The sequence below is a fragment of the Scleropages formosus genome, chromosome 5 (genome assembly GCF_900964775.1).
Source record: "Scleropages formosus chromosome 5, fSclFor1.1, whole genome shotgun sequence".
In the NCBI taxonomy this organism is placed as follows: domain Eukaryota; kingdom Metazoa; phylum Chordata; class Actinopteri; order Osteoglossiformes; family Osteoglossidae; genus Scleropages; species Scleropages formosus.
In genome coordinates this window covers 10,177,232-10,317,489 of record NC_041810.1, presented here as the reverse complement: position 1 = coordinate 10,317,489, position 140,258 = coordinate 10,177,232, and the positions used below count along the sequence as shown (strand labels likewise).

The window sequence follows — 140,258 nt, the reverse complement described above, 5'->3', positions numbered from 1 at the left end:
GAACTTGCACCATAGGCCTTATATGTTGGCTTACACCAGCAGAGCAGTGTAACAGAGAGGTAAATTGGGGGCTAAAACAGACCCAGTGCCCTCATTGCATTGATTTCCCCCAACCCAGCTCTTCTTCGTGCTTTTTCAGGCTTTGATCCATCCATCTGAGCATCTCTCTGCAGGATTGATACAAACTTTTAAACAATTCTCAGAAATGGTTTTCCTGGGAAGAATGAGAAGTTCAAAGGGCCACAGTGAAATAGGAGGAAGCCATTGGCACACTACCATGGTAAGGCACTAAACCGCTGCACCGCGAGCTGTTTCCTCCAGCGGAATCCCTAGTGCTTCAGGGGCCAAGAGTTATCACAGCTCTGACTACTATTACATTTTCAAACATTAAATCAAATGATTCTCACGCCCTCCATCTCCCTTTAAGGGAAATGTCACATTTCATCTACTTGGAGAAACAAAAATAGTCCAGAAATGAAATCCAGATGGATTCGATTCATCATGTAGCATACTCTGAACTTTACCCAGAAACACTCCTGGGTCGTTGTCAAGATGCCCCCAAAGTGATGAAGGATCCATAGCTTAGCCATCAAGGAAATGTTGCAGTGAGACCGCTTCAGTTGTTCTGGAGATTCCTTCATGTTTTCCTCAGTCTTCCTTCGGTGCAGGTAAGGAGGAGGGGCACTAAACACAACTTTCATTGCTTACATGTCCGTCAGGAAGTTCGTCTTTAGCTGGCCAAGTGGAAGTACACTGGCTTCTGAGGTGCTTCCTGTGTTTTTCAAGGTACACTATGGTATCTGCCAGCTCTTGGGCTCTGATCATTCATCGCTGGTTCAGAAAGGAGCACTCAGCACCCAACTCTGATCAGAGCTTCCTCTGGCCATGTAAAGCTTATTATGATCACCTTACGGCATGGACCTTCACAAAGAACACATGGGCATGGTGCAGAAAGATCAAAGCGGAAGAGGAACGCAGCTGGATATTTACTAATTTTCTGCATGCTGTTTTTCGTCACATGGATGTTCTCTGTGCCAGTGTTCTGAACTTTGGCGTTGAAATAGACAACACACACACATTTTCTGAACTGCTTGTCCCATACGGGGTCGTGGGGAACCAGAGCCTACCCGGCAACACAGGACATAAGGCCAGAGGGGGAGGGGACACACCCAGGACGGGGGCATTGAAATAATAGTTTTTATTTTTATGCCTTGCCTCATGGACTAGTGTCCTGTCCAGCATGTACCCTCCCTCATGCCCTGCACTTCTGGGATAGACTCCAGACCACCGAGAACCTGCATGTGACAAGTGAGTATGAATAATGGATTTTGGATAGTAATGGATGGATTTTAATATCTCTTTCCAACTGCCCAATTAGGCATAACATTCAGCTCCAGAAGCATTTTTCATTTAAAGGCTGGCAACCGTTTTGCCTTTTTTTGCAGTCCTAAATGATATACTTACATAGAACATAGTAACATGAACATGAGCCAAGTTGGGCACACCACCGTGGACCAGGTGTCTACCATGTATGGAAGATCCCTGCCAAGGTTGTTTTTCATCATGTTTTACAACACCTTTGAGTTCCAATGGCTCTTGGCTGGCTGCTTTCTTGAAGGGGACAAAAGGTGCGTTACAGGTGTCCTGACCCCAGGTATCAAACACTGACGTTTACAACTACTCACATAGCACACACTGGGAATTTAACCCAGCTGTGTTACAATATATTTCCTCTTGCTGAGAACTCATAGTCATACATTGGACGTGACAGTTACCCACGTTCACAGTTACATTTACACCAGGGCTGCGCTCTTTTTCGGAGGGTTCCCGCCGTAAGGTCACAGGAGGTCAAATACATCTTGTGCTTCTGAAGCTCTGTACACTTTCATGCCTTACAGGATGCTATAATCCAAAGGGACCTCGGCTTCCTTGGGAAGTCAGACTTGTGCCAGGAAGCCCCCCCCCCCACCTTGGCCTGCTCAGTCCTGTGAACCCAGTATGAACTCTACCACAACCATGTATCATCATAAATCATAAATCTGACCCCATCACACAGCACTGCCACATATCGGAGAAGTGTTAGCACTACACAGGACTTCCAGCACCATGTGTGCTTCTCTCCGCCTTGGTTCTCTGCTTCATACTGCAAAGAACGTGTATAGTTTGTTCGACAAGAACCCATACGTAACCCATAATTATATTCAGGTGGAGGGGTGTATGTGACACATTTTGAAAAGATGCAAAAAACAACTGAAAGTAACTGGATGGAGAAAAGAGACATAAAGCCACACGATTTTATTGAGGTTACTGAAATCATAGGAGGTAAAAATCTTTTTGGTATCAGCAGACCAATGACTGCCAGTGGTTCTCTGGTACTGTGCTTCTTTACTGCACAGAGCTGCATTTTCCATGTTTATAACCTCAGCGATAAGCTTTAATTTATTTACTGCAAGCTTTTCTGTCCAAGTGAAGGCCAACAATTTACTTTGTTGCATGCTGTGAAGCTGGAGCACAGTGAGGTCTGCATGGGTGGTGTGTGTTGGTCCAGGTCCAGTCTGAAGACGTCTGCAGATTGCAATGTACTTGTATTATATTGCAGTGTAGCTTTACATTCAATGTTGTGAAAAAGTATTGACCCCCCCCCCCTTTCTGATTTTCTCTGCTTATGCCAGTTTTCTACATTAAAATTGATTATTACATTGCACGCATTCATTTAGCAGACACTTTTCTCCAAAGCAACATCTGTCTCTGAAGAAAAAAACATCAACAGAAGGGGAGACTTGGATGCAATGACGTGATTCTAGAGCTCAGTCAATTTGTCACAATCCACCATATGAACCAGTACTGTACATCACGCCAGTAGCTGCATGTAGGCTTTCCATTATTCAACGAACCTGTTAAAAATTATGTAAATCATAGCAAACATGTGCATGTTTATCAGACACTGAAGAGATCAGGGAGGAAGTGAGTTCAAAAGTGGTGAGTTCTTAAATGTAGAGCGATTCAGCAGTTCCGTGTAAGAGGGGGTGGTCATTCCACCAAATCGGAGACAAAACCGAAAACCTTCAGATCTTTTTGTCACTTCAATGCATGGATGGAACCCGAGAGAAGGGGATATCAGTGTTTTTTTTTTTTTTTTAAATATCGGGTCCCTGGTGTGAAAGATCATGGTTGATGTTCAACCACAGATGTGAAGAATGAATGAATTGCCTCGTGACTGACTGATTCTCATGTCCAACACTGTGACACTGTGCAAATTAGCCAAGAAGCATCCTTTGTATAAGTCCATGATACAGGCAGCATTAGGCTGAGGCCGGAATATCTGCATAATTGATATGAATGAAAGCTAAATTTGTTTCTGATGTTCAAATTAATTCCTGCAGCTCAGGGTTCCAGGCCGCGGCTCTCCTACAAGGCGACCCCCCTCCCCCCCCCGTCCCATGTAAGCGCTTCCCTCCGCGGTCTCATTAGCGCGTGCCAAGAAGTCACCCCCGCCCCCGATTTCTGGGAGCGCAGAAAAGGCGCGCGCGCAACTAGTGACACGACACTTTCACCGTACGGATTCTCGCGCTCGGGGCTGGAATCGCTGCGCGCCGCTGCGGAACTCACGCGGGGTAAGTGGCGCGCGCGCGCGCGCTCGCGCAGCCTTTCGCGCTGCGTGCAGCGGGCGGATGGATGGAGGTTCTCGCGCTCCAGCGGAGACTCCATGCGCTCCTGACATGACCCACCGTTACGCTCGTGATGCTTCTTTGTGTAATGTCCTCAAGAAGAAGGTGCTGACTGATGCTGGAGCATCGTGATTCTGTGTAGTGATTGACTTCTGGACCGGTTTCGTTTCTTCTTGGTTCTGGTGCCAGCAGAGACCCCGGCGTTATCTGCACTGTTCCAAGGCAGATGACAGAATTTGAAAAGCGCAGACGTTTTTACCACGGAGAATGAGTAAAAAGCGTGGTGAGGTCTTCAGAGGGATTGATGTGTAATACAGATGTATCACATTATTTTATTAAACTTAGTCTTATTAAAATGAATGACAATAAAGTTAGTGTCAAGATTCTTACTGATCCTACAGCATCGACAGTGCTTTCATATCACACAGAAGTTCCCAGAATGACTTGGGTTTAAATATTAATTTTATTCTGACATGGCATTAGTGATGCCTGATTTGTACTCATTAATGAGTTTTACTGGGGTAAGAAAATATGCCTCACCATAGTAAAACCACGACTGGCAGCTGGCAGCGTCGTCGTGCAGAGCTGCTCCCTTTGGACTCAAAGGTTGCAGCTTTAAATCCCACTTCCAGCTGTAGTACCCTTGAGCAAGGCACCTACCCTAAATTGCTCCAGTAAAATTACCCTGGTGTATAAATGGGTAAATAATTGTAAGTACCTTGACACTGTAAGTCACTTTGGAGAAAAGGGACTGCTAAATTAATCAATGTAAATGTGCCAAGGACACACAGCAATTCTCTCAATAATACTGCTGCTGCAGTACATGGTATCTATCTTTCATCTGTTGCGTTCAGTAAATCTGTGAATGTCGGTTTTGTGCTGGTTTGCTGATGAGGTGAAACTGCTCAAACCGTTGGTCTGTTCCCCTTACCGTCTCTGATCGCTCCGAGGCCAAATGTCCCTCTTGTGACCTGTCCTTCTGCCAGGTTACAAACAGCACTTTTGTGAAAGTTGTGACACTTGTAAACATGTATGAAAGGACCATTGAGAGCTAAAATATGCAAGAAATGTTCTGCTGTTCTGCACAAATTGTGACTTTGAGACTTTGCAATGAGCTCATGCAAATTTCTCCCGCTACGTGAATAGTTTTCCACTGGAGGGAACAGGAGAGAGGAGTTAAGTCCTCGAACCCGTGCCGGAGGAGTGTCAGTGCTGCGAGGCCGTACTGTATTCCCTGCTGAAGAGCTGATGTTCTGGTTCGAGAAACAGGGTAAAGAGCTGAACTGTAGTCATCCCTCTGTTAATAAGGATTATATGCGAGTTGGGATCTTGCCATTAGAGCATTACCTTCGTTCATAATGCCGCACACATCGGCCTCTAATCGGCCTACTTGTGTAAGCCAAGAATGGGCAGAAATGTAAGAACTCCTCCAGGGTCACACTGGAAGTCTCTTTCTGGAGCTGGAAACAAGGGGTCAAAGTTTGTTACCCAGATTTGGAAACACAGCTTTTCACAAACTTTTGGTCCATAGACGTCTGGCACTTTTTTGCGTAAACAACTTGTAACTCTTGACTCCAGTGTATGCCAAGCACTCATACAACATACCAAAAACCACAACAGCATCTAACGAACATATAGATACCCTCCTTAATGCAGAAGCATGTTTTTTTGCTGTTACACGGTCGTCTTACTTCTGCAACTGGTGGGAAAAAGAGGTGACACAAGAATGTCTGTGTTCTTTGGTCCGTATTTCACCTGGTGGCAGCTTTTTAAAAGAAACGGTCTAGTCCCAGTGTAATGCGGCTGCTGTGCAGTGTTCGCTCCGCCTTGTACACCGGTACGGTGTTCAGTGAGGGAAGCAGTCATTAAGTTAAACCATGAAAAGCATGTTCTTTAAAAACAGGAAAGAATTTCTTTCATAATCCCTTCTGATTCTGATTCTGATTGTGTTTCCTCTCATGAGTGTGTTTGCAATACTGTTATTTGGTTCACCCACACCATACTCATCTCGCTTGACTGCTGTAATAGCACTTCTCGGTTCAAAAACGCTTCTCCGCTCCGAGTGGAGGGATTATTTAAAACTCAGGTGAAAGGCACACTGCTCCGCAACTGCTGCGAAAAAGGAGCCTTTTAGGAGCAAAGTCTTCTAATGTGGAAAGAGGAGAACAGAGCACTCAGCGGTGAAGCACTTTTTGAAATTGATAACCTCTCAGTCTAAAACAAGTTATGCTAGAACAGGTTAAAAACACCAGCTTTCTTCAGAACAGAATAAGAAGACAGACGTTAAAAATTCTGCTTTCCTCCGAAATCTGGTGATATTAGAGCTCGCGTTCAAATGTGTTTATTAAAATATAAAAATTACTGACTTACTTTTGGTAATTGCTTATCCAAGTCACAATCCCTGTGGTCTGGAGCCTATCCTGGAATCACTGGGAACAAGTCTAGTTAGAATATACCTGGACAGGGTGCCGGTGTAGCCACATACACACAGTCACACACTACAGACAATTTAGAATCACCAGTTCACTTGAAGCACGTGTCTTTGAACTGTGGGAAGAAACCAGAGCACTTAGAGAAAACCCACGCAAATGGGGAGAACATGAAAACTTCACACAGACTGAGGTGAATTTGAACCCATGGCCCAAACAGTACTCTGAGGCAACAGTGCTACCTGTTGCACTATCGTGCTGTCATGATAAAAAAAAAAAAAAATATATATATATATATATATATATATATATATATATATATATATATATATATATATAGTGGGGAGGTGCGGTGGCACAGTGGGTTGGCCCTTGTCCTGCTCTCCAGTGGGTCTGGGGTTCGAGTCCCGCTTGGGATGCCTTGCAATGGACTGGTGTCCCATCCTGGGTGTGTCCCCTCCCCCTCCAGCCTTGCCCCCTGTGTTGCCGGGTTAGGCTCCGGCTCCCCGTGACCTTATATGGGACAAGCGCTTCTGACAGTGTGTGTGTGTGTGTATATATATATAAACACAAGCTATACATTTTATTACAGATATTAAAAAATATCCTGTCATGACTGTTATATGTTATGACTAATCCATAAACTACATTTTATCTTATTCTCTTAATTTTAGGTGACATGTTTTTCATCTTGGAATCCACTATGTTTTTCCATAAGAAATAATAGTAGTCTAACCGCCGTTGCAACAAATCGCCTCATGAAGTGAATTCACGGAATGAACTGACACTGTTACATGAGGAAGGTGTATACTTTCATGCAAGATATCACTGGACAAGTGCGTAAGAGAAGAACTTTGCCCATCTTGACCAACACTGATCAGCCAATAGAGTGTGGGGGTAAACAGGTCGTTGTACGCCGTTGCCATGTGGCTGGGTCACTGACCCCCAGAGCGGGGACACTCAGCACCTATGAACGTGATGCAGGGTGAAAAGACACCTGGTGGGGGTAAAGAATTGGATTGCAACCGAGACGCTGAAGCTGAGGTGCGAAGAACCCATCGCATCAGTGTTCAGTGAAGGATCGGTCCAGAGGGGTGGAGCCAAACGCTTCTACTGGCAATGCTGGAGAAAAGGAGGAGTTGAGGCTGCTTTGCAGGTGACCTGCTGCTACTGTCAGCTGTTAGTGAGTGTGTCACCTACATGTGGTCCTTACCTGTGTGTCCAAGAAGGAACATGCATTGCTGTTGTTGGACACCCACACTGTGGCAGGATTACAAGTCAGTGTTTTTCCACAGACTAACCAAACCTTCCAGTGCATTTATTAATACAAGTCCATTTGAATGTAGAATGTGCCAAGTGATGGATTTAGTTCATTATAAACATGTACAGTAGTCTACTTGGTTATTTTTTGGGCTTTACGGTGTACTGGAGCTCCTGGAATAGAATCTTGGTTCTAGGAAAATACATGAAATATATGCTGAGACACAACAGCCAGGGTTGTTGTTTTTCAGAATGTGCCACTAGATCACCTTTACCAACAACGATCTAGTTGACCAGAGGAAATCTGGGTGTCAGAGGGTCAACTGGGTTGAGTCACTGTCTCTTTTCTCCGCGTAGCAACCGTGGGGTAAAATCCCAGCACGCTTTGGGCCCCGGCTGTGAGGACTAATGGAGGCCGTGCTCCAGCGTGGCCATCTGTGATGCTGTGGCAGGTAAACAGCGGCGCCTCCCCCTCTGACCGCTGCCAAAGCAAATGGTGTCAAGGACTATAAGCTGCAAGTGTGGCACTTTTCTTTTAATAGATACGGGGCGTCATGTGGAGAGCGGGAGATTGTGTTTGGTGAGCTCTTTCAATAAGGCATTTATGTTGTTTGCTCACCGGTCCTGTTAACCATCGGCTCAGCCGGTCAGCCAGAATCCGGGAGCCACGCACCCCCAGACGTGCTCTTTGGGAGCATCGCCCTTCTGTTTACGGTCCTTTTACCTTACTGTAGTGTTTCTCATACATCGACCAAGGCCGGCGCAGTAAACCACCGGTCATTTTGTTGTTTTCTTTAAGAAAGAAAGTATTTCCCCGAAAGGGGCAAATCATTAACTTTTTCAAAAATTTTGGTTGATGCACGGCGTCACTTATGGGTCGACCAAACTTACTTCTGACCAGCGGCAAAGATCCACTGTTGTTTGTCTTTAGTAGGCTGTGGTTAAGGTCCAAGTTTTTATTTTTTCATAGAAAGACTTCTTAGTAATTAAGAAGTTTCATGCTCCAAAAAGGTATTTTTGGACAGGACTGGCCGATTTTAAATCACTGATTTAAATCATGATTTAAATCAACTTTTTTTTTTTTTTGATCTTGGTTTAAATCATTTTCAGATTTTTTTTCAATATATTTATTTAACTATCAGCACAAAGTACTTCAATGAATAAAATTAATGAATAAAATTACATTTATGAATTAAACAACAAGAACTAGGATAATTAAACTACATTGTTTAATACACAAGTCAGCTTTAAACAGTTTGTAACACGAAAAAACTTGACAAAAATTAAATCACACCACAGCTTTTGGATAATGACTATAGTTTTTCATTCACAGATACCAAGTTTTAGTATAAATGTGGGTTATATATGGTTCACCCAGCTCAATGTTCTTCTTTAGGGCATTGAGGGGAAACGAGTTCTGATGCATTTTTTATGCCAAGCCTGTTCCTAAATTTAGACTAGACAAGTCCATATGCGCTAGACATGCTCTGAGGCTGCAGAGGATGTAGTGGCAAAGTGGAAGAAGCTGATTGACAGCAGCAATGGATTCTGCATCACTTTTAACAACTGAAATTTAATCATGTTAAACATTTTCTGGAAAAAAATATTTTGGTAACATTGGTATAGAGTTACAGAGAATGCTCAAGATTGAAAAAAAAAATTTAAATCTGATTTGACTTAATCTTCTTAAATAAAAAAAAAAAGAATTGCCAAGCCAGATTTTGGGCAAAATATATAAATTGTGCCTTATCCCCCCCCACACAGGTGCAGTCATTGTCTCCAGCGTGCTATAAAGTGAAACACACCTTTTGACGGAAGGGTTTTCCTGTTGTGGGTCAGATTTCCTTCTCCTGAACCCAGACCTGGGAGCTGTGGCCTGAAAACATGGTACTCGATACTAACTTACCTGATGCCAGTGTGCACCAGAGCAGCTTTTCTACATTTTTACTGTAGTAAATTGGAAAAAAAAAACTTTATTCAGATGAGACCAGGCGATCTTCACAGTTCTTCAGAAATGAGCTTCAGGCCTTTTCTACCGGTGAACTTGCTGTTCAGTACATCTGGACTCCAACCAGCCTGTTTCCTCGACTCTAATGACAGGGCTTTTGGTGGAACAATGAAATATGAACAAAAATCACCTAAACCCTCCCCCCAGGCTGCTAGATTTAGAGAGGAGACCTTTAATAACTTTTTAATTTTTATGGGATTTGAATGGTGCAGTTAAATTCTTGAAAATATTGGTTAAAATTGTTTGTCCACAGGACTTGTCTATCAAAACAGCTCCTTGTGTGATCTTTTGAAGTCAGGCATTGAGCATATTTTAGCCTTAAGAATCTGATGGATGGATGGATGGATGGATGGAGTAATAACTTTTGTAATGTGCTTTTTGTTGTTGCTTCTGGCAGGATTTCATAAGTGCTTTCTACCTAATTTTACCTTTCTGGTTTCGATGCATGTCTCTTTTTAGAATCAGTGCCATTCAGATCATTTTGGGGTCTTCAGTGATTAATTTGTTCTGCCGATGATTCAGCGCATGGTACCTGGAAAGTCCTCACCACTGACGTATGAGAAGTAGTATTCTTGTCAAGGTCTTAATGGTGAAGCTGTCTTTTTCATTTCCCTCCACTAAATACCTCTAGTCATGTATATGTTATTAACAGTATTGAGTCCTGCAGGATTTTTATTATAATAAAAATAGAATCCTTTGATCATTTCCACATGAAAGCTGTTTGTGGAGGGCACTGCACTACGATGTAGAGAGAGATTACTTCTGGGAGGTCGTTCAGTACCTCGGAACTAATCTGTCTGGATGTTCCATTTTTATAAGGGTTCAGGTCTAGACATCTAATCTGTGAAAAGTCTTCTCAAATGACTTTAAAGTCAGGGGCATTTTCAGCTGTGTTTATATTAAAAAAGAAAAAAGTAAAAGGGTGTTTATTTAATGTTCATCTCTTTCAAGCACATGGAGAGTAGTCCAAGAGTCACATATGGAATTCATCACAGTTTGCAGTTTGCCCACTAGCAACATGTGACCTCTGAGCTCCTGGACATTTTATGAAATGTGAACAAAGAGACACTTCATACTTTCACAGGATTAGTGAAGCTCAGTTGCGGTGATAATGAGTGTGTTCAGTAGGATGTGTTGGATGTGATTTTACGTCTTTTGTCATTTCCGGAGGGGGGGGGGTGCGGTGGCGCAGTGGGTTGGACCACGGTCCTGCTCTCTGGTGGGTCTGGGGTTCGAGTCCTGCTTGGGGTGCCTTGCGATGGACTGGCGTCCCATCCTGAGTGTGTCCCCTCCCCCTCCGGCCTCACACCCTGTGTTGCCGGGTAGGCTCCGGTTCCCCGCGACCTTGTATGGGACAAGTGGTTCCAAAAATGTGTGTGTGTCATTTCTGGCCTCTTTCTATCAAGGCTTTTCTCATATCCAGAGTGAGATCCAACCAGCTGTAGGTGTACCAGGGGAACCCTCGGTGGAAGCCTTGGCTGGCATGGGACAGATACAGGAGATTTATGTATTTCTAAGTCACTTGGCCTTTTGATGCCTCCTGGTGCTCCTGGCAAAGCCTGAATGGTACCAGCTTCACTGTGGTGAAAACCCTTATGGATGCTGCAGTGTGGTGCCCATCTATGCTGGGAAGGTTGTCATAGTGATCCTGTGAGCGCCGTTGCTGAAAGGTCATCTGTCTTCTGAGGACATGAGTCTGCAGTCAAGGAAAAGCCTTCTCCTCGGCCACTCTCTCACAAAGTGCTGCTCCAGCACTTACACACTATACCGTCTTTGTTCGACCTCAGTCATATGGAGACTTCGGATTATGGATTCTGTGAAATGCCTCCGCTGGGTTTAATGTGGCACAGTCCACTTGCAGTATAATCCTGTTAGTGGTCAGGGGCCTTGCTTCACCGACATGTTCTTTGGGGTATACTCTGATGGAAATATGAGAATATGGGAAGGCAGTAGGGGCATAGGGTAGCATAGTGATTACAGCTGCTACCCTTGGACCTAAAGGTTGCAGGTTCAAATCTCACCTTTGGCTCTAATACCCTTGAAAAAGGTACTCACCCTAAAAGTTGCTCCAGTAAAAATTACATGGCTTTATAGATGGACAAATAATTGTAGCTAGACTTACATTGTATGTCACTTTGGAGAAAAGCATCAGCTAAATGAATAAATGTCATGTGATTTAATTGAGGGGTGCAGTGGGTTGGACCACAGTCCTGCTCTCCAGTGGGTCTGGGGTTCAAGTCCTGCTGGGGGTGCCTTGCGATGGACTGGTGTCCCGTCCTGGGTGTGTCCCCTTACGCCCTGTGTTACCGGGTAGGCTCCGGTTCCCTGTGACCTTGTATGGGATGAGCGGTTCTGAAAATGTGTGTGTGATTTAATTGCTGAAAATCCTGCAATGCTCATCTCAGTGCCCCTGAACATCTTCTCTCAAGCACAACACCTGTAGATGCCGATTGTGTTCAGTTTATGGGTGATATGGGATGAAGATGGTTATGAGCTGTGTTAAAAGCATCACCTGCTAAGTCTGGGCTACAACTTGACTGTTAACTTCTTTTCTGGCTGTATTATTAATAATGTTCTTCAAGTGACCTTTGAGTAAAGAGTCTGGCTTTTGCATCATTGCGGTGACATTTTCACTCATCCAAGCATTTTTATTCTTTTATACATAGCTGTGAGACAACCTTCAGGGTGAACTGGCATCCTTCAGGTCCTTGTCTGCAAACACCTCACAACGTGTGGCCCCACAAGGCCACTTGTGACCACCCTGTTTTCCTCTAGAGCCTTTGACACATTCCTTCTTGTCTGTCTGCTTGTGGTGGTGTGTTGCTCAGTAAAGGAGCAATAACATTTCAACATTTCGTCCCGGTCCTTCATGAATTTCCCTTCTGAGGCCAGCGTTGAGCAACAGGCGAAAACTCGCTACCGTGGCTTCTCCCCCCAATGTGGCCAATCACCATCCAGGCTTCCAGCAGCTCTTCCAGGCTGCGCTGGGCAAACAGCAGTGTCTGGGCCACTGTTTGTCCATGTCAGTTGCTTAATCATTTATCAGTGGTTGGTGAGCACTCGGGCAGCTGGAGCTCTTTGGTTTGTTAGAAACATGTCTTTAAAGCAGAAAGAAAGGAAGTAAGGAAGGGAAACAAGGACCCAGGTTTGACCCATTAAGAGCCCATCTACAGCCGCTGGCCTGGTGGGACAACAGCACCTCCTTCTGTCTCATGTCTGTGCTGAATAACTGACTATTTATGCCGTGTTCACTCGTGTCTTCCCTCTGCGTTCACGGTGAGGTCCACTGACAGCTTTTGGGTACCACCTGCCGCTGGCAAGTCTGATCCCAGACCTCAAAAACGCATCTCTGTCCGAGTTACTGCATACTCCATAAATGTACATTGTGTCATTTGTCAAAAATGCCTCTCTTTTTCTTATGAGCTCTATATGCTCTATATGCATGCGATGTAACTTTTGCTGGATTAAAAAGTGACATCACACAAACTGACTGCACTTTGGGAATAGCGTGTCTGCATTTCTGTCTCTCTGTCTGTTGACAAAATGCTGTTTTCATTGAGATGTGTGTTGCCTTGGAGAAAATCATATGCTTGGTGAATAAATCAAATTACAAACAAAACACTGAGACGCATTGCTCCATTACACCCATGTTACTGTGCAGAACAGGTGCTGCGGTCCTGTTAAGGTGCACCGATCTCGGTCAGAGTGTTGTTTTGGGGCCCAGTGTTGAGGTTGAGGGTTGAGGGCATTTACTGATTTCCACTGACTGTTTTCTTTCCCTTTTCTGGTTTCCATGGCAGAAACTGAGCAGGATGCTGGGCCACATACTGGCATTTGGACGCTCCCTTGTGCGCAGGAAGGTGGTGGCAGTGGACAGCCTGGAGGACTCCAAGCTCTGCAGATGTCTGTCCACAGTGGACCTCATGGCTCTGGGCGTGGGCAGCACGCTGGGGGCCGGTGTCTACGTGCTGGCCGGAGAGGTGGCCAAGGGTAGCTCTGGACCCAGCATCGTGCTCTCCTTTCTCATTGCCGCGCTGGCCTCTGTCATGGCAGGCCTGTGCTATGCTGAGTTTGGGGCTCGTGTGCCCAAGACAGGCTCCGCCTACCTGTATAGCTATGTGACGGTAGGTGAGCTGTGGGCATTCATTACCGGCTGGAACCTCATCCTCTCCTATGTCATAGGTAATGTGCACATGTTTATATTGCAGTTTACCTCAAGTGCTGCACATCTGGAAAAGCGCCGTGATCTGCTCACCATGGCTGCTGTGCTCTTCTCTTCTCCTGCAGGCACGTCAAGCGTGGCCCGGGCCTGGAGCGGGACCTTTGATGAGCTCATAGGAGAGCACATAGAAACCTTCTGTAAAACCTATTTCAGCATGAACTCCCCTGGTTTGGCAGAATACCCAGACTTCTTTGCTGTCTTCCTCATCCTGCTGCTCTCAGGTACCATATGAGTCACCTTGAAACACTTTGAAACACTAGAGTTTGTATCAGCTGCAATCTGCTGCCGCGGAAGGAAGGGGGTTCTAGCGAGGAGTCCGGTAAACCTCCAAATTTGTATAAAGACGCTTACGGAAACAGATTGGCTCTTGTTGGCACGCGCACAGGGAAATCTTGTGCCGATGCTTTGCGAGGAATGCGCTGTTACTGTAAACAAGCTCTTTCTGTGAAGCGCTCGCTCCGAACTGTTTTGCAAAATTTGTCATGTGTTCTATGAAGAATGAGGGCAGCACTTCGGAACATGGTTATTATATTATTCAGCCTCCATCTGTGAGACAGCTCATCTCGTGGTCTGCTAGCTGACTATCCACCTGTCCGCGAGGCTCCGCGGATGCTGGGTGGGCGTTGGCATACGTGGCCAGGTGTGTGGGCACTGCGATGCTGGACTTCATCAGCAGTGTTGTTGTTGCTTTTTGTCACATTTCCTAACGTTTTTTTTTTCCAGGACTTTTGTCCTTTGGCGTAAAGGAATCGGCCTGGGTAAATAAAGTTTTCACTGCCATCAATGTGCTGGTGCTGATGTTCGTCATCATCTCGGGGTTTGTCAAAGGAGATCCACACAACTGGAGGATAACAGAAGAGTCCCTCATTAATTTCACCATCACCACCAGGTGGAGTCTTCTGGACCAGTGCACACCTGTCCTTCCTGGACCGCCTGTGTTTGCTGTAGTGCGTCTCTGAAACCCCTTATCTCCACTGTCTGGTTCAGAAACTTGTCGTCCCAAGAAAACGTGACCAGTGACTATGGGGTTGGTGGCTTCCTGCCCTATGGCTTCGGAGGGACGTTGGCCGGCGCGGCCACCTGTTTCTATGCGTTTGTTGGATTTGACTGCATTGCAACCACAGGTATGGGGCTTTGTACCTGCAGAGTTCCCTCTTGAGCCTTGACAGGTATGGCAGATATTTGTTTTTGGCAGGTGAGGAAGTGAAGAACCCACAGAAGGCCATCCCCATCGGCATTGTGGTTTCTCTGCTCGTCTGCTTTCTGGCCTACTTTGGTGTTTCCGCCGCTCTGACTCTCATGATGCCCTACTACCTTCTGGATGCAAAGAGTCCGCTGCCCCTGGCCTTCGAGTACGTGGGCTGGGGGCCAGCCAAGTATGTGGTGGCCGTGGGATCACTGTGTGCCTTGTCCACCAGGTGAGGGGGCGACACACACACACACACACACACACACACACTGCCGGGATGTTCCATTTCCAGAAGTCATCCACCAACACATATGTTCACTACCACACAGGCACCTGAAAGTCAGTGTTCAAAAGGTGACCCCATGTTGGCCATGTGGGCAGAGATGCCCGGGAGGCATTGACCAAAACAAACTCCGAATACCAGGTCATGTTCTCTGCCATGTTTTTTGCAACTGCTGGAGGCAGAAGGAAACAACTTGGTTATCTGAAACGAGTTACAAAAGTCAGTACAAGCCGTGTGGGGTCTTCGCTTGAACACGTAAGAGACATTTTCAGAGTAGCAAAGCAGCTGATAAAAAGGGATATCCCATACCCCCCCGAGTGACGAATGATTGTCCCCCATGCTCAGTAGGTGGATCGGAATTGTTGCTAACATACCAAGTAGTGTGAGCAAGACACTGTGTTGTGTGTTCAACCTGTGATTGAACGGTTGTTAGAAAACCCACAGTAATGTGAGTGCAGATTAACAGGGGAGCAGACTGATTAGCAAGGCTGAAGTGCTGCCGCTCTTCTCTCTGGGTGTGTAATCGGCGGGTGTGCAGCTCTTCGCAATCACAGCCCAGCTTGTGCGCCTCATGTTCCAGCTCTTGGCACATTCATTCCTCAGCGTGTTGGAGCGCTCTTCACGAGTACCGCATTTCACACCTATCCCCACGTGTTGCCGCAAGGCGCAGCTGCCTCGAGTGGCAGGTGCGACTCTCAGGTTCAACCCCGCCGGTCCTGCTGCTGCGGCACTATGAGTACGCTAACAAAAGTAAACGAACTCTCACTTGGGCTTTTTTAGTCGTCCAAAAATCTACATGAGTAGTTTTGCAGCTAACATATCCTTTGTGGATGGGTTGGACGTGTCATCTGTGTACCCTTTAGGGTTAGGGTGCGTGTAGTGTGGCAGCACCACGTCGTCGGTCAAGGTGGAACAGAACTTGGCCACAAACGCAGTAATCAGCGATGAATTGTAATTATTCTCACTGCGAAGAGAACGCTGAAAACAACTGTAAATTGTAACACTTCAGCTTAATAAAGTAGTCATATAACTTTGTGTATTCATCAACGGACAATATGAGTCTGACTCCAGAGGTAAAAGCGTAGCCTTTCGTTGAAACTTTTTTGTTTTTCCAGAACTTTAATCCAAGACATAACCACCCAACTGTGAGATTTTTGCCCGAAGAGTCGCTGCTGCAATGAATGTGACCAAGACAAGCAATGTGTGTGGTGGTGTGTAACTGCAGCGTGCGTATTGTGCTCCCATGTGCTGCTCTGCTCTTCTCTGCATGTGACAGGTGTCTAATGTGAGCTCTTGTTTCCACTCTGTCTACGCAGTCTGCTTGGCTCCATCTTCCCCATGCCCCGTGTAATCTATGCAATGGCGCAAGACGGGCTGCTTTTCGCTGCCTTGTCCCGAATCAATGCTCAGACGAAGACCCCGCTAATTGCCACCGTGAGCTCTGGGGTAGTAGCAGGTGAGCGAGCAGGGGCTCCTGTGCAGAGTGGCCGGTGAGCACGTCGCCGAGCCGACTGCGGAAGTGCCACTCGCAGCTGATACACCTAAGACTGTGTCCTCGGTCCTGCGGGGGCCGCGCTGCTGCGCGTCGCACCTTGTCGCAGGCGCTCAGCTGACAGCGTGACGTCCTCTCCTCACTGTGATTGTTGACCCATGACCTCTGTGTTCTAGCCTCTTGGGCTCCATGTTTCCGCTGCCCCGCATTCTCTTTGCCATGGCGCGCGATGGCTTACTGTTCACCTTTCTCTCCAAAGTGAGTGAGCGGCAGGCTCCAGTGGCCGCCACCATGGTGGCAGGCATCACCGCGGGTAAGCTCTGGAGCTCGAACCCCGGGGCCACACGGCACACCCCCAGGGATGGTGGGCACCTTTGCCGTGGCTCGGATTGCATGGGTGTGCTGTGAAGGTGGTGGTGCGCGCAACGCCCAGCAGAAGCACGTTGCTTCCATGATGCCATCGAGCAGAGCAGACATACAGCTTCCTCTAGTGCTCGTTAGGCTGGGTTTCACACGGCCACGTGAACTCGTCGCAAGAGCCTGACCCCTTAGTTCACTGTCACAGTAGAAAGGTGAAGTCAGTCGATACTGACTGACATTACAAATCACAAATGGCAGCGGTATTGTTGGTTTTAACACGTGGCTCCTTTCCGTAGGCTCACTGTGACAAGCTGTGGCTGTAAGAACATGGTACTCTATGCACTTGTTGCAGTAAACCCTATTTACTAAATTGGAATGATGTTATATCACAGTGGAATGTTGTACTATAATGACCTTAGAAAAATAATGCATTAAAAATGTATTTTAAGCCAAATGTGCACAGAGTACTGCTGCGTTAATGCAGATAACAGGGTAAAGCTGCCGTTGCGTTTGTTGGGTCAGGACTCCGATCCCCGGGGGCACAAAGTCTGCACACGGGGGGCTTCGATGGCAGCAGGAGCTGGTGCTGGGAGGATGGGGAAATACTCACAATTCAGTTGGGTTGTCTGTTACAGCACCGATAACCACAGCTTTGTTTGGGAGAATGGGGAGATTACTTTGAATCAGAGATAGAAACCAGGAGAAATTCAATAGTCAGATATTTGACTATCATGGAAGTTAATTAAATAAGTCGATTGTTACTCTTGTCAAACCACTGCGACATGCAAACTGCTGTATGATATGTAGCTGATGTTCATGGTTCCATGTAACAGCGCTCCTGAGTTTCACGAAATTGAGCCGTAGGTGTGCTCTTTCCAATCCCAATGGTAAACTGGCTCCTCAGGTTACGCACACTGCTGGCACCCAAAGTCCTGTTCCATTTGGGTGCTCTTTACCGCCATCTATCGACTTGGAGGCTAAACACAGGTTACGCCGACCGCTTGTAAGATGAGGAGCCAGTGTAGAGGTTACCATGACCTTGAGCGTAACACCAAATTTACCAGCACTGCCTCTGCGGTCTGCCACAGACAACCTCTTGTATGTTCAGTCGCTGGATCAGTCTCATGAGCTTTAAAGCAAACCATATGAGAAAATTGTCTGTTATGGTAATGAGAATCCTTAGCATGTTGGCTTACAGTGGTGCCAGCTGTGTGACTCATAAAGACCTGTCACGTCTTTCTAAATGATTAATTTTTTATTTTCACTTAAGATTACACTGATGACAGCCCATGGTGTTATGGGGTTACAGAGGAAACAGTAACATTTTTAAAGTATGAAAAACAAAAGATCAGCTCATTTTTAACTTTCACTTCCTCAAGGAAAATCAGACTCCATTTAAACCTTTTCTGTAACTATGTGACACGATGAACTGTCTGGATACCGTAATTTTGCTTAAAATATTTTTATTGTTCACAGCACAAAGATTTTCCCCTGTATTTGGGCATTATTTCACATTTTTAACAAGATTTTAATTTGGGTTGGTGTTCAAGTTATTACACTGTGTTTGGTTCTGGATGCATCGCAATAATAACAATTTTAGTTGAAAATGTGAAAAAAATATTTTAAAATTAATGTTTATCTCTAACATATGGAGAGTCATACATTTTTTGTTTTACAGAATGTTGTTGAAGACTGGAAACTTGTTTAAGGCTGAGTAATGGAAGTCACCAGATGTTATTTGTCACTGGTTCATGAGACTGACCCCAGTCCTCTGTTCTCCTTAATCATAAATGGGTGTTGACAACTGGCAATGAAAGCTTTTATTTTTATTTTACTCAGTCAGCTGGGATTTTTAATTGTATTTTGTGCGTGTTTTCACCTCTGGATCATGCATGCCAGACGAACAGTGATTTTTGGTGGCACGTGGTGGCCTGGAGGGATATGGACACTCACACCCATCTCTATCCCTGGCCGCCTGCAGCGCTCATGGCTTTCCTGTTTGACCTCAAGGCCTTGGTGGACATGATGTCCATCGGAACCCTGCTGGCCTACTCCCTGGTGGCTGCATGTGTGCTCATCCTCAGGTACGTCGAGACAAGCAGTCCAGGTTCAGATGACTTATGAAACTGCTGAATGAGGCAAAATGAACCTGAATAAACATACTCTATATTGTGAGGCCCAAGGACATTTACAGTGGAGTTTTTCCGAGCTTGTTTTATACATGCAGCGGCTCTGCAAAGTGTTCATGACATACATACTGTGTGTGTGTGTGTGTGTGTGTGTGTGTGTGTGTGTGTGTGTGTGTGTGAAGCTCAACCTCTGCAGCTTTGATACTGACCGGCGCAAATATTCTCCACCTTGTGGCCGTATTCAGCATAAAATCATAAACCCATACGCACAAAAAGCCCAGTTCTTGGTTGCCAGCCTTCAGCTCTCCTTCTCCTCTGCAACAAGATGTGTGATCTCCTGAAGCATCGACGCCTCTGCCCCCCAGGTATCAGCCAGACAGCACGTGCGAGAGGAGCGGGGGGAGGGATACTCGCGGAGAGGATGCGACGCTCACCGAGTCGGAGTCTCACCTCAGCATGCTGAGCCCCGACTCCTTGTTGCCAACTGACAGGTCGTCAGCCATTGTCAATACAGCTGTCAGCGTCATAGGTGAGCGCTCCACCGCTGGGCTTCCACTCTGTGATGCTTTGATGGTTCGGTAACTCTGTGTGTGTATGTGTGTTTGCCCCCCAGTATTGCTGGTGTGTACGATCAGCACTCTCACCACGTACTACACGCCTGCCATCCTGGAAATGGAGCCCTGGGCTTTGGCTCTGCTCGTGGCAGCTCTCCTTGTCCTCGTGGGCTGCATCTTTGTCATCTGCAGGCAGCCGCAAACACAAAAGAAAGTTTCCTTCATGGTAGGTGATCCTTTTCCTCCTCCACTGTTTTTTTTCTTCTTCTTTTATCCAACACACATTTTACAGTATCAGTTCAAGGTAAGTGCTTTGATCCAGGCCACTACGGCAGGAGGCAGGATTTAAACCTGGTGCTTCAAGTCCGAAGGCAGCAGCTGTATCAACTATGCCGCTTTGTTGCTGAACACAAAACGCAGCACAAAACATTTCACACTTCATGATTAATTTTTTTTAATCCATTTACATTTAAAATATGTATTTAACACAAACTTGAATCGGACACTGTTGCTGATAATGGATGTGTCAAACGGTCAGTAAATTCAAATACTCGCCACCCTGTGACAGCTGTGCCATGTGGCACATCAGCAACACACAATGGCCAGTCTGAGAAGTTATTGACTGTACCATGCAGATGCGTGGTTAATAGTTGCTGCTTTACCTTATCTGCTGAACTCATGCTGTGGTTCCATGGCAGGTACCTTTGCTCCCGTTCCTACCCATCGTGAGCATATTTGTCAACCTTTATCTCATGGTTCAACTCAGTGGGGACACCTGGGTTCGCTTCTCTGTGTGGATGGCTGTGGGTGAGTACTCGGCTAACTGCCGGCTAACTAACTTACGGCTGGAAACAGGCCGAACCACTTGACCCACCAACTGATTGACTGAGGTAGCTGAGCCACAGTAGTGTTTTACTGTGTTTACTCACTCTATCTATAACGGTAATACTCAAGGATTTATAGTTGTCATGTTTATGAGTCAGTGCCAATGAGCTTCAGGGGAGCTGCTGCCTTGTCAATGCATCTGTGCTTAATGTGACATGTGAAAAACTGTGTTTTTGTGGGCAGCTGAAGGCCCTGTGTGTGTGTGTGTGTGTTTGTGGTTTTAGCATGTAAACAGCACCCCTGCCTCTGTGTGTGGGTTTAGGCTTCATCATCTACTTTGGCTATGGCATGTGGCACAGCGTGGAGCGGAAGTGTGGCAGCAACTCGCACCAGCAGCCCCCCGGGGAGCACATCATAGGGGGCCACGGCAGCGAAAGCCAACAGTTCATCTTGCGCGAGAAAACAAGCCGGTGTTAGAGGCGCCCGGGGGCCCTGTGGCACCAGGAGCCACTTTATGGCCCGTCAGCCGGAGAAGGTGTTCAGCACACGGATGTTTACACACACGCCAGTGATCCAAGGAGCCCTCTTTCAGCAAGATGCCTTCACCGCTGGTGGCCTTCACTGCAGGCTTCCTTCAGCAAGACGCCTCAGTAAGAGTCCAACAGAAGAGTGAGAGCTCCATGGTTCCAGGACATCCCGCATCAGACATTGACCCCAGGAAAGGAGGCACGGGAACAAAAAGGAGCTTCTTCTCTCTGTGGAGGAAACCCATTTTTTGTTTAATCTCTTCAGCTCTTCAGAACATCTGCAGTTTCCTCGGTGGAACAGCCCACCTTGTGCACACCGAGGCCACGGATCCTAACCTTTAAATGGACAATAAGAGCTGCTCACCAGCTGTATCTTATCAGTGTTTCACATTGATGGCAACGGCCTCATCTTGACCCCCCACGGGTCCCGTCTGTACCTTCCACACTGAGGGAACTTGTGCCAAATGTATGAATGATGTCATCTTGGCCAGTGACTGCCTTCCGCACCTTTTATAGTCCTTTCGCAGACACCAGTTCACGGCAAAAGCAACTGATTTCTCTGTATGTGTATGGTGTGTGCGTGTGTGTGTGTGTGTGTGTGTGTGTGTACATATATATCTCAGTACCTGTGACTAACATTTATAGATCTGGAACATTAAAAAATCACTATGGAATTTAGACACGTGTATTTGTCCAAGAAGCCAGCATCAGTATCTGTGAGAAATTATTATTTGGGCTTCACTTCTATTCTAAGACTGGAAGTATTTGAAGGTGTGGTATAATTTAAAATTATACATAATTAAAACATGATTCTTACTAAATGTGAATCAAAGTGTCTTTTAAACAAAGTACATTGATAGTATGTATTTGCCCCCACTCATCTAAGGAGCAGTGAGAATCAAGCTCTTTTTGTGTTATAGAAGTACCTTGTGAAAGTTTAGATAAAGTCACTAAAGAGAGAATGATGGTCTGAAACTGCAGAATTACATACTGTCATTGCCCAGTTACTGTCAGGCTTAGGAGAGAAGCGGGGAAACAACCGCACCAGGAGGGCAGGAGGGCAGCAGGGTTAACCATCCATGCCTGTCACTGCTACTATTTGACTTAAACATTTGGGACATGAATACAAGTACTCATTTTTGTAAAAATTTCTTGAAATAATGCATTATACATTAAAAATAAGCACTGGAATTGCAATGGGGGAGAAAAAATTGAGGCAACTGGTAATATGGTTAGAGCTGCTGCCCTTTGACCTAAAGATTCTAGGTTTGAATCTCACCTCCAGTTGTAGTACCCTTGAGCAAGGAACTTACCTTAAATTGCTCCAGTAAAATTACCCAGCTGTGTAAGTGGGCAAATAACTGTAATTATCCTAACGTTATAAGTTGCTTTTGAGGAAAGCGACAGCTACAAGAATAAATGTAAAAAAACTGAAATATTTGTGGCACACAGGCGCTTTGCCTCGCCCCCCTATTGGAATGGTCATCCTGCCCTGCTTGGACTGCTGTTGATGCGGTGGCTGCCAGAGCTCCTGTTTTCATGTGTGTGTTCCACTATTCACTCAAGCAGTTCAGGTGCGTGACATGTGCAGAGACCAATTACCGGCAGGCCATGTATATTCAGTGAAGGATGTGCGATTTAATGAAAAAGGAGTTGTAGGTGGAGGCCCTGAAGTGAATGTTAGTGAACACGGCCCAGTAAATGGCACGGTCATCAGCGACCGCGTGTGGCGTTACCTGGGTGATGACTGTACGCACACATTTAAAAACGAGCAGAAGAAGTTTAAGTGTCATTACTGCAAGTTTTACTTTAATAAATTGTAATCAAAGCTGTACACATGACGACCGGAGAGGTAGGTGAGATCTGGACAGAAACCAAGTGGTGATTTATGGTGAGTTTGGGCTCGCGGTTATTCTGCTGGCTTAAGCGGTGCGGTTCGCTGTTCCATCAGTGAGACGAAACCCAAGATAAGAGCAACGTCGACACCTTGAACTCAGGGAGAAGTTGCTGTGTCCTGCAGGACTTCCTCTTCACCGTAGTTCTCCGCTAAATCACGGTTGCGCTCCTCTTGCATTGTCTTGTCGCGTGCGGCGGGGGAAACAACGGTGTTTTGAATGTGCCACACTGCTGACTTGAAATGAGTGACAGGTCTGTGATCTCAAACTGATGTATGACTACCTTAGATGGCAATGAGTTCTCACATCTAGCAAAGTGTCGCACAGCTGGCGGTTTTATATTGCCTCCGTTTGTTTAGCTGAAGATATTAATGCCGCGTTGGGTGCGCGACTGAAAGGTACAACAGCAGAGCCTTCGTGACAAACTGCGTCTGTCCACGCTCTTAACCACTGAAACGTTTCTCTGTGCTCGGCTCTATACACCCCTGTCATGGCTCATGTATTCTAGAACTTTGCGTGCGTCTTGTGAATGAACCGATGTCAATAAATGTGTTTTACATCAAATGGGCTCTGATTCCTTCTGTGGGCTCAGCTCATGTGCTCTGAAGGGCTTTTTACAGATTTCAAGGAGCTGCAACTACATATATTTCGATTCTACCATCTTTTGCCTCTGGATATCCTGGAATTCCAGTGGCATTTATTTATTTTTTCCTGAGGACGTGCTCTTCATGGCCCTCGTTCTGTGCGAATTGCCCCAGGCTCTCCGACGCCGAGCAGATTTCCAGAACCGCTTCCTGTTTTTTTTTTCCCCAAAGACCACCAGGCGGCAGTAGAATGGGACTTACAGCCTGCTGGGAGGAGAGGGGTGGAGAACAGAAAAAGATTCTGTGGAATTTGTGTGTGTGTGTGTGTGTGTGTGTTTTTTCTCCCTCTCCTCTCCATACCGAGCATGTAGAAGTTATTTGTGCACTCGGCTGCTCGTGCCGTCAGACGTCCCGATCCACACTCCGTGCCTCTAGTCCTGCTTGGAGCCGCCATGAAGCCCTGGCTGCTGTTAGTGCTGGTCCTGCTGTGGTCACAGCTGGAGAACGGTGAGCCCCAGCCTCTCCCTTCCACCTCCCTCTTCTTCTGTCTTATTCCACCGTTGTGTGTCACACACCATCACCAAAGTGAAGTTCTTCAGTCTCAAAGTCAGTGACAATTGTACAATCAAGACCAGATGCGAATATGGTGAAAGCGGTAAATACTGTCAGAAAGTAGAAATTTACTTCCTATTTTATTTGTCTGCTATCACCCACTCGTGCTTGTAACATGCCTTACTGCAAAAATTTTCAGTGGCAAAGAAGAAAAATGTAAGGACTGATGCAATTTGGAGTCCTCCTGTCTGGCACGCTTAGTGCCACTACAAAATATATATTCTGCCATTTACTCTGCTTGGACCTGGAAAAGAGCTGAATGTGCTGTTTTCCAGATGGCAGCGCGGAGCTGCTGAAGTGCAGTTCACTGCTCTCTTTCTTGGAGCCTCATCTACCAAACAAATAGCACCTCAGCAACTAAAGCTCAAAGACAGGACACGTGAAGACATCCTGCAAACGCTGGCTGGCACTGGGACGAAAGAGCTTCATCTTTTATTTAGCAGCTTAGCTGATATTAGTGCGAGGAAACTTTTTAAAGTTTTGCGTGTCGCTCGTCTCTTAATCAAGGTTTCCGCGTTACTCGGGGTGACTGTTCCAGTACCTGTGCTCTCTGTTTGAATGTGGGTTATTGCTTTTATTAACTACCTCCTTCCGACTCCCAGGACTTGGCCAGGAGACCAGACGCAGGCAGGAGCCGGGTGAGACTCGGACAAGGTTGAGTGGCAAGAGGGTGAAAGGTCGCCTTCCCAAACTGAAGGAGAAGGAATCAGCTGGAAGGGCAGGGTCATTGCTCACACAGGTCCTAGACAAGGGCCGCTTCCTGCGCCTGGGCAACAGCCTCATAGTGCAACCAGGGAAGGACCTGGAGCTGCGCTGCAAAGGAGCCAAGGTGGGCTGGGCGTACCCAGCCTACCTGGACACCTATAACGACTCACGGCTCAGGTGCATCGCCACACTGACAACCTTTATTGATGCCTTCCTGTGGTGCCCACACGTGTACTGATCAGGGGGTATATGCAGCTTCCCTGTCTCGAGGCCCTTGTTACAAGGGAAATCATCAGGATTACCTTTTAAACTACATCAATGACGTCTTCAACAGAAATGTCACCGATAAATTCCTGAAAGCATTCTCATACTGTATTACTAGAATAAGCCATCACGTAACGTATCATTGAGTGAACGATTGCTGCATGAATATTGATGATCTTATTTAATTCTGTATGAATTAAGAACTTTACTGTGGTCATCACAGATGATGCATCTTTAATTTCTGATTCTCACTACCCATGTGGCTAAAACCAGCATCAAACAACAAGACAAATACAGCCAGCTGATCTTGACATCGCCCTCAGCTTCTGACACCGGGGAGTACAGCTGCTGGCCTGTGCTGTGTGATGGAGTGGAGTGTGAAAAGGACCCAGATCGTACCTCTTCTACGTACATCTACTTCACAGGTGACTCCAGGCTACAATTACTATGGGTTTTGGTCTAGTTTACGTCATCCACACTCACTAGTGCAAATACATAGTGGTGGTTTTTGGGAAAAACTAAGGTTTATAGTAAATTCCACCCTGTGTTCTGTCTCATCAGACAAGGATGAGCTCTTTGTCCCATCTACTATCCACTTTGAGATTGTCTACCTGCGACCAGACCAGCCAGCTGTGGTGCCGTGCCGAGTGACCAATCCCCAGATCGAGGTGTCCCTTCACAGGGAGGTGCCCCCAGAAGAAGTGCCTGTGGATGGGACTCACATCTCATTCAACCCCACCAAGGGCTTCCTCATTCCACAGCCCCGCCCCAAGCACATGGGTGTCTTCTACTGCAAGGCCGCCACTAAGGAGGCACTACAGATTTCCAACAAGTATCAACTGCTTTATGTGGAAGGTAAGGAGCAATAAACACCAATAAATCATAGACCCTGGAGGAACATAGACTGATAGCCGAGGAGGAAGTGACCATTACTGCATATTGTCCTACTAGTACCAGCATGTTCAGGTCCTGCAGATGTGCATATGATCTGGATAGTCAGCAAAACACGAGAGACTTTAAAGGGAGTTGGGTGGGTTTCTCTTTTCCACCAAAAATATCTCCATGTATTTGTTACAGTTCCCAGCGGCCCTCCCTTTGTTACCATCAAAGCATCCTCCTCCTCTCTAAAGGGGGGTGACAATCTCAACATTACCTGCACTGTCCTCGGGGAGCCAGAGGTGGAGGTAGACTTTACCTGGACTTTTCCAGGCCAAGTGAGTATCACTGTGAGCAACAGACTGGGTGGAACAAGTCATGGGACTGCTCAGTGCAACTATCCAGACTTCTCAAAACCATCCTGGCTTCTCAAGTCCTTTTGACACCCAACACAAATACCTTGTTTAGGTGAAAAAAAAATGCAGTCAGGACACAGTAACTACAAAATATGTTACAAAGGAGTCTTTTGTTTTAGAAGAAGCTAAACCCAAGCCTCACTTACGCTGGATTCTCTTTGTCTTAGGGTCAGCGCCCGGTGGACATCCGTGAGTCTTGGCGTTTGATCTCCCGAGGCATGGGTCACACCACCCGTATCTCGCAGAGCGTGCTCACACTGGAAGACATGGAGACCATTGACTTTGGGAGATACATCTGCAGAGCCAAAAACAAATATGGCGAGACATCTGTGGCCACCCATGTGGACCCCCTCTAGCCAACATACTGATTTCAACGTCGGGTAGAACAGCTGCCCTTTATAGCATATCCTCTATTTTTAGTTAAGACTCATCCCACTGATGTGTTTTACTCATATCTGTCTCATTCCTGTACCTTGTAGGTTATAACTAATATTAGCCATCTCAGAATTGCCTTATGTTGTCTGTGTTATTGAATTTTGGGAGTGTAAAAGTTGGTCGAATTAAATGCCTAGGAATGGGAAATATTTTTTCCTGAAAATAATTGCACAGCTTGGTCTACAACAGTGAATTTAAAAGTGATGGTCAGCACAGCACTCCTGGCCTCAATGTAAAGAGAAGCACTGAGGGAAGCAGTATCTTTCATCTAGTGGCTAAAGTAGGTGTGTTCTCTCCCCTCTGTATTGCTATGGGCGTTTCATGCCCCGCTCCTCCATTACAGTTAATCACCCGGGACAGCCTGGCTGAGCCCAACCGTGGCCCATATCCGCAAAATTCTAGCATAACCAATATGAAATTTAAAGTCCTGTAGCACGAGACATGAACAGATGGCCATACAGCATTTCATCCACCTGCACGGCATAACTCTATGACCACATTTACCTGTGATCAACACGGAAGCCATCAGGACTCCATTCATCTGCTTTGTGATTCTTCTGCTGCCATTTCTAAACTCTTACTGGCTTTCTTCCTTCACATTTTACTTGGGAACGGAAAGGTGATTAGAGGTAAATACTTACACTTGCTGCTTGGTGAGCAGTTCGGAATGATACCACGGCTTTATATCTCTTCATTTGAATTGCACCAAACCGTGTCCTCCTGTTGTACAAATGAGACTGACATGCTTGAGCCTGCTTCACCTGCTGCGGGATATGAATGATTACATTTTAAGGCAGAACTACCTCCAATTTCCAGTTTAATGTGACCACGGGATTTAGCAAAATGTAAGGGGTCACAATGACAAATGGCACAGTTTTGTTCCAGCGTTCCCTCATTTCATTTCATTAGCATGAAAAAAAAAACATCGTGTCTGTTGTAATCATCATTTGCACGGGGTGCCATGGTATCACCCATGGAAACTGCATGTTCTTCTCATGTTGCAGCAGAGGTAGTGAACTGCTAATGAAGCCAGGAGATTGGGTAGGTATTGAAAAGAGCTAAAAAACAGCCACCGAGTGGTAACCCTAACCCTAACCTTAGTTTCGGCTGAGAGTTGACACTATAATAGAAGAAATTCATCATGATCACCACATGCATTATGCAGAGACTAGTCAACATTTAACTGCACTTAAATGTCCGTTCAGCACATCTCAGAGTGAAATACTTAATTATCAGCTTAAAACTATGGATGACACAAGGCAACTTTATTGAAAAATATGTAATAAAAATAGACAATTCAGTTGCACGCGAGAGCAGTTCTGAAAGCAAACGGATCTTCACCGATAGTAACTGTAAAGGGATCTTTTCCCAAATACTGCAACATGCATTTTCACAGGAAGCATACATACTTTTTGTAAACACACATACAGTTCATAATAAGCAACTCTCATCTTCATCAATGTCATTTCAAAGGCTTTTGGTTTTGCGTGTTTCATGGATGCATATGACTGGCACTGCTGAACCTTTACTGAGAAGGTAGGCTGTGCTGTCTGCAGGCTTTTCACAGCTGAGCTGCTTCTCTCATCTATCCCTGTGCCAGAAGAACAACGGTCTCACAGCGTCAACAACAGAGGTCACAGCTTTCTGCAGAATCTGAGGTTTCCACTTAGGGTATGCGCACAGCAGGTCCGTTTTCTAGTGCTTTTCCAGGATGTGATTCTGCATGGTTAACATAGTCTTTTGGCTGGAGGACATCAGTGTCCACTGGAGTCTTGAGGAGGGCTTCATAGCGGCAAACGGCTGCTATCTGGGTGAGACTGGGGCGCTTGAGAAAATGCCCGAGCTACGGGGGGACTGGAGGGATGGGGATACCGAGGATGGCGACAGCTTGCGGGGGCTGCTCAGGTCCCCGTTGTAGAGTTTCCACAGAAGCTCCTCATTCTCCATGGAGAGACGCTTGTTCACTTTTGACTCCTTCTGGAGAGACTGCTGCAGGACGGCCTGCTCTGTGGACAGTTGCCTGAGGTTGTGGGACACAAAACAGAGGAGACAAAATGGATAAAATGAGAGATGGACAAAGTGTATGTTGGGTGCAACAGCAGGAGACAAACATCTGACCAGTTTTCCACGTTTGGCCACATTCACGTTTTCTAGAGATGAGGACGAGGACATTTCACTCATCAAAATGGGGGATTTCCTTCACTTTATTTTATAACTATTTTATTTTATAGCTTCTAGTTTCTAAAATCCTTATAAAATACAACAGCTAGATAAGCTCTCAACATACAGGTGAGCAAAAGGTATAAATAGAGGAATATTTAATGAAAGAAAGGAATTTAGGCAAGAAGCGGCCGTACCTGGACAGAGCTGCATGCTTATCCATCCTCTCTTTGAGGTCTTCGTTTTCTTGTTGGACTTTTTGAAGACGTTCATCCAGCTGCATGTTTCTTTCCATCTGTAGTATAAACATGTCAGTTTCCTGTGTTTCAGGCAAAATGCAAATAATTGTAAAATAATGATTTATGTTTATTTTCAGTCACCAGCTTGTCCATCTGCACCAGCTTCTGGTCCTGCTGATGGAGCTGCTTGTTTTTGATATCCAGGACTACCTTGAGACTCTCTAGTTCTTGCTCCAAGTACAAGGCGTGGGCATCCTTCTGCAATAGAGAATAGAGTAAGATGAACAAGAAGAGGACTTCCCAGAAGATCATCAGAGGCCATTGGAAAAAGGTACTCAGGAATCAACACAGGTAAATAGCTCCTGGAGGTGGACCTCCATGATTCTGGCTGCCAACTAAAATTACACATTTTTTGTGTGTGATGTTATGACCAAGGAGCATAACATGAACATGACATGTATAGTTAAAAATTATTTCAACTGCTGAGTTGCTAATACGTTGTAACCATTTCATTCTTAGCTTCTCTGTAAGTGATGTTTTCATAAATTCATATTAATGAATGTGTGTATTTTACATGCAGTGGCTCAGTGGGTTGGACCGCAGTCCTGCTCTCTGGTGGGTCTGGGTTTCGAGTCCCACTTGGGGTGCCTTGCGACGGACTGGCGTCCCGTTCTGGGTGTGTCCCCTTCCCCTCCGGCCTTATGCCCTGTGTTACCGGGTTAGGCTCCGGTTCCCCGCGACCCTGTATGGGACAAGCGGTTCTGAAAATGTGTGTGTGTGTGTGTGTGTGTGTGTGTATTTTACACCTCACAGTTTTTTTTTTACTTTGCCAAAAAGGCACAAAAATAGCAACACAGATACAATCAGCACCAAGACAGTTGATGGCTCCTAAGGGCTTTTCTCATTTTATGTCATAACGTTGGTTAACATGTATGTGAAGCGAGACATTGCATGCTCATGTCTAACCAGTGTGTGGCACTGTGATTGAGGGTCACTTTAGTACACAGATCAGAAAGCCTGCATTTCTTGACTGTTCCTGTCATTATTCTACCATTTCACAGAGGGAGAGTCCCCACTTATGATGATCATAGACATTGTCATTGCACCAGGTCATACACCTGTCACGTTTGATCATGTTGGAGTTGTTGGGTGATACAGGCAATGCCAGCAGACATTGGCCTTCTTGAATAACACCAACCTTGTCAACTGGGGCACATAGTGGAAACCGGAAGATGTCAATATATTACCGGGTTTTGCTCAGACAACATTTTCTTTCTTTCTTCTTCAGCTTTTATCTTCTCATTTAAAGCATTGTTTTCCATCGTGATTTCTTGAATTTGCTTCTGGAAGAGCACATTTTGATTGTCAACTGCTTAATAGGGTCTTACAATGAACTTTCTAAACGAGACATACATAATGAATTATGCTCTATAGCAGCTAGGAACATCTTTGTCTTACTGATAGCGCTGTTTCTGCATCCTTCATTGTCCTGTCCAGTGTCAAGATCTCCTGCTCATGGGCTTTCTTGAGTTCTGCAAGAAGTATCACAGGGAATGTTATGGGTTCAGGAGATGCTAACAGTTTTATAATGGGTGAATGCACAATTTATTCAAGTGTCTAATCCTAGACAATGTCAAAACGTTTTGCACCAAACATGGATTGTGTATTCAGACAGCAAGGGTGACACATTTGTTGGTGTCCACCCAAGACAAATTCTAATTTTACAAAGCATCAGTGTTTTGGGAACTTAATTATCTGGAACAGTGCAACTGTGGCTAACCTTCAAAAGATGCTTCATACTGCTGTTTCACATTCTCCACCTTCTCCAAATGGCTGGCTTCCAGCTCTCGCATGGAAACCTCATGCTTGGACCTTAAGTCATCTACCTACAAGGAAACATGAAGTGGTTTCAGAGAAGCAAATTTTTTGCATTTTCTATTTATCGGAGATTTGTGCCATTCCTGTTTTACATTAAGAGGACTGGTAAAGAATGTCACAGTTAGTGGATGAAGTCCCAGGAGGGTCTCTGTTCTATTTCCCTTCACAGAACTCAGTTCACACAGTTTAGATAAAAATACCAACTCAGCAGTGAAATAACAAACAAAAGGGATGTAAAAAAATGTCGGTGTCTGCTGCGTTAAACTGCATTTCAGATGGACTATTAGGGTCAGGCAATGATAACAGAAATTACCAAATAACTACAATTATTTAGTAATGTCTGACAGCCTGGGATAAAGAGGTAATAGCAATAGAAATAGATATAACAAGCTGTGGCCTGTGATGGTTTCCTGCCTTCGGGGTCCTTTGTAGAGTATGTTCCAACACAGGAAGGTTGGAAATCTGCCTAGACATGTATTGCGGGATGGAAGAACAGCCAGACGGATGCATGTTTGTACAATCACGCATAGGAGTGTGTATTGAACAGGACACGATCACTGCAGTCAGGCACCCTACTGTAAAGTGATTTGCCAGATGAAGGGTTTAATTCTGTTGTCTGTACCACAATGGTGCTCTCATGCAATCTATCAAGGCTGGTTTTCTACCCATAAAGCACTTGTTGCTAAGAGAAACGCTGAGTTAGATGGCTGGTGGTAGCAGTCAGCTTTGAGCAGTTGGACAACTTGAAACTCAAACTTTACCTGACACACTTTTAAAGTTTGCTTATTCTTCAGCAATGGCTCCATCTTCGTTTCCTATGATTGTATCAAGAGCCCCACCATAAGATTCAAACCCGGCATTTAACTAGCAAAGGACTGGTGTACCGTTGGAGAGTCGTTTAAAAGCAGCGGCTACAGGGATGGAGACAGGGCTGTTGCCACCACGTCAGCTTCAGCTCACCTGCTGCTGCATATCCGTCCTGTACTTGTCTGCCTGCTCCTGGAAGGCTTCATGGACCTTCTCCCACTCTGCCTGGTAGAAAGCTCTGAGTCGCTCCTCCAGGTCTGCCAGATCACGTTGGTGTTGCTCCTGGAGCTTCTGCAGGATGCCTTCGAAGACCACGCGCAGCTCCTCCTTCTCCTGCTGAAGCTTTTCATACGCAGTGACTGCACTCACTGGGAGAGGAAATATCAGCACACAACACTGACAGTCAGAGCACCGAGAGCCTCTTCTGTCTCCTCATCACAGCCTTGGTTTTGTATGCAGTATTTACCCTTCCTATGACTAGATGACCCAAGACAGTACTGATAAAGATGCACTTGTCCCCCATCGCAGGAAGCATCACTGACAGTTCAAACTGTTGACCGATTCTTTATGAATATGACATATGATATGTGTGGTGCTTCTGCCATTTCTGAGTGCGCTGAAGCTCATAGTTCTCTGTGCCTTTTTGTTCAAATTCTGAGGAAAGGAGGCAATTCCTTGTGTAGAGCCAAGCATTAAAGTTGGGCTCTCCTGTCTCAGTCTTACCCAGCATGCCTCTGTCCTCACCAAGTCCTTACCCAGTTCCCCACGCAGGGAGAGCAGCTCCTGGGACAGCTCAGCTCTCCGCTTCTGGGCATCTTCACGCTGCAGGGGAGACACTGTCGCTGTCATGGCTTTATAACGTGTGGAAACGAGAGCCCAACTCACCTTCTACTTGTGTTTAATTGAGGATGTCAGAATATCAAGTGGTCATAATGATACACGGTTCGGAGCGAAAGTAGAAAACACAAACAGAGGAGAGGACAAAGTTTTTCAGGGCTGGAAGGAGGAACGATGCTGAACGCAGCGGCTCTTAACAAGGTCAAATCCATACTAAATATACCCGTGTCCTGCAGCCGGACGGCAGAGACCACAATGAGGCCTGATATTAGCTGTTCCACCTGCGTTGCCTGCACCTGCACGACACCGCGGCGTTCAGACAGAGCGAATATATGGGATGGTGATGAAAAGAAAGTTCCTGCAGAAGAAGGCAGATGATGTGTCTGATGTGTGAAAGCACAACTTCTCTCTCTCTGCTTTGGCATCTCCACCTCTGCGCCTTTGGTGGAGGATATCCAGAGCTCGGACTGTGCGTGCCCACACACACACAGACACTCACGCACGTACACGTGTCGAAGTACACATCATATGTATACACACCCCTGTATAACATGCACACAACTATGATAGCAGACACGTAACACTGGCATCATAAAAGCCAGAAGTGTCACATTCCACAGGGACGGCAGATATCACAAATGTACGCACACGTCATGTGGACGCCTAACATTTCACAGAGCTGCAGCACAGAAGCCGAAAAACCCAACTTGAACACACGCACAGACTTGGAAGGGAAGTTACACACACACGCCACATGAAAGCTGTCAACACATGACGAATCTCCCAAATGTAATGCCCATACCGCATGTCTGGATCAGAACCAGACACATGACAGCAGCCTGTGAGGCACGTGACCTACAACCCCAACAACCCAAACATGGCAACATGACACAGACACAAACACACACACACATGCACACACACGCACGCACACACACACACACACACAGAGTGCCTGACAAGCACAGCTCGCTCTAACAGTGAGTGTCCTGGGGGCGAGGGCTTTACCCGCAGACCCTCCGTGCTGCTGCAGCAGCCCATGGTGCGCAGGCCGCCCGCTCCCCCAGCCGCTCCCCCAGCTGCTCCCCCAGCCGCCCGCTCCCGCGCCTCTCCACACACTGCTCTGTGTGCATTAGGGGAGCCTCTGTCGGACCGCACCTCCCACTGGCACTGCGGTGCAGACTCCTTACCGTAATCCTCCTAATAGACAGGTACGGCCTGCACTCACTGCAATCACACTGGAGAGGAGTGAGTCCCCGTGGAGCCACACACACACATACACACACACACTTCAGCGAATGCTTCATCATCTCTCTGACTGCACCCAGTGAACAGCGAAGGCCCCTCATCTAGCAAACAAGGAGGAACAAACAGATGGAAATTGAACCACTTTATGTATGGCCACTTGGTCTCTGTAATGCAGACCTTTTTGGTTATGTTATTTTTTATTATATTTTCCAGAGCAATATGCTCCCATGTGTTAATTTCACAGATACACACACCAGGTAAAGCACTATGTCTGATTATAAAACTTCAGCCGTACTGTATCAATAGCTGAACTCAGGTTCCAAAGCACTAGACAAAATGTGCAGCAGGGAACTTATTCTGGTCCTGTAAGCAAATAGATTGAGATGCACACCTGAGGTCCCATCATATTAGCAAATCATTTCAGTATTTATGCTTCATTTTGCTGTTGATGTCCTCAACAGGGGATCTCCAGCTGTATTTAACAATCGTTACACAAATATGATGTAAAATGGCTTAATGGTGAGATGGTGGTAGAGGGGTGGAGCGGGCGAGAGCGGACCTGGCCCTATATGTAAGAGCCACCAGATGGAGCATTTCAAGAAATGTCAGATCAGTGCAGGAATGAAAGCTGCAGCACTCCCAAGAGGAACACGGACAGAAGCAGAGCGAAATGTGTTTCGGTTCCCCACCTACAGCTGTCACAGGCTGTCTAAGTGCTCTTCCCAGCATCTCACAGGGCATATGGCCTCTATAAGCGTCCTGCAGACGTATAGTACAAACCTCAAACACACATACAATGCCCTTGGGACACTATATACACATGTTCTTCACACTGGCTGCTACGGAATGAGAGGATCTCTCTCCTCTGTGCTTCCTTCCAAAGAGGGGGCCTCCCACTGGCAGTACTATGTATATGTGGCAGGAATTTCCATCCTCCCTCCTTGGCCTCCTGCCCCAGGAAGCCAAAGCACCACGAACGCCTTCCCTCCTTTCTCTGGAAAGCAGTGTGCGGGGGTGACGAATGAAAACACCCCGTGCGACTGGGGGCTTCAGCTATAAACACCAGCAGTGGTAATTCAGAGGCACGTGAGCGTTTTAGGGGATGGGACTGTTTGTGCCGATTGCATTGAACCCACCAGGTACCACTGTGTAGAAGGCATGTGGAGAATTTAGAGACCCTCAGCCAAACATGATCTCATCCCCTCGAACCAGCGGTCCTGCAGCCTTAAAGAGATATAACTGCGGCTTCATGGCCACGTCACAAAAGTGGAATCAACAGGGAGTTCAGTGGGAAGCTGGGCGGCTGCAGGAATGCTGCTTTCTTCTGCAGAACCTCAGAGAGCAAAATCAGAGCAGCCTAGTCCAGAGAGGCAAAACGACGTTGCACAGTCATCTCGCTCACTGGTTGACAACACCTGATGGGGTAATGCATCACTGACACATCGCATGAATACACACACACACATACACACACACACACACACACACACACACACACACACACACAAACACACACACACACACACTACGTGCAGCATGACAGTAATACCATATGTAGTTACTGAACTGTGGCGATCAACCCAAGCAGTGCATCAGTTGTTCCTACCTCCACACAGACGTGCTGTATAACCACGACCGCAGCTTGGAAGCGACGGTCACTGGCCTTCAGCTGGTCTTGCAGCTTCTGCTTCTCCAGCTGCTGGTTGTACTGCTTGTACTGCTCCTGGGCCTGAGTGTTTCCCTCAGTGGGTAACATGATTGGTGGCGTACCGGCCGGGAGCTCCTTGCTGCAAGAGTCCACTGGAAGAGAGCAGGCCCTTGGTGTGGAGACCACGTTGAGCATCCTTCCCCCCCGAGCAACTGTGCACCACTAGGGTGTGAGCGCTGTGGTCCAGGAGCCTCTGTCCAGATCTCAGCAAACCACATCACCGTGATTCTCAGAGCAATTAAGAGCCATCAGGCAGCCTCCGCCCCAGCACTAAATGGAGTCCGAATGAGATTACGTCCATCTGCAGAGCAGACCTTCCTCCCCATGGACACGACTCTCAGGGCTCCTACTTTTAGTGGAGCTGCTCCTCCGTGGTTTTCACTGACAGCAGCTTAGAGATACAACACCGAGAACAGTGAGTAGGGCTGATAGTGTGAATGAGTGGAATTGGTGCAGGGAGTCGGCTAACAGCTAACCAACAGAGTTCACCACACACACACACACATACACACACACACACACACACACACACTATATTTAAACACCGGCATCCTGCCACAATCGATTATGTCGCACTGATATATTAGCACTGACGTGGAAACCTTGATGTTTACGTTGCAAATCAGAAATAAGTCAGAATCGGAATAATATCAAAATTCAGAAGTGGGGAGTCTGCAGTTCAAGATAAACCTTGTAGAAGAGCTCAGTATTTTACTGGCAGAAAATATTAACAAACATTACTAACTAAGGTCTCGCTTCCAGATAAAGAGCACATGTTTGGTGAAGTGTAGCACCAGTTCTGTTTCTTGCTGGGTGTCGATAACTACAGGGGTGAGATGAGTCATTACTGCATGATGCTGGTTGAATAAAGGGGTCTCTCAAGGGCTTTGAGACCAGCATGTGGGCCAGTGCACTTAGTGCACATGGAGGGGGTTCAGCCTGGAAAGGAATGGAATCCACTTGTTGCTCTGCCTAAAGATCCCAAGAGGTACTTGGAAGGTAAGAGCCAGTTGGTTTGCAGTAGGAATGTCGGCTGTCCAGGAGCTCAGTAGGGCCAGCTGGAAATAGGGCTGCTTGGTTGGATTTCATTAATCCATTTCGAGTGGTCTAGTGGGGGGGTGCGGTGGCGCAGTGGGTTGGACCACAGTCCTGCTCTCTAGTGGGTCTAGGGTTCGAATCCCGCTTGGGGTGCCTTGTGGCAGACTGGCGTCCCGTCCTGGGTGTGTCCCCTTCCCTCTCTGGCCTTACGCCCTGTGTTTCCGGGTAGGCTCCGGTTCCCCGCGACCCCGTATGGGACAAGCGGTTCTGAAAATGTGTGTGTGTGTGTGTGTGTGTGTGTGAGAGTGGCCTAGTGGGGGTGTCTCAGACTCACTCAGCATGACAATTCCAGACCAACCCCACTCTGACCTCTGACCCTCACATACCTTTTCCTTCACAATGTTGAACCTGTCTTGAAGGTCCAGAGGTTAGCAGAGAGTTAAGGGTAAGAAAGTTGGAGTGAAAACAGGACTTCTAGTTGACTTCAGATAGTATGAAAAACACGGCTTGGTCATGTTGTCCAGGGGTGTGTTGACAATCAGTTTCCACCTTTCTCCAAAGTGAGCTCAGTGGACAACGGAAGGACACTGAGTGGGCAGTATCCACAAGACAAAGTGCAGCATTAAGATAATCATATTTGTATGACACTAATCTCCATCTCGGAGGGAACATTATCAGTGACATTATTCAGGCACGAGAGCCCGTTAGAGATGAGCACCTTAGCAACAGGGTAAAAAAGATTTCAAACTGGGATTTCAGAGCACTTCCTTCCTGGATCGGGGCCTTGTTGTGGCGGAAGGCCTTGCACGATCTAGGGATCTCCAACCGGAACTGGTGCAGGAGGTTGAGAAACACAAACTAGATATAGTTGGGCTCACCTCCAGTCACAGTATTGGCTCTGGAACCAAATTCCTCAATAGGGGTGATCTCTCTCCTACTCAGGAGTTGCACAAGGTGAGAGGCGCCGGGCAGGTGTGGGGATACTCACAAGCCAGGGCTCCTCCGTGGTCTGGACTGGCTGCCATACAGTTGCAGCTTGTCCCAGTGGATGAGAGGGTCGCCTCAATATGACTTAAGGTCACAGAGAGGAAAACTTTGACTGCTGTGTGTACACCAAACAGGAGCTCAGAGTATTCAACCTTCTTGAAGACTAGACAGAGCCCCACCTACAGACTCCATAGTCCTGCTGTAGGACTTCAACGCTCACGTTGGCAATGACTGGGAAATCTGGAGTGAGGTGATTTGAAAGAACGGCTTGCCCGATCTAAACGCGAATGGTGAAATGTTATTGGACTTCTGTGCTAGCCATGGTTTGTCCATAAGAAACACCATGTTCAAACACATGGATACTCATAAGCATACTTGATACCAGAGCTCCTTGGGCCAAAGGTCAATGATTGACTTTGTAGTTATTTCTTCTGAGTTGAGGCCTTATGTTCTGGAGACTTGGGTGAAGAGAGGTGCTTTGCTGTAAAGTGATCACCATCTGGTGGTGAGCTGGATCAGATGGCAGGGAAAACTAACCGATAAAAACATTAGACCCAAGTGCATAGTGAGGGTATGCTGGGAACGACTGTCGGAGGACCCTGTCTGGAATGATTTTAACTCCCACCTCCATGAGAACTTCTCCCATGTCCTAGAGGAGGTAGGGGACATGGAGTCCAAATGGACCCTGTTGAAAACCTCCATTGTGGAAGCAGCCAGCACAGCTGTGGCCAAAAGCTTGTTGATGTCAGTCATGGCGGCAACCCAAGAACCTGCTGGTGGACACCAGTGGTGAGAGAATCCGTCAAGCTGAAGAAGGAGGCCTTTAGGGCCTGATTAGCTCTGGGGACCCATGACTCAGCGGATAGGTACAAGCAGGCAGAAAGGTAGCAGCGGCTGCGGTTGCAGAAGCAAAATCCAGAGCATGGGAGGAGTTTGGGGAGGCCATGGAAAACGACTTTCAGTCAGCCTCAAAGAGGTTCTGGAGAACAATCCGGTGGCTCAGGAAGGGATGGAGGAGCTTCACCCAAACTGTACTCAGCAAAGGTGGAGAAACTCTGACCTCAAATGAGGACATCGTTGGGGGGGGGCACTTTGAGGAACTCCTAAACCCGGGAGACATGCCTCCCTTACAGGAGTCAGGGCCAGCGGATTCCGGGGTATTAGAGTCCATTTCCCTGGTGGAAGTCACTGAGGTAGTTGGAAAACTCCACAGTGGCAAAGCACCAGGGATGGATGAGATTCGCCTGGAACTGCTTAAGGCCCTGGATATTGTGGGGCTGTAATGGCTAACATGCCTTTGACATGTTGCATGGACCTCGGGGGCAGTGCTTCGGATTGCCAAACTGGGGTGGTGATCCCCATCTTTAAGAAAAGGGACTGTGTGCCAACTATCGGGGTATCACATTTCTCAGCATCCCTGGGAAAGTCTATGCCAGAGTGCTGGAAAGAAGGCTCCAGCTGATAGTTAAACCTCGGATTGGAGAGAAACAATGTGAATTCCGTCCTGGCCGTGGAACAGTGGACCAGTTTTTACCCTCTCATAGATAATTGAGGGGGCATGGGAGTTTGCTCATCCGGTCTACATATGTTTTGTAGACTTGGAGAAGGCTTATGGCTGGGTTCCCCGAGCAATTCTGCGGGAGGTGCTTTGAGAGTATGGGGTGCCAGGGCCACTACTGCGAGCCATTCGGACTCTGTACACACGGAGCAAGAGCTGTGTCTGCATACTTGGCATTAAGTTGAGCCCATTCAGAGTCAGTGTTGGGCTTTGCCAAGGTTGTGCTTTGTCGCCACTCCTCTTTGTGGTTTTCATGGACAGGATATCAAGGCGCAGCCGAGGTCAGGGGGGCATTTTGTGTGGGGGCCAGAAGGGGATGTCTCTGGCTTTTGCGGATGATGTCCTTTTGGCACCGTCACACGGATGCCTCCAGCATGCATTGGAACAGTTTGCAGCCGAGTGTGAAGCGTCTGGTATGAGGATCAGGCAAATCTCTCCATTTACCAGTCAGTCTACATCCCTACCCTCACCTATGGTCATGAACTCTGGGTAATGACCAAAAGAATAAGATCATGGATACAAGAGGCTGAAATGACTTTTCTCCGCAGGGTAGTGGGACTCACTCTCCGTGACAGGGTGAGGAGTTCGGCCATCTGGGAAAAACTCAGAACAGAGCCGCTACTCCTCCATATTGAGAGGAGCCAGTTGAGGTGATTTGGGCTTCTGGTACAGATGCCCCCTGGGCGCCTCCCTTTGGAGGTATACGAGGCACGGCAAACTTGGACGAGACCCCGAGGTAGGCCCAGGACCCGCTGGAGGGATTATACCTCCCAGTTGGCCTGGGAGCAGCTGAGGATTCCTTGGGTTGAGCTGGAGGAACATGTGGGAGATAGGAACGTCTGGGCTGGTCTGCTCTCCCTATTGCCACCGCAACCCTAGTTAGGACAAGCGGGTAAGAGATGGATGGATGGATGGATGGATTTCAGTGCACTGCTTTGGTCATACACCATTGCTTTCTGATATGGGAATGTGACTGTTCTTCTTAGCAGCATTAGTATTTAAAATAAAATAAAAATACAGTTCTAACGGGGGCGCGGTGGCGCAGTGGGTTGGACTGGGTCCTGCTCTCTGGTGGGTCTGGGGTTCGAGTCCCGCTTGGGGTGCCTTGCGACGGACTGGCGTCCCGTCCTGGGTGTGTCCCCTCCCCCTCCGGCCTTACGCCCTGTGTTACCGGGTAGGCTCCGGTTCCCCGTGACCCCGTATGGGACGAGCGGTTCTGAAAATGTGTGTGTGTGTACAGTTCTAACTACGTCTCTTTTGTAATAACCTAAATTCACTAATACATCTGGAGAGCTTGAAGAGGGTCACATTATTTTTATTTAGCTGGCACTTTTCTCCAATGCAACTTACAATTATTTGCCTATTTTTACAGCTGGGAAATTTTACTGGAGCAATTTAGGGTAATTGACTTGCACACAGGTACTACAGCTAGAGGTGACATTCAAACCTGCAACCTTTGGGTCTAAAGGCAGCAGCTCTACCCATGTTACCAGCTGCCCTGTACATGCAGACCTGATGAATGTCACAAGATAAAATTTTTTGCTTTAATATGTTTAACTAAAATGAACGTGAACAATGTTTTTTTGATAGTGTGGCCTCACTGTCACTTAATTATAATATGATGAATGTAACACTGCTAAAAGTATAAAAATGTAGCTGGAACTGATGGAACTGAGCCCTGTGGCGGCCTCTGTTGGTTCATTTGGTGATTGTCTCCCTCCCGGGTGCTTAGCTGTGAACCTCAGGAGCCTCAACTGTGGATATGAGAAACTACTTTCACAAGGATACAAATACAGATGTCAATATGTCCATGTCAGTCACGGTAATTGTTCACCTTGGAAAATGACCAATAAGTCAGCTGGAATCTGCTAGGTTGTTAAAGAGGAGCAAAGCCATCTGAGACAGTGACAGTCCCCCCTCTGTCACTGAGGTTTCTGCTCAAGCGTCTGAGGGGCCCTGAGGGCAGCATTTCAACATATCGCCGGGGGGAAGAGCTTTTCACTCATATAATGTGTTTGGTTCCTTGCGCTGTTGTGGCAAAGTACTTTACCCTCCTCTGAGAGTAAATGGTGGCTTCAGTGAGCACAACAGATGTCGTTCAGTGGAACAATATTTTGGCCTCCGAAAGTCTATTCATAACTTCCTTTGATCATCAGTCCAAAGTCATTTTTAACAATAAGGCACAATCAATGAAAGGTAATAGTTGGTTTATTTGCTGGTGCTACGATCAATGAAAAATGTTATGGAAGACTTTTCAATTTATTGTTTTAACCTAAACAAAACAAAACTGAAAAATTTGAAAATAACTGAAGAAAATACAAGACCTACAAACACATAAATTTCTAGCTGGCGAGAGGAGCCACTGCCCACTGCTTGCCCATGCCAGCTGGTCTGAGGACTTGTGGGACATGTGGAAAGGAGAAAAAGGAGCCAGGTAGGCTCCCAGTAGCTGCATGCGGGCTCTGATGGCTCTTTTCTCTCGGTTCTCTGTTAATTTTCCTTTTGTGCTCTGTACTCTTGTGGTTTGCTTCTGATTTTCCTAACAAGGTCCATGTGGGAAAACCTGCTGTGGTTGGTCTTGGCTTATTTGGTGGCCACCACTGGCCCACAGACAGCCGTAGAATAACCTGGAAAACACTGATCCCTTTGAAAACTCTCTGTGACATGAGCAGCGGGTGTGTTTCGCCTAGTGGATTTCACCACGCTGACATCACAATGGGAAAACATAGAGAGGGAGACACAGGAGCCAGCTGGTAACATAATGGTTACAGTGGCTGCCTTTGGACCCAAAGGTTGCAGGCTGAAATCTCCCCTCCTGCTGTACCACCCTTGAACAAGATACTTACCCTCAATTGCTCTAGTAAAATTGTCCAGCTTGGTAAATAACTGTGAGTCGGTTAACTTTGTAAGTCAATTTGGAGAAGGGTCAGCTAAATGTAATAATCTGATGTTGAACATAGGTAGGTCAATGGTGCTGGATGTTTGTGCCAGGAGGAGCAGGTGCTGATGCCACTCTCTTTCCCTCAGTGATCAAAACCTGTCGTTCACTGAAAGTGTACGTTACAAAATCAAAATGCTCTTTTTTTCTAGCTTTAGTGGTGGAGTTCTACTGAAAAACACAGCCGAACAACACAAACCCAGATGCTGGTCTCCAGTGACACCAGCCTACATGAACCAAACACCTAACATCTAATATCTTAAAACATCAGCTGAGTAGCCTTCTCACAGGTATCTGTTATACAATGTTATGCAAAATGCACATGGAATGTGTTGATGAGTCTGTATTATGGAGATAATACAGTACCATAATAACACCCTGCTCCTTTGGCACCCTCATGGTTGATCATTTTTAAAGGAATGGCCTCACTGGCTGAGGACTGAGCAGTGAAAGGTGAAAGCAAAACAACCAAGTGTCTGCATTGGCATCTCCATAGAAACCATGGGTAAATGCGAATGTGATTATGAAACAAATATATTTTATTCCCCACCAGCTGTTCTCGCAGGATACTCCTGTCTCTCAGAATCTGTTCCAGTTTTCATCTTGGGGGGCAGATGAAGAGAGAAATCACACACTCACCTTTGCGGAAGACCTGCAGGTTCTTCAGGAGGCCTGTAGCTGTCAGCTTCAGACGCATACTGGACACGGAGCTCTTCAGAGACCACAGCATCTCTCAGAGGCTTGAGGACGGTCGTCTCACAGCAGATACCTTCAGTTGCTGCCAGCTGTGGAGTCGTCCTGCTGGGGGCACCTCAGACTTTGCTTTCAAAAGAAAGCAGGATGGAGGTGTCTGGGAAAGAGAGGTAGGGGATCCCTTACTTCACCATGGCAACTCATTTCTCCATAGCAACTCCTTCACAGTCAAGTGACAGATGAAGAGGATCTGTTGACAGCCAGGGATGTGGGGGTGGGGCTTTATAGCAGGTGTGGTGTTCCAGAGGATGGGGTGTTGAAGTGGGTGGGGATTGGATGTCTCCTAGCAACCAGTGACCCTCGCTGGAGTGGCAGATACACAGAGTGCCACATATTAAAGACCCATATTATTTTTATTTCAGCATTTTTCTACCTAAAATACTTTGCGTAATTAATGTGAAACATCATTCAGGTGCCCATATAAAAAGGATGACTTTTTTTGGGTTGTAACCTTTTGGTTTGAAAATGCGAGGTGAACGGTTCATTCAGTCGGCATATGTTTTATCAAATAACATATTTACTCAGATATGTGGTACAAAAACAAGTTGCATTTCATAGGAAAATTAATCAAAATAGTTCAGACAGTCAGAAATTTAAATGCAGCGTGATAGAGGTCTTCTGCTGTCCTGAAAAACATACTAGTATAACAAAGGATGACAGTGTTTACAAGTATGAAATCATTTTTTTACTATGATGCTATTACTTATTCATGGGGGAAATTGGGAGATACCAGTTTATACCTTTAATGACATTTAGTTTTTTAATGTATATTTGTAATATGTGTCATCACTTTGTAATAAAGGAAGAGAAATTATAGTTTCTTGTTTTAGCTGTGTAATTATACTGTGTTATTTGAATTTCTCTTGCGATGCTGTCCCATCCCATTTCTGTCCAAGGCCCCTGCAGAGAGCCGAGACACAGGTGAGCTGTTTGTTATTCTTAAGTTTCTGGAATAAGGATAAAAGCGTATTAAGTTTAAAAGAGTATTAAGTTAACAGCTCGGTGCTGCAACAGTGCCACCAAAACAGAAACAGCAATAGGCGCTGTGTGCCCACATGACAATGGGCTGGGGTTCAGGCTCATCGCCTATACTTGGCAGAAGTGGTGGTTTCTTGTCTTATGAGTGCCGGGTAATATGTGCAAATGTTACTCTTTCAGAGGTATGAAAGAGCTCTTTGGTGTTGAAAACCAGAGAGTGAGAAGCTTAGGCAAAATAGAAATAATGATTGAGAAGTGTTGAGACATGCTGATTCTTTCCAGGTGATATAAGAGTCCATGAAATGATGTTTCATATTATTTTCATGCACTGTCATGAGGACTTGTCTGCCAGTTTTTTGGCTTTTCCGGATAACCTGTCTCCTCATTAATGAACTCATTAATATTATGAAACACTTACTGTTTAAAAGGGTGTGGCTCAGTTCTCTCTCTGTGTGACGTTGATCTTGTAGTATCTCTACCGCTGGACCTTTGGCTCTGCTGTCACTTCTGCTCCTATCGCTTCTTCCTGAGGTCAGTTGTTTAAAGCTGCTGCTCGCTGCCCAGTGATGAAGAATGTGGCTGCTGTTCCTCGCTGTGGGACTCATAGGGACGCAAGAGCTCCTCGGCCAAGAGACTGCTCCTCACCACTGGCTGAGCGTTCATGGCACCGATCGAGGTGCTGCGCCACCCTCCTCCTTCATCGAAGTTTATGCTGAGGTGCACAATGTTAATGACGACGCTTTGCAGGCTGTTAAGCCCACCTATTACCTTTCCATTATGGAGAACACCCCCGGCGGTGTTTCCGTCGTCCGCCTTAAAGCTTTCTATCGAGACTCTGCATCCAGCAGCGGGTTCTCCTTCAGGATCAGCTTTGGAAATTCTCATAGTTTTTTTGACATCAGTTCCAGAACTGGTAAGCAGACATTCATCTCCCTGGGTAACTGTTCTGGATCTAATGGGCTTGAGTTAAGTATATCAGCCATGGCTTTTGAACAAGCTGTTTGAGCTAATTTACAATCCAGTTACAGATTTCTTGAAACTGAAAAGAGAATTTAAATTCTGTATTTTTGTAATCCTCTTGAACCGTCTCACTTCTACCCACCGTGTTACTGTTTGCGCCCTACTGGTTAGCACTGTTTCACTGCTTCCAGCTCAGAGATGTGGCACAGCGAGTAGCACTATTGTCTCGCAGCACCTAGGCAGTGTCAGAGGAGATAGGCTGAATGCCCACTGAGTCTATGTGGCAGTTGCGTGTTCTCTTGTTTGTGTGGGTTTCCTCCAGGTGCTCTGGTTTCCTCCCACAGTCCAAAGACATGCATTTCAAGTGAACTGGTGACTCTAAAATTGCCCATACTCTGTGTGTCTATGTGTGTGTATGTGTTTGTGAGTGTTCCACTGGTGTATACAGTACATGAGTGACTCATTGTAAGTTCTATATCTACCATCGTTAGTCAACTTGGGTGAATAAGGTGTGGCGTAAATATTATGTACTACATGGTGTTCACTGGAAGTCACTTGGAGAAAAGTGTGTTAAATTAATAAATTTGAAAGGCAGAAAGCCTTCATCTCTCTTGGTAAAGGAAACACTTCTCCCTTTACCCTCCTTACCAGAATATAATGGGAGTGCTTTACATGACACTTTGCATAGTAATCAGAGATGGAAAAGCCTATGTGGCTGTGTGCTGTGTCACTTGAAACTCTCTTTTGAGAAAAGCTTGATAGGTGGAATGGGACACATCTGCGGGACGCGACAGTTCACAAGCAGATGGGTGGAAACTGTCCTGCGTTCCATTGCTGATTTAGGAACTGGGAAAATTCTGTCTGAAAACCCTAAGTAAATGAATACAGCAGGTTACATAAAGTTAGTGTAACTGAAACCAAATGCAGCTAGAGTTTAGTCTTTAGACAACAAATTATAATAATTATAAGTCACTCTGCACTGTTGTGTCATAGTGAAATGGGCTTTTCTCCATAAAAGTTTTCCTTGCGGGGCTATACACTCATATGTGGACTAATTTTAAATAGAGTGACGAGGTCAGGGCTACTGCATAAGGTTCAAGTCAAACACTGTTCAATAAACAGATGTCAATATTCTAAAACAGAATGCATCACTTACTAGGAATACTGAGCTTTGATGGCATGAAATATCACCATCCTGCTGGAACATGCATGAAGAACTACGAAAGTATATGTGTGAAAGAATATTTAGAGCAGATCTTTTTAATTCATCTTTATATTTTGTTTTTTTTTTTTCCTTAGTTATATGCTAACAGGAAATTGTTCTTGCTACTTTTGGAGTATATGGGCAATAATAATGCTCACATGAAATAATGACTATACTACCATTCTCGATTCTTGTTTTTTTAGGGGTTATTAAAACTACTTCAAGAAAACTAGACAGAGAACAGCACGAGGAGCATCTTCTGGAGGTAAATTTAGTTCTATAGCTATCCATTCCCATGGAAACAGTGGTTCCAGGGGTGACGCCTAAGCACCCAGAGACCTTAAATTATAAAATCAACAGCTCAAAATGTAACATTTCTTGAACACATGCCAAAATTACTGAATACAATAAGCATTCTGAAATATTTTCTCTGCAATTTTATTACAATAGGTATTGTTGGATAAAATCATGTCTCTATATGTATCTCTCCATCATTCGATCAAATGTGCTTTCGTTTACTCTCAGTTGCACATCGTTTTCAAGAAAAGCATGTGCTAAATGAATAAGTGTAAATGTACCTCCCATCGGCTTTCTGCTCATTTACCCAGGTAACAGTGACTGATCAAAGCGTTCCTGCCAAGTCCGCTGTGGTGCAGGTGGTGATCCAGGTGCTAGACGAGAATGACAACAAGCCTCAGTTCCTGAAGAAGATCTATAGGATAAAGTTACCAGAGTGGCACAAGCTGGAGCAGCAGAAAGCAGAAAAGTGGCATCCTGTTTATAGATTAATAGCCTCAGATAAAGACAAAGGCCACAATGCAGAAATCTCTTACAGTATCGAAGGAGGGGATGAGCAACAGAAGTTCAAAATAGAGCCCCAGACAGGGCTGGTGTCATCCAGAGGGTTCTTCTCAGCTGGACACTATGACATTCTCACAGTGGGTTTGTCTTTCTGTCTTTCTTTAAATGTTGTCCCTTCATACAGCCCACAGTTGTTTTGCTTTAAAATGGATGTGGGGACTTGATCTCATCATTTGCATTCCTGCTTTCACTCTCCGCGGACTTTGGTGTTATTGCAGATTAAAGCTGTGGACGGTGGCTGGCCCCAGAAGTCTTCTTCGTGTCATTTGCACATAGAATGGGTCCCTGTTCCCCAGCTGTCCTCCAGACTCCAGGGTTTTGACCTGATGTCCTTCACCTTTGCTGTCATGGAGAGTGTCCCTGTTGCTCATGTGGTGGGGATGGTTACCATGGAGACCACTGACACACCGATCTGGTTTCAGATCACAGGTGATAATGATTTATGGCTGAGAGTTTGTGTTTGTACCCTCATGCTAAACAACATTAGTGTGTAGCTTTCCTCCATGCACAATAAGTACAACTTTTGTGAAGTATGGGATAGTTATCTGTGATTCATTAAACTGATACTGTTGATGTTAAAGGCTTGCAGTAGCATCCTATGAATTTTTTTATGTAACAATTAGTACTCAGAAATTTTTAGTGCGTATGTACTTGGACCCTGTGTCAAACACCTTTGTCCCACTAATATCTTTCATCTGTATTTTCTGTTTTGTCCCGTGATTTTTTTGATACTTGCTGCGGATTTGCAAGGGGACACAGCGGATAAAGATGCATTTTACATCTTTCAAACTGCTTGTGGCTTTAACTGCATGGCAGAAGGTATCAGCTGAGATCTCCTGATTCAAGTGTTAATGTATTTAGTATCTGTGTGAACATTTGTGATGTTAATCCAAACAGGGCATAGCTTTGCAACAAAACCACATTAAAATGTTTTTTTTTAAATACTTGCAGATTAATTTACAGTGATTTTTATGTTTTTAACATAACTGTTGACATTAAGATAAAGCAGATGTTCTCCTAAGTTCTGCATATTTCAGTGAGTGAAAAAGCCTCACAGCAATGGTATGAGAGGTATGACTGATGTGAGGTTTTTTTATCACAGGCAAATACTTTGTAGTATAACAGTTGTATATAAATGATATTTGTGTTTCATATATGATAATACACGAAATAAGATAATGTTTGTTTTATCCGCTTGGTTTTTTCATTCTGAAACCAGGTGGTGACTATGAGAGCCACATTGATGTAACCAAGGGAAGCGGAGCCATTGCTGTGGCCAAGCCCCTCAACGCAAAGCGGAAATCGTATTACAACCTGACAGTGGAAGCAACAGATGGAACAAGATTTACTAAAATGCAGGTAATTTAAATCCTAGTAGAATATTACAGGATATATGAAATGCTGCTTGGAGACCCAACTTTTCACAAGACACTTTGAACCAGCTGACACTCAACAGAACTGCCTGACTCTGTGCTTTTTAACAGTTAAATATAGCTGATATTTTCAGTCAAAATCAACTGCTAAATAAATATGAAATATGAATACATATAATAAAGATATCTTTCAACTCATTATTTATACAGCGTTTTCATCAGAGTTACACAGAGCTGAACAAGGTTGTAGGGCTTCGCAAGGTTATTGAAAATAATGCAAAATCAGAGATATAACATCTATAATTGAAAATAGAATACAACATGCCTCTAATCATAGCCAAGGGGAAAAAAAATAAACCTCTGGGGGTCCCAGCACCAGTGGCTGCATACCCAACCTGGGCATTTTACTGTGGAGACAGAGGACGTGTGGATATGTCTAATGAGTACAACTGTCAAGAATGAGCTACAGTTCATAGAATCCACATTCTTCCTCTCATTGCTCCTGGCCCCATTCGTTCTGTTACACTGTTGACAGCCTCTGGGTCAATGGTGGGTCCCAAACACCGCAAGGTACTAGTAAAAGACAAAAAATAAACAAGGTCAGCAACAAACAAAGTATTTGGAAACAAGGTAATTACTCTGGTCAGCAGCAGAGAAACATGCACAATCAATATATCAAGAATAAATTCATCAGGGATACAAAGGAAGAAATAAGTCTTAAACCTGAATTTAAAGGCTGGGACTGAACAGGGATTTTGGACACTTCCTGGCTGATTAATCCAAAGTTTAGGTGCTCTGTAGCTAAAGGTATGCCCTCCCACTAAAATTTTATGAATCATGGATACTGCAAGCTATCAAAATCCAATGATCATGGACAACATTTATGAATTTGTCAATTTTATCATTGCTGGAAAGGATCTTTTTCATTTTGATAAGAAGGCATAAGAAGCAATCTTAAAAAGGTGATTTTTTGAAGTACTCTCAACATGTTATCCATTACAGATGCACAGGCATTTGCAAAGGACATTTGGTCATGCTGATGTCAATGTGCCTATGCATCCTGTGTGCTTGCACTCGCCCCCAGCACATCTCTGTTCCATATATTAATACATCTTTTAGTGTTAAAAAGTATGGGGGGTGCGGTGGCACAGTGGCGCAGTGGCGCAGTGGGTTGGACCAGGTCCTGCTCTCCGGTGGGTCTGGGGTTTAAGTCTCGCTTGGGTGCCTTGTGATGGACTGGTGTCCTGTCCTGGGTGTGTCCCCTCCCCCTCTGGCCTTACGCCCTGTGTTGCCGGGTAGGCTCTGCGACCCCGTATGGGACAAGCAGTTCAGTGTGTGCGTGTTAAAATGTTAAAACAAAGGCTAGTTTTTAACATTTCCACCTTAGTCCGTCTGCAGTATTTTCTTCCCAGTCATTTGCTACAATGGACACTTTATTGCAGGCATCCAGGCACATCCAGACAGCCAGCTCTCAAACCCATGTTCTCCACTACCTTCTCCATTCTACTATCTTCTCCTGCGCAATCAACATCATGCTACTTTGCCCTTCTTACACAAGATAGTCCCTCCTTTTGCACCAATACGGTACCTTTCCTCCTTTATTTACCAGGTGTACATCAAGGTGATTGAAGCAAACAACCATGGACCTCAGTTCTCCAAAGCTGTGTATGAGATCACCATCTCAGAAGACACACCTCCAGGGACAGAGGTCCTGCAGCTCAGCACTACAAACAGGGATGCGAAGACAAAACTGAGATTCATTCTGCATAGCAGTGCTGACTCCTTCAGCATGAACAAGTTCCGCTTGGATTCAACAAAGGGTCTCCTCTACATTGTTGATGGACTGGACCATGAGAACATCCACAGACACTCCCTTACTGTGATGGTGTGTTACTTGGCTTACATTTCATTCATTTACCTCTATTTAACAATTTACAGGGTTTTTCATGCTTCTTGGGGTAAAGCAACCTGCTGATGTCAGAATGTCTGGTTTATGTTTACGTGAGGAATACTACAGGCCTCCTGCATCTTGTATTTTTGCTTTATGCTGAGTTCTCCCAGTCACTGTGTAAATCTGCCAGGGATGAAAGTGTGTATTACAACATAACTTGTACTCTGTTTGAGTGCTCTTCTGCAATTTACAAGATGTTATCTCAAACATTTGAATACTGAAATGTGCTAAACTGAAAAATGATCTGCTAAATACACAGTGTAACAACAGACAAAGGACATGACTGTTATAAGTAAGTAAGACTTGAAACAGAGCTGTTGCTGAACAAGGAAGTGCCAAGTTTTTAATGACAGAGCGCAAATCATGTCAGGATCAGAGAAATCTTCATGGACATGGTCGGGATCGAGGTTGGGTGTGCAGGGTCAAAGTCGTGATGGGAAAACTTGGGATCTTACGAGGTTGTGGTCTTAGGACAAACAGGATCGAAGCTGGGATTGGATGCTCAAGGTTTGGTAATCTGTGGACGTGGGTGAACTGGCCTGAACCCGGGTAGGATTTCTTCAGGAAACAGCAAAACCATGGTCAAGGATGAAGCAGGGGTAGATACTTATGCCTTGACTCTAGAAACAACCCGAAGTGTGGGTAAATGGTGTGTATGCTCTGAAGAGATTCCGCAGCGGCCCTCGCCTATTTATATTGCAACTAAAATCCGTTCAGATCTGCTTGCCTCACCTCTGGGAGGTGCTTGTGGTAGGCGTGACAATGACGTATTTCTCTATACTACGTAGAGACCGAAATGTACATGGTACTAAATTCCTGTTTAAAAAACATTATTTCCTTTAATACCATGTACTCCTGTATAGCCTTATGAAAAGAAAAATGTTCGGATCCTACATTTGAAAATATATTTTTTACCAGTGTCACTGAACAACAGTATGTTCCAAGAAGGTACATAATAAGGGCACATGGAGGCGTAGTGGTTAGAGCTGTTGCCTTGCACTTGAAGCAACAGGGTCCCAATGACACCTCTATTGGTGCACCACTGAGCAAAGTACTAACCCCAGATTAATATAGCCAAAATTGCAAAGCTGTATATATGGGTAAATTGGAAGTAACAATGTAAATTAATCTCAGCTAAATGTATATATAATTAATAAGATACATGGTGGTTAAGAGTTGCCTGGTGCCATTATCCTTCAGGTCCAGGACCAGGACTTTCCTGCAAAGCATAGCCTTGCACGAGTGGACATCAATGTGGAGAAAGCCAGTGACAACCACCCCTGGTTCTCCAGCTCCACCTACGTTGGCCGTGTGTTCGAGACGGCAGCCGTGGGCTTTTCTGCGCTGCAGGTCACTGCTGTGGACAAGGACAGAGACCAAACTGCAGAAGCCTTCTACAGCACTGAGTCAGGTACCATTAGCCTTCAGTGTGTGTAACAAACAATCTTACAGCAGTAGCAGTGAAAACTCACTAGTGTGAAGGATTTAAAAACAAGGTAAAAAAAATCTCAGCTTGTCACAATGTCTTTGTTCAATAAGTCTTAGTATTAGATATTGTAATAATATTTTTGTATTAAAGCCTTGATAACTGTTGTGAGGTTATAGTTCCTGTGATTCAACAGAAGTTTTTTTTTTTTTTTTAAATATTTTTGTGTTTTTTTTCTTTAATAGGAAATACGGTAAATTCATTTTCTGCTGATACAGCAGCAAAGGTGCTCGATCATAAAAGTGAGAAGCAATTTGACCTTGGTGTGAAAGAAACAGAAGGAGCACAGCCACCCATGAACATTGTGAGCACGTTTCAGATGGACGTCACCAGCTCAGAAAACACTACGCCAAAGTTTACTAAGCAGCAGCTCTCTGTCGAAATCAGTGAGAGAGCTCCTGTTGGAACTTTTGTGTGTTCAATCAAAGCATCAAGACAGTCTTCTGTTCTATATCAAATAAAAGAAGGAAACATAAATAACTCCTTTAGCATAAATGCACGCTCTGGTGTTGTCATCACTCAGAACCTTCTGGATTATGAAACACTACCACTTTACAAGATGGTTGTGCTGGGCACTAATTTATCAGGAATGACCAGTAATACCACCCTGCAGATTCGCTTGAAGGATGAGAATGACAACGCTCCCATCTTCAGCCAGGTGGAATTCACTGGTAAAGTCAATGAATCTGCACCACTGAACAGCACCATCTTGGCTGGAGACGACAGTCCATTGGTGGTCCGAGCTTTGGATATGGACAGCGGTGCCAATGGTAGGCTCGTTTACCGCATTGTTGAGCCTTCAGCTCAAAATTACTTTGCGATTGATTCAAGCACAGGGGCCGTGCGGACTGTTGGCAGCCTGGATTATGAACAGAGGAGATTTTTGCAGTTCACTGTGCAGGTCCATGACATGGGAACCCCACGCTTGTTTGCACAGACTGCAGCCTCTATAACAATTGAGGTCATAGATGTCAATGACTGCAGTCCTAAATTCAGCAAGGACCTGTACGAGACCTTCGTGATGGTACCGACATACAAAGGGGTGACAGTAACCACAGTCAGTGCCACAGACAATGATTCGGGAGAGCATTCCCAACTAGTTTTCTCTATTTCAAATGGAAATGTAGCAAATAAATTCCAGATTGATCCAGGATCAGGCGTCATCTTCATTCACAATGCCACTGGGCTGCATAGCCAGTACCAGCTGACAGTGAACGTGTCAGATGGACGGTTTTCCAGTGCGGTGCCAGTTATAATAAATGTGAAGGAGAGGACTGAAAGTACTATGAAGTTTGACCGGTATCTGTATACTGCCACCGTTGAGGAGAACTCATCAGAAAGAAAAATGCTTGTTGTCATTTCTCCTGTGGGGAGACACAAAAATGAGCCCATGTTTTACACTCTCCTCAGTGTGGACACGCGGTTTCAAGTGGGGCGTACCTCAGGAGTGCTCTCAACCAACGGGGTCCCCTTTGACCGTGAGGACGAGAGTTCGTTTGATGTGGTTGTGGAAGTATCAAAGCGGGGGGAGACATCTGAGGTGGCTCACGTCTGCGTGAAAGTGACAGTGAAGGATGTGAACGACAACGCCCCCGTTTTCGTTAACCTGCCCTACCGTGCAGAGGTGCAGGTGGATGCTGACATAGGACAACCTGTCGTCCAGGTTACAGCCACAGACAGAGATGCAGGCAGGAATGCTCACATCCATTACCGTTTCCAGGAACCTCAGGAGCATTTCCGGATCACTCCTTCTGGAGAAATTTCTCTGAAGAGACGATTTAAAGAGGAAAACCTGAGAACAAAGTTTGCGGTCTATGTTGTAGCTGAGGATGAGGGAGAGCCAGTTCTTTCATCAACAGCAGAAGTACAGATCAGTGTAGTAAAAAAGGTCATACCAGTACTTGAAAAATCATTCTATGCTGTTGAGATCCCAGAGAATGTTCAGCTGCACACGCCACTCGTGCACATCCAGGCAAACAGCTCAGCAGGAACACGGCTTGTGTATAGCATCAGTGAGGGAGATCCTTTCCATCACTTCTCCATTGGTTTTAACACAGGTGTTATTGAGGTCGTTCGGGCTTTGGATTATGAAACTCTTCCCGTCTATAGGTTGAGTGTGAGAGCAACAGATTCTCTGGCAGGGGCACATGCCACTGTTTTTGTAAACATAACTTTGGTAGATGTTAATGATAACTCACCAGTCTTTACAAAAGCAGTATATACTGTCAGTCTCTCTGAAGCATCTGTAGTTGGTACATTGGTATTGCAAGTTCTGGCCTCTGACGCTGATTCAGGCAGTAACAAAGCATTGTTTTATCAGCTCATTGAAGACAGGAACTATGATTCAGATTTTTTCCGGATTGATCCGAGCGGTGGGGCCATCTGGACTACCCATATGCTTGACCATGAAAAAATCCAGAAGCATTTTCTGAAGGTCATAGTTGTAGATGGTGGGGCGCCAGCTCTTTCCAGCGATGCCACTGTGGTTATTGATGTTGTTGATGTTAATGACAACTCACCAGTCTTCATCCAGCCGTTTTACGATGCCACGCTCAGTGAACGTGCCCCTAATGGTCGCTTTGTCACACAAGTGCAAGCTTTAGATGCTGACAGCTCAGACTTTGGAAAACTTAAATATTCTATTTTCTATGGAAATGAGGACCACACTTTTGCGGTGGATGCAAAAAGTGGCCAAATTCATGTTTCCAATCACCAAATGCTGAAGGCAGACTTTGTGTATAACCTCAATGTATCTGTGTCTGATGGCATTTTCTACAGCTGGGCAATTGTTTGGGTTGTTGTCACTGCAGTCAATATGCACAGTCCCTCTTTCTCACATAAAGAACTTGTGGTAGAACTTGAAGAGAACTCACCTATCGGTACACTTGCTGCACAAATCACAGCTGCAGATGCAGATCCTGGACTTTATGGGCAAGTGACATACTTTATCATAAACGACTTTGCAAAAGAGACATTTTTCATTACAGAAAAGGGGGATATTTTCACTGTAGAAAGCCTTGATCGTGAGAACACGAGAGGAAAAGTTATTCCCATTCGTCTGATGGCCAAAGATGGTGGCGGAAAGGTGGGCTTTTGCATCATCAATGTCATCTTAACTGACATCAATGATAATGCCCCTCAGTTCACAGCAGCTGAGTACAGAGCAAGTATTGCATCACATGTTTCCAAAGGAACCACTGTGTTGAAAATAGCAGCAACAGATTTGGATGTCGGAATTAATGCAGATATTTTATATGCGATTGAAACAAGTATTGAAAAAGTTGAAGAAAAGTTTGCATTAGAAACTCACAGCGGTGTCATTGTAACAAAAGAAAGCTTAATTGGCCTTGAAGGTGACTTTTATTCCTTCCATGTGAGGGCAAAGGATGCCGGGTCTCCTTCAAGGCAGTCTCTAGTGCCAGTTTATGTCAGCGTCCTCAGACCTGATGTACATGCGCCAATATTTTCTGAGCCACATTATAGATTTAGCATATCTGAAGACCTTCTCATTGGGACAGAGATCGGTGTCATTCAAGCTGAGACCGAAGAGTCTGTGATTTATAGCCTCGTAAGAGGCAATACACCAGAGGGAAACCGGGAAGGAACCTTTGCGATTGATCACGACACAGGGTTGTTAAAACTGAAAAAAAGAATTGATCACGAAATTACCAGATGGTACTTATTCACACTGCTGGCACAAAGCAATCACAAAGGCAGGGAAATCGTGTCTGCTGTGGACGTCCACATTCAGATAAAGGACATCAACGATAACAGTCCCCAGTTTGATGCCAGCCACTACAAAGCGTTCACTGTAGAGAACTTGCCAGGAGGAACAGTGGTGATCCAAGCAAAGGCTACAGATCTGGACGCAGGAGTCAATGGTCAGGTGACGTACAGGCTGGATGCACAGCAAGAAAACAATGACATCTGGCACCTCTTTGCCATCGATAGTGAAACCGGCTGGATCACAACGCTCAAACAGCTCGACAGGGAGAAGCAGAGCACCTACACTCTAGGTGTGGTGGCCACTGATAAAGGGGAGAGAGTAAGGCTCTCTGCAACCACCAAGGTAGAGGTGACGGTGGTCGACGTGGATGACAACCCCCCACGCTTCACAGCTGATGTTTACAAAGGCACAGTGACAGAAGGCAACCCTCTCTTCAGCAGTCCTGTCGCCATACTCAGCACCACTGATGTGGACTCTGAACATGTGAATTCACCATTGAGCTGCTACATCACAGGTAAAGCTTCTCGCCTCCTCATTTGTGTGTCTCCATCATGAAAACCTCAAACGCGGGAAGCAGCTGCTATTAAAAAAAGAATGGTCTTAGTATAACATTTAGAAGTTCCAAGGGGTACATTGGAATAATTTTATATGCTGTATAAACAAACCACAAAAAATAGTAGAGTTAATAAGTTTATACTGTTGGTGTATGATGTTACTGAGCTCGTTTTAATAATGGCTTATAACCACAGCCACATCACACAGCAGCCTGTCTTAGAACTTACTGACTGTTTCATTAGAGGCCCATGAATAATGATGAGTAGCAATGACAAACCAGAAGCCTTGAATCGCACAACATGTTAATTGGGCAAAAAAGAGTGTAACTGTCCCAGTGTCCCAGTGCTGACATGAGCATTAGGTGGCATATATCATTATGTGAAGAACTATCTGAAGAGTTGATATCTGAAGAAATTATACATTAAAACTGAAATTGTCACATAGCACTGTCAGAAAACCAAAGAATTTGTATTTTATTATGTGACATAAAGATACATGAAAATATAGAAAATACAACTGCCTTGAATGATGTACTCTGAGCTACTTTGAATCTGCATAGATATGATTTGCTTATCATTGTACATCTCCAACACAGTCATTCATATTCTTGGCAGGCTTGTGGTTTTGATGAAAACCACCGGCATGTGTTAGGTGTTCGGCATTTTACAGATATATGCTAAAATAATTTACCTCTTGTTCGCTGTGGACATCCCCCAGTGCAATAGTACAGATGACTGCATTACCATTCCCTTCCCATTATTGTGCTGTTTAGGGTCTGGAGTGAATCACTGCCGACTTATAAAATGACTGTATGAACTACACTGTTAGAGCCCTGAGTATCCCATTGACTTTTCAGGAGGAAACCCCCTGGGCCAGCTGGCCTTGGAGAACAGCCTTGGGGAGTGGAAGGTATTTGTTAAGAAGCCTCTGGACAGGGAAGAGAGAGAAAATTACCTCCTAAACATTACTGCTACTGATGGCACCTTTGTGGTCAACACCACTGTGGAAGTGAAGGTTCTGGATGAAAATGACAACAGCCCTGTTTTTGAGAAGGTACGGTCCTCATTAAACAAGGATAGTTCTGTAGATATGGGCTTTAGTCTTTAAAAGGTGAGGAAACCACAGGGAAAGGCTGGAAGTCAAGGGATTATGATGTTGAGCATGGACATTCTGTGGGAATGTGACTGTCATCTGTCCCTGCCTGTTCAGGCCCTATATGCTGCACGGGTTCCCGAGGACGTCCTTACAGGGCAGATCATACTGCAGGTCTCAGCAGCAGATGCAGATATCAACTCCAATGCACAGATTTCTTACAAGCTCTTAGGAGATGGATCGAAAGTATTCAGCATAAACTCAAGCACAGGTAAATCGCACTTGATGTACTTGGTGGATTTCTCCTTTTTGATAGAGTTTCCATAATTAAGCTGAGTGCAGTGATCACATTTTCTCTGATGACAAGAACAAAAATGGTCAGAATGGGAATTATTTTTCAGACAGCTGTTTTCATTAAGCTTTTATTATTTTCCTGGATATTTAGTTGCACCTTTGACTCCTTTTCACTGCTTTTTATGGAACTAGAATATTGATGAAACACAGTTTCACTTCAGGTACTTTTTCAAGTCTGACTGTCACTTCACCTGATCCATTACTGCTGACATCGGACGTTTGCACATAATGACTTTCAGTCCAGTCATTTCTCTGCAGCAGTAAATTGTGTTTCAGTGGTGTAACGTGAGTAAACTTCACCACGCGATAGACATTTATGAAGTGACACAGTTCTGTGCTGGCATGACCTGGCAATGCACATTTACATAAGAACGAATGATATCAGTTATGCTAATACACAACCCATGGCCACTGACAATGGTCAAAAAGGTAACTAAAGCACGGAGAGTTTTTCGTCTGAGTTCCATGTTGCTGAAATGGTTCTCTAGACACCTTGTGTTACCAGTCACGTTTAATAATTTGGTTATGTGTCATTAAGTGTTTATTGTTGGCCTGTGACACTTAATCATCTGTTGGTGTTAAACATATTCATTAACGAGCGCAATTTTGAATATTTGAACCATGGATAACATGTGCAATAATTTCACTGTACCCCCTGCAAAGTGTTGTGAAACGTTACATTCGTTCCTTTAGCGGACGCTTTTAAGGCTGATGCGTGATTCTGTTTGATAGGTGAGCTGAAGACGGCTCGACCCCTGGACCGCGAAGAGAAGGCGTTTTACAGGCTTCTGGTTCAAGCGACAGATGGAGGAGGACGCCACAGTCAGTCAGACGTTGAGATAACAGTGGAGGACATCAATGATAACGCGCCGCAGTTCACTGCCGACACCTTCTCTTTCACGGTGTTTGAAAAGACAGAGACAAACACGTTATTGGAGCAACTGCAGGCTGTTGACCTTGATGCTGGTAATCAGCTGTTTGAGAACTGCCGCTGTTCAGGGTTACAGTACTGTTCACACATTTACCTTCATTCACATAGTCTTTTCAAAGCAGTTTTCCCCCCAACCTTCTTTTAGGTGAAAAAACTTTTTATGCTCATTTTCCACGCAGCCAACCTTTTAAATAATTAAGCTTCACCAGTTTGTTGCAGAATACTGATGAAAAATTAAAATCAATGTGTGAAACGCAACTGTTTTTAGAAAAGTCTTACAGTCTCCTGTTTAAAAATAAAACCGAAATTTCTTTCCTATCAACCTTGTTGATTAGTACCAGGTCAGTTTTCTCTGTGGTTCTGATCTTCATCAGTGGCCAATGACTTATGGTTAGCAGATTTTTTTTTTTGACGTGGACCTCGTGATCATAATAGAAATGCTGTCAACATGCATCTACTGTATGATCGGAAAGTCCTTGTCTATTAATCATTCTGCTAAAGTGAACTTAATTAGGTAGGAAGAGACAACCAAACACATTTTCCTTCAACATGTACACAGACTTGGAAGATCTTAGAAAGATGTGGAAGACTGTTATCAGACTGTAGATGCAGGATGAAACATGTATATATTTTGTTCACTTTGGTGACACCAACAGACACATTATTTTAAGTGTGATGCTGATGAATTTATTTTTTCCCCTAGGTGTGAACAGTAGTATCATATACTCGCTGGTGGACTCTGCAGACGGCTGGTTCTCCATTGATGAGCGGTCGGGGATCATGCGCCTGGAAAAGCCTCTCAACAAGCAGTTGCAAGCACTTTACATTCTAGTAGCCCAAGCCAGAGACCAGGGACCTGCCCAAACGCTGTCCTCCACCTGTCAGGTTATAATATCTGTGCAAGAAGCTGACAAGAACCCACCAGTGTTCCACAGAAAGGAGTATATAGTCAGTGTGCCAGAGGACATCGCCACTGGAACACGGATCCTCAGTGTCTTCGCTGTCAGTAGAAATAGTGAAGCCGAGATCTTCTACTCTGTTGCCAACGACAACGAACATATGAAGTTCCGCATAGACTCTCATGCAGGTGAGTGAGTCCTAACAGCAACAACTGGGGGCCTTTTTCTGACCCGGTTCTTCTTACTATCACAACATGCCTTCTTTACCTTCCTTGCTGCTGGGGGGACTATAGGTGACATCTTCACCATTGAGAGTTTGGACTATGAGCAGTCCCATGAGCACTACCTGACTGTCGAGGCTGCTGACAGAAGTGTACCGTCACTCAGCAGCACTGTGACAGTCCACATCATCGTAACAGACGTCAATGACAACAGTTCCACCTTCAGCCAAGATGCCAACGATGCTGTGGTTGGTGAGGATGTTGAACACAAATCGGGACGTTTTCCTCACTGGTAGTCAGATTGCATGTACTATTAGAATGTACTAAAAAAGCTGTAGAACATATTCCTCTGGTTTTCTTTCCTGCATCACTAGTTTCAATCCATGTCTCCCATGTGCTTCAGGTTCACTGACGTTTGGGGGAAAGGGCTATATCAAACTCCATCTGCTAGAGAACGAAAGCCAGGAGGTAATGAAGCTGTCACTCCAACTGAGGACCTTCTCCAGCCAAGCAACCATCATGTATTCCGAGGGGACAGACTATAGTGCTCTAGAGGTGAGATTAGCTGTGCAAGTTTCAGGTCTTTAAATGTCTAGTATTTTCCATATTTGTATTATAGTAGAAAGTCTACATGATTCTGGGTTTAAACAAGCACAAACTCATATGCTGTCTCATCACACATTGTTGCACAGTTTGAGAGAGTGAGTTTATCCTGAAGCCTGGACACATTGCCAAGCAGCTGTTTCACTCCATTTCAGATCTTGCATGGCCGACTGCAGTACAGGTTCCAGTGTGGCAATACCTCAGGCATGGTGTCCGTGCCCAGTGCCCAGGTAAATGATGGCAAGTGGCACACAGTGCTGTTGGAGATGAACAGTAACTACACCAAGCTGACCCTGGATCAGGTGTATAGTGCTTCGAGTAGCTCACAAGGAACGCTCTGCACCCTGAGCCTGGACCGCAGTATTTTTTTGGGTGGCTGTTTACAGCAGCCTGGAGCTAGGCTCCCACATGTGCCCTCTGTCAGCTGTAGCCTGCAGGGCTGCCTGGGTGCTGTGGTGCTGAATGGCAGGGAGCTCATCCTGACCCCAATGTCTGATGGGGACTTGCTGGATGTCACACCCGGCTGCTCCATCACACTACCCCAGGCCTGTTCCAGCAACCCTTGCAGCAATGGGGGTACCTGCATCACCGTGCCCGAGGGAGGTATGGCAACTTCCCAAACATGGGGTTCAAAACTGGGCTCTAAAATATGCCGAGACCTATCACATGCTGCTGGTTGAGCATAGTACATGTTTACCTCTAAGTGATGTTGATGTTCTTTACAGGTTATTTCTGTCAGTGTAGAGGCTTGTATGTGGGAACTCGCTGTGAAATTGGCCCAAGTTCCTGTGCATCCAATCCCTGCCTATATGGAGGAACATGTATTCCAGCTGCCAGTGTAAAGGACAACTTCTTCTGCCAGTGTAAAGGACAATACTCTGGTAAAAGGTGGATAATCCCATGTTCCCTTAGTGACATTGTATCATTCCATCTTCATTACATGAAAATTTAAAATGGAAAAATCTTGCCTACAAATATTTAAGATTCTCCCAAAATGTGTTAAAATCTTTGTTGAAATTAATTTTATTTTTGACCATATCCATGTCTAGGTGCGAGGTTGGGCCGTACTGTAAAGATAATCCCTGTAAAAACAATGGGACATGCATAGAGAGCTTGGATGGGCCTAAATGTCAATGTGAACTTGGTTTCCAAGGACCAAGGTACTTCCTTGTTCACTTTTTTAAACTTGCAGTTGTGTCAGTAGCAGACTGTGGGTGAATTCAGATTTTCTTATTCGGCCAGGTGCCTTGAGGATGTTGACGAATGCATGACGAACCCCTGCAGTAATGGAGGACAGTGCAAGAACACATACGGCTCCTACAAATGCAGCTGCTCCCGAGGATTTGGAGGGAGACTCTGTGAGCTCAAAGTAGAGGTCCAACATGAACTTGTCTCCAGTTCCTGGGAAAATATACTGCAAGAGGTTTTTGGGGCAGCTGTGTTTGTAGTGAGCATGATCATGCTTGTCCTGATTTTCATCCTCATTCACAAAAAGCTGTCAAATCCATCCAAGCTCAACTCTGAAGACCATGAGCAGATGGTCACCAACATCTTCTTGCAGAATCCTTTTTTTGACACTAAGATCAGCAGAAACATCTGCACAAAGGTCCCTCCACAAGTTCCAGTGCAACCGGTCTGTCACACCTCTTTTGAGGATTGTACCATCCCAGAACACCGAGAATCCAACCTCTTCAGCTTAGACTCAGCTCCATCTTGTAAGTCTGTGACTGTGTGCAACACAACACCCAGTATGCCCCCTCCTCCAATTTCCAGCTTTCCCTCAAACAGCAGCTCCATCCGAAGACCTAACTGTGACTACGACTATGACGGTATGTTTGTGGCTTGCCCGCAGTGCCAATGTCTTTACTGCATAACACATTATTATTTTTCTTGGTGTAAATAAATGTGTTGTTGTCATGCTGGTTTTACTGTCAAGAACAATGCCAAATACACCCAGCCTTATATAATGGGGCTGGTTTGTTCCATGAAATTACACTTTTAGGCAAACTCCCACTGCGAGGGACTGAATTACTAGTATTACTATTTATGTAAGAAATAACTGGTTTCTGAATGGAAAATATGTCACCTGAAGTTCATTAAAAAACAAAGAATAAAAGGCATTTTTTATGCATCATGATTGTAACACCAACATATTTTATATATGCACCAAAATTATTGTTTCTAGCTTGTCATTTGTTATATTTTTCTTTTGAGTTTATCCTGTCCTTGCTGTCTGTCAATGTCTTTTATACTTTCTTTTCAGCCTTTTTAACCAGCATTGTGTTAGGTTTGAGCTGCCAGGTGTGTTTCTCTGTGCCAGAACATCTCATAGAAGCGGTAATGACTTTATTACTTAAGTAAAATGACTGCATAACAGGCAAAAATCTAGTTGTACAAAAGAAAAAGCCCTTTGTATTAATAAAGGGGGCGTATGGGCCAGTCACATGCATCTAAGGCCCCGTAAAGCCTTTCTAAAAGAGTAGTGTAAGAGACAAGGCAGGAGACAAGAGATGCAGTTGCCTGTTGCTGTGGGCTTTTATTTGCCCTTAGACAGGGGAGAAGGAAGGAGACAGGATCGGGGGACTAGGGAACAGGTAGGGAGAGGCTTCGTGCGGGTCAGGGGGGCTGGGAAAGTCGGGTCGGTCGGGACGCGGGAGTCATCTCAGGGATCGGGTTCGGGTTCGCCTCTGTCTCGTTCTCCTCCTCGGTCTCTTTTCTCTACTGCTGGGCACCGGAGAAGAAATAGGGAGTGAACCAGCTGTGGTTGCTTTGCCCCCGTCTCCGCCCCGTCCCCGGGCCGCCTCGGCGTGCTACAAGTAGTTATTTTATTTTAACTTCCTTAAGATTATCCACAAGACCCTGTTACACTGATGAGAACCCATGGTGGTTTAGGGGTTACAGAGAAAATTATCACATTTTTTAAAACTATGTAAAACAAAAGATCACCTTAAGGGAGAATCAGATTCCATTTAAACCATTTACAATCTTGTTATATTACTTGAACAAATGTAACTTTAAAAATATCTCTGAACACCATAATTTTACTGAAAATTTTTTATAATTTATACAAGACAGATTTTTAACGGTATTTGCATTATTTCACATTTTTTACAAAACTTTCATTTTGCATTGCCTTCCAAAGAAGTTATTTATATTTACATTTACATTTATTCATTTAGCAGACGCTTTTCTCCAAAGTGACATGTATCTCAACGAAAATACAATTTGTGCATTATATTAATTAAAAACTATATATATTTCATTATAGACTATTCAAACTCAGATGCATTACAATACTTATATTTTTGGTGAAAAATATGGGAAAAAAATTTAATTAATGTTTATCTCTGAGGTATGATGTTATAATATAAATACTTTCTTTTTCAAAATAGTGTTGATGCCTAGTAGCTTGTTTAAGGCTAAGTAACTGAAATTACAACAGAAGTCATTATGATTATTTGATGAGATTGATGCGTATGTTTTCAAAGTTTTTCTCACTGGTTTTCATTGTGCCACTGTAGGCTAAAAATTCGGACATTTTCCATGTCCTTTAGTTGTCCGAATGAAAACAAAGGTCACTTACGGTACCCACCACATCTGGAAAGGTTCCCTATAGGAAAGATGGCACATGGCCATTGCAGTGGTCAGGTTTTGAGGGCTCTGTTGGATTTTAACTTCTGCGAAACTTTCTCGATAGTGTGGTCGCTCTGTTTAGGGTTTATATTCCTGTCCATCCCTGTTTCCCTTAGTCCATGAAGGATTCATTCTTCTTGGTTCTTGGTAGAGAAGGGACTTAATGTGATGCAACATTACTGGGTATCCATTGTTTCATTGCAGATATTGTATCATAACACAGCACATCCATTCTATGCTTCCCACATTCCCTCCTCCTTTTTTCTCTACTCCCTCTCTCAATGATTTGCATTTACTCTGCCCTTCCCACACAAAGTGGTTTTCTGTTGGAACCAATATGGTGTGAGACAGATAATAATGACTGTGTCCGTGTATTTCTGGATCAGGCAGAGCCGTGCAGCTTCACCCACCGAAGAAGCCACTGCAGGAGAACAGCTGTCAACTGTCTGATGTCCAGTCTCAGAGCTCCTTGCAGCCAGAGTCCAGCGATGACAGTGGTATGTGTAGCCACAGATCTGACAACTGTGTCCAAATTAATCACGTTCCACAAGAAACTCTTTACCAAGTGAGAAATGTCATAATACAGTACTGTGCAAAAGTTTTAGGCACTTGGGGGAAAAAGCTGTAAAGTGAGAATGCTTCCAAAAATAATGCTCCTAATTAATGAACTTCCTACAAAGCCGAATTACCATCCATAATCAACAATCACTTGTCCCGAGGATGACCATCTTGTGTCTTGTCTATACTCACTCTTGCCATGGTGTAAGATCTGAGAGTTAAACAGCCACATCTGACAAAACCTCACATTTTCAGTATGGTTGTCCCTCGCCTAGTTTTACTGCCTCTATACAGCTGTTTCTGCTTCAGTTAATCGGTGTCCCATACAAAGACCTCAAGTTCTCTATTTGGAAAGTGGTTTATTACTATTTTACTTTCTTTCTTTAACAGCATACAAAACCCTTACTGTAATACTGTAACTTTCTGCAAAAGAAATGCTTGGAAATCTAAAATATGCTGTTTTCCATTGACACTAATGCAGAAGACATTAAATAACCGTCTACAACAAATATTTTTGCAAAACGTCTAAGTGTCTAAGACTTTTGCACAGTACTATATGTTTTGTGTTTGAAGGTTTAATGAAAATTAAGGTGGGTGAAGTGTTTTCAAGTTCAAGTTGACTCATGGTGACCACTGTCATGGTTTTCAAGGTAATAAATGGTATAGAAGTGGTTTACCATTGCTTTCCTTTGCATATGTCTTTGGACTGTTGGAGGAGGCCCACATGTGTGGACACTGTGGCGCAGCAGATAGTGCTGCTGTGGGTGATATGTCATAATGTGAATTCGATCCCTGATCAGTGGAATTTTCATGTTCACCCTGTGTTCACGTGGGTGTTCTCCAGGTACACCACATTCATTCCCACAATCCAAAGATCTGCATGTGGTGCCATCGCAGGACAACCTCAGTAAATATGCCAATGGGGGTTAATAAAGTAAAATCATTGTTATGCATAGAGGGAAAATTGAACTGAATGGCAATTAAACCCTAGGGTCAGAAACACAGCCCAGATGCTGTGAGGTGCCAGTGCTACACGCTGAGCAGATGTGGCACAGCTATTGAAAATTAATATGTCAAAATGGTGTTTCTCCCTCGAAATATGGTGTGTAATGAGGACCACCCTGTCCACCTTTGTGAAATTTGACCTCTCCCTGCCTTGTTTTATTTCTGCTCGTCTAGAAAGGGCTCAGTTGTTGCGGAGGGTGGGGGGAAAGGTTGAGGTCAGTTGTTTTTGTATCCTTCCCTCTGCAACTTCAGCTTCAATATGGTCTGAATCTGTTTCACAAGGTGAGAACAGATCTTCACTTGTAGGAGTTTCTAAATTATATGTAGGCCTACAGTGCTGTGAAAAAGTATTAGCCTCTTGCCACTTTTCTGTTTCTGCAGCTTTTGATATTAAATCTGATCAGATATTTTTATCACTTCTAGTAGTATATGAACGGAACCTGACAGAGAAAAATTACACCAGTATTTTATGTGTTTTCTTTGGTATGGAAAATAATGAAATGTGCAACCATAGGTGTGAAAAAATAATTGGCCCTTGCCAGTCAGTAACTGGTAATGACTCCTTTAGCTGTAATGACTGCAGAGAAACCCTTCCTGTAGCTGCTGACCAGGGTCTCATGTCATTATGGAGGAATTTTGTCCCACTGCTCCATGTAGAACTGCTTTGGCTTAGAGACATTTGCAGGTTTTCAACAAACAGCTCTTTTCAACTCTTACCACAACATCTCAGTTGGACCGAGGTCAGGACTTTGACCACACATTACATAACTTTTTTAAACAGTTTATTGCAAGATATGCAATAAGAAAATAATGATAATCTTCTAAGAGATTGTATTACATCTCGCAGGTTATCATTGGGACACATCTGACTGGATGCCAAGTCTTCCACTTCCCTCAGTTCTGGAATTCCCACAATTTGAAGAGATGAAAACTCCTGCCTCATTGTTTAATGAGCAAGCCATTAGCAAGACAGACTTCCTTGGAGAAGATGACATCAACAGCGACTTCCCACTTAGTCCAGATGACTTTTCTATCCAGGAAGACCTTCCCACATTTACAGATTATGGTAACCAGAACAACACCCTGCAGTCTAACCAGGGCAGCCATTACCCTGGTCTACAAGATCTGCATGTTCAACATGGCCTAAGCAGTCTACTCAACCAGCAGGCCCAACATGATGTACAAGACCTTTACAGCCTACATGATCTGCACATACAAAATGACCAACATGACCAGCCCAATGTATACCAACTACATGACCCAGAAGCCCAACATGGCCTACACCATCTGCATGGCCATCATGGGGTACATGGCCTACATGTCCAACATGAACAACGTGACCTACATGAACTAGATGATAATCCTGTGCAGCTACCACAGGGATCCAGCCCTACAGACCCTTTCACTATCTCTGCAAACTATAGTTCAGAAATGTGTCCATGTGATGAGGAGTCTGAGAGTGAAATGAGTGACTCCAAGAACACCACCACACACAGGTCTGACACTCTGTCCAAGTAAAAAGCCAGGTCATAGTATGATATCTTTTTACAGTTAAAACAGGCCAATTACTAGTGTACCTATATTCCAGTGAACAGTTTTGATTCCAGATTCCAGTATTTTTGTAGATTTTAGACATACTTTATTTAAAATAATAACCCCTTGAAATGTTATTAATTGTAGTATATAGTGTCTTTTTCAGAAATCAGAATTGCTGCTTAAAAAATTTAATGTATTTGCAAACTAACATTTTACCAACATTTCTTTGTGTGAGTTCTGTGCACTTGTAAACACACACACACACACACACACACACACACATTTTCTGAACCGCTTGTCCCATATGGGGTCGCGGGGAACCGGAGCCTACCTGGCAACACAGGGCGTAAGGCTGGAGGGGAAGGGGACACACCCAGCACGGGACGCCAGTCCGTTGCAAGGCACCCCAAGCGGGACTCGAACCCCAGACCCACTGGAGAGCAGGACTGTGGTCCAACCCATAGTATTTGCACTTTCTGTAGTCCTGTGTTGGTAGCTGTGTGTTGTTTCTAGGTAGCACCATGGTCCTGGAGGAACGTTGTTTCGTTTCACTTGTAAACAATTTTATGTAATTTTTATGTAATATGAGACTCAATGAAATGTCAGTACATTTTTAACGAACAACTTTCCAAGAGTTTCTTTTGTTGATTTTTCCCATTAGCTTATTAGTTAATTATTCAGAAGGTAATAATATGTGTATAAAGAAGATGGGAAATGTGTTACCAGTACAACAAATGTATACTCTAAATATTCTTCATATAAAATATATATATATATACACACACATTTTCAGAACCGCTTGTCCCATACGGGGTCACAGGGAACCAGAGCCTAACCCGGCAACTCAGGGCACAAGACTGAAAGAGGAGGGGACACACCCAGGACAGGACGCCAGTCCGTCGCAAGGCACCCCAAGAGGGAATCGAACCCCAGACCCACCGGAGAGCAGGACCCGGTCCAACCCACTGCGCCACTGCACCCCCTTCATATAAAATATTGAAAGATAGAACAAAATACAAATATCAAGTTTAAAATAGAAATTATCATTATTATTATGATTATTATTTACAACCTATATGATATGCACATCCAAACCATACAAATGTTTAATAATAATAATAATAATAATAATAATAATAATAATAATAATAATAATATAGTGGGTTACTGGACTATACTTAGAAGAAAAGAGTACTTGTGTGAAGGAGGTAGAAATCTCCTCCCACACTCCAGATTTCACGTTAAGTTTCAGTGTTTAAGATCTGGTTATTTTAATTCATTCTTTGGCTGTTATCTGATCACGTAGAGCTCGAAGCAAATACTAGTACACTAATTACTTAGAACTGGTACAATAAGACATCCATCCATCCATCTTCCTTCGCTTATCCAGGACCGGGTTGCGGGGGCAGTAGTCCAAGCAGAGCCCCCCAGACCTCCCTCTCCCCGCACACCTCCTCCAGCTCCTCTGGGGGAACCCCAAGGCGTTCCCAGGCCAGCTGGGAGATGTAATCTCTCCAACATGTCCTGGGTCTGCCCAAGGCCTCCTCCCAGTAGGGCATGCCCGGAACACCTCCCCAGGGAGGCGTTCAGGAGGCATCCGGAACAGGTGCCCGAGCCACCTCAACTTGCTCCTCTCAATGCGGAGGAGCAGTGGCTCTACTCCGAGCTCCTCCCGGGTGACTGAGCTCCTCACCCTATCCCTAAGGGTGCACCCAGCCGCTCTGCAGAGGAAACTCATTTCTGCCGCTTGTGTCCGCGAACTCATTCTTTCGGTCATGATCCAAAGTTCATGACCATAGGTGAGGGTAGGAACATAGATCGACCGGTAAATTGAGAGCTTCGCCTTACGACTCAGCTCCTTCTTCACCACAACAGACCGGTACAATGACCACATTACTGCGGATGCCACACCGATCCATCTGTCAACCTGCCGCTCCATTTTTCCCTCACTCGTGAACAAGACCCCGAGATACTTAAACTCCTCCGCTTGAGGGAGCAACTCCCCCCTAACCTGGAGGGGGCAATCCACCTTTTTCCGACTGAGAACCATGGCCTCGGATTTGGAGGTGCTGATTCTCATCCCCGCCGCTTCGCACTCGGCTGCAAACCTCCCCAGTGCACGCTGCAAGTCTTGATCTGATGAAGCCAACAGGACCATATCGTCCGCAAAAAGCAGAGATGAGATCTCGCGGCCACCAAAACAGACACCCTCCGTTCCCTGGCTGCGCCTAGAAATTCTGTCCATGAAGATAATGAACAGAATCGGTGACAAAGGGCAGCCCTGGAGGAGTCCAACATGCACCGGGAACAGGTCTGACTTACTGCCGGCAATGCGAACCAAGCTCCTGCTCCGGTCATACAGGGAAGGAACAGCCCGTAGCAGCGAGCCCTGAACCTCATAATCCCAAAGTACCTCCCACAGGATGCCACGAGGGACACGGTCGAATGCCTTCTCCAGATCCACTAAACACATATGGACTGGTTGGGCAAACTCCCATGAACCCTCCAACACCCTAGTGAGGGTATAGAGCTGGTCCAGTGTTCCACGGCCAGGGCGAAAACCGCATTGCTCCTCCTGAATCCGAGGTTCGACTATCGGTCGGATTCTCCCCTCCAGTACCTCGGCATAGAGTTTCCCAGGGTGGCTACGGAGTGTGATCCCCCTATAGTTGGAACACAATCTCCGGTCTCCCTTCTTAAAAAGAGGGACCACCACCCCGGTCTGCCAGTCCAGAGGCACCGTTCCTGAGCTCCACGCGATGCTGCAGAGGCGTGTCAGCCAAGACAGCCCCACAGCATCCAGAGACTTGAGAAACTCGGGGCGGATCTCATCCACCCCCGGAGCCTTGCCACCGAGGAGTTTTTTGACTACCTCAGCAACTTCAGCCAAGGTAATGGACGAGTCCCCCTCCGAGTCCCCAGCCTCAGCTTCCTCTACGGAAGGCGTGTCGGAGGGATTGAGGAGATCCTCAAAGTACTCCTTCCACCGCCCGAGGACATCCTCAGTTTCCAGCACGCCCCCCAGGTCCTCTAAAAAGGCCGGGTACTCTGCACTGCCACTAGGCACATAAGCACAAACGACAGTGAGAGACCGTTCCCTGACCCGAAGGTGTAGGGAGATGACCCTCTCATTCACCGGGGTAGACTCCAACACATGGCGGCTGAACTGGGGGGCTATTAATAAGCCCACACCTGTCCGCCGCCTTTCACCCTGGGCGACACCAGAATAGTGGCGAGTCCATCCCTGGTCGAGAAGAGTGGTTCCAGAACCCAAGCTGTGAGTGGAAGTGAGCCCGACTATATCTAGACGGTATCTCTCAACCTCCCGCACTAGCTCAGGCTCCTTCCCCACCAGTGAGGTGACATTCCAAGTCCCAAAAGCCAGAGTTGGCGCCCGAGGTTTGGGTCGGCTGGGCACTCGGCCCCGACCACCGCCCAAATCACAACGCACCAGCCCCTTACGGCCTCTCCGGCAGGTGGTGAGCCCATTGAAGAGCGGCTCCATGTCTTGGCTTCGGGCTGAGCCCGGCCAGCCCCTGTGGGCGTAGACCTGGCCACCAGGCACTCGCATGCGAGCCCCGCCCCCCAGGACTGGCTCCAGGGTGGGGCCCCAGTAACCCCATACCAGGCGGGGTAAACGAGAACCTTGATTTAATGGTCATCATAAGGTGGTTTTGAACCGCGCTTTGTCTCGCCTGTTACCCAGGACCTGTTTGCCACAGGATACCCTACCAGGGGCATATAGCCCCAGGCACCATAGCTCCTGAGATCATTCAGGCACTCAAACCCCTCCACCACATCAAGGTGGCTCCTCCCACACTCTGCGCTCCAGATTTCACATTAAGTTTCAGTGTTTAAGACCTGGTTATTTTAGTTCATTCTTTGGCTGTTATCTGATCACATAGAGCTCGAAGCAAATACCAGTACATTAATTACTTAGAACTGGTACAATAAGACACAGAACACTAATTAGTTACAAACACACCGCAAATCATAACAGCAAAAACAACTTTCCTCATTAAAAGTGTCAGGTTTAATTAAAAAGGATATGTAAGATAAGCAAACTCTCAATGCTGTTTCTGTTTAACAGTCTCAATAAAGATGTTTTTTACTGAGCTCACGCTGTAGGATAATAAACCTTCCTTTTCACAAGTCAAAACAGGCATTATCAGAGGAAGGACTTTGGACTTGTTGGGAGCACACAGTCTGAGACTTGTGTTCTGACAAACAGGGATTTTAAACTTTACACCCTCAATGTTTTCTCTTTTCTCTTGAATCCAGCTACAGTAAACATATGACAGTGTTGTCATTAAACTGACCAATTTCAGGGGTCACCACTGCTGGCTCTGGCACGCCAAATTTCTCAGAGGCTTAAAATACAGTTTCCACTATGTTTTCCCACAGCTGACAATGAAGGCTTAGTATCTTTCACAAACAAAGAATTTGAAGAACATTATTAATGCAGATTTAATCAAAATCCTGCATGCCCTCTGGCAGCATATAATTTCCAAAGACACCGCATAGGGGTTAGCACTGAAGTATGCTGCCCTATTCAGGAGGAAAAATATTAGAAACATTTTTATGCTAATAGCTTGGCTTTTTATTTTCAACCTGCAAAAGCTGCTTGATTGTTTTAATTCCAGCAGAGTTTGTAAAACTAATACTGGCAAATATAATTAGTGAAAAAGTACATGAGATGCCTTATTACAATACGCTAGGTTAACAAGCAGTGCATGCATTAACAAGAATATGGACATACAGAGATTATGTTTTTTAATAAATCAAGGGTGTTTTGCAGCAAAAACAAGTTTAGAAAATTTGATGTTAATATTGATCACACTCTGTTCTGTAGCTTGATCCAGATGCCCTTCTCTGGCCGCAATATGAGGTCACCCAGGGGTCTCAGGTCCTCCCTCTTCTGACAAGCTTCTATGTGGAAGTGACGCAAAATTGATGCCAGAATGACCTTCTCCTCCATCATGGCGTAGCGCTGACCTGCCCACAGAAAAAATTCACAGATGAGCCACTTTGTATTTTGCGTCTATGAGAAGCTTATTTCAGTACTTTTCACCGTGGATGGAACAAAGCTTTTATAGATAGAAATTTTGTTTCTTCTTTGAGCCAGTCAGTTGTGTCTGATGGCAAGTGCATGCCATGGAACCAGTCAAACAGGGCAATGGTGTGGTAAAGCAGTAAGTGACTTTTGAGTAAAATCTCTCACTGAAATAAAACCATACAAGACACACACATTATTATCTAAGGTTTAATGTCACATTTCTTCTATAATATTAGTAGGGTTAGTTTGTTAAATCTTGTGTATTTATGTCGCACACAAGGGCATGCAAGGTTTGGGGAGTGACTGGGATAGGAGTAGTAGTCAGTAGCTGTACTGCAATTTTCATTCCTTCTACTATTAACAGCAAAATAAAGCTAAGAGAAATACAATAGCAAAAGGGATTCTAATAACTCGATGAAACTGAGCACTAGGAAGGCAAAATCTAAACTTAGAAGGGGCACAGAGTCTCAGCACCAGAGCCTTCACACCAACATCTGTGCAGCTTTTTATTAAGGTCTCTACTGATTAATTGGCTGCACCTGGTGCTCAGTGTCTTGTTACCAAGCTCTTCCCAGGTACAGCTGCTGCTCTTGGGGATCGGGTGCGACCAGGCTGAGGTCTGGCCCACTCTAATTTGTAGATAACCCTAACCCATACCCTAACATGTAGATCACTTCAGTGTGAACCGAACAAGAGTTCAACCCACTGTGACTGTTAAAATGAAGAGGTAAGGAAACTGAGTTAAGCCTCTACACACCAATGCAGTTTCTCAGTCCTGCAGAAAAGGGAATAAATGCGTAGGGAGGTCGACCGGCCGAATTCTGGGGGAGGAAGCGTTCTGGACAAAATGCCTCAGGATCAGGAAAGTAACGTGGATCGCGATGCAAGGCATATGGTATGATGATTGCATTGACTCCCTTGGGAACTTTGAAGCCATCTGAAAATAGATCCAGTATAGAATAAATATCACAGATGAGGACAACTATAAATCTTCAGAAGAGGGGAAAACTCTTCCTCCTGAGCCATTAACAAAACATCCTAAATATGAGCCAACTGCAGCATTTTAACTCTTAACATGAACTCTGTATTGGAGTGTTTTTTCTGTGTGTATATCTGCAATCTTTGGTTTTGAGTGATGGAATCCCACCTGGCAGTTAATGAAAGTGAGTGAGTAATTTCTTTCTAAAATAAATTTCTGATTCTGTGGCGAGAGTAAAAATAGAGAAAACCTGACACATGCAGTCTTACTGAGGTAAAAACAAACTGAGAGGATCTTTTTTTAGTCCTCAAGCCCAGTGCTTGTCTATTTCCACGTACTGATGTGACAGTCTTCACATAGCTGACGTGCAAACAAGGGCACCGAAGGGAAGAGCCGCAGAGACTCCTTGATGATGCACTCCAGGTAGCGTAACCTCCTCAGGTCATCTGTGTTCACTGGCCTCTGTGAGGAACCTGTATTTTGCAGAACATACTGCATCACAAACATTCTTCACATTAAAAAGGAATATAAATAATCATTTAACAGACTGGGTGAAATTGAAGAATTAGTTTCTCAATTCACTCCTGCCATAACGCTTACAAATACACAGATCTGCTGTTGATATCTAAAATACAGGTTTGCCTTCTTGACTTCTTGACAAATAATTTCATGTTTACCAAACACCTCATGGAGCTCCTGCTGGGCTTTTCTCTGCACATCTGGGTAAGAACCCAGCAAGTGAAGGGCCCAGTTTATAGATGCTGCTGTGGTGTCATGACCCTTAAAAATGAGAGAGATACATCAGAAAACATTGTTTTTGAGTATCCAGTTTTATCCAATATTATGTACCTTTTATGTTACAGTATAGGTGCTGCAGTGGTTAAAGCCACTGTTTTTAGATCTGAAGGGTGCTGGTTCAAATCTCATGTACTGCTGTAGTACCCTTGAGCAAGATACTTACCCTGAATTGCTTCGGTGAAATTACACAGCTGTATAAATGGGTAAAGAAGCAGATAAATCTAAGGTATCAGAAAATATTAAAACAGCCACCGGCACAACCAAAAGAATTTTGCCATCAGGGCATAGACCTCAAACCCATGGTCAGTGTGAAGAAGCAGTCTTTTATTTTTTAATTATAGCATTTTTTGGTGAATACAGTCCAAAGACACAGTTCACATTCTCTCTATTTCTACTAACAGGTCAACGAAGGCAGGTTGAAATTTGTGGCCCAAATGATCTCCCAAACATTCTGATCGCTAATGTGTATACCTTTGAGAGAATACTCCTGCAGAAAGTTGAAGATATTTCATTTCTCAGTGTTCACTCAGTACCTTGTTACTCTGCATACTTTTCTAAAATGAAACTACAGCCCATAATATGTGGTTATTTATCATTATTATGGGGGGCGTGGTGGCGCAGTGGGTTGGACCACAGTCCTGCTCTCCGGTGGGTCTGGGGTTCAAGTCCCGCTTGGGGTGCCTTGCGACGGACTGGCGTCCCGTCCTGGGTGTGTCCCCTCCAGCCTTACACCCTGAGTTGCCAGGTAGGCTCCGGTTCCCCGTGACCCCGTATGGGACAAGGGGTTCTGAAAATGTGTGTGTGTGTATTGTTATTATTATTATTGAATTACAAATTCAATTTAATTATTTTTCATTTAGCAGACACTTTCTCCAAAGTGACGTATATCTCAGAAAACAATACGAAAGTTCATTTATGATTTTTGAGTTCTGGAACATGGTACCATGAAATAACTTTTCAAGAACTAGACTTCTTTTGATCCTGGTTTATTCCCCAACCCAGAGGGAGGGTCCTGGGTAGCTGTACTGTTGGTGCTGGCAAAAGAGCTCCTCACCTCCCAGTCCACATTGACAGTGTTGACCACCCTTGATGGAACATCTTTGGTCAACAGAGCTCGAGATGTAACGGTGCTGGGTTTGTGAACTTTAGTAGGGATTTATACAACATTGGATGCAAGCAGGGCCTGGTCACATACTTCTCTGCTGAAATTTAGTTTTTAAAAACTCCAGTTACTGGTTGTAATACCTCAAACATGAAGGTGTCCACCTCCTCTTGAATATCATTTTGATTCAGATAATTCCCATCATCATCAGTGGCTTGAAGGAGCATGTCCAGGAAGGCCCTTCTCTTCGTTCTACCTTGGTCAGTCTCACTGTCAGAGTCACTGTTGCTTAGCTGCTCTGCTCTCTCACGAATCACCTGTAGAATTAATACTTCGTTCTTTACAAGTTACTCAATTTTTCCATTTTTTTCCCAGGTGATGGTAACATGGGAAATATGAGATTATTTTTCTTAGGTTTTAGACTATAACACTATGGATTTTGGGCAAAATAATTGTGCTTTTCACTTACACTCTCCGTGAACAAATGAAGAACCTTCAGATTCCTTTTGTGCTCCTTTCCCTCCCTGAGCAAGTTATAGATAAAGTCAGGCCAAAACCATGGGGTCCTCTGCCTACGAGTTATGATGTCACTCATCCTGCAAAATAAATAGAAAAACATTATTGCATATTTTTTTAAAAAAAAAAAATGGCATCTGAACCTTTTGTAATGACTAGCAAAGTGTCACCAGTTATTCCACACAACAGGGATGTTTTATGTGTATTTTACTTATCAAATATTGAATAGTATACACACACACACCTTCTGAACCACTTGCCCCATACAGGGTCGCGGGGAACTAGAGCCTATCCAGCAACTCAGGGCGCAAGGCCGGAGGGAGAGGGGACACACCCAGGACAGGACACCAGTCCACCACAAGGCACCCCAAGCGGGACTCGAACCCCAGACCTACTAGAGAGCAGGACCAGGTCTAACCCACTGCACCACCACACCCCTCTTGTTGAATAGTAGTAAACATAATATTGCAGGTCTCTTAAAGTAACTTGTCTTCTATAAAGACTACATCATAGAACCATTACATGATTACCAACTCTGAGCCTTTTTTTCCCCCCTCCTCCGTTGTTGAATGAACAGAAATTGCCCATGTTACCTGGAATACTAAGCTCAATGGTCCATTCAGTTCAGTTACATTTATTTATTTATTTAGCAGACACTTTTCACTACAGCAACTTCCAATGAACTCTATGTAGTGTTATCATCCAACACACCTTATTCACCACAGTGACTTACACTGCTAGATACACTATTTACAATGGGTCACTCATCCATACATCAGTGGAACACACACACTCTCTCTCTCTCATTCACACGCTATGGGTGAACCTGAGCAGCATGTCTTTGGACTGTGGGAGGAAACCCACGCAGCCACATGGAGAACATGTAAACTCCATGCAGACTGAGGGGGAAATCAAACCCATGTCCTCTCACACCACCCAAGCACTGTGAGACAGCAGTGCTACTCGCTGTGCCACCCAGCTGTCCTTACGTTAAGGAAACTGAAGAAAGGAAACTGGTACAATAAATTGAGAGCTGGCTGTCTTAAACCATGAGTTAAATAATTGACAAGAGCATTTATATTTATGTATGCAACATATGAGAACTATAATATCTGGAGCTGTGACAAGACTAATGTTTCTAAACCTGTCTAAAAGAAACCCATTAATGTGAATCACTTACTTATACACGCTTCGTACGTACTCCGAGTCTGAATTATCTTGTGCATAGATCTTCTTGCCCATTGCAGTTTCTGGAAAGAAACATGTAGATCATATTACATTAACAGAATGGTTAGCTAAATTCTTCAATTATTCTGTCTCACAGCACCTGGGTGGTGCGAGAGGATGTGGGTTCGATCCCCTTCAGGCTGTATGGAGTTTGCATGTTCTCCTTGTGGCTCCGTGGGTTTCCTCCCACAGTCCAAAGACATGCTGTTCTGGTTCCCCCAGAGTGTGTGAGTGACACAGAGAGAGTGAGTTCCACTGATGTATGGATGAGTGACCCATTGTAGCCGTGTAAGTCACCTTGATGAATAAGGTGGTGTGGGCTAATAATACTACATAGTATCCATTGGAAGCCCCTTTCAGCCTGCTCTCTGGTGGGTCTGGGGTTCAAGCCCTGCTTGGGTTGCCTTGTGATGGACTGGTGTCCCATCCTGGCTGTGTTCCCCCAACACCCTGTGTTGCCAGGTTAGGCTCTGGCTCACCGCGACCCCAATTGGGACAAGCAGTTTCAGACACTGTGTGTGTGTGTGTGTGTGTGTGTGTGTGTGTGTGTGTGTGCGTGTACGTCTGCTAAATTAATAAATGTACATTGATTGTCATTTTCTATTTTCACAACTATAGTAAATCCTGTTCATTTCTGTTGCAATAAAGACTTTTCAAAGTTTCATATTGTTTTTCAAATGTATATTCATAATATATCCCGATTTTCCTGGCATTTCACATTTATGCTGATGTATTACACTTTGTTTCTTTCTTCTCCATCTATTTAGTACTTTTGTTTCAACTTATTAGCTGATTTATTGTCAAGGTCAGCATGGTGGCACAGTGGGTAGCGCTGATGCCTCACAGTGCCTGGGCTGTTCAGGCATGGGGTTAAATCCACCTAAGTCTATGTGGAGTTTACATATTCTCTCCATGTTAGTTTCCTTCAGGTGCTCTGGTTTCCTCCCACTGTCTAAAGACATGTGTTTCAGGGGACTGTATCCTTAGTGTATTCATTAATGGTCTTTGTGATTGAGAAGCACTAATACTCACCACATATAATATCCAGGGCACAAAGCGTGATGTAACTAAAGCAGTCAAAGGGACCATGGCCGACTTGCTTCTCTAATTTCTCTATTAAGATCTTCGCTTGCTCATTCATTACCTCAAGGAACTCGGTCAGGATGGAGAAGTGGAACGTAGGTGTTAGCATCTTTCGCCGTCTACGCCATTTGTCACCTGTGCTGTATGAAAGCAAGGAAAAGGCACCAGTTGTCATTGCCAGTTTCTAGTTTAGTTTGACTCCACCACCCAGGGCCTGATGTCCATGATACCACACCATTGCTAGACATCATACTTTAAGTTGTCATTTTCACCCAGGACTGTAAACTGTCCAGCACTAGATTTTTGATCCCATCTGGAAATGGTGTTCAAGGGTTTAGCAGTCAGCACTATCACTAAAAATTATTTTAAATCAAGTTCATGCATAGTTGTCAGTGAAATGATCTGTGATGACCCTGATGATCTGTAGGGTCATTCAGGGACTTTGAAATAAATATTGCAGTTTCTTCAATAATACACTTTACGGTTACATCCCATGTAAAATGATTTTTATTAGGATGCGTATTCATTTCCTCAAATGAAATGAATTACTTGTTTGTCTAAGGAAGCATAGATTTACCATATACTTCAGGCTTCCAATATCGCAGCTCTGTAACTTCTATTGCTCACTTGTTCACTTCCATAAACCTTCTGTCCTTGTCAGGACCCTGCTCTGGATGGGTATCTGACTTTTCGTATCTCACTGAGAATACACATATAAGGTATCTGTTGAACGAACCTGGTGAGCAGACCTGTGCCGAGCCAAGGGTGCAGGAATTTGTAACTGTATGCTTTGTCCATATGTCTGGGATTGTTCAACACCGTCTGGGAAGGAAATGTGCACTTGCTGGACAAACAACTCTATGTAATATATTCACAAAACATTAAAGAAGGCCACATAGTACGTTTGTTCTTCAACACACAGTTTCTCATTATTTTGCACCTCGGTCAGTATTTACGTCGCCGATTCATTTAACCCAAACACTAAATGATTTTAAGTGATTTTTTTTTTTGTGGGGGCGCAGTGGGTTGGACCAGGTCCTGCTTTCCAGTGGGGCTGGGGTTCGAGTCCTGCTTGGGGTGCCTTGCGATGGACTGGCGTCCTGTCCTGGGTGTGTCCCCTCCCCCTCCGGCCTTACGCCCTGTGTTGCCGGGTAGGCTCCGGTTCCCCGCGACCCCATATGGGACAAGCGGTTCTGAAAATGTGTGTGTGAGTGATTTTTTTTTTTTTCAAATCATCAAAGTTTTCCAGAGCACATGTGTAGATGCACTGCACTTACCTCGATGGTTTCTGCATGAAAAAGGACGACAAACGGCATTGGCCCAACCCAGACTTTAGCCAACGGTAAATGCCTGAACTCATTCGTACCTTCAATCACCTGATTGAAGAATTCTGAAAAGAGAGCAGTTAAACACGAGCAACAAAAAGATCGGACGGAAAGCGGAGCAAACCATCGGAACCCAGTCTCCGTGAAAACCCTCCAGATTTGTAAACACATACATTAAGAAAACCACCACAAAAGGTCAAATGTCCACTTGTGCTATTCAGCAAAACGTTTCCATCATAACTTTAGCTTTATCGCTTTACAAGACTAGGCTAACATCCCTTACCTCCTGCGTTAGTTTTGAAGCGGAGAGCATTTCCTACAATGGGGTAGGCACCTTGCAGTCCTGGGATTGGCTTCATTTCATTCCATTTATGTATATACTCCCTAAGCGGCTCAGACGTGAGAAGCATTAAAAGAGCTAAGACAACAATAGCAACAATTAATCCAAGCGTATACAACCCCAAAATGGTCGCCATGTCAAAGGAAAACTTGCATCAGTTGTTCTGCTGATTTCTGCCCCACGTCGCTCTTAGGATGTTTATTCTGATCTGCACACCAGGCTTCCAGCCTGAACTTTAGACTGACCTACTTTCTGTTCACTGAACCATTAAACAACTGCGGGAAAATATCCTGAACATGGCATCTCAAGCCAGGAACTGAAGTAGCTCTGGGTTAGTGGTCTGGAAAAGCTCCAGGAGATTCCTCAAGGTTCCTGGCATTTTTCTTTGCAACATCTATGCAAGCATCTCAATGAAGTGCTTTGTAAGGCATTGATAAGCTGTGTTTTGCAGAAGCAGAAAATGAGTAACAAACCCGGCAACACAGGGCGTAAGGCTGGAGGGGGAGGGGACACACCCAGGACAGGACAGCAGTCCATTGCAAGGCACCCCAAGCAGGCCTCACATCCCAGACCCACCAGAGAGCAGGACCCAGCTAAACCCGGTGCACCACCGCACCCCCACCTTTACAATTTAAAAGAAGTCAAATACAGCCATCATGTGGCAAAGAAAATTGGTGCTTTAGTGGAAACAGTTATTTTAGTTTTTAAGATGATAGAGCTGGTATAAGAAAAAAAAGCCCACAGCTTGCTTTCCACATAAGGAGTACACATTTGTGCTTATAAAAAGTTTGAGTTTTGTGCATTTTTGCTGTAGTTATTGAACTTAGAATGATTTTGTGTGTTGGACATTTCTCGACCTTAATAGTTACATGTACCATCCCTCTCTTTCGTGCGCACACACACACACACACACACAAGCAACTTAGAGTCCCCAGTTGACCTGAACTGTGGAAGGAAACCCATACCTGCAAAGTGAGAACATAGAAGCTCCACATCATGAAATGACCCTGTGTTAAGGAAGGACTGATATACAGAGGGCAAATTACCATTTTTTTCAAAGAAAAAAAACTGAAGAATCAAAGTACAGGAATGTGACGTGTAGATGGCTTTACAAATAATGTATACAAATAACTATTACAAATAGTATTCTATCACTTATATAAGTATTACTAATAACTATTCATTCTTATTAGTGTGACGAACTTGTGTTCTTACTTTGCATTGTAAATGCAAATGCTTCATACAAACCTAGGTCATTTTCTCGCAGTAATATGAAATGTTCCATTGAGACAAAATTATTTACACTGAAGTGTCAACCTGGCACGGCTTGTCCAACAGTGCTTGTATCAAACATGTATCATTGCAAAGGTAGCATCCCTAGTCAGGGTCCTTTTACAGGACAGACACGGCATGAAAAATATCTAGTTGCAGGCATCTGACTGGATCACAAAGACCCATATTTAGAGTTTTAAAGATCATGCATGCGTTTAATTGCCACTGCAAAATAAATGCCACAACCAAAGCTAAAAACAATCTGCAGAATTCTTGAAAATATTCTAGTAGTTGGGCTCTGATATTCCTCATGTCATACTTTGCTTATTGACTGTGAAATTTAGGCGAACCTCGTGTTCGAACCATGTGAGTGGTTCTCAGCCTGGGCTGCAGCAGCAGGCCATGATTCCAAGAGGCTGGGAGGAGAGGAGCTCTTTTTCCAGCACTGACAATACAGCTGCACAGAACCCTCCCTCTGGGCTGGTGGAGAGACCAGGATCAAAGTTCACTCCCTTCACCATGACCAGCCCACAGACACATGGAAATTGTCTCCTGCTGGGACCTCTAGCATTATTAAAAAGGGCCTGTTTGCATGTCACATAAGCTTGGTACACACATCCCTTCTTACAGCAAAACGAACGAAAACAATACAGATGGAAATATTAATCAAAGTTTAACAGATGTATGTATGTATACCTAATGAATGAAATATGAAGCTTATGAAATGTGCATTGTTTCTCCCTTTACCTGTAGTAGGGTCACCGCATCTTCGGTAGAAAAGTTGAGGAAATGAAGGGGCACGGCCTTCTCGCTACACGTATCTGTGTTATTAACGAAGAGTTAAAACATATGCATATGTGTTTGTTCATCAGTTAGTCATGTGCTGTTGTTTACTCTGAGCATGGCTGTTCCCACCTGAAACAGGTGTATAGAATCATCCCTATATGGGACATATTCTGACTTCCTTGTGTGAAGCATTACAGTCAAACTGTTGATGCATGAGCCTCGGGATGAGCAATCTATCAATATCTCTGCGTATGATATTATTCTGAGGGTGCAAGATTAAATATATGAAGTAGATTTCATATGGTTAGTGAAAACATTTCAAAAAAGGATTATGACTCCTTGTGTCCATAACCAGTTTATATTATTATTATTTGTATTATTATATTTCCTACTAATTTCTACCTTTACCACCATGGTAGAAAGGTAGTAAAATATAATCAAATCATAGTAAAAATCAATGCCCGGGGAGCACATGTTATATAAAAACGCTGAAATAATTGCGTAGTTTCGTAGTTTTGGGCTTTCATGTGCTAATTTATGACTTTCTTGGCTGCCACATTTTTGTCCAGTTGAAAGGGGGAGATGATGCAAGCAGGCTGCTGGACTGATTTGCAGTGTCCAGCATGTTGGAGATGAAAGCAAGAACTAACCTCTCGGTGTCCAACCACCCAAGCCTGCAGGACTGCCCAGCAGATCTCAATTTTCCGAGCCAACCGTTTTCACAATGAAGTCAAACTCTTTTAATTTAAAATTAAAGGCTGACTTCAGATTTGCCATTTCTGTGAGAAATGTTAATATTTGCCTGGCACATTCAGATATACCAACACAATATACTTTGTATTTTCTTTCTGCTTTTTGCCCTGGCCATAGCATAGCAACAATTGATCCAAGCTCTAGGGCTAAATGGTGTGACCCTAGGAGTTTTTCTGACCCTTTGACCTTTCAGAAATCCAGTGTTAACTGGTGGATTTTTGGAAAAAAAAAAAAAAATTAAAAGCAAGCGTACATCAAAAACCTTTTCTGTCAGCACTTTGACATGTGAGTTTTCACAGGACGCATCCACAGTAGTCGATACCCGAACTGCAGCTGCTGGTCACCAAAACGCGCGAAATTATAAACGCAGGAGTGGCAGCAGAAGAGACCGCGCGCTTTCGGGCGTCTTCCTGCACTGACTGTGTCCCCGGAGAATGTCGAGACGCCATGGTCGCCCCTCTGTGTGCGTGTGTGCGTGCGTGCGTGCGTGCGCGCGCGCGCAGAGCCGCGCTGACGCTCTCCTGCTGAAACGCTGGACAGCGCCCGTCCCGCAACTCACTGCCGGTCACTCCGACCGGCACCGTATAAACGGAACGGTAAGATGCGGTCATTATTTGCGGCGTCGACAGGGATGGCGAGCGCCTTCCCGCCCGCACTACGGCTTCTTTGATTTGCGGAAAGAGGAGGAGGAGGAGGAGGAGGAGGAGGAGCAGTCGGGTACGCGTCGCTCGCCCGCACTGCAGATTAACTGTCGCGAGCGAGCGGTGGATGTGGCGACGGGCTTGCGCTGCTCGCAGGGACTGTCCCTCAGCGGCGGAGAGCGCGCACCGCAGGAGGCCGCGGACAGGGCATGGATGCGCGCGCCTGACCGCTCCTCTCCCGCGCTCTTCCGCGAGCCCTGAAGCCGAGGGCAACCAGCAGCGGTGAGCGGCACGAGCACGTGCTGTGTTCTGCGACGGGTAGGTACCTTACCTCGCTCTCTACTCTACCTGCACCTGTGCATTTACATCGTTTTACCGCATTGTGCTGCTTGTTGCGCTTCTCACTGTGCACGGTGGTGCAGCGCTCGCTATAGGGCGCATCCGCTGGATAAGGCAGCGCCAGCAGGTGGCGTGGTGCCTGGAGCTGTGCCCTTGAGAGGGACACTTAACCTGTATTACTCCAGTAAAAATCACCCAGGAGCGGGTAAACTGTTGGAACTGTCTATGTGTGCAGTCCAACACGGAGAGCCGCTTTATAAATGAATTCATGCAAAATAATTCTGTAATGCGTCTATTACAGCACGTGGCATGTACTGACCGTGACCGCAGACTCGAACATGTAGCTAACGTGTACATATTGATCATTTTAGTTTATTTCAAAAGGTCCCAGAATGCATAAGTTATCAAAATCTTTGCACCCAGGGGACATTAAGGACACCGTTCTGTCCGTCAAAGTGGAGGTCTCTACTGGCAAAGTCAAGATCAGCTGTTAATTACCCATATTTATGAACTTTCACTTCTAAACATGAATATTCATGGATCATACATATCCTCATACACATCAGTGCTCTCATACATTCTAGGTAAGATCAGTGCTGCTGTGCTCAAGGTCAACACTTGCAGACACCCCATAAAAACAGACCGACTCTCAAAATTCAGGGTCTTCAACAGTATCCATATATGTCTTTATGTATTTGACATTTATTATTCCTTTTTTCCTGGAGTGCTTTTATCGACAAAAATTAGTATTAGGTTTGGGCTGATCACAGCTATCGGAAAGTATCCACTGAGCAAATACCAGCAGAGGGACAACAGTAAACAAAAAAGTAAGTATATTCATCCCTCATACAACAGGGTCCCATACAGAGAAAAAATGAAAATACATATGCACTTTTTTCACACAACGGGCTTCTTATTCTATACAGTAGCATATCTTATTCTGCCAGTTGTTTTGGAACAGAGCTACACACTTAGGGTCAGCTATACAGTATTGTAGAGTAATTAAAGAAAGGAAACTGCCTTGTGTTGTGTTATAATTAATTTCAACTATTAAGATAACTATTTTATTACTTTGTGACGTTTATATAAAATAGGTGTTGGTCTTGGACCTCAGGAACATAAGTTTTACCATTAATTCTAATGGTTATTATATCTTTGAGTTACAAAAACAGGATTTTTCAGCAACAAATTACCTTTTTAAAGCAGTGGATTACTACTGTTACTACTATTCATTCAGGTGACACTTTTCTCTAAAGTGGCTTAAAATGTTAAGCTACTTACCCATTTGTACCCCTGGGTAATTTTTACTGTATCAGTAACTCTGCCTCTAACAGCACAGGATCCGTGTGCCTCGGACAGCGAAAGACACAGGCCCCTCTCTCTCACGCTATGCTTCTTGGAGACACTCTGGACCTCCGTGACCTTGCATTTGACATGTAGTTATTGCTAAGGAATGAATGTCTGAAAATGTCACATTTAAAGCTAGAAATATTTTTTTAATACAAATACAAAATATGTCGGTGTGATTGTCATATATAAAAATACCTTTTACATTTGTACTTAATCACCTTCACTTGGTAGTCACTGGAATGTGTGCTTTGAGAGGGGTTGCATGGAACATATGAGTTATGGCCTGTGATGAGAATGCTGTCTGGCTCCCCACTCCCACAGCAAGTCTCTAGAGTGGTGTGATGGGTAGTTGCTTGAATACCAGGGTACATGGAAAAGCGTGCTACCATCAGACACGCAGCATTTGTAAGGGACTTTGAAGAAGGAAAGGAGCACAATATTGTATTAGAGTAGTGCACAGAGCTTGACACCCCTTTTCTGTCCTCCAGTGAAACAGTCTGTTGATGCTGCATATGCGCTGTGATTCATTTCAATGACAAATCTTTGTTTACTTTTTGACCTGTTAGCCAGGAGGGGATGAAGCTGAATCTGCACTAGAACAACTTTTACAGTTAGATCTTGGGGTTGACCTGAGAGTGTGATTACAGTGACACTGCTCGTAATTCCACCATCGCATTGCTTCGTTCAAGATGCTTGTGGGCTTCGGAATAGGTTCCTCTTCAAACAAATGGAAACCGTGCAGTGATCCCCCCCCCCCCCCCTTTCATAACCCTAGGGAGGAGTGTCAGACGGGAAATCCATGCATAATTAAGAAGCCGGAGGGAACCCAGGGGACCATGTGTGTTTCTCCTAGCTGGCGTCCTCACATACTTCCGTTGACCACTTCTAGTTTCCATTGCCATTTTAGAGTTGTGTTTGGGACTCTGCGGTCAGAGCGGGCTGTGTTGTTAGTGCTGCTGCTGCTGCTGCTGTGTGGTGGGTCGATGAGCTAAATGCTCTCGCTGGGACCTGTTCCTCCCACCACTTGATGGAAGAAAGCAGTGCATGCTCTTACACAACAGATGTGCATTGAAACGGAGAATGTCAGTGAAAAAGTAATGAGATGGGGAATTTTTCCATCTTGGGTTTTTGGTCATCTCAGCTTCAAGGTCTGCGCCATATGTTAAAACTCTATTTATTTTTACAGTTCTTACTTCAGTAAGAACACTGAGTATCCCAGTAAAGTTTGGCATCGCTCAAGAGAAGGCGGAAGGAAGTCAAAGCAGTTTAACATAAATGTTTGTCAAACACAAGAAACTCCCACTGCCCACTGCTGCCTTGTGCAAGGTCATAATGAGGACCAACTGCCACTACTTAAGGTGCAGTTGGCTGGGACTTTAAAGGCAGCTGGTCTGAGGACTCCAGGAGAGAGCTTGGGGGGAGATCTTGGAGACTGCTGGGAGGGAGCAGGAGGGCTTTTTTTTGGGGGGGGGTTCCCTTACTTTTTTATGTTTCCCCATTTTCCAAGTTTCTTTTGTTTAAAAAATAAAGGTCATTTTCTTGTTTGGCAACTGGCTGTTGGGTGCCTTCATCCTGCCCATGCAGCCATACCTCTGTCTCAAAACCTCCCACAACACTTAATACTTTTAGTAAAGTTTTATGATAGATATTAAGTGAACACTTACTTGACAAATGTGTGAATTCTTATGTGATTAATCAAACTCTGGCTTGAGGTCTTTTGAGGATGACTTGTTGCTTATGAAATTTTTCTATAAATGACTTTCTCCTTCTGTTATGCCCCTAGCAGTAAAAGTCACTCATGAGTACTGATTGGTCACAGTTGCATGTATTCATTTAGCTGGCCAAAGAAACATGCAACTAAAAGTAAACAAAATACATTTCGCCAGCAGATGAAGAGCTGTAGATGGTTGTTGAAGCACAGTAAGTTTGTCCAATACCATATTTTTTACTTTCACATATCACACAAGTAACTTCATAACAAACTGAGTTTGAAAGGTGCACACGGCAGATGGTGTGGTGTATGTTTGTAGAACAGTTTTGAAATCTGAAGAGAAATGGCTCTGAAAAAAATGAGTTTGAGACCCTTCTGAAATGCTGGTAGGGATTCAACAGCTCTGAGGAACAAAAGGAGCTTGTTCCACCACTTCAGAGACATAACCGAGAACCTTTAGACTTTTGATTCTGGACACTTTTGAGATCACCAAGCAGCTAGAGGTGGAGGAGCACAGCACTCTTGCTGGGCTGTAGGGGTAACCAGGTGTGCTTCTACATATCAGGGTACATCTGCTTTAACCTTCTTGTAGTCAGTGAACACTACGTTGACCTGTGGCAACTTGCTCTGTCTTGGCCAGGGATCATTGGTCCTGGTGGGAATGTGGAGAACAGTGGGGATTACAGCGTAACCAAGGTCACATATCTGACCTTCTGACTTTCTGCTTTTGGTTTGAAGCTGAGGACTGGTAGCTGCTATGTGTTCCCAAATAACTTGGTTCAAAAGCACCACAAAGCCAAGAATTAGTGGTCAGTAGAATACAGATGACATAAATGGAGACTTAATCTGTGTAAAATGTAAAATATGTTTATTAGTTGTGCACATGTTTTTGAAAAAAACTGACAAGGTAAAATAAACTAAAATTAATTCTTCATCCTTTGCAGGAATGGCACACTGGACCAGGGGGACCAAACATGTTCGTGTAGGCTGGCGGAAAGCCATGTAAACACACACACACACACACACACACACACACACACACACAGAGTTGTATCCACACAGATATACATAACACAGTCCAAAAAGCTGCCAGCTGTGGAAACCCTTAGAACAGAGTAGCAAGCAGAGCAGTCAGTCCAACTGGGGCTGGTCACAGGGCCAACGGCACCGGCTTACTCAGCTCGCGGTCACAAGAAGTTGGCAGATCCCCCAGGGCCCGGATGCAGCACGTCCTTGAGCAGAACCTGGACATGGCCACGGCTCTGCTTGCCGGAGAAAAGCTGAAGGAGCTGATTATGCCAGGGTCCACGCAGGATGAGAAGGGCGCGAGGCTGGCAGGCCTAACGGTCCAGCTGAAGCTGGAGCTGCCTTTTGACCGCGTGGTCACCATCGGCACCGTGATCATCCCCATCCTGCTGGTGACGCTTGTCTTCACACGCAACTTTGCAGGTCAGCAGGGAGCACTGGACCACCGTCTGTGAATACACATGTAGGAGGCTGTATGGCTACATGAAGCTGTTCGCTGCAGCAGTGGTTTACTGGAGTGTTGAATGAATGAATGAATGAAATTTTATTAATCCCAGACAGAAATTCACTTTAGTTACAGTAACATACAATATACTGTATTCATACATACGCAAATAACTAACCAAAAATATAAATAAGTTTGAAAATACATGTTAGCAAGTGAAAAGAGAAGGAAAATAAAGGTTAACTATTGAATGAACAGGCAGACATATTTAAATGCAAGATGTATTAATGTAGTCCATTAGATGAATACCTTATTTTAACTCTCTCAACTGGTTATTAATAACAGGTCTTACATACATCACATGTGCTTTTGCGTGGCTGGCTCCTGAACTTTGTAACACAGCTAAGATCCAAAGTCTGTTCATAGTTTTTGTTCTTGAATGTACTGTAGATATTTTCATTCTAGCATTTTAAATATTTTTTTTAACTGCAATCTTGAAAATTTAACTAACTTTGACTAAAAATAGAGATATAACTCTTTACACTCCTCCTCATTCAATGCCATTTATTGACAATTCCATAAATATTTGCAGCTGTTCTCCGCCTTGTCATCAATCAGCCATGTTCACAAACAGTAGAAAGAAACTAAATATTGTGGAGACGGGTTGAATTAAGGTCGTCCTGCACTCATACTGGTATGGTGGTGGCACAATGGTGCAGCGGGAGGGTGTGAATCTGGCTCAGTCTGTGGATTACAAATTGCCCATAGTGTGTGTACGTTTAAGTGACAGCGTGTGTGTAGTTGGACTGGTGTCCTACCCAAGGTGTCTCCTTACTGGCCTTGAGCCCTGTGCTTCAAGGATAGGCTCTGAACCACACTGACTTGGATGAGCGGTTAACGATGGTGGGTGACTGATACCATATGGGTGCACAGAAAGCCCTCAGTAGGGATGGTGATCCTTGTCTCAGCACAATGGCACTTGCACACAGCGCAGTAAATGATCGTGTAGTTAATGGTTTTGGCACACAGGGACAAGGAACACTGAGCTCCAGACGTGGTTCGTCACAGTGACACCGTTTCACATGCTGATGTGTATCTGCCGCCAGTTAAGGTGCCCTTCAGGGACACGGCATGCAGAGGGTTAAGTATGCAGTGCTGATTTTTGTGTGCGAGATCGGTATAGAGATTGTGTGGAGCTCCATCAGAAGGGGAGGGGCGTTTGGGGCAAATGCTGACTCAGCATGTCTGCATAGCAGCAACAACCAGCTGCCCATAACTGGGGGGCCTCATTCGCCCTCCTGCAAAAACTTCACAGCAAAGGACACCTCTCCTTTTTACCAGCGCTGCCCTTCCACAGAACACATACGTGTATTCATTGAGTTGAGGCATTTCTTTGAAGTAATTTACCGTGATTATTAACTAGTGTTTAGTACTGAGATACCTTCGTCCAAGGTGACTTTTTTTTTTTTTCAAAAAAAAAATACTTACAAGGATACTTATTTATGAATGTTGTGGCCCTTATTTGCCATGTTTTCTTGCACGCCTGACAGCATCTACTCTCCATGTTGTCTCCACAGAGGAGTCCATCTACTGCTACACCCCGCACAACTTCACGCGTGACCAAGCTCTGTATGCACGGGGATACTGCTGGACGGAGCTGCGGGACGCTGTACCCGGGGTGGAGCCGGCCTCACGGCCCTCACTCTTTGAGCACAAGTTCCTGCCCTACGCCCTGCTCGCCTTCGCCGGCATCATGTACATCCCAGCCCTGGGGTGGGAGTTCCTGGCCTCCACCCGCCTCACATCTGAGCTCAACTTTCTGCTGCATGAGATCGACAACTGCTACCATCGGGCGGCCGAGGGCCGGGCACCCAAAATCGAGAAGCAGATCCAGTCTAAGGGGCCAGGCATCACGGAGAGGGAGAGGCGGGAGATCATCGAGAATGCGGAGAAGGAGAAGAGCCCTGAGCAGAACCTTTTTGAGAAGTACCTGGAGCGCCGAGGCCAGAGCAACTTCCTGGCCAAGCTGTATCTGGCCAGACACCTGGCAATCATCTGCCTGAGCTCCATCCCCATCACCTACCTGAGCGTTTACTATGCCCGTCAGCGGCAGAACGAGTTCACCTGCGCCCTTGGCGAGCCCCCTGACACGAGCAGCTCACCGGGGCTGCGACTCAGCGTCAACTGCAAGCTGCCAGCCGTGCAGCTGCAGCGTATCATGGCAGCCGTGGACATCGGCCTGCTATGCGTCATGAACCTCATCATCCTGGTGAACCTGCTGCACCTGTTTGTGGTGCGCAAGTCCAACTTTGTCTTTGACAAGTTGCACAAGGTGGGCATCAAGACGCGCCGGCGCTGGCAGAAGTCCCAATTCTGCGACATCAATATCCTGGCCATGTTCTGCAATGAGAACCGCGACCACATCAAGTCCCTCAACCGGCTTGACTTCATCACCAATGAGAGCGACCTCATGTACGACAACGTGGTGCGCCAGCTCCTGGCTGCCCTGGCCCAGTCGAACCATGATGCCACGCCCACTGTGCGAGACTCTGGCATCCAGACTATGGACCCAAGCCTGGACCCGTCTGTCCTGGGCGAGGGGGAAATAGCCAGCGAGCCACTTGTCATAAAACGACCCCGTAAGAAGATAAAGTGGATCCCCACTTCGAACCCTCTGCCGCAGTCATTCAAGGTACGTACAAATTGGATTAAACTCTGTGGTCTCATAAACAGCAGTAACTGTGTTAAAACAATTTCTCTCTGTTTCTGGAATTAAAATCACTTACTCACTAAATACGGGTTACTGCTTCTCCCCCAGCCAGGTCACGGAAGGCAAACAATAGCAAAAGTCATCATAAGTAATAATCAATGTAAGATTTAACTGCACGTTAAGTGTGCAATAAGAAGTAATGAGTGACTATAATGATGTGAGCTGAAACACAATAACTTAAGAATTCTCGTCTCAGATTAGAAGGACGCTTAAATATCAGAGGGATGCAGCTGGAACCAGTGCCTTTCTGTGTGTGGTTGCAAGGGTTCAGGTAGCCTGCCGTATCCTGCCTTGGCCCACCAGTGCTCTCCTTTATGAGCAGGAACCTCTAATGTTGGCGCGGCTGGAGAACAGCACCAAGCCGGAGAAGCCCAAGCCTCTGCGCCGCAAGACGGTGGCCGATACGTTCATCGCACCCCTGCTGGACAGCAAAAGCACACAGCACCCCCCTACTCCCAAAGGTGCGTGCCAGGGTGGGGGGGTCTCATGATGGGTCTCTTTACTAGAATCATCTGGAGGAAGTCAGCATTGACTTAGTGAAGAACGAACCGATGAGCGGAATGATCGTGGGTATTTAGTACTGCATTTAACACTGTGTTACCTTCACATCCTTCCGGTATCCATCAGCCACTGATCTAAGTGGTGTTGGCATGGAGAAGAAGCACAAAGGCAATTTCTCCTTGGACGTCCACCCCTACATGCTAGCCCTGCGCAAGCCCAAGGCGGAGACCTCCAACACAGAATCCCTGGCCAGCAACCCCAGTGCCCTTGACACTGTCTTTCTGGAGGGAACCCACACTGTTGTCCACGTGCCATCCTCTGTTGCAGGTAGAATCCTGATCTGTCTGAGTTCTGCCTAGATTTGTCATTTGATAATAATAATAATAAAAATAATAATAATAATAATAAATGATGCCGACAGTGGAATGCTACTCTCCATCCAGATCTGTATCTGATTATGATGTGCACTTCAGATGCGGCTAAGGGGCACGGCTGGTGGAAAGAGTTATTTTGACGCTTTTGTTGTCGGAGTCCCCATGGCCCTGTACCATTTCCCAGAGGAAACAGGATGCCGTGGACCTGTGAATTAATGTTTCTATGGCCGCTGCTCACTGGAAGAGTGTGGAGCACTCACACAGCTTCATGCTTCTTCTTTTTCTTCTTCTGTTCCACAGAAAAAAAGGAGACTATCTCTGAGCCCAAACCTGCCCCGTTCTCAGGGGTCTCCCTCCCTGCTTCATCCTTTTTAAATGGTAGCACTGCTAGCCTGCCCACAACCTGCCCACCCGAGCCCCTCGGACCCCCCTCGGACCCTGAGAGTCAGGCTGGGCCCTTCAGCCGAAATCCTACGCATCCCCTGCTCACCATCCACCACACGCTCTACGAGGAGGAGGAAGAGGAGCCATCGGAGCAAGCGCACAGGGACCGGCTGGCAGAGAGGCCCACCGGGGAGCTTATTGCTGCTGGGGAGTGCTGAGGGGTGGGCTTTGTGGTGCCACACCCTCCTCTTCACATCACATTGTCCCTCGGTGACTGGGCAGCAGCCCCGGCTCCCACACACCACCAAAAGGAGAGAGAGAGCCAGATCACATCGAACCTTCTGCTAAAACGGGGTGCTTTGTCTTCTGGATCAGCATGTATATGAATATGAACACTCATGGAACATGAAAGAGTTGTTGAAATCAGGAGTCGGAGGTTGGTTTCACGTCTCGCTGTTGCTGCTAACATCTCTCGTCACCTGCCATAAGGTGGGGAAGATACCATCTGTCACAGCGCAGAAGCACACGTCAAAGTCTGATATATATGAGTCTCACCGACTGCCTTCATCACTCCCGGTAAAAGGTACAGGAGGGAGACCAGTGGGTCAAGGGAGGAAGTGGTACAAAGTCGTGAACACAGCAGTCAAGGACCACAGAATTTAGGCACAGGCACCGACTGTCACTCTGCCGGGGCCTCCGAACCACGTTGCCCGGCAGCATCCAATCAGATCACAGATGTGCTGTTGCTATGGAGCAGGTACACACAGCCAGTGTTTCCCGATCCATGGTCCCACCGTGCTGCACACACTGCTTCCTTCCAACTGAGCTCGTAATGAATTAGGTTTGATAAAATTGCAGATTAAAAATGTAACTGAAGGTGAGATATTTTGACATCTGTCTGGTCTTTCAAAGACTAGTGGGCAGATGAAAGGTGCCTTACTTTTTAGAACCGAATTCCCTTTAATAAATGTGCAATAAATTTGTATAGTCCTAGATCGCATGTTTTTTCTGCCAGTATGCACATTTACTGTTCAGTGACATAAGTATTTCTTTATTACGGTCCATCCTCGATTTTACAGGTTATGTTGGGGCGGTGTCCAGATATGGCAAAAATCTAGAAAAGTGTACGTTAAGCGTAATGTATTTTACTACAACATTGTACTACAGTAACCCTTTTATAATCTAATATAATGTGTAATGAACATATAATGTGTCTAATAAAATGAAACAGTACTGTAACGGAAACATACATTCTTACTGTACATATATAAATACTGAACATATAATACTGACATATAGTACAGTATATTCACTTATATGTACACAGATAATAAAGCAAATACAGTATTGCAAAGAAAATAAAATACATTAAATGAAAACACTTTTATTTACCAGACTTGTTTAAATTTGTACCGTATAGCATTAACTCAGAGTGTTTACTCCCTATCCATAAAAGAAGGGTGGGACACAGCTTGATCAGAATATGCGCTACATGGGGACTAGCTGCTGCTTCGCCGCTTTCACGAGACTAACAGTGGAGACATAGGTTGAGTGGCTCTTTTTTGACATGCAGTATCAAAATTGTTTGAAATACTATGCATTAATGAAGTTATTATCTCCAAAACAAGCTAAAAATTAATCATTTGTATTTTCCTTATATTTTGCTTGAAAGTGGGGTTTTTTCAGTATTTATTATTTTTCTGTTTTTGCAACGGTCTGTAAAATCCAAAATCCACCAGATCGAGGATGGACTGTAGCATCTTCCTCATAAAGATATGAGATCTCGACTGACGTTTGGTTTGAACGGAAGCATCTCTGCAGTCAAACCGACGTCATTATCAGCACAGCTGGAAAGGATACATGGGCCCAGAGTAGAGTTCCTAGACATGGGTTAGGACACACTGCCTCAAAAGCCAGTTCTGCTCGACTGGACTGATCATTATGACTCAACAGCTTGGATCTGTCTGCTGGCTTCAAGATGTAGTGTATTTTCAGGGTTCAAAGGTTAAAAAGTGGGTGCAGTGGCTAGACTATTGGGTCTAGTGCAGGTGCACCTGCTCACTTTTCTGCCAGATAGTTGGGTCAAGAAGCAGATGGACACAGGGATGGTTGCACTGCACCCTTGTCACTCTGTGACCAAGCTGACACAAAGACACAAGAGGAAGACCAAGATGTACAAAACGTGTCTCAGTTCCCCGGCATTGCTCAAATCCTCAACATTCTGTCTACCCGTGATTTTGTGTTCCAGCAGAATTTGCAAAAAAGAAAATTGATCCAGTAGCCAAAGCACTTCTTCTTGCACAGGGGAACTTCATACATCAGACATGTCAATGTCAAAGGGAATGGTTTTGACCCTCAGTGTAGGGACAACTCTGGAAGAGGGGAAGGATGCGACTTCAGTGGCACTAGTTATCCATGGGTGGCATGCATGCAGAGGCAGATTCTGGAGTGCTGGTCCTTGGTTCCACTTGCAGGCCAGTGGAGTCTAATGCAGGTTGATTCTCCAGTGACCCTGCTTTCACAGTGCCTCCATAAGGTCTACTGTGTCCTGAGTCGCCCCAGCTTCGTGATCTTCCGTGCTCTTGGACCCGCTCTTCGGGTGGCACCTTATAGTCACCATCTTTTGCTCAAACAAGCACTTTATTGCATGTGCCACATGTCCACCAAAGACAGTGTGCTTTCCACAACTCATGGGAAATATAGAACAGTAGTAATATCTATATTTAAATACTAGCTGAATATGAACACCTTCAGCTGAAGGTAATGCGTTAGCAAATGTTGTAGTGATCCCTTTGCCCTCCATTCACGTACGGTATGATAGTCGCTGTGATGTCAGTCAAAGAAGGAATGGGCACCTTGAACGAAAGAAGCCTGGAGGACTCAGATGTTTCCATCACCAGAGCAGCCTGTAGGTGAGGAGGGTTTTTGCATTACTGTAAATTTTAGTTGTTATTATGGAAATACTGGACAGCAGGGAGCACATGCTTGAAGAAGGCAAGGGAGAGGAACTTTTCTTCTGCCCTCATGTTTCAGCATGAGTCCCTCTCTCTTCAGTGTTTCGTAAGGCATAGCCAGTCGAGCTGGGTACGTTACGGTGTGTTGTACATGGTGTGACATTATTTCAGTTGTCACCTGGTACTGCAGATAACCTATTGTGTCTACCAACTAGGCTTTCATTTCTGCTTTGGTCACACATAGGTCCTCTGTCCTAGTTACAGTGAGTCCAGGATGGTAAGGGGTGAGTTAAGGCCAATCGGAAGACAGAGAGCAATGCAGTGATTACAAAGAAAGCTATTTGTTTGCCACATTATTCAGTGAATCATCTGCTGTTTCTGTGCTGTATGAAATAGTTTTCCAAGTGCAGCAAAAGGACAAATGAGCAGAGGATCCTCTTCTGGCCATAACTCATTTAACTGCATGGTGTATATCCATCAAAGGTTACTTGACTTTGAAATCTCCTCCCTTTCATATCATCATCAGTTACTGCATTGATATTTTCATTCCTCTTTATCCACGCATTTGGCCAGTCTGTCGTTACTTTAATGAGACGTACATGGCAGAGGTGAGACAACCCCTTTACATAACCTTTAGATTACAGGCTGAGACCTGAGTTTTCTGTTTTTAATTGAGACGCATCATTACTTGTACTTGTGTCCATCGTTCTAGACAACTCCTTATGAAGAGATTCACATCACAATCCCTGCTTGGGTAAGGAAAGACGCCTTGATTCTTTCTTTGTCCAAAAATTAATACGGCGAATAAAAACTGAATCAGTCGGATCATTTAGGGGGAAAGTGTTACGTCTCCTGTCCTTCTACAGGTCTAAAACCTAAAACCACCAGTGGTTTTAGGACTGGGTTTGAGGTCCAAAACCACCTGAAGTTCCTTTTTTTGAGCTTCTCCACTTCACTTATGTACTCAAGAGCACAATTCTGCACAAATATGGGTTAGAGGGATGTTGTCTGTCAGGTGTAAGAATAGTAGGATCACTAGACTTGCTGCGGGAAACTGTGGTGACATCGCTGTCATCCTGAAATATGTGAGCACATGGATGCATTCATAGGCACTTTAAACTCTGGTTGTAGCACAACTGCTCACAGGTGTGTGTGTGTGTGTGTGTGTGTGTGTGTGTGTGTGTGTGTGTGTGTGTGTGTGCGCGCACGCGCACATGTATAAGCACATGTGGATGTAACATGGTAGTCTTACACCACTCCCCATCCAGTGACTAATATGGTTAGGTGGAAACATGTACAGTGGGCCATACACTGGGGGGGTGGCTGCCACTAATTACTATAGGTACTGTAATAAATAACAATAAATACTAAACCATTTCTAAGAAAAATTTGGATTCTGTCATTTTTGTGTGTTCAGCGCACAGCACACCTACACCATATGTGTACAAGATAGGAGTCAATCCCATGTTGCACTGGGCAAAAGCAAAGTTATCCATCATCATTATAGAAGAATTAAATGTACAAACTATTTTTTAAACTAAATTTGTCTCTTTATCAGAAGCTAAATCTAAGGAAACATGAAGCAAGCTAGATGCCAATGAGAAATCTCCAACGTGTGTACCGTATACAGACATAAAAAGCAAAAGGAGACCAGTTTTTGGAGGGAACAGTGAGCACTGGGAGATGATTTAGAATCTTGATGTATAAATCAAATCGTTATAAGAATTCTTTTGTGCCAACTGCAGTTAAATTATTAAACAGGGAATTCCAAAACTGAGGTTTTAGACTGGTATATAGAGATTTTAAACTTTGACTATTATTTATTCTTTTTTTTTTTTTAATTTTTTAAACTGTATGTTAGAGTGTGTATTGTTTTATGTGAGTCCAATGTTGTGCACTGGCCATGTCATGGTGTCCAAGACAAATTTCCCTGAAAAGGGACAATAAAGTATATTCTATTCTATTCTATTCTATTCTATTGTGGTTAAAGATGTAGACGGGCAATCCGAAATCCAGCCCAAAGGTAACACAAGGAACACAGTTCTTAGATGGTGAGTAAAAATAATAGTAATATCATTAGAATATCATTGTTTTAAAATCTGAATAAGTAATTATAGTGTTGGTGCATGTGCGTGTGTATCTGTCTGTGTGTAAGGGTACCATTTACATCTTTCATTCCAGAACCCACTTAAAGGTTATTAAGACATTACTTCACATACATTACTTTGATATCTAGAATGTTTTTAGCGCTTTTTACTGAAGTGTACTACATAATAGCTAATGATGACAGGAGGACGTACAATTTTCGTCATAAGGGAAGATAAGGCTTTCTATTGCCTTCTTAAATACAGTGCTGCTTGAAAGTATGTGAACCCCCTGTGCAATTATACGTTCCCTTACTTTTAGCATGAAATGGTTATTCCGTGAGAAGCGGTCTTTCTCATCTGACATAATAGGTGTGTAATGACCAGTTCCATATGTTGGATTGGAAGAAATTGTGTGTAGTAAAAATACAAAGTGGTGCATGTGCAAAAATAAGTGAACCCCAGTTTGCATGGGTTAAACCAAGTAGAATCAGGTGTGTAAATCATAATCATTTATTCATTTTATACTAAAGTTTAAGACTAAAGGTTTAGAGTTTATAAGTTTAATATTTTATACAAGAACTATCCCATTAGGATTCGCATACTGTTAAGCATCACTGTAGTTGCCATGATGAAAATAATTTTTGTTACAAATATGACCTATGGGGATATGTTCATCATTTATGGCATTAAGCATTAATGCTCTGCAACAATAATAATAATGGAAAAGAGCTCCAGTGACACTGTGAGTTTATGGGACATTTCATGCACACTGTGTGAGTTAACAGATGTACCACAATTATACTTCCCCGTGACCTTATTTTTTTTACCTTCCCTGTTCATTTCAGTTCAGTGTACAAAAACTGAATGGATGTTGTCCTGCAGTCCTCAGCGTTGATCTTGTGTGTGCTTGTGCCAGCACCCTCAGACACATGTGTGTACCTGTGTGGAGAGCAGGGGCTCATTGTGGCACTCTAAATACTCCCTGCTTATGGCTGCTTTCTCAAATAAGCTTGAATCTATTACTTCTCTTAAATTTTTCCATAAATACTGAGACAAAGTAATGATAGTAACCAGTGCTGGTGACTGTTGCCATTCTATAAAAATATCCCTGTCCATGGTGCACATTCACACTTGTGCAGAGGCATGGGGCTATTCCTCATGTCAGGGCTACCATGCCCCCCCCTTAACAAAGGGGCCACAGCGAGATACAGAGAGAGAGAGGCTGCAGCAGCATTGAGGGAAACAATAAACAGGTAAATAAAGGTTTTCAGGGATTGGGAGCTGTGGGCACTGATAACAACACGGCCCCCTTTATAGGCGCTCAGATTTACGGCGCCGCAGGAGCGGGGCACTTTAACAGCCAGGAGGAGGGGGGGCCAAGCAGCACGGAGCAGCGAGGAACAGGGACATCACATAAAGCTGCAGCCGTGGACATGAACAGCGCACTGCCATACAACTCGCTGCCTGGCCACCCGAGCCCCAGCACCGCCCACTGGGAGGGAGACGCTGCACGGAGACTCTCCTCTCCCCGGGCGCTCAGCCTCCTGCGTCCCCCCGCGCTGCCCCGTCGACCCTCGGCACCACCCGGGATCCTGCTCTCACCATTCCAGCAACAGCAGCAGCAGCAGGAACGCCTCTCTGTGTCGCTGTGCTCCGAGGCCTCGCTGGCGCCCCCGCCCCCACCTAGGGCAGCCCCGTGCTGCGCAGCCACGGGTACCACAGCCCTCCTGCGCCTGGGCCTCCTGCTCTTCAGCTGCCTCTTCTGGGCAGCTGGACTCGTGGTCCTCACCTTGGGAGTGTGGGCGCAAGTCTCCCTGGCTGACTACATGCTGCTGTCAGCAAACAGCTACCCCAATGCTGCGACCGTCCTGCTGGTGACAGGCGCCGCTGTCACCGCCTGGGGTTTCCTGGGCTGCCTGGGGGCTGCCGCCGAACTGCCCTGCCTGCTGCGCGCCTACGGCCTCTTCCAGCTCGCCGCCCTAGTGGCAGGGCTGGCTGCTGGCCTCTCGGGGCTCTTCTACCGCCAGGACATCGCCGAGGGCTTCCGCAGTGGCCTGCAGCAGGCAGTGGCGGCATATGTGGAGGACGACAGCCGAGCTAACGCCCTGGATAGCCTGCAGAGGGCGCTGGAGTGCTGTGGAGCTGAGGACTGGAGGGACTGGCTATCCTCAGAATGGTTGGCCCCGGACACCCGCTCGGACAACGCCTCCTCTGGCTCTGTGCCGGACAGCTGCTGCATACGCCGCAAGGGCTGCAGGAATCGGCCCCTGCCTGCAGGAGGCAGCAGCACAGCCGAGGAGGCCCGCATCCATCCCGACGGCTGCTTCCGCAAGGTTTTCAGCGTTGTCAATGATAATGTGTTCCACATTGCCGCCACCGTACTTGCCCTGGCCTTCACCCAAACTGCAGGCATCGCCCTGGCCTGCCTCCTAGCCAATCGGCTCGTCCCTAGAGCACGGCGCGAGAGGGGCCACTGAGGGGCAGAAGCAAAAAAGCCTGCGTCCTTGGGAGGTGTGACAATGGTCCTCCCTTGGGACCAGAAGACACCCATGCTGGGAGAACATATGACAACTCAAAAGGCACGAATGGCAACAGCCTGTGTAGAAACAAACTGCACCGCAGTTTACTGTGTTCATATGCAGTGCAGATCCTGTGTTCGATGTGTTCATTGATGTGTTGTTCACCATACAGGAAATGGTCTTCAAGGTGGAGACAAGGAAAGTTATTTCTGAAACCATCTGTGTGTTATGCTGTCGTATTTTAGTGACATTAACTTTTGATATTTGTCAGCACTCTGCCATCATCCCTTCCTGTAGCACGAAGAGCGATACTGAGGGTGGCACTAACAGTGGTACAAAGAATGGTACTATGGCATTAACAGTGGTACTATATGTGCGGTACTGTGAATATAAGGAATTGTTATGTATTTGCATGTTGGCAAATGAAACAGCTACACTGAAAGAGTAATGTACTTCTTTTAAATATGTTATGAATTGGAATATTATCTCACAGCAGTGGTCACACACAGAGCACAGATTAACATGACGAAAGAGACTCACGGGTTCTGTTTGTTTCTCTGCTGTTGGTGCTCTAATAAACGTTGCTTCTGTCTTCTGAACAAAAACACTGCACATGACTTGACTTTTTTGATGGGGTGCTTTGAACTGCATGTGTGTCTGAGTGTGTGTGCATGTGCACCTCAGCTTTATATATTATATGCTCAGCTTTGTATTGTGCAGAGCATATACACTGTAAACTGACAGTTTTGTTATCAAATTTGATGTATCCTTCAGTATATCTCTCACTCACACGCACACACCTAGGAATTACTGAGATAAGTCACGGTCAATTTACAACTAACCAACAAAAAAATGACTACAGTTCCCATGAGGCCTAGCTGCCAGCAACAAAACGCCAATTCCCATCATCATTATAAAACATATCCCGTTCTAAAGACTACATTTACCAGGATGCCCAGCGAATGAAAAGTAATCGTGTCAGACGTGTGGCGAAGTGAAAGCAGGTAGGTAAGACGGGTGCACTTTGGAGCTTTTCATTATGTGTATAAAAAGTATCAGGATATTGGTGAAGTGTAATTTTAGAGTCGATAATCAGAAGATCGGGATGTAAGTGAACTTTTCAGTGAACTGCTTGTCCGGCTTTCGTCCGAGAGTACGATCTCTGGCCGGCTGAACAGCTAAACCGGGTTTTTTGCTCACGCGGTGAGGGAATTGTGTTAAGCTAGTTGAAGCCTTGTCCGCGTTAACTTGGGGGCTTGACGCAGCGAATGTTATATGGAAACAGTTATTTCTACACTTCGGAACTGCTGACTCAGAAGTGCGCTAGCCTACTAGCCCCTCGGCTCTTGCTGGTTGTTCGCATGGGGTCCACAGCGCCGCGCCACTCTTTTCCTCCTCCTCCTGTTGACCGTCTGTTACTGTTTTGTGTGAAGAAGTCAGGCGTACTACTAGTCTCTGTCTGTGGCTTGCGGACGCTGTTCCGTCGTGCGTTCGTGCTTTCCGCGCGGCACAGCTTCCGGCCGCACGCGCCTAAGCAACGTGGCCTTAACTTAACGACTCCTCGCTGTGACAGCCGGCACTCCGGGGGTTCGCGGGCCACCACGTGTCGGAGCGTTATCCTCCGGTCCCGCAGTTCGAATCCCTCCATCCCTCCTCCTGCTGTAGTTTCCTGGACCAAGGTACTTACCCTGACTTTTACACAGTAAAAATATCCCGCTGTGTAAATGACATCAGTCACTGTGCGCACACGCCGGGATTGTGTCGAACAGGAAGGGTTAGTGAAACAAGGAAATGAGCCACCGCAGGCGTCTCGTCACCCGTCTGTAAGATCTAGTAGTTGTGCTGATGCATTTTTGTCTTCCCAGATGACGTGTGTAAGTGTGGGTGGTGGTCAGTTCCATTGCCGCATGTATCCCACAGGTGTGGCCCAGGTGTGCTCACACTTCTCACTGGTGCTGTCATCCGGCATCTAGGGTTGTATGTGGCCTTGCAGGTCACTGGATCTGGGTTTCTCTGCCCTCTATTACTGCTGCCCCTGTAATCAAAGTAGTTGTAGTAAGAACACTTGTGAAGGCTCGAGTATGGAATGGTGTGAAGACGTTGATTTTAATTATCTGAATATATGCATTTTCGCCAAACGCACACAACACATATGAAGGATCACAGAGAGTCTGTTGCTGATGGATCTTTGAATGTAACGCGGTTTGCCGAGATAAGGGTTGCCTGTGCTGAGCCACATAATCCAGGGATTTTAATTCTGAGGGCATGAACATTCTGTTACTTGACAAGGTTTAGTTTTGCTGCATAACCTATTTATGAATGTAGGCCCCAGTTTTTCTCCACTGCCTTCCCTGAGATCGAACCATGCCCCCTCATCATTAACACTATCTATATGATGCAGTACTTGACTAATGTCCTAGCTGTCGTTGCAGGAGGTCTTGTCGGGTATCGGGCATCTCATTGGGAACACAAAACTCACTAGCGGTGTGTTGAATCTGTCGCACTTTTGCGGAACTATTTGACACCTTCTCCTCGCAATGATTACGATATGATGTCGATAGGGTCAGGGTGTGGCCAGCTGGCAGAAAGGCTCATTCTCACTTTTGTAATGAGACTTTCTAAAAAAAAAAAAAAGTTTCTAAAACACTTTTTCATGTGTGCTGTTCCAACAAAATATCTGTTGTGGTGAGTGTAAGTCATTAGTGTCAACTTAACCATATGCTGATTGCCTCAAAAAGCAGTTTTTCATCTTTTTATCTTTTTTAAAATAGTGGTTTCAAGTCTCTCTTTCCCCTCCACTTATCTACACAATCAATGAAACAGCAAAATACAGATATTCCTCAATTTACTTACAGGTTAGATTCAACAATATAGTTGTAGCATTTAAAAATACTTAGTGTTTATCATGTTATTGATCACCAGCACTGAAGAACAAAAGACACGAGCTGTAAACATTGTGGAAGTGGGTTGAATGAAGATGGTGTGACACTGTAACTTGATATTTACTGCTTGATTCACCCCTCACCCAAGGATAAGGTTAATAAAGCTGCTCCTCTTAACAGAACTGGTGATTCAGATTAATGTCTTGAGGTTTATGTTCTCTTGTTTTAGCCAGAAATGCTGTTGGCTATGAAGCCTGTGTCGATGGACTTTGGTTATTCCTGGTAATAGCACTGCACAACCCAATGATCTTGTTGATATTGCTTCACTTTCAGTTGTGCGAGGACCCCTGGGGAACATTGGTACAGTACACCATGGATCAAAGCAACAACTCAGAGGTAGCTTGTGACAGGGAGAGGGGGAGGAGAGTGGCTTGGCTTGGACAGCTGCTCTCCTCACATGGCAGACATGTGCCACGTCACTTCCGTGCATTGTTTTATGATATTTGTTTGTGAAACATATGACCTTAACACTTTTTTTGTCACCCCTCATTTAGCTCATTAATTATGTGTTATCGAAAAACTGCACACACTTGTAACATAAGTGTATCATACAATTGGGATTCCAGCACCCAAGTGTTGACAATCTTGTTGAGCACGTGCATTTACATTTATTCATTTAGCAGATGCATGTCTCCAAAATGACGTACATCTCATAGAAAATACAATTTCTGCATTACCTCCACATCTTTCTGATGTGTCCCTCACAAAAAAAAGGTTGGCTGCATGGATGTGGTCACAAGCAGGGTTTTTTCTTTTGCTAATGTCTGACTTCTGTTGCTCTGCACAGGAAGAGTCTCCAGGCCCCTCGGAGGATGACATGCTGCCGAGCCTGCCCTCTGGCATCTGTGAGTAGCTGCTCCTGTCTTTCCATCTTTTGGCCTCTCTGGACAGAGTAAAAATGCGAAGGCTGATGGTGTATAAAGTAGCGCAGTGTAGAAGGAAAAAACCACTTTTGAGCGTACATCAGCTCTGTCGTGTTTCGTGGCCTCATTGTTAAGGAAGCCTGAAAGACACTTTTAATGTCCTTGGGCTGCCCTTGCTGAACCAATGTTGATTGTTAATAAGGCAATCAGAGTTGTAACGTGGTGTATGGCTGCCATATGCTTGTGTAACTAGTTATTGGCATTCTTGCTATAAAACAATGCTCCCCATGGGCTCTTATTACTGGACTTTGACGTGAGAACTTATTGCAAACTATATGTTCCTGGCCCCCCGATGGGTGTTTCACACTGTTGTTGGTCTCTGTCTCCACTGAGTTCTGCCCTATGCCTGTTGTCTCCAGCCAATGCAGAGGCAATAGAGCTGTTATGGCAGGTGCGGGCAAAGAAGCGCCAGAGCTCGCCCTCTCTCCCAGACACGGTGACCAGGCTGACGACCCCTGATGGAAGCCTTGTGTACCTTGTAGGCACGGCTCACTTTAGCGACAGCAGCAAGAGGGACGTTGCCACGGTGAGTCCGAGTGGAGTGTCGGGGTCTGCTGTTCTGACACACTTTGACTCACTAATTTCTTATATGAACTTGCCTTTCATTCATTCAGAGACTAATTACACCAGATCCTCAAGTTATGATCACAGTTGGGGCTAGAAGTTTGTTCACTTTTTTTTTTTTTAATTAACCGGAATCATCGTGCGTGACATTAATCAGCATCTGGCAGCTGTGTTTACTTTTACATCTGTACAGCAATTAAAAGCGTAATAAACAATCTAATGTGTATTTGTTGTTAGTACTTTATTCTCAAGGGGGTGTGGTGGCGCAGTGGGTTGGACCGCAGTCCTGCTCTCCGGTGGGTCTGGGGTTCGAGTCCCGCTTGGGGTGCCTTGCGACGGACTGGCGTCCCGTCCTGGGTGTGTCCCCTCCAGCCTTACGCCCTGAGTTGCCGGGTTAGGCTCCGGTTCCCCGCGACCCTCTATGGGACAAGCGGTTCTGAAAATGTGTGTGTGTGTGTACTTTATTCTCTGGGTAAGTATCACAACAGTATGTAATTCTTTCATTTCAACATTTTTATGAACTTCGATTAAAATCGAAACTAAAGTTGCTCAAAGTTAAAATGTCATTTTTGTGAATTCATATTTAATGCCTCTAGTTGATTTATCTCATGGAAAGGTTGTCATTAAGCATTACAACCAAATCTCCAGTCTTAATTTAAAAAAGTTGAGGGGACAGCCATCATAAGTATGGATTGTCGTAAATTGCAATTGTCGTAAGTCAAGGACCCCCTGTATGTCTGTTATCCAATGTAGTGCAAGGAACTCCACGTGAGATAGTGCTAGAGTAGTACTGAAAGTTTCAGGCAGTTAGATATTGTCAAGAAGATCATTGTCAAATGCCAGCGCATGGTACTGTGTGCCACAGTATGACAGCCTTTACCTGCTTTCTGTACAGACGATCCGGGCAGTGCAGCCCGATGTGGTTGTAGTGGAGCTCTGCCAATATAGGGTGTCCATGCTGAAGATGGATGAGAAGACGCTTCTCAAGGAGGCTAAGGACATCAACCTGGAGAAGGTGCAGCAGGCCATCCGACAGGTAAGTCTGTAAGCCCAGATCTTGGGAAGTGATATCGTCATTCTATGACCTTAATGAACAATGTGTAGGAATAGAGCACATGGCCACAACCATTTCCCCATTTACCCCTGGCTGCTGCTCATTCGCTTTTGCAGAACGGAGTGATGTCAGGCCTCATGCAGATCCTGCTGCTCAAGGTGTCGGCCCACATCACGGAGCAGCTGGGCATGGCCCCCGGTGGGGAGTTCAGGGAAGCATTCAGAGAGGTGAGTGTGCACTCTCGTTCACAAACACGGCGTGTATATCACTATTGGTGTTTGCTCATCCTCCCATTTACAAGATGTGTATATCTCCCTCAGGCTGGTCGGGTGCCTTTCTGCAAGTTCCACCTGGGCGACCGACCCATCCCAGTGACGTTCAAGCGCGCCATAGCAGCTCTCAGCCTGTGGCAGAAGGCGCGCCTTGCCTGGGGACTGTGCTTCTTGTCCGACCCCATCAGGTATCTAGCCAGTGCTGTGGCTCATTTACCATAGTTTGCAATGTGACACCGCTAACAAACAGGCACGGAGACGTTGGCACTAATCTGAGCTACTGCTTGCTAGTGTTGCTGTACCAGTGTGTGCTGCTGCAGTATCAGTGATGGGCTGCTCTCTGTGTGGCAGCAAGGAAGATGTGGAAAAGTGCAAGCAGAAGGATCTCCTGGAGCAGACAATGTCCGAGATGATTGGCGAGTTCCCGGCACTCCACCGCACCATTGTGGCTGAGCGAGACATCTACCTCACACACACGCTGCGGCAGGCAGCACGCTGCGTCGAGGCACCGTCCCATGCACAGAGTGAGAACTGAGGGCCGCCTGTTTTTATTTACATTGAGCTTTACATCGGTTGCCAAATGCAGGTTGTTTGAACCATTCCAATTGAAGCTACATGTCTTTTTTTTTTTTTTTTTCCTTTTTTTTTTTTAAAAACAAACCTGAGCCCGAAAAGCCAAAATTCAGGTTTACATAACACATCTTGATTCAAACTTAGTTTACACCTGAAACACCAAGTGAGGTGACTTGCTGTCCGAATACACTCAGCTCTAATATAATGGCGTCCTGTACAATGCAAAAACCATTACGACAGGTAATAAAAATGTTTACCTGTTTTAATACAATGGATTTATGATTCAGTCCAGTAGCATTTTTGCCCGCTGCGTGGCTTTCTTCAATGGCGGGTGTGAAAGGAGTTAACACAGAGCAAAGGCCACTGGAGCGGCTGTGTCATTTCAGCCAGTTGCAGCAAGGAGTTAAGTATCAGTTCATCAGAATTCACCTCAGATGGCTCCTGTATCTAATATCCTGAGAGTTCAAAAACTCTTGTTTAAAATGGGTAAAAGGTTTTAGCGTTTAAAATCCAGATCAAATGTATTCTGTGCTACACAGGACTGAGTGGCAAAACGCTTTTCACAATGAGAATGGCGCAGTTTAAAATGCAAGCTGATCAGAAATAGGTTAAAATGGCTTTCTTAAAAACATAATAAAAATAAGAAGGTAATAGACAACAAAGGCTTTCCCTGCTTTCCTCCGTTACTAGTACAGAGTTTCCCGTAATGGAGAAAGCTCTGCTGTTCAACTGGTGCTCAAACCATTTGTAAAATATTGTAAAAAATCTGTGAACCAAAAAATCGGGGAAAGTGGGTTATTCATAAAAATTTAATGAAAATATAACAATCTATAACTGGTTTTTATTAAATATTGTATGCTGGTGCTATCAGAATATGTACCATTTATTCTGGTATTTTAATTCTTCTGACATATCTTTGTGGCCTTTATTTCTTTGATAAGAAATATGGTGATTCTGCTACTGATTAAAGGACTTACCCTAATGGGCTGGTGTGAGGAGAGTGTGTGTCCTTATAGGTGATGGCACTATTAAAGAGCAGTGGCATTGCAAGAACCAGCTTCCATACGCTGTAGCTCCCAAAGGCCAGGCTTGGCCACTCGCAATGTTAAACAAATGTTTCGCCTTCAGTATTTATTTTCCTTTACAGATATTTGGAAAATAATGAAGTGGAGGAGTTTGAATCATAAGTAGTGTCCGGTGGCAGAGAGCTCATGCTTCTGTCTGTCTCTGTCCCACAGAGGTGCCTGCAGTGGTGGTGGGAGTAGTGGGCATGGGCCACGTCCCTGGCATCGAGAGGAACTGGGACAAACAGCTCAACATCCAGGAAATTATGAGGTGTGTACGTGCGATCAGAGTCCAGTGAGGGTGACAAGCAGGTGTGCCATTTTGTTTTGCACAGAAAGTCAATGCTTCTATTCACTGTTGGCTCAAAAGGTACCTCCTTTTTGAGGAACCGCTGGCTGGCAGTAAACGGAGGAGCAGCATCCAAAGTCAGCTGCCACGTCACAGTGCACAGAGCTGCTTTTGTTGGCAGGAGCTTGTACTCTAAAGCTTGTCTGTTCCAAGTGGTAGAAAGAACCTGCTGCTGTAGCTGTGAGAAACATACTTCATTTTAAGTACTGTAACAAGTAGTAAAAGTTCAAGTTGTCATACAGAGTGAAGTAATAATGGGTTTCCCCAACACTCTGGTCCTCACAGTTGACAGTCAAGGAGCGACATTACCAACACAGAGCCTGCAGAACTGTAGTGCTGTGTTTCTGTTACTGTTGTGGTCTAAGTGTTTGTCTCTTTCCCCAGTGTGGCTCCGCCGTCTCGTTTTGGCTGGGTGCTGCGGACAGTCCTCAAGGGAACTCTGCTGGGGATGCTGGGATATGCTTGCTACCGAGCAGGGGGAAGTGTGGGCAGGGCTCTGCTCTCTGTGCCTGCCTTCCAGTCCATACTGGGGGGCTCACGGCTGCCCCCTGCCTGACAGCGGCAGCAAGTGCTGCGCTTCACATGCGTGGCCTTAAACACAGGAGGTGGCTGCATCGAGGGACCTTCTGCGGCCCCTTTCCTCATTATGCGAAACCTCAACTACTGCCAAAGACTCCATGCAGCACCTGTTTCTCCAGTCATGCAAATGAAGCTGGGTTTTGTAGGTTTGATCACCTTCCTTAGCAGTTCACCAGGAAATGGGATCGCCTGCTTTGAGCAGGAAGGGGGCTGAGGGGAGCTTCTCCCAGCTGTGCACACCGCCTCGGGACCAGAGGAGAGAGACCGGTGCCCCCTGGAGTCAGCAGGGAGTCAATAAGTGCTTTGGAAACATGTCTTTAGCAGTCACTCCAGACAGAATGTGTTCTTTTCTTCCTGATTGCTGGTGAACAAACAAACAAGCAAAGAAAGTATGTGTGAGAGCTGTGTGGAAATACTGGGCTCATCCTCTGTCTGAACCCTTGTTCACATTTGCACTTTTGAATAGCAATAATGGGAGCCCTTTCCAGTACAGCCAGGCTACTTGTTCCTGTACCTTCCTCTCCAAAGACAACTGCTGGATTCTGAGCGAATCCCCAGTGACACCACTGCGCCAAGTGCCTCTTGTGACTACTGACTGGAGTCTGGTGGCCTCACAGGTCCCAGGGGGAAGGCAAGGCAAGGCATCTAGGGTCCAAAAGTTAGAACCCAAGGAGTGATTGTCTGGTTACACCCAATGTTAATTTTCCACAAGTATATTTTTAATTGTGTGATTAATGCATTGTACCACAGGCTAGCCCATCAGCTATATTTGCCAAGGTAAAAATTACCCCTTAAAGCTTTGTTCCATTAGCCCAAGGATCCCCCAAAGTGTGTTTGAGAGTGTCTGTCATGCAGTAACACTAAGTTCTCTGCTCCCAATCAGTTTACGTGAGGACAGATGTGTGGTGACTGGTAGCTGCTGCTCTGTGTAGCCGGTCAGCCTGCGATGTGTAGCAGAAGGGAGCTGGAGCAAAGCTGGAGGAGGCGCGCTCATGCATGCGTGCACGCACGCACACACACATGGATCGGCCATACAGCTGGCTCTTGAGGTTTATCAGTTTTTTTTTTTTTTTTTTTTTTTTTTTTTTTTTTTTTTTTTTTAAATGGATGGGTTGGCAATACTTTCTCATCTGACCTTTTTCCATGATATTTGAGTGAAAAGCATTCTGGCAATGATCCTGTTTTTTTTTTTTTTTTTTTTTAAACCATTGTTTCAGTGCTGAGACATCACAATTGGTCTCAGTTTTAAGTACATTTCATTCTTTAACACAGTCCAGATTTAGTACTAAAGAACTGAAGTGAAAATGCAGATTTTGTTGGAAAAATACTTTGGATGTTGGATAATTTATGTTGAAATTCTTGGTGGATGACAAGAAGCTAGTGTGGGATTGTGAAGAATGCAGAATTCAAACAGCACTTCTGGAGACACGTGCTGTAATTGAGTGTGACTTTGGGGACATTTCTGGGAGTGGTAGGGGTGCTGCTGTACTGTACTGTGCTGAAATGGAGTGACCTAGGTGTGTCAATGCCTTACTGGGGTTTTCACAGCTGCCTTTCCTGTGGGAGCCTGTTTGTCCATCTCTGTCCGTCTGTCTGCTTGTTTCCTAATATCCTGAAGCTGCCTTTCACCTGCTGTGTGATGCTCTCTCTTATTAATCTTCAAACAGATAATGTTAAGGAAAGGATGCAAATGATTTTTAGTTCTCATTTCCTCGCATCCTTTATCAGTAAGTAAAATTACCAATTTGATGTTGAGGAATGTAACGTGGAAGCAGCCTGTTTTAAAGGCTGCTCTTTCAATATATGCTCTAGTTATGAATTTCTGGAGCAGCTGGCCACGTTGGACCCAGCTTGTTGAGGCAGGGCTATTTAGTGAATCACTTATTGGTGTGACTGGAGCTTGAGAGCAGCATTGAAGAGCAGTAGTTACTTTGGAGCTCACGTGTTCCTGTAGGGTATAATACAATGTAATGTTGAGCTCCTCTTGATCATTACTCTTCTGAATGCTTGTAATAGTGAGTGCATGTGGTCAGTCTTACCCTGCAGGTCTTTGGGCCCTACGCAGACCTTTAATATTAATAACAATGAGCTCTCACTTCCTTTCATTTCATAAAAGGCTGTGTGTCTTGAAAGAGATCTTTCTTTTTAGGCCACTGCTGTTCACATTCAAATTTGACAAATTTCACCCTAAGACAGTGCTTTGTGTGTGTGTCTCAGAGAGAGAGAGAGACTGATTTTCTGCATGTTGGACAACATGGCAATATAAGAATGCAAGTTAATGTAGCTGCTCTTAACTGCTGGACCTTTTAAGCATTGATATTGTAAACAAGGCAAATGTCAACGCATAAGCCGTACACTATCATACTTTTAAATAAAACATTTGCAAATGTATTGTTATTGTCACTTTTGCAGTTTTATTGAAAGTTGTCAGTTGTGTGCTGTAAGTAGTATACAATTAGTTTATATATTCACTGATGTATAGATGAGTGACCCACTGTAAGTAGTGTATCTAGCAGTGTAAGTCACCTTGGTGAATAAGGTGTGTGGGCTCATAACACTACATAGAGTTCATTGGAAGTTGCTTTGGAGAAAAGCGTCTAAGTAAATGTAAATATAAGCATTTACCAATGTACAGAAGTACAATCCAAGCTTTAACTTCATGTTTCCTATTCACAGGGTTGCTTCTTCACAAGTCTGTTGTTGGTGGAGTTTGACATTTCCACCGCACTGGCACACTAAAATATGCATTCAGTCGAACCACAGTTTGTAAATTTTTCATTTTATCAATTTATTTTAAGTCCTCATTCATATTTAAACAACGACGCTCATATGAGGAAAAACGTATTTAAAATGTTTAAGAAGTCTGAGATCACAATAATACATTTGTATTCATTAGCAGACGCTTTTCTCCAAAGTGACGAACATCTCAGCGAAAATACAATTTTGTACATTAAATTAGGAGAAAGAGACATAGCTGCAGACAAGTGTGATTCTAAAGCTAGTATGTTTCTTTCTGCTTGAAGCACCGATGTTCATCGCTCGAGTAGGTGCATAAAACGCAGGACAGACGAATCCTGATCACCTTACAATTTTTTTTTTTTTTTTTTTTTTAAATAAGTTACACATCATAAATCATGGCGGGAGTAGTAGGTTATCTGGGCACCAAGTTACGCCGGTGCATGAACATTTACACCACATGAGCTGGAGAGATCTTGGGTGAAGTGAGTGCGGAACAAGAGGTGAGTTTTCAGACCCTTCTTGAATGTGTAGAGAGTTTCAGCAGTTCTGAGTGAGGGGGGGTCATTCCAATGGAGCCAGAACTGAGAACCTGTGCTTTACCTTTCGTGCGCAGGACCACAAACGGGCAGAAGTACATGAGCAAAGCGGTCTCGGTGTAACGGTTGATCATCAAGTCTTGATAGCTGGGTGCAGTTCTATTGATGCATTTGTAGACAAATAATAAATAGTAGTGTAAGTCACTTTGGTGATAAGGTGTGGGGGCTACACTACATAGTATGTGGTGTAAGTCGCTTGGAGAAAAGCGTCGGCTAAACGAATAAATGTAAATAATAATACACCACCAACCGGCATTAACAACATGGGGGACCCATAATAGTACGGTACCACTTCCGGTACTCAAAACTTGAGACATAGATTACGTAGCACAACTTTCGTTAAGGTATTGTGATGTTTAGAAGAGGTCAGCTGAGCTGTGTCGAAGCGCGCGTACGGAGTTGCGAAAGAAATTGTGCGATTGTGACGAATATTCTTGGAAAGAACTGCACGTCCTTTAATATAAGCAGCGCGCCGCAGTATTAGTATTCAACTCAGTCCATTTCGGCTGTGGAAGACACACAAGTTTAAATCGGCGTTCACTCACTGTGACCCAAGCTTTGTGTGTGTGAGAGAGAGAGAGACACTCTCACTCACTCACTGTGTCAGGTGCGTCAGCCGAGCCCGCTCGGTCAGATTCTCAGCTTACGTTGAGGTTGTTGGTCTTGATAAATCAGGCAGTGGCTGTGCAACGTTGCTTGTTACGTCATCAGCGGCCGCTTATGGCGGATGGCTGCGCTGGCTGCGCGCCTCTCCCGTCCCAGCACTAAGACGCGTATCTCCGCAACCGCTTTCAGACGCGTGTGCAGCACAGCCACGGGTGGGATGCTCCCGATGGGCGCGGCCGCGAGTTGCTCCCCACTCGAGCGGCTCCGCTTCGACAACGCGGCCCTGAGGCGACTGCCGCTGGATCCCAGCGAAGAGCCCGGTACGCGGACCGTGCGCGGCGCGTGCTTCTCGCGCGTACGGCCGCAGCCACTGCCCGCGCCCCGATTCGTGGCCGTGTCGGCGCCTGCGCTTACGCTGCTCGGCCTTGACGCGCAGGAGGTGTTGCAGGACCCGCTGGCCTCCGAGTACATGAGCGGCTCACGCGTCCTGCCGGGGTCCGAGCCGGCTGCACATTGCTACTGCGGCCACCAGTTCGGCCAGTTTGCGGGGCAGTTGGGCGATGGCGCCGCGTGCTATCTGGGTGAGGTTCTTCTTGTTCCCGATGGGCAGAGCGAGGACCTCCTGAGGGAGAACCCGTCCGGTCGCTGGGAGATCCAGCTCAAGGGCTCCGGGCTGACGCCCTACTCCAGGTGGGTACTGGTGACCAGGAGTGCGCACCCAACTACAGCCCTGCCGCACGGTGCACAGTGGTGGTGGCAGCGCAATGGCTCGGATCAAATCGTGTGCTTCGCTACCAGTTGAGCATCTTTGCTGACCAGACAGACCATCCTTGGTGCACTTCACGTCAGGATGTTTCCACAAGCGGGACAAAGCCTTCAGTGTCCTTCACGGGCCACACCTCTCAGGCCTGTGGAGCATCTCAAAGTGTTGTCCGTCAAACAAATGAACTGCAGAGATCTGTGAAGCCATCAAACCAGCTTGGAACATGTACAGCACATTGTTCATCTGATGCTCTTCTGGGTCCTAGTTCGATGATTAATCCTGTCTTTTGGCTGAATTTTGCACCTCCCAGCTAGATGTATCTAAAAGAGGGCCAGTCAGTCTACAGTGTACATACAGTTTGATACTGCTGGTGTGGAACATATTTACAGATTATCCACAGAAAGTTATAAATGTTGTTGGTACAACTGCAGATGGTTACATGTTAAGATTAAATTGTTGAACCATGTTATTTGCCTACTCTTTCTCTCCAGAGCCTCTTATAGTGTTAAATAAGCAGTTTAACATTGGTTTTAGGTTAAGTACCCTGCTCACTCTGTGTGCCATGAACCGTTACGATTAATGCACGTTTAGTTGACATCCAAAGCACGATGAGCTTTACATTGATTTACCCATTTATACAGCAGCTTATTACAGTGGGGATTTGATTTGGAGCCCCTCCTGATCTCAAGGGACAGCCTTGATGCCTCTGCCCCATGCTGGCTTGGCTGTGCTGCACTGATTGAGGCAACTGTGTGTGTGTCCTGTAGGCAGGCGGATGGACGCAAGGTGCTGCGCTCCAGCATCCGTGAGTTTCTGTGCAGCGAGGCTATGTTTGCGCTGGGCATTCCCACCACCCGCGCTGGCACCCTCGTCACCTCAGACCTGCATGTGCTGCGAGATGTCTTCTACAATGGGCGCCCCCGCCGCGAGAGGTGCTCCGTTGTTCTACGCATCGCGCCCACCTTCATCAGGTGCGCACCTTTCTCCTCCCTTCATGAGACACTGTTTATACTGTGTTTATTAGAAAGTTATACCATGGTGTTACTTGTCCGGCGACCCACATATCCATTAACTCTGCTTTTTGAAGCTTATCCCTATCCATTGTGTTATCAGTAATTAATCACCCTATGCTTGCTTATGGTTATTTATTAAAAATTGTTATATAATTCATCAGCTTTATCTTTTTATTGTCTTTCCTGATTCCTATGTGTGTGAGTAGATTCGGGTCATTTGAGATTTTCAAGGCGGAGGATGAGTTCACGGGCCGCCGGGGCCCAAGCACGGGCCGTACTGACATCCTGGCCCAGCTCCTGGATTACGTCATCGAGATGTTCTACCCCGAGATCCAGAAGAAGCACTCGGAGCGGGAGGAGAGAAACGTTGCTTTCTTCAGAGAGGTACTGCAGTACAAACTTTTAAATGCCAATAGTTATTAAAATGGGATGAAAATAGGCAGCCAAGAAGTTTTTCTCAGCAGTGATACAGTACCGCTGGTGTCTCTGCTGTAGGTGGTGGTGCGCACAGCCAGGCTAGTGGCCGACTGGCAGTGTGTGGGTTTCTGCCACGGCGTCCTCAACACGGACAACATGAGCATCCTGGGCCTCACCCTGGACTACGGGCCCTTTGGCTTTATGGACAGGTGGGCCTCCGCTAAACTTATTCATGTAAACCAGTTCACATACCAGTTCCTGCTGTAGTATACCCTTGAACAAGGTACTTACCATCATCTGATAAGTGAAAATTGCTCTGCTGTGTAAATCAGTATAAGTTACTTTGGAAAAAAGTGTGAGCTAAATTGATAAAGTGTTGAGTCTGCCATTTCAATTGTAATATTTATCTTAATTAAGGATTCCCTTTGGTTGACACTGTCAGTGTGGTAGGGTATAGGAAGTGTGTAAAGTAGTGGTTTGGTCATGGAAGAAGCACTGTGTGTATGCTTTACAAAGGGAAATGAACCTCGGCCAGTGAATTAAATGGCCTTTGTGGGAGTATAATGACTCTGTGACTTGGCAAAAATGTTGTTGTAATGAATAATAATCCTGTTGTACAGGTTTTTGGTTGTACGGGTTCCTGTTATAGTTTTACGTTTGGGTTGTCCTGGAGCACAAGAGCATGAAGTCAGACAGATGAATACAGGTGATGCTGTACTGTGTTTGACAGGTTCGACCCGGACTTTGTGTGTAATGCGTCGGACAACACGGGCCGCTACTCGTACCAAGCGCAGCCTGCCGTGTGCCACTGGAACCTTGCCCGTCTGGCTGAGTCCCTGGACCCTGAGCTGCCAGTCCCCCGTGCTCGTGCCGTCCTGGACGAGTACGAGTCCCTCTACAACTCCTTCTACCTAGCCAACATGCGCAGGAAGCTAGGCCTCCTCAGGAGAGAGGAGCCAGAAGATGAGGGCCTGGTCACCGAGCTGCTGCGGATAATGCACAACACAGGTGTGCTTCCACCTCTCACTGACACGCCTCTTTGCTTTGTTTCAGTCATCTGTGTGGTCTACTACACCCAAGCCACAACATAGATCACACACTCCCACACAGATGTTCTCCTGCACTGATGTAATCATCATTATTTTGCATTTAGTGGATGACTCAGTCTATTAGAGTGTGTTGGTATGAGTATGGTATGGTTGTGTATTGAATCATTGTTTAAGTTGGGTAGAGCCACGTTGCACTCACTGGGTCATACTGCCCCCTACAGGTGCTGACTTTACCAACACCTTCCGCTGTCTGAGCCGTGTGCCCTGCCCCGCAGAGGGGCAGGAAGAGGGTGATGTGGTGGAGTCAGCTGTGGAGCTTCTCCTGGAGCAGTGTGCCTCTCTGGAGGAGCTCAAGGCAGCCAATAAGCCTACTATGGACCCCCGGTATGAGATGCCGCCTCCTATCAGTCTGCCCCCTATCTTATCTGTCCACTCACAAACTGTTCTTCATTAGTTTGAAACACTGGACTTTTTCAAGAACTCAGAATTCCAGTGTTCTTCACAGAGATAGTGGAAGAGCGTACAACCTTCAGAGAATTACACTCGGTTCTCAATTTATGAACACACTTGAAACCAGAAGTCACTTCGTAACTATTTGATCATAAATCCAACCACTACATCATGATCAAGCTTAATAATACAGACGTCCCTCTATTCATGGCTTCGGTTCTGTTAAAATTGTCATTGGTTTAAAAAAAAAAAAAAAAAAAAAAAAAACTGCTGTAAGTATTATTTCATTTTCCTCAACTGCTTGTCTTGTTCAGGGTCACTATGTTCCAGAGTCTGTCCTGGAAATACAGGGAATAACTAAAATACTATTATAAATAAATAAATTAAAAAAAAAAAAAAGAAAAAAAAAAAAGTTTGTGTTTCAAAGCTTGTGACTTGAGAGTTTATACCTTAAGGAACTGGTGTACTTGACTGTCCTTGGTTAGTTGTTACTGTAGCCATGCAAATCTCTTCATGGTAGGAACAAACAAGTCAGACAGGAGGAACAGTTCAAACCATTATGTCTGGGAATGACTTGACTCCTGTGTTTCCTTTGCTGTTGCCCCTCAGGGAGCTGGCCATGGTGCTGTCCTTGGCCCAGTCAAACCCTGCTCTATTCCAGCTTGTGGCCGACAGGAAAACTGTGTCCAGGCAGCTAGAGCGGCTTGCCAGGCTCAAGGAGCTCATGGAAACCAATGAGGAGGAGCTGCGGGTGAAGCAGAGGGATGACTGGACTCGCTGGGTCCACCAGTACAGGTGCTGAGATGGGAGAATGTGATCCACTCATACGGTATAGTACAGAAATGGGATACAGTAAAGCATATTACAGAGCAGTACCCCTGTGGACCATGTTTCAAGTTCAGTCCTCAGCTCAACACCCTGACTCCATAAACTGGTCCAGTTCAGCCAGATGAAATTTGTCATTTTTCCCCTGTGATTATAGAGAGAGAAACACAGATAGACACGTAGCTCTCAGGAAGCGTGTCACAGCACATGTGCAGAGAAACTGCTCATACTGCTGCTGCATACGGTAACACTGTAACAGTCATCTGTGTTCACATGTACTAGTGTCACACCCTGTCACATGTTATCCTTTATGGTAACACTGTTCAGCAGTGCTCTGTGTCACTGTGGTGAAAAGTGCTCTAGGGAAAAAAAAATGGAGTAAAGTTTAGGGCACAGAGGCACAGAGAAGAGGCACTCAGTGGTGCTCCTGGGGCTGAACTGTGCTGAGGTTGGGTGATGTTGCAGGAGTCGTCTGGCCCAGGAGTGTAGCTGTGAGGGGAGTGACCTCCAGACGATGCAGGAGGAGAGACTTCGGGTGATGGAGAGCAGCAATCCCCGTGTGGTTCTCAGAAACTACATCGCTCAGAATGCAATCGAGGCCGCTGAAGGCGGGGACTTCTCTGAGGTGAGTTTTCGTGTCCCTCGGGAGCCTTCTTTGTCACCTGTGGCATGGGCTTAGATACCTGTCCCCCCGTTCTCCTGTTCTGTTGCACAGGCTTAAATTTGCATAGTCAGACACTTGGCAATCATGCTGGTACCTATCTGATGGAGGGGTAAACTATAAAGTGAAATATTAAGAAATTTGATGCAAAATGTATTCTCTGCATTTTAATTAAAAGATCCTTTTCTCATTATAAAATGCACAAATTTGTTGAAAATGGAGTGAAACAGCTCCAGTATCTTGCTGTTTTCAGGTAATTTTTTTAAGAAAACATTTACTACTACTATATTAATTGAATTGACTGTCTGTTTTTAGTTTAGTTTATTATAGTAATTTTTTTTCTTTAAAAATGGATGAGTGCTGCAGAACGTGTGCAAACCAAAGCCATCTTTGCAAACTTAGAGAGAGAGACGGTGACCCTGGGTCATGTGCTCTGTATTGCTCTGATTGGCTGACATATAGTACAAGCTGTGAGAGACCATGTGTAAGTGTATTTTTATGTATGTGTGCATCTGTTCATGCTTTCTATTGTTTTTTGAAAATATCTTTTTTCCGTTTTTTTTCATTAGTTCTTTTTTCCCCTCTGGGGAAAAAAAAAATCAGTTACTGTCAGTTCCCAAAATCCTTTGTTCCAGTGTCTGTTATTCCGCAGGTGGACTGTATTTTAGAAGTAGGTATTTCTTTATTTTTGTCTTCTGGGTATGCTCCAAAATTTGACGGGTGCAAATGCGGAGAGATGGGTGATATGTACAGTGTACCTGTGCTGCAGACTTACAAACACCAAGAATTAATGCTGAGTCCTGAATATCATCACGTAAGGGTTATTGGTGGTGTTGGATACTGAGCTGTCCCACCAGGGACGCTAGGAGTCTGTGGGGCTCAGTGCAGTAGAACACTTAGTTTTAGATGCATATTTACATTTATTCATTTAGCAGATACTTTTCTCCAAAGCGATGTACATCTCATAGAGAATACAATTTGTGAATTACATTGAGACATAGCTACAGATGTGTGATTCTTAAGTATAGTTAGTTTTTCATTCCACCATATGCACTGATCTTCATCACACAAGAAGCTACATAAAACTCAGAATATTGCCAATTCCTGATCACCCTCCTACTATTTTTTTTGTTGTTTTAGAGATACACAAACATTTACATACATTGCAGGAGTAACTGTGTAAACGCTTATTCAGGCATGGTCATAAAGATATGGAGTAGAGGAGATGCATGGGAACACTTCGGCAAGTCAAACACAACTCGTGCAGCAGCATTCTGTATCAGCTGCAGAGCTTTGATGGCAGTAGCAGGAAGGCCAGACAGGAGAGAGTTCCAGTAGTCCAGACAGGATGTCACCATGGCCTGGACAAGTAGTTAGGCAGAGTCAGTTGTGAGGTAAGGACAGATCCTGCAGATGTAATGCAGGATGTATCTGCAGGTCTGGGTTGTGGCTTTGATGTGCTGAGAAAAAGATGGACTGGAGTTAATCATCATTCCCAGACTCTTAGCCGAGGGGGTAGGCAAAATGAGTGAATTGTCCAGTTTGATATGGAGATCGTAACAAGAAGATAGGCCAGCTGGGAGGTGTAAGATCAGAGAGGTTGAGGTGGAGGTGGTGATCAGACATCCATACAGAGATGTCCGACAGGTAGGTGGTGATGCGCGTGGAAATGTCAGGTGCTTCCAGGGTCAGGGTTTGGAGTCAAAGTCCTGCCAGGTTGACCTGCCTGGAGTTCTGCACCTTTCTGGCACCCATCTGCTCAGTCTCTTGTTTCCTCTCTCAGGTGCAGCGTGTGCTGAAGGTTCTGGAGAAGCCATATGAAGCCCAGCCAGGCTTGGAGCAGCCAAGTTGGATGGGGCCGGGGGGAGCCGAGGTCCAGCGCCAGGGGGTTGAGGAAGGGTCCCAGGAGGAAGGGGCAGTAGCAACATCCCGCCCGTGTATCCCCTATGACAGCAAGCCCCCGACATGGGCCAGTGAGCTCTGTGTCACCTGATCATCATAGTCCCTCCTTGACACCCGACCCACCTCACAGAAGAGTACTGGATCTAGGTTTCGGTCCGTCTGGGTACTAGCCTGAGGTCCAGTAGGGAGGCACACTGTTTGCTACATTGCGTACAAGTACAGTGTGAACAGATGGGTCGAGTGTTCAGGGAGGGTGTTCTGGGTAGGTGCTCTTGTTAACCATTATGAGGTACAGTGATGGGGACAGCAAGAAGTCTGTGGGTCACAGCGATGCTCGTAGTAACGCTCTCAGTGACCTGCTGTGGCTCTTCTTGTCTCCATTGCTTTGCTTCCCTTTGGTTAGGTGTGAAGACTGGGGCTCAGAGTCCTGCAGTGACAGGTCCGCAGTCTGAGAGCAGGAGCCACCCGCCCTCTACCATACAACCCGTAACCATGTGTGACAATCATTGGGCAGCGTGGAGCCCCCAGCGGCCCCATGGCCCTTAACCCAGCTGTGCTCCTCTGGTGCTAAACTGTACACTGAAGGCAAATGGGTATTTTTAATGCTGGGGGAGTGGTCTTTTATACAAAGTCATCTTTGAAGCATCATGGTTGTTTTGCAATAATGGCTTTGCCTATTTCATCTGTCTGCAGGGTTTTAGGTGTGGAAAGCAGTCAAAAGTGGTTTAGAGTGCACGTTGCTCACTTTATAATCATTTCCCATAAATGTCGACTGAGCAATACTGGAGCTCTCATTCACAGGGCAGTACAGTTATTTCTGCTCTAACTCAGTGGGTGGGTTCCTGTAAAATCTAGTCTTATGGAAAATTGTGCAATAAAAATAACAGGGCTTGCAGGAGAAATTTGGGAAAACCTCTCAAAATGTAAAACAAATTCATAACCAGTAATAGATTGAAAAGATATAGTAATAATCCTAGTGAGAATGTTAGCACTGTTTAAAAATGTTAAATTCATAACAAATGCTACAGTAATATAGAACTTCATCTTATAAAAGTGCAGATGAATGTGAACGTAATGTTGACTCCTTTATGCCAGTTGCGTGATTATCATGTTGCATCTTGTTCAAAATGCTTTGTAACGTTGAACTTTTTAAAAGTTAAAGCTTTCACTCCCCGCCTGAAACTGTGTCCCCAGCTCACTTCTTACGCACACTTTTGTCACCATGTTTACTTATTGTGTGGTGATAAGGTTTTGTGGAAATAACAGGGTAACTGAGAACCTCACACTCAGCACTTTCAAAAGAAAGCATGGGAAAATGGAGTGGTGTGTGTGTGTGTGTGTGTGTTTTCCACCACGGGCCGCTGCGTTCAGCTGTTACTCAATGACACAAAACATAAATTTGTTGGTATGAACCACATGTGAGCCACCAGGGGTTTTATGTTATACTAATGTCATTCATTTTTTCCACCAGTTTCATATGAGCCAGTCTGGGTTATGAAAACTCGAGTAGTAGCAAAAAATGGCTGTACTTTTATTTTGTGATAAGACTATTTTATGATGCTGAAGATATAAACATTTGCACTGACTGCTGTACCCTGTTTTAAAGATTAGTTGCTATTTTAAGTTGTTTTATAGTCTATGAATTACATGAATACGAACAATAGCTAGAGCTTATTTTTTGAAAAAATGTCTATAAAATCCCACTAATGACTAATAACATGTTTAATAAAGGTTATTTGCCAGCAAGTTCTAAGTGTTTGTTGTTGATAATGTATTTTCATGAGTAAAAGTTGGTTTAATGGCACAGGAAGAAGCGCTTGATGGGAAGGGTGGCTGAAGAGCTGCTGCTGTGCTTTAGAGATGGACTTTGTGTAATAGGATGTGCTGCTTCCCAGGAGGGGTGAGAGGCAGGCGCTCACACACAAAGGGGGCATTGATCAGGGTCTGACCGCTCTGTTTCGGGGTAAGAGAGAGAGAAGCTACTCAGGACCATCCTGTTGCTCTCTCTTATTGTGGTACACAGCTGTGACCTGGGGGTAACATCCCCTCCCCCCTCCAGTGTTTGTGTGTAACGCCAGCGAGTCCTCTTGGTCACACACCCGTCACACTGTTCAAGTGCACTCATATTTCCGCACTTACACACAAACTCACAGACTTACGCAAACGCACACCTGCACAGTAGTGGTGCCGTGTTCTCAGTCACGCAGAGAAAACATGGACATATTGTTATGGGCAGTGTTATTTAAAGTCAGGATTACAGTTACGGGAAGGGGGTGCGGTGGTGCAGTGGGTTGGACCGCAGTCCTGCTCTCCGGTGGGTCTGGGGTTCAAGTCCCGCTTGGGGTGCCTTGCGGCGGACTGGCGTCCCGTCCTGGGTGTGTCCCCTTCCCCCTCCGGCCTTACGCCCTGTGTTGCCGGGTAGGCTCCGGTTCCCCGTGACCCCATAAGGGACAAGCGGTTCTGAAAGTGTGTGTGTGTGTGTGTGATTACAGTTACGGTCAGGCCCCTCCCTGTGTGGGTGTGTGTGCTGTTTAAATAGTGGCTTAAACAGCGCAGCTGTGTGTTCAGGATTTGAGGCTCTTCACACAGTGTGTCGCACAGGTCAGTGTGTTTTTTCTTTCTTATTTCAACGCCGAAGGTAACCATGTGCTGCCAGAGTTCCTCGCAGTCGTAAAGTACGTAGTTATAATCCTTACATTTGCTAACTTTTATAATCACATGTTTGATATTGTTGCTACTATTTTGGTTCTTTATTTTTTGATACATGCTTCATGTACACACGTTTTATCCCTCACTGTGTTTGTTCACAAATGGGGAAACATCCCGTGACACGCGCACACAGAGCTAAGCTTCAACATAATGCGTGCGGCAAAGAATCATAGGAAAGTCAATATAGTCTTGTGGAAATATTGTATATGTTCTAGGTCATGGTTGTGACAGATGCAGGAACCATCACTGCAGGTGGAGCACTAAGGAAGAGTTAAACTGCTGTGCTTTACTATGCTGTACTGTAGTTTACTCCACAGCACTGCACTCTGCTTTACAGTACTGTATTGTATATTAATGCCACTTGGCGCAAACAGGAAAACTCTTTTGCCAGGTATTTTTACATGAGGAGGGTCTAGAACAGGACACGGCAGTATTATGTCTGATGAAGCAAATAATTTTTGTAGTAAGATATGTGACTTGCCGCCACCACCACCGCGGACTACACTACATTGAACACGCTCACACTTGAGGATACTTAGTATGGTACAGTTTCGAAAGCATTTTTACAACTTTCTTAATATTCAAAGTTCACACACAAACGCTGGCTGAAGCCGCTTCTCTCTAGTGGGGTCACAGCAAACCGGACCATAACCCGGCAACACATGGCATAAGTCTGGAGCGGGAGGGGACGCACCCAGGACAGGACACCGGTCCATCACAAGGCACCCCTAGTGGGACTCGAACCCCGGAACTGCCAGAGAGCAAGACCCAGCCAAACCTGCTGCGCCTATTCGAACTTCAGAACATTTGATATACAGGTTTTTGGTGTTCAGGAACTGATGGGGCTTTTTTTTTTTTTTTTGGGGGGGGACAACGTCAGCTGAGGTATGTGCCTTTGATTACCATGGCAACGAGGAGTAATGTTACACTAGGAATGCCAGTGCACTATGGTCCACAGTGTGCTGATAAAGAGCAGTGTAAATCAAGGTGGACCTGTCCCCCACTGTCAGTGTGTAGCTCAGTACTGTTGCTCATGTGTTCGCTGCCCAAACCTGACAGGTTGTCACAGCTCTTGGTGCAACGCCCTGCCAAATCCCTGAACCATTATTTACATTTATTAATTTAGCTGACACTTTTCTCCAAAGCAATTTACAATATTATGGTTACAATTATTTTCCCATTTATACAGCTGGATAATTTTACTGGAGCAATTCAGGGTAAGTACCTTGCTCAAGAGCACTACAATTGGAGGTGACGATCCAACCTGGAACCTTTGGATCAAAAGGCAGTAGCTCTAACCACTACATGACCAGCTGTCTCTAACTGGTGTTATTTCAGGACCTTTGCAGGGACTAAGCAGGGAAGCTTAGATTTTTTTTTTTTTTTTCTCTCATGGCAAATGCAAATTGTTGTGTTAAACTGAAATAACTGTGTGTGTGCATGTGTGTGCACACGTGTCCTTTGGGCAGCTCCACAAGCACCCAGCTCAGCCTGCTTTGGCTCTGTGTTACAGCGACTTGCTGCGCCTTGTTCGGGTAAACTAGTGGGGTTTGGGTACTGAAAGGTGGGTTGTAGCTCTCTCACGTTCACCATGTTTCTCACCAAGGTAACCTGTAGTAACTTTAGGCCATGGGAGGATCTGCAACTCGAACTGGTCATGGCACGCTGCTCCTGCTGCTCTTGGTCTACGGCGGCCTCTGCTGTATGCAGGTGAGCAGTGGGGGGTTGGGGGGTTGGGGGGTTGGGGGGGGGGTCAGCTATGATCATCAGAGAGTTGCAGTGTTCGGGGGTGGGGCAACCTTAGCACAAACAGCAGAGACTGGGCAACATGTGTAGGGGAGCATGAGCTCTTTCACTGAAATGTGTTAAAATATCAGTGTCAAAATTTCATACTGTATTTATATAATTTATTTCCTAATTTACAGCAAAAGCAAAATAAGATGGCTCAAGGTAAGCACTGTTCATTCCTACATTTTCCAGTGAATCTCCTCTGGCCTATATGAGACCTCTTTATTTCACTGCCAGTCCTGTTTGTTTGCATGCGTTAGGGACCGACTGCTCTCATATCAAGACCAAGTTCCCCAGAGCGCGCAGTGGGATCTACAGGATCCAGCCGGCCTCACTCAGGCAGCCTTTCCAGGTACTGCACTCTGTAATCGATCGATTCCTGCCTCAACTGAATACATGCAGACAAGAGTAAATACACTGTTATAACGCGGGGTCGCATATAATGTGGTCAGAGCTTCGACCCCACATTTTTCTCAATCAATTCCTTCCCATGGGTTTCAAATCTGGGTGGTTCATAAACACATTTCTCAAAGTCAAAAGGCAAAATTACGCAATGTAGCGATTAGTACAACACAGACCAACGGTGACAAATAAAATGCTGACATTTTCTGGAAAACCTTTCAAACGATACCTACTAGATCTCTGTTGGTTTTGTTACTCATGTTGTAATGCCTTTTGTTTCCGCGATCTTTTGGTGTAACTTTGCTCTCTTGCTCCAGAGCAGTACAGCTTAATGGCTCACATGTTGGGAGACCAATTTGCAAAGAGCATCAAGTCAACAATGCTCAGAAACCCTTCTTTTTTCCCCAATCTTTTGATTTCGCTTTGCTATTTTGCTACAAAACAATGTCGCTTTGACGTGTTGAGCAACAAAACGTTGTCATCAAATAGCCCTGCAGCAGTAACAACCTCCTAAAAGTCTATCAGCTAATGAGTTCAGTTGGTTTCACCGGACTGTATAAAGTCCAGCTCTGGTAGCCCATTAATGTTTGGCTGAAAAAATACTAGTAAGACTGAAAATTCTAAGAAAAGGAAAAAGAAAGCATGGTCAGTTCAAGAAAAGCTAGCAACACTGAATGTGCTAAAATGAGAAGAAACACAAGCTGAGGTGTGTAGATATGTAGCAGTAGGTGAATCTACTCTGAAGGGATGGATCAATGTGCTGCAAGATGATGGCAAGCAACGAGTGACCTGTAGGAGAGCGAAAGTCTCCAATGCAAATGTCTGAAGGAAGCTAGTGACAGAGCCCTGGATAAAGCACTTTACACTTGGTTTACTCAAGAAGGGGCTGATGGAACACCAGTCTCCGGAGAAATATCAAGAGTCAAGCTGAAAAACTTAGACAAGCAGCGCTGAGCACATAAGAGAGAATTTAAGGCAAGTAAGTGCTGACTAAGCTGATTTAAAAAAAAAAAAAAAAAAAAAGAGGGGTGGTATCCGTAAAGTGACAATTTGTGGGGAAGTTCCATCAGCGGACAGTGTGCCTACTGATGAGTATCCACCTAAATAAAAGGCTCATGTCCTCCTCCACCTCCATAGTAACTGAGGCTCCAGCAGCCATGGACGCTGTGCTTCAACGGCTAGAGTCTGAAATACATCCTACATCCAAAACACATCTTTGAAATTGCCAAAAAAGAAAGAAACGTAAGACAACAAAACACTCCACCCTAGACTTTTTTTTTTTTTTTTTTGTTTAAACTAAAACTACAACGTAAATCAGTAAGTTTAGTCATGTACTTGGATGAAACAACTCCTATTTTAGTTAGATTTACTTTACATTTACATTTATTCATGACTTCCACGAGATCAACTTCAGTCTGTTTTTGCTGTCAAGTTATTTGTGAGGAAGTGTATTTAACGTCGCAGATCATTTCCCATGTAGATATACTGTACCGTACTCTGGTTCGTTACTATTACGTGAATCACGTTCCCGGGTCCACTTGGAGTATTGCGCAATCTGTGTGTGCGCGCATGCGCGGCAGTGTCCTCTGCCACGTTATTTAGCGTTATTAGTCAATACGAAGTACGCGGCGGCGTAACGCTGGTTTTCGTTCACGCCAGTGTGTGGGTGGTTACTTTTACTTGCGTTCGTATTGCCTCAGCATCAAACTGGGCTTAAACTAAACGTCTTGAACCTTCGTCAGAACGGGAGGCTCATTGTGGCATGAAAGTTTGGACTCCGCCGTGTGCCTATTGGCTTAAGTCATCCAAAAACATGCAGATTACAGTATAAATAAGATTATCAGAAAGACTGGGAAAAGTACAGCACGCACCGTGTTCTTGTTTGTATTTCAAAATAATGTCCAATAGTTTAGAAATTGACCTTTACTTGTATATATTAATGTTCAGAGGGTTCTTCCTGCACCATTTTACTGTGTGTAATAGCTTTCCAGTTTAATTCTGCAGGATTAAAGTTTTTTATGACATCCATTTCTATGAAAATATAAAAGCTGTAAAGACTTTCTTGACATGATTGATGTTCAGACCAAAAGGTATTGGGACATACAGTTGAAATAAATGTTGAGTAATTCCCATGCTGCCTTTCACAAAAAAACAGTTATCTATATTTATCTTAAATTTCTGTACAATAAAGGAATTTACTGGGTGAATTCAGTTAATTTATATGAAACCTCCTTAGTCTTAATAGTTACGAAATATTTGTTAGCTGTCATCCAGGATTTTTTCAATCAGTCTGTTTCCCTAATGAATTAAACTAACAGAGCAAGGAAAATCACAGTTTTTATTGCTTTTGCTGCCCTCGAGTGTTTCATGGCGGTAAAGGACCAGACCTTGCAGGAGACACAATCTCGCCAACTGCACTTCATAATAGTAGCAAAAATATCGCAATAACAGTAATGATACAATACAGCAAATCACTAAATGTTGCACAGTTGAGGGAACCACACAGCTGATGGCTCAGTGCGACATTTATTTTCTTTGTAAGCTTCTAACCCTAACCCTTTCCTGGAAGAAGACATACCTGCTGGCCCAGTTTGGGAGGCTGCCCGACATAACGTTTTTTTTAGCACAAATCCAAAGCAAGGGCACATGTATATTTAGTGAAACCAACTTAAATATTAAGGACCAAAATAGCGTTTTAATTATGCCTGTTACTCAATGATATATTTATTTTTTTGTAATTAACGGTAAGTGGTCAAGGGAGTGCGGTGGCACAGTGGGTTGGACCGAGTCCTGCTTTCCAGTGGGTCTGGGGTTCGAGTCCTGCTTTGGGTGCCTTGCGACAGATTGGCATCCTGTCCTGGGTGTGTCCCCTCCAGCCTTTCACCCTGCGTTGCCGGGTTAAGCTCCACGACCCCGTATAGGACAAGTGGTTTCAGATGGTGTGTGTGTGGGTGGTAAGTGGTCAAGTGTAATATTGTAATAACCTGCATTACTGTTTTGAGCGGGAAATGTGTTTATTGTAATTGGTTAGCGTTTGGTGACGTAAGGGGAATATAAGAGGGTGATTGCATCTGCCGGGGGGAGAAAGAGAAGAGAGCCTGGGGGCACTAATCAGGCTGGGAAGGCTGGCTGGAGGCGCAAGTTCTGGAGAAAACAGGATCCTCGGACCGAGGGCATTATTTCCCTGTGTGCCAGTGTTCAAATATGTCGTTCGACATGAACGCTGCCTCTGTGTCCTTCTTCGCCTCATCCATACCCACGGTGCTGCGCACCACAATATATTCTCTAGTGCTGTTGCAAACCATGGGAGAGTGTGTTAGTGTACAGTTCCACTGCTCACAATGTGCTGGTAATTGTGGCAACGCTCTACAAATGTGGAAATATGTCATCAACTGAGCTTTTGGGCCATTTTCAGGTGTACTGCGAGATGGTGGGGGACAAGGGATGGACAGTATTTCAGAGACGAACCGGGTCAACCGTGTCCTTCAGGCGGAACTGGGCCGGGTATAAAGTGGGATTTGGGAATTTGCAAGGTAAATGTGATGCATCGTTCATATCTGTAGTTATGACCCCTAACAGGTTCATAGCTGTTGTACTTGCAGAAGTATTAAATCTGTTTGTGTTAAATCATGATCTGTGATAGTTTAATAATGTGCAAATGGTTCACGGTGAGAGTGACTTGACTGGTTCTGTGGTGAGAAAAAACATTAAATGCAAAACATTTTAAAGTAGTGACAGAAATGTAAATGAGGAAAAGTACATTTTTCTTTACAAATGCGCTTGAGTAAAAGTAGGAAAGTACTGAGGCTGGAAACTCCCCAGTTTCTCCTGAAGTTTACTTAAGCAAAAGTAGCGGAATAAATGTAATATGTTACTACCCACCTATAAACATACTCGTTCTCCCTCTGGGAAATAAAATAAACCGTAGTGAAAATATCTAAAGTGGAGTAAATTGTTAAAGTTCACTTTAACATGTCTCCTCTTGCTGCATTGCCCCAGGGGACCACTGGCTGGGGCTCGAGAAGGTGCGGGCTCTCACGCAGGACAGCAGGTACAAGTGGACTCTGCGAGTGGACCTGTGGGACTTTGAGGGGGGGTCCGCCTATGCTGAGTACAGAGACTTCAAGTTGGCCAGTGAGCAGGAGGCTTATAAACTGACGGTTGGGGCTTACACAGGGACTGCAGGTAAGACACAGGTTTGCAATGTGAAAACTACTGATACCTGCACAAGTAATGGGTATAATATTCAAGGACTCAAGAATCTTACACTTGCACAAAATCTTTGAGGCTAGAACATGGATATTGACTATAAACTCATCCACTTTATATTGTGAACATTCTCGTATTCAGAACTTGTATGTTTTAAAGCATTTCTGCAAAAATGATTTTTTTCCCCCCCCCAAATAACTGTAGGCGATGCCATCCGTGGTGCCTATCAGGGAATTGACCAGAATGGCTACGGCTTCAGCACCAAGGACAGGGACAATGACGGCTGCTCTCCTTGCATCTTCGGCGACATTGCGGAGAACAGCTGCAGTTGGTCCGAGGGGAGCGGCGGCTGGTGGTACAGCCGTTGTGGCTCAGCCAGCCTGCACGGGGACTGGCATCCAGCGGGGGATAACAAGGGCTGGGCATCAGGTCTCCACTGGCTCACCTGGAAAGGCCCTGGTCCATACTCTGCCAAGGCCACGCGCATGAGGGTCCGAGCCGAATGAGGGGCTCACAGTCCATTGTGAGATGACAGTTAAATGACCTCACATTCCTACAATGCTCTGCTGCAGTTACAATATCTATTTCGGGATCTTTGCTTCCACACTTCTGTGGTTTCAGATGTTTGTTTGTGATGCGTTCAAAACCCATTAAAGCAATCCTTAGACACTTAATATTTGTGTATGTCTGGCCTTTATCGGTAATGGGTGACTTGTGGTTAATTGTCATGATTAAAAAAGCATCTTTTCCCAGCTCTGAGTAATAGAAAAACTTTTACCTGGTGCTTAGTAGATTTCTTCAGGTGCAGCTATAATTCAAAGCTGAGAATTAACATCAGGGGCAAAATATGCGGAAGTTGTACACGTGCATCAGTTGTGCTCATTTGTCTGTGGTGAAGGAATTTGCTTTGCTTGCAGTCAGAAATAATGGTGCTGCTCTTAGATGCATGCAGTATCACAGTAGTTCTTTAGAAGCAGACGTGGTTGTGGCATCATTTTCCTGCTTCACAGCAGATGGCTTCTGTTTCCCTGTGCAGAATTCAGCAGAAGCATCCAGTGTGATGTATACTGTAATATGTGTCCCCACCTCCTTGCAGACGGGTGTTGTTTGGCGAGTGTCTGCTCCAGCACAGCTGTGTGTCTTTGTGTGTGAGTGAGTGAGTGTTCCACCTGCTGTAGAAGATCGCCTCCTGCAGGAATTCTCCTCTGGGGTCATTTAGATGTTTGATGGTCCAGTGGAGATGGTGGAAGTCGTACAGCATAGGCCTGACACTAAGCCAGCTCTCACAGCCTCTCGTACCTCCTCCCAGATAAGTTCACCCTTGTCTAAGGAAGCCAGTTGCACTTTGCGGTTTTGTCAAGGCCATGTAGACCACATAATACATCGCTTGCATCACTGGCCGTAATACACCACTCAGTAATCACTTTGAACAATTTTACTAAAAATCATTCATAATTCCTAGTTGCAGCAAACATGCCCAATGAGTTCTACACAAAATTACATCTCAGTTTCTCTGCGCAGTTCTGACACCCTTTCCCAAATTGATCAATGAGGTGTGTTGTCTTCTAGTTTTACAAGCACCACTTTGAAGTTTTAGGGTAACTCCATTTCTTTTTAAAAGCCACATGAACAGAAGGCCTGATGGTCCGCTTCAGGTCCTTCCTCTACCTTCAACATCACACCAGCGGTTTCCAACAGTCCACATTGACTCTTTACTGTACTATCCCAATGGGAGCACATCTGGTGCAGCTAGAGTCACTGCTGTCCATGTGTTTACGTATCTCAGATTGGATGTGTTTACGGACTGTGAAGAGTGCTCAGTGATTTGTGTGTTTGTGTGACCTTCATTGTTTTTATAGGATTATAATAAGAAAAGAAAACGTCTCGATGTTGTCAAGGCGTCATGACCATTTGTAACTGGAAAGGAAAATTTCCCACTTAAGGAAAAATTTAACAACGAAAAAGGGTTTTTATGTTCAGAAGTCAACATATAAAGGAACACAACTGAACCTGATACTTTATATGTGGCTTACGGGGGAGAGAAATGTGAAATATGCTTATGTATGGGACTGCCATTTGCTGTGTAGTCTAGTTTGTATTAAAGTTTTATTTCTGACATTAAATTAGTTTAAGGTGAAACACTACCTAAAATAGATACTGATGCTGTGGCCTTTAAGCATGTCATGTTCTAAGAAAATGAAGATTTATTGCAGTTTATTGCTGGGTGTTATAGTATGTCCAGGTGCTGTGTCGCAATAAACTGAAGAACAAAGTGCTTTGTTTTCCTTTTAGCAATTCTCCGTCACTGGAAATTTAGTTTTAGTAGGAAGCACTTATTTAATGCAGGTTACCACAAAGAATCACAGATCACAAGATAGTGAAAAAGGAAGTAGTACTTTTTCAAGTTCAGGGGATGCAGAGGGACTATACAGGTGCTCCTGTGGGAGGCAGGGAGGCTTAGAGGCACCGAGGGAAAATATGAGCTGCGTTACAGCTGAACTGCTGCTTGAAACCAAAAAAGTGTAAAACAGCAAGTAGAGTAAAACAAAGCATTATGATGCAGTTGTTACTATATTGAGTAAGACTTTAAAAGTGTGTTTACTGTCTAGATGAATGTACATGTTGAAAAATTACCATCTTAAGGCTGTAGAATATTTTTATTGTCTGATTACATGTTTATTATACAGAATTTAAGTAGCCATAGTAATAGAGCTTATGCTGAGTGACTTAATTTTATTATTATTACTGCTTTACATTTCCTTTGTAGATGCCAATGGAATTGGAACTTGTACTCTTTGAAAATGACAGCTCCAAATTTCCACTGTGGCATAAGGTTGATTAATAATGTTTTCTGTGTTTGGGAACAAGAGTGATGAACTCATCTTCTTTGCTCTCTGAAAATATAGAAACGCATCCTTCACCCTCTAAAGTTCGATTGCATCACGTGATTTTCATGTTGGCACGTGGATGTCGTAGCTTCAGGTTTTAAAATATTTACAATTGTCCTGGAACAAACATGATGAAGGTGACCATCAGTGGAGCAACTGGGGGTTCATCTGGGAGGAGCTTCCAGCATGCCAGGTGGTCTATCAGATGACATCGCTGATTCCTGCCATCCCAGATCTAGAAAGGGAACTGGGGCTGGAGCCCTGTTTGGGGTGCCTTGGGGCAGACTGGCGTCCCGTTTTGGGTGTGTCTCCTTCCTCATTCAGCCTTGCGTCCTGTGTTGCTGCGTAAGTCTCCAGCTTGCCATGACCCCGCTGGGGACAGGCAGTTGTTGACGATGGATGGATTTAATGTGGACTTGCTTGTTGGAACAATTTGAAGAGAAATAATTGCACAAGCATTTTGTCATTGAATGACGTTAATCTCTTTCTGTTCTGTCTCTCCTGTTGCTTTCCGTGTGTTGAAGAGTTCTGCTTTGCATGTGGAGAGAAAAGAAAATTTTCTTATTAGAAGTGTACTCTACATGTCCTCCAGGTAGGGTATATAAGGAAGCACAATGTAAACATGGTCATAAGCTTGACACCAACGCTATTATTTCTTTTTCCTGGATCTCATTTGAAAAATGCAAAGTGGATAATCAATAAGGACTTTGTTTTTCAGAGCACTGCACAACAGTGTGTGACAATGAGCATAGTGGGAGTAGATATTGAAATATGGATATAAAGGAAATGAGTTCATCAACTTTACAGGCAGTTTAAAGAACAGGGCCTAAAATGAAAAATTACATTAAAAATGAAAAGCAGATTTTGGAAAGGTCTTTTTTTCACATCCCACACCTGCTGGCAAGTACTCTTGACAAAGTTATTTTCCCTGAACCGACCATGGTACTTACCCTGGAGGAGATACAGCACAATACCGTTAATTATCCTGGAGTCCTGTGTTTTGCATATTTCACTTTAAGTCTGCGTGCCAGTGAATGGGAGGAGCTTATAGTGCTTCTATGGCTTGCAGATTTTTGACATGAACACCTGTATTTGAATATTTAGCCAGGAGTCTACTGCACTGTGGATCATTTTAGTCCCTCTGTTAGCTTCTTTCCAGGTGGACTAAGAGAAGACTGAAAGACCCTTCTGGGAAAGTGTGTGTTCTACCTTCTAAAAGAAAGGTGAGGTCTGTTCTTACTACACAGCCAGCTGGTAGTGGTTACAGCTATTGCTTTCAGATCCAAAGGTTGCTGGTTCAAATCTCACCTCCAGCTGTATTGCCCTTGAACAAGGTACTAACCCTAAATTGTGCCAGTAAAATTGTATAGCTGGTTAAAAAATTGTAGGCAGCTTAACATTGTAAGTTGCTTTGGAGAAAAGTGTTTCCTAAATAAATAAATGTGATGTAAATGTGTGCCATGCTTCAGCTGGCAGGTTGCTATTCTAAATTAAGAATTGTTCCACAGAGTTTACTTTCTACCGCTTGATGATACAGTATTAATTTGGTTCAGTTACACTGTTGTATAACAGACTAAAAATCAGTTAAAGTGTAAAGTATGAATTGTTTGCTTTTCTGTAATATTTTATTTTGCCACAAATACACTGAAAAAACTTTGACCTGGATGTTTTATGCACACTGGCTGTGTTGACTAATTTGTCTTTTTTTTTTTGCTCTCTGTATTCAAATTTTCCTTACATTGCAGTGAAAATGTGGAACTTAATGCTGCTTCTCCTGGTTCAGAGTGAGTACTTTATTCACACTGATAAAGATATGCTTTACTGAGACTAATAATAAAACACAATACTTGCAGGGAACAGTTTGAATAGAATGCATACCCCATAATGGCAAAATTACAGTGCGGTCACACACTATATTACCATAAATCATAAAAATGTTTGCAGCCAAAACAATTCCCTTCTCCACCTCAGCTCATCATTATTGTAATCTGGCTGTTATCTTCCTGTCCGTTAGCAGGTAATATTTTATCAGTAAGGACAGTCAAGATTCATTACATTATAATATTGCTTTGAAACGTTATTAAGTAAAGACTGAATCCATGACCAGATGTACAGGTTACTTTCACCTTTGCACTCTGATGAGGTTTGTTGTCCAGTGCAGCATAAGGTTAGCAGCTATCATCTTAAGCCTCTAGATATTTTCTCAGCAAAGACATTTTTATGCAATGACTTTGACTGGTAGTTTCCATGAAAGAGAGCTAATGATACAAGAGACCTGGGAGTTTGGTTGTCCTCTGGGGAAATAGGGAGAAGCACCACAATTCAGAGAACACACTGACATCCCACTTAACAGGTCCAGAACTACACATCCCACAAGTCATGACAATCAGAGGAATACAGGCAATGCAGATTTTAGGGATTAATCTCTAGCCACGGGTACCGAAGCTGAATATTTGGTTATAGGATCGACATTATTAGTGAGTATTAAAACCTACTTGTCTGGCCTGAAAGGAAATTGTATCTCCCTCTTAAATGCCATTAGACAGTCTTTCATGGAGAAAATGTATTTGAAAATATCTTCATTATTCTTTTTATTGTTCTAAACATATGTCAACTGATTTTAAAGAGAATAATTTTTTAATCAAGTAAATGCATTTTTTTAGAAGCGATGAGGAATTGAATTTTTTTCTGGGGACAAATAAGTGCTGAAAGCATTTATTCATGGGTTATGTAAATTGAAGTTTGTGTGCAGTAACTAGGTGTATGAATTCAAAAGAAACTGGAAGTAGCTAGGGTTGATTGTATATGGTATGTGTGTTCTAATATAATTTTAGTGCTCTTGTACCTTGTAATAAGGCAGTTTGGCTTAAGTATTTACCTCCTGTGTGTTTTCCATTATGTTTTTTTGTTTGGTTCAATATCCAGTAGCTTTGTTGATGTCAGATAGTGAGGTAACTGCTTCTGTAGTTTAAGTAGACAATCTTTCTCATTTTTCCTTACAGTCTCAAATCCACAGAACACTGTGGGCATAAACCAGAATTCCTGCACTGAAGCACAGCAGTTCTGTGAAAATCTACCCACTGGGTGCTCAACTTATGTGAATACATTAACAGGAAATTTATCGCAGTGGAAGATGAGTTGTGCCATCTGGGCCAGCCTCATATGCTGGTTTCAAAGCATTGACTGCAGTCAGCTGGACGTACTTAACATACAGGGATCTTATGGATGTGCGGCTTTTGACAAAACACGAAACTGGACTATAACAGACTGCAATGGCAATTTCAACTATATGTGTCAAAAAGGTAAGAATTTGGCAATCACTTTTTATTGTTTTAGCAAATATGGCTTTCTTTTAGTTTTGTCGTGTAAATATGAATATAGTATTTCACTGGGAAAGGCAGTAAAATTCTGACTGTCTTTCTATTGCTACAAATTGTAAACATAGGGTTCCAGGAGCAGTTCTGATAATATTGTGTGTGTGATGTGTATTTGTGTAGTAATATGACAGCAAAAAAATTCTAATTTTAATTTCTAATTCTAATTAAAATTTTGTGTTTGTACAATCATATCACATTTGGCAGTTTAGCGTTAATTTTTTCTGTACAATTAGATATAATTTAAATGTACACATTTCCAGCAGATAAACCAGAAAGTCCCTGCAACAAAACATATTTTCTGGGACATGATTCAGGCACCTGGAGTGTGGCCCAAAACAACTGCAGACAGAACGGGGGAGACCTGGCGAGTATCCACAGTGAAGAGGACCAGCAGGCATTCAATGCCACAAGAGGCTCAAATACGGAAACCTTATGGATTGGACTTTATTGGAATACATCCACTAAATCGTGGAAATGGTCCAATGGGGACACACATCAGATTTGCAAAGGTACAAATACTAACTGCTGTAACCCCGAAACTAAATACAGTTTCCATCCCATGGAACAATAAAGACTGCTATAAGACTTATTTGTAATTAAAAAATGTTTAAGATGCTAAGAGTTATTAAATGATTGTAGTTTAAAAATGTTTCGTGAAAGGAATTAAAAATGCATGGGTTCAGTAATAAGAGGCTGTTGAATAGTTTGGTTTTCCACCGTTAGCAGGAGATGTAAACCTTGAGCTGAACCTCCACCAAGGAGGAACCACCAGCCCTGTGCTGTGAATCACTGAGTGTGGAAAAAACTATTGTAGAAAACAATGCCAGGTGAATTATTGATGGCTTCAAAACGGTCTTCCAGCTGAGATGTAGTAAAATGAATTGTTCATCACAAACAGGGAGGAGTCAACACCCACAAAACTTTAAGAGCAGAACTCATGCATCATAGAGAAATTATTACATGTGCAGTAATACATGTAGCTGAAGCTCCGGGTGCCTTGAAGGAACAAGTCTCCCATCTAGTGAGGCTTCCAGTTGTGTTCAGTCTGTATTTCAGAGAATACCCACCCCACCCCATCCCGACAGGTGTGCTCAAGAAGGGTAGTGGATTGGACATCTGTCTCTTACACAGGTTAATAATGAAAACTTAATAATGGGAACTGACCAAATGTAAAGGCCAAATGGAATAAAATCTAGAATAACATATAATATTCCAAACATGAACAGGTATGTGGTTGAGACTTTGAATGGAGCAGTAGTCTGCAAATTTCCGTCTGCAGATATATTTCAGCAGATGTGGTACTACTCGTAGTTATTACTCGTAGTTATGAGTTATGATAGTTGTGTCCACTGTGGTACTTATGTGTGATTATTGAAAGAAATGAAATTCATTCTTTTTACATTTTCCCTTAAGGTAATCTGCTCTTAGTTAATGAGCCAAAGACCTGGACTGGAGCTCTGAAACACTGTATAGATGAAAACTCCACCCTCGTGCACATCACCAACAGTATGGTACAGAATAACGTCTCCCGGCTGCTGAACAATCAGTCTTTCTCCAGCGGCGTGTGGGTGGGACTGGAGCGCTCCTACCTCACCTGCAATGGACCCTGGTTCTGGGTAGGTGGCCCACAGGTGACCTACAGCCAGTGGTCTGTGAACTTCACAGAAACGCCACCGCAACACTACTGTGGAAAGGTGTTCCGGAGTGACGACAACGCAGTGCTGTGGCAGGACGGCCGCTGTGAGGAAAAGCTGCCTTTTATCTGTCAGGTGAGTCTGTGCGTCTTACTTCTCACATTGCTGTCCTCAGCTGTAACACATCCCCCAGTTCTGGAACGTTCTCACCTGTTTTCTCTTGACACCATTCCTGCAGTCCATTTTTTCTTTGTAGTTCTTCATGACAAACATGAAACTTCTTGTGTCTTGCTTTTATTGTAAGGATCTTACAAAAAGGAATTTGTCACATGAATAGATTTTCAGAAAGAATGAATTGTAGTTTTTATGCAAGGAAAGTATCATTTCAAAATCCGTAGGCTTCCGCGGTTAGAGTCAACTGACTGGAGGTTTTGTTCTTCTGGATTAAAGTGCGTATGGGACATTGGTTCTAACATTTCGCTTCTCTTGCTGGAAGCATCATCAGGGTGTGACCACATCTTTTCACATTTAACCTCTACAAGATGTGGTCACACTCTAATGATGCTTCGAGCAAGAGAAGCGAAACATTGGAACCGATGTCCCATACATGGTTTAATACAGAAGAACAAAACCTCCAGTCAAAGCTCTATCATTGTCTGTATAGCTTGCTTATATATAACACATGTCTTTGTTATCACCTTTTTTATGGAATGTCTTATGTTGACTAAACTCGGTATCTTCTATTGGTCTAGAAGTCCCACCAGCAAACAGCACAGTAACCAGTCATCAGTTCTCTGCCAAGATGCTACTGAAAATGGGGTGAAAAAACAATTCCTTGAAACTTTTGAAATATGCTGCATCTCAACATTTTTTATTTCAACTAGTAACTATAACACTTTCATCTAATAGTAAACCTGCTTTTCTTTAGGGAACAACAGCAGGATGATCTCCACAGACCTGAACCTCCATCCTTCTGGTAGCAAGTTGTTACTTTAGCACTATATCAACTACTATCCTCTCTATAACACCATGTAATGCTGTTTATAATGTCTTTCAATACTCATTTCACTTTTTCAAGAGCACTAAGATAGATGAGTGACATCGCTGGATGTCATGAGACATGGAGGAAATAAAAATAACTGAGTCCAGCAGCAGGACATTTTCCACAGTGTCCCTCAGTTTAGCATAAAGTGTAAAACTGCTTATGTACTACCAGTGACTGTGCCTTTCTGTAGCATAGGATAAAAATTACTGTAATGTTATATAATAGCATACCAGTGTATTGTACCATATATATTTACTAAGAGCAATATATATGCAACACACATTACATATACAGTACTAGTCACACTAGATTGTGTTGTCAGACATTATATATGAACATATATGTATATGATGCCTATAATGTATAGATGTTAAAAATAAAATATGGCTTAGCTTGTGATTAAGGTGCAGTTGGTGTGATTTTATATTTGTGAGATAAATAATAAAGCAGAGTTATGATTCTCCTGCAAGTAATGGTAAGTGATGCCATCCATGGTGCCCATCAAGGAATTGACCAGAATGGCTACGGCTTCAGCACCAAGGACAGGGACAATGACGGCTGCTCTCCTTGCATCTTCGGCGACATTGCGGAGAACAGCTGCAGTTGGTCCGAGGGGAGCGGCGGCTGGTGGTACAGCCGTTGTGGCTCAGCCAGCCTGCACGGGGACTGGCATCCAGCGGGGGATAACAAGGGCTGGGCATCAGGTCTCCACTGGCTCACCTGGAAAGGCCCTGGTCCATACTCTGCCAAGGCCACGCGCATGAGGGTCCGAGCCGAATGAGGGGCTCACAGTCCATTGTGAGATGACAGTTAAATGACCTCACATTCCTACAATGCTCTGCTGCAGTTACAATATCTGTTTCGAGATCTTTGCTTCCACACTTCTGTGGTTTCAGATGTTTGTTTGTGATGCGTTCAAAACCCATTAAAGCAGTCCTTAGACACTTAATATTTGTGTATGTCTGGCCTTTATCTGTAATGGGTGACTTGTGGTTAATTGTCATGATTAGAAAAGAAAATCTTTTTCCAGCTTTGAGTAATAGAAAAACTTTTACCTGGTGCTTAGTAGATTTCTTCAGGTGCAGCTATAATTCAAAGCTGAGAATTAATATCAGGGGCAAAATATACGGAAGTTGTACACGTGCATCAGTTGTGCTCATTTGTCTGTGGTGAAGGAATTTGCTTTGCTTGCAGTCAGAAATAATGGTGCTGCTCTTAGATGCATGCAGTATGACAGTAGTTTTTTAGAAGCAGATGTGGTTGTGGCATCATTTTCCTGCTTCACAGCAGATGGCTTCTGTTTCCCTGTGCAGAATTCAGCAGAAGCATCCAGTGTGATGTATACTGTAATATGTGTCCCCACCTCCTTGCAGACGGGTGTTGTTTGGCGAGTGTCTGCTCCAGCACAACTGTGTGTCTTTGTGTGTGAGTGAGTGAGTGTTCCACCTGCTGTAGAAGAGCGCCTCCTGCAGGAATTCTCCTCTGGGGTCATTTAGATGTTTGATGGTCCAGTGGAGATGGTGGAAGTCGTACAGCATAGGCCTGACACTAAGCCAGCTCTCACAGCCTCTCGTACCTCCTCCCAGATAAGTTCACCCTCGTCTAAGGAAGCCAGTTGCACTTTGCGGTTCTGTCAAGCCATGTACTGCACAGACCACCGAATATACCATCTACACCGCTTACACTCCTTCATTCTCAACAATCCACCCATCTTATCAAATTCCATCATTGGGCAACTAATCAGTGAGCAGGACCTTTATTATGAACATTAGAATAATGTTATTCATGGTTGTTGCTTCCTGGGTCATTTTTGAACTAGTGACTGACTGTTAGCCAATTTTAATGTATCCCTCAAGAATTAATGGCAGCAGTTTCTTCAGCATCTGGACCCCAGTGTGAAAAACAGATTTCCAAGGGCAGTTAGATTCAATACTGGGCTTTGGGTGTCTTATATTCATACAAGTAGCCTGAGGAAAACAGCGGTGAAAGTGCAATAATTCTGTCATTGAATTAATTTCCATGATGTTGACACGTTTTCCGCCGAATTCCATACACTAATACATATTTATTCTTACCCTTTGTATACATAAGAATAAGAATATTACTACAGAAGTATTGAGACATGGGTAGGAGATTCAAGTGAGCAACTATGGTTTGTTGAAGGTGGCGATGATGTTGAAACACAACTCGAGAATGAGAGGGGAATCGGAAGAAAGGGGGTACTGTTGATGGAGTTGGGCCAACGGGGAGACACGCTGAGTGTGGACACATCCAGGGTCATCCTGCTGTCTCTGGTCTTGAGTGTGGACAGCTGAGATGTAAAACGGCTGAATCAGCAGAATAAGACAAACCTTTATGTAGTAAATGTGGTAAATGTGGTAAATGTAAATGAAGCAGTATTTCAGAGTCACAGAGACCTTTAATGAACAGCTGGCCGCAAGTTTTCCTTCAGAGCATGAAAAGCATTGAGATGTGTTGGTCTGCTGACCTGCTTGTTAATCACAGGTGAAGAAAGCGCAGACAGTAAACAGAGGAAGTGCTTTGGCATCCACCCATATTGGCCATTTGCATCTGCATTCAGTTTACCAGGAACATCCTTATCTCAACCCCGTTAAAGTGGTATAAGGTCAGTAGTGAGGGGGAATGAGAACAGTCCCTGTCTTGTGTTCGGAAACCAGAGTGCTGAGTTTTGGGTTTACAGAGACTCCAATACCCTCAAAGAGTCACACTGTGTGATGTGAACAACTTTGATGGAGCCATGTGGGCATCATATCCTCAGGCGATAGCAAAGTATTTACAAACATACTTGTCCAATGAACAAATAATTCCTTGAAGGTGGTGTGTATATTTGGAAATGAGTGAGGCTAAGGTGACAACCTTCTGCCAAAGCAACGAGCACAGCTAGTGTAGCAGGTAAGGAGACACACTGGTAACCCCTAGTCACTGTGCCCCCTGGTGGCCCAGCTAGCTGTATTGCAAGCACCCAGTACCATCCATCTTTATTGTATTCCATTCTCTCTCTGCTGTGCGAAGCCTCACAGTTTTAAACTCATACAAGTCTGTGGTTGATATTTAAAAAAAACTTTTGTCATTCATCAGTAAACGGTCTGCAGGTTGTTTACCTGCGCCCACGTGTGCTTCTTTCATCCTCTAGATGCATAATTTTTTGATTGGCAGTCAAATGCAGTCAGTGATATATCAAATGTCACATATATCATATGATTATCGGCAGAAAACAAGGTTCAGAATTTCAAAAGTGGTCATTTATTTTCCCCCTTATGACCACACTGTGGCTCCTGTGCTTCTTTGTGGTCAAAGACCATGCTTTGCCTATAGTAAACCACAATATTCCTCTTAACAGAGGTGTGCGTGAGCTCGGTGTGGAGTTTATGGAATATATTTCGTGCACAGACATGATGTGAAGTCTTTTGCTGGTTTTCATTTGAGTAAATGTAAATTCCTTTTGCAAATCTAGAGCCACAAATTGTAGTAGAAGCCTGCGTGGAAAGGAATTAAAAGTTAATGATTATTTTAGTGCATAGTAGTCATAAGGGCAACGCAATGTGGCGCAGCAGGTAGGTAGCATGGGTGCTTCAGAATGACTGAGCTGTGCGGTTTGAATCCAGCTCATCTGCTGTGGAGTTTGCGTGTCCTCACCATGTTCACATGTGTTTCTTCCTAGTGCTCTGGTTTCCTCCCACAGTCCAAAAACTAGT

At 44.8% G+C, this 140,258-nt stretch overlaps 10 protein-coding genes across 17 annotated transcripts; 8 read left to right on the top strand and 2 right to left on the bottom strand.

Annotated features, from left to right (window-relative positions):
• Positions 1-3,560: 3,560 nt before the first annotated feature.
• Positions 3,561-22,235, top strand: slc7a2 (solute carrier family 7 member 2). Of its 3 annotated transcripts, XM_029252326.1 has the most exons (13): positions 3,561-3,614; positions 7,715-7,809; positions 13,166-13,547; positions 13,653-13,808; positions 14,311-14,476; positions 14,575-14,711; positions 14,783-15,005; positions 16,376-16,515; positions 18,893-18,995; positions 19,406-19,569; positions 19,654-19,820; positions 20,293-20,401; positions 20,742-22,235. In XM_029252326.1, the coding sequence occupies exons 2-13, from the start codon at positions 7,798-7,800 to the stop codon at positions 20,894-20,896; spliced, it is 1,914 nt and encodes a 637-aa protein (XP_029108159.1). In that variant the 5' UTR covers positions 3,561-3,614; positions 7,715-7,797; the 3' UTR covers positions 20,897-22,235. The 3 variants fall into 3 exon arrangements, with proteins under 3 accessions (XP_029108159.1, XP_018602258.1, XP_018602257.1); XM_018746742.2 differs by lacking the exon at positions 7,715-7,809 and having other exon boundaries at positions 3,563-3,614; XM_018746741.2 differs by lacking the exons at positions 3,561-3,614; positions 16,376-16,515 and adding an exon at positions 16,728-16,864 and having other exon boundaries at positions 7,564-7,809.
• Positions 22,236-23,713: 1,478 nt separating this feature from the next.
• pdgfrl (platelet-derived growth factor receptor-like) lies at positions 23,714-26,872 on the top strand. Its single transcript, XM_018746719.1, has 6 exons — positions 23,714-23,932; positions 24,640-24,919; positions 25,280-25,431; positions 25,568-25,861; positions 26,084-26,220; positions 26,466-26,872. The coding sequence occupies exons 1-6, from the start codon at positions 23,878-23,880 to the stop codon at positions 26,652-26,654; spliced, it is 1,107 nt and encodes a 368-aa protein (XP_018602235.1). The 5' UTR covers positions 23,714-23,877; the 3' UTR covers positions 26,655-26,872.
• A 1,260-nt stretch (positions 26,873-28,132) lies between these two features.
• On the bottom strand, positions 28,133-33,731 carry LOC108931106 (microtubule-associated tumor suppressor 1 homolog A-like). Its single transcript, XM_018746703.2, has 9 exons — positions 33,663-33,731; positions 32,573-32,639; positions 31,971-32,185; positions 30,913-31,018; positions 30,591-30,664; positions 30,380-30,475; positions 29,274-29,390; positions 29,091-29,188; positions 28,133-28,753 (listed from the first exon to the last, which is right to left on the bottom strand). The coding sequence occupies exons 1-9, from the start codon at positions 33,693-33,695 to the stop codon at positions 28,537-28,539; spliced, it is 1,023 nt and encodes a 340-aa protein (XP_018602219.1). The 5' UTR covers positions 33,696-33,731; the 3' UTR covers positions 28,133-28,536.
• A 10,704-nt stretch (positions 33,732-44,435) lies between these two features.
• On the top strand, positions 44,436-66,629 carry LOC108931107 (protocadherin Fat 1-like). The gene is made up of 22 exons (XM_018746704.2): positions 44,436-44,775; positions 46,230-46,291; positions 46,635-46,964; positions 47,106-47,316; positions 47,638-47,706; positions 48,107-48,246; positions 49,870-50,145; positions 51,412-51,622; positions 51,883-55,938; positions 56,836-57,032; positions 57,189-57,342; positions 58,158-58,391; positions 59,060-59,443; positions 59,549-59,728; positions 59,880-60,031; positions 60,235-60,682; positions 60,805-60,967; positions 61,129-61,239; positions 61,322-61,908; positions 64,099-64,209; positions 66,123-66,341; positions 66,427-66,629. The coding sequence occupies exons 1-22, from the start codon at positions 44,436-44,438 to the stop codon at positions 66,627-66,629; spliced, it is 8,838 nt and encodes a 2,945-aa protein (XP_018602220.2).
• A 4,214-nt stretch (positions 66,630-70,843) lies between these two features.
• On the bottom strand, positions 70,844-79,743 carry cyp4v2b (cytochrome P450, family 4, subfamily V, member 2b). The gene is made up of 11 exons (XM_018746694.2): positions 79,181-79,743; positions 78,850-78,962; positions 78,309-78,394; positions 77,522-77,712; positions 76,443-76,512; positions 75,216-75,342; positions 74,890-75,063; positions 73,524-73,626; positions 73,185-73,319; positions 72,625-72,804; positions 70,844-71,806 (listed from the first exon to the last, which is right to left on the bottom strand). The coding sequence occupies exons 1-11, from the start codon at positions 79,371-79,373 to the stop codon at positions 71,646-71,648; spliced, it is 1,533 nt and encodes a 510-aa protein (XP_018602210.1). The 5' UTR covers positions 79,374-79,743; the 3' UTR covers positions 70,844-71,645.
• A 7,474-nt stretch (positions 79,744-87,217) lies between these two features.
• panx2 (pannexin 2) lies at positions 87,218-91,902 on the top strand. Its single transcript, XM_018746716.2, has 5 exons — positions 87,218-87,538; positions 89,138-90,252; positions 90,653-90,791; positions 90,958-91,158; positions 91,506-91,902. The coding sequence occupies exons 1-5, from the start codon at positions 87,310-87,312 to the stop codon at positions 91,805-91,807; spliced, it is 1,986 nt and encodes a 661-aa protein (XP_018602232.1). The 5' UTR covers positions 87,218-87,309; the 3' UTR covers positions 91,808-91,902.
• A 6,161-nt stretch (positions 91,903-98,063) lies between these two features.
• On the top strand, positions 98,064-99,107 carry LOC114910508 (tetraspanin-7-like). Its single transcript, XM_029251889.1, has one exon. The coding sequence runs from the start codon at positions 98,064-98,066 to the stop codon at positions 99,105-99,107; it is 1,044 nt and encodes a 347-aa protein (XP_029107722.1).
• A 994-nt stretch (positions 99,108-100,101) lies between these two features.
• Positions 100,102-108,546, top strand: trabd (TraB domain containing). 4 transcript variants are annotated; one of them, XM_018746737.2, is made up of 10 exons: positions 100,102-100,153; positions 102,365-102,427; positions 102,879-102,936; positions 103,374-103,540; positions 104,474-104,614; positions 104,749-104,859; positions 104,953-105,092; positions 105,256-105,428; positions 106,716-106,812; positions 107,275-108,546. In XM_018746737.2, the coding sequence occupies exons 2-10, from the start codon at positions 102,404-102,406 to the stop codon at positions 107,444-107,446; spliced, it is 1,083 nt and encodes a 360-aa protein (XP_018602253.1). In that variant the 5' UTR covers positions 100,102-100,153; positions 102,365-102,403; the 3' UTR covers positions 107,447-108,546. The 4 variants fall into 4 exon arrangements, with proteins under 4 accessions (XP_018602253.1, XP_018602256.1, XP_018602254.1 ...); XM_018746738.2 differs by having other exon boundaries at positions 100,123-100,157; XM_018746739.2 differs by lacking the exon at positions 100,102-100,153 and adding an exon at positions 101,780-101,834.
• Positions 108,547-111,456: 2,910 nt separating this feature from the next.
• Positions 111,457-120,221, top strand: selenoo1 (selenoprotein O1). 2 transcript variants are annotated; one of them, XM_029252056.1, is made up of 9 exons: positions 111,457-112,100; positions 112,941-113,144; positions 113,393-113,570; positions 113,682-113,812; positions 114,334-114,611; positions 114,874-115,036; positions 115,712-115,897; positions 116,393-116,552; positions 118,372-120,221. In XM_029252056.1, exons 1-9 carry the CDS (start codon positions 111,532-111,534, stop codon positions 118,588-118,590), a joined length of 2,088 nt encoding a protein of 695 aa, XP_029107889.1. In that variant the 5' UTR covers positions 111,457-111,531; the 3' UTR covers positions 118,591-120,221. The 2 variants fall into 2 exon arrangements, with proteins under 2 accessions (XP_029107889.1, XP_018602221.2); XM_018746705.2 differs by having other exon boundaries at positions 118,372-118,581.
• Positions 120,222-121,072: 851 nt separating this feature from the next.
• fgl1 (fibrinogen-like 1) lies at positions 121,073-128,260 on the top strand. 2 transcript variants are annotated; one of them, XM_018746711.1, is made up of 7 exons: positions 121,073-121,091; positions 122,806-122,909; positions 123,125-123,149; positions 123,248-123,339; positions 126,805-126,922; positions 127,389-127,574; positions 127,803-128,260. In XM_018746711.1, the coding sequence occupies exons 2-7, from the start codon at positions 122,829-122,831 to the stop codon at positions 128,102-128,104; spliced, it is 804 nt and encodes a 267-aa protein (XP_018602227.1). In that variant the 5' UTR covers positions 121,073-121,091; positions 122,806-122,828; the 3' UTR covers positions 128,105-128,260. The 2 variants fall into 2 exon arrangements, with proteins under 2 accessions (XP_018602227.1, XP_018602228.1); XM_018746712.2 differs by lacking the exon at positions 121,073-121,091 and adding an exon at positions 121,941-122,084.
• Positions 128,261-140,258: the final 11,998 nt, after the last annotated feature.

Coding starts and splice junctions, on each gene's coding strand:
- slc7a2 (XM_029252326.1), top strand. Junction 15,006..16,375: donor CTGTGTGCCTTGTCCACCAG/GTGAGGGGGCGA, acceptor CTGTCTACGCAG/TCTGCTTGGCTCCATCTTCC. Junction 19,570..19,653: donor TACAGCTGTCAGCGTCATAG/GTGAGCGCTCCA, acceptor TTTGCCCCCCAG/TATTGCTGGTGTGTACGATC.
- pdgfrl (XM_018746719.1), top strand. CDS start 23,878: ATGAAGCCCTGGCTGCTGTTAGTGCTGGTCCTGCTGTGGTCACAGCTG. Junction 25,432..25,567: donor TACGTACATCTACTTCACAG/GTGACTCCAGGC, acceptor CTGTCTCATCAG/ACAAGGATGAGCTCTTTGTC. Junction 26,221..26,465: donor CCTGGACTTTTCCAGGCCAA/GTGAGTATCACT, acceptor TCTTTGTCTTAG/GGTCAGCGCCCGGTGGACAT.
- LOC108931106 (XM_018746703.2), bottom strand. CDS start 33,695: ATGGGCTGCTGCAGCAGCACGGAGGGTCTGCGG. Junction 31,019..31,970: donor GGACGGATATGCAGCAGCAG/GTGAGCTGAAGC, acceptor GTTTCCTTGTAG/GTAGATGACTTAAGGTCCAA. Junction 29,189..29,273: donor TGGTGCAGATGGACAAGCTG/GTGACTGAAAAT, acceptor TTTATACTACAG/ATGGAAAGAAACATGCAGCT.
- LOC108931107 (XM_018746704.2), top strand. CDS start 44,436: ATGTGGCTGCTGTTCCTCGCTGTGGGACTCATAGGGACGCAAGAGCTC. Junction 46,965..47,105: donor GACACTATGACATTCTCACA/GTGGGTTTGTCT, acceptor GTGTTATTGCAG/ATTAAAGCTGTGGACGGTGG. Junction 60,968..61,128: donor GGACAATACTCTGGTAAAAG/GTGGATAATCCC, acceptor ATCCATGTCTAG/GTGCGAGGTTGGGCCGTACT.
- cyp4v2b (XM_018746694.2), bottom strand. CDS start 79,373: ATGGCGACCATTTTGGGGTTGTATACGCTTGGATTAATTGTTGCTATT. Junction 78,395..78,849: donor TTCATGCAGAAACCATCGAG/GTAAGTGCAGTG, acceptor TTTCCTTCCCAG/ACGGTGTTGAACAATCCCAG. Junction 72,805..73,184: donor ATGTGAAGACTGTCACATCA/GTACGTGGAAAT, acceptor ATCTATTTTCAG/ATGGCTTCAAAGTTCCCAAG.
- panx2 (XM_018746716.2), top strand. CDS start 87,310: ATGCAGCACGTCCTTGAGCAGAACCTGGACATGGCCACGGCTCTGCTT. Junction 90,253..90,652: donor CTCTGCCGCAGTCATTCAAG/GTACGTACAAAT, acceptor CTTTATGAGCAG/GAACCTCTAATGTTGGCGCG. Junction 91,159..91,505: donor CGTGCCATCCTCTGTTGCAG/GTAGAATCCTGA, acceptor TCTGTTCCACAG/AAAAAAAGGAGACTATCTCT.
- LOC114910508 (XM_029251889.1), top strand. CDS start 98,064: ATGAACAGCGCACTGCCATACAACTCGCTGCCTGGCCACCCGAGCCCC.
- trabd (XM_018746737.2), top strand. CDS start 102,404: ATGGATCAAAGCAACAACTCAGAG. Junction 104,615..104,748: donor TGCAGCAGGCCATCCGACAG/GTAAGTCTGTAA, acceptor TCGCTTTTGCAG/AACGGAGTGATGTCAGGCCT. Junction 104,860..104,952: donor TCAGGGAAGCATTCAGAGAG/GTGAGTGTGCAC, acceptor TATCTCCCTCAG/GCTGGTCGGGTGCCTTTCTG.
- selenoo1 (XM_018746705.2), top strand. CDS start 111,532: ATGGCTGCGCTGGCTGCGCGCCTCTCCCGTCCCAGCACTAAGACGCGT. Junction 112,101..112,940: donor GGGCTGACGCCCTACTCCAG/GTGGGTACTGGT, acceptor TGTGTCCTGTAG/GCAGGCGGATGGACGCAAGG. Junction 115,898..116,392: donor CGCTGGGTCCACCAGTACAG/GTGCTGAGATGG, acceptor GTGATGTTGCAG/GAGTCGTCTGGCCCAGGAGT.
- fgl1 (XM_018746711.1), top strand. CDS start 122,829: ATGGGAGGATCTGCAACTCGAACTGGTCATGGCACGCTGCTCCTGCTG. Junction 123,150..123,247: donor GCAAAATAAGATGGCTCAAG/GTAAGCACTGTT, acceptor TGCATGCGTTAG/GGACCGACTGCTCTCATATC. Junction 123,340..126,804: donor CACTCAGGCAGCCTTTCCAG/GTACTGCACTCT, acceptor GGCCATTTTCAG/GTGTACTGCGAGATGGTGGG.